At 43.9% G+C, this 144,179-nt stretch overlaps 3 protein-coding genes across 9 annotated transcripts in view; 1 reads left to right on the top strand and 2 right to left on the bottom strand.

Moving 5' to 3' along the window:
- Positions 1-5,999, bottom strand: part of CCDC57 (coiled-coil domain containing 57) — a 130,217-nt gene extending 124,218 nt beyond the window's left edge. For all 3 annotated transcript variants that reach the window (XR_012154777.1, XM_073310540.1, XM_073310543.1), the window contains exon 1: positions 5,855-5,999. Coding sequence is in view for 2 of the 3 variants with exons in the window: in XM_073310540.1 (XP_073166641.1) it covers positions 5,855-5,906 (52 nt within the window). In the remaining variant the exon portion in view is untranslated. The remainder of the gene's footprint in view (positions 1-5,854) is intronic.
- Positions 6,000-17,450: 11,451 nt separating this feature from the next.
- SLC16A3 (solute carrier family 16 member 3) lies at positions 17,451-55,478 on the top strand. 3 transcript variants are annotated; one of them, XM_073310930.1, is made up of 5 exons: positions 17,451-17,613; positions 43,816-44,058; positions 44,985-45,128; positions 45,518-46,285; positions 50,104-55,478. In XM_073310930.1, exons 2-5 carry the CDS (start codon positions 43,836-43,838, stop codon positions 50,388-50,390), a joined length of 1,422 nt encoding a protein of 473 aa, XP_073167031.1. In that variant the 5' UTR covers positions 17,451-17,613; positions 43,816-43,835; the 3' UTR covers positions 50,391-55,478. The 3 variants fall into 3 exon arrangements, with proteins under 3 accessions (XP_073167031.1, XP_073167032.1, XP_073167033.1); XM_073310931.1 differs by lacking the exon at positions 17,451-17,613 and adding an exon at positions 18,290-18,522; XM_073310932.1 differs by lacking the exon at positions 17,451-17,613 and adding an exon at positions 37,165-37,241.
- Positions 55,479-68,707: 13,229 nt separating this feature from the next.
- CSNK1D (casein kinase 1 delta) lies at positions 68,708-137,631 on the bottom strand. 3 transcript variants are annotated; one of them, XM_073310935.1, is made up of 10 exons: positions 137,330-137,631; positions 128,511-128,680; positions 109,232-109,342; positions 107,858-108,006; positions 107,111-107,339; positions 106,126-106,296; positions 98,602-98,750; positions 94,408-94,579; positions 88,379-88,518; positions 68,708-70,885 (listed from the first exon to the last, which is right to left on the bottom strand). In XM_073310935.1, exons 3-10 carry the CDS (start codon positions 109,245-109,247, stop codon positions 70,835-70,837), a joined length of 1,077 nt encoding a protein of 358 aa, XP_073167036.1. In that variant the 5' UTR covers positions 109,248-109,342; positions 128,511-128,680; positions 137,330-137,631; the 3' UTR covers positions 68,708-70,834. The 3 variants fall into 3 exon arrangements, with proteins under 3 accessions (XP_073167036.1, XP_073167035.1, XP_073167034.1); XM_073310934.1 differs by lacking the exon at positions 128,511-128,680 and adding an exon at positions 72,709-72,773; XM_073310933.1 differs by lacking the exon at positions 128,511-128,680.
- Between the last annotated feature and the right edge of the window lie 6,548 nt (positions 137,632-144,179).

The raw sequence follows: 144,179 nt of genomic DNA, 5'->3' as shown, positions 1-144,179 counted from the left end.
CTCCTTCCTCAGCAGTCATTTCCTATTTTGTATGTGTGCAACTGATTACTCCACTTAGGAAGGAATGCTTTGCATTTGTTCTTATTGAACTTCATCCTATTTTCTTCAGACAATTTCTCCAGTTTGTCCAGATGATTCTGAATTTTAATCTTATCCTCCAAAGCACTTGCAACCCCTTCCCGCTTAGTATCGTCTGCAAATTTCATAGTGTACTCTATGCCTTTATCTAAAACACTGATGAAGATATTGAACAGAACTGGACCCAAAACTGATCTGTATGGGACACCACTCAAAATGCCCTTCCAGCTTGACTCTGAATCATTGATAACTACTCTGGGCAGGGCCATCCCTAACCATATGCAAAGTATGCAGCTGCGTAGGGCACCAGGAAACCAAATTTATAAAATGCATGGGGAATGTCCACATTAGCCTTTGCAAACATGTTAAGTACCTTGATTTAACTGGCAATTTATTGACTTGGGGAGAGGGTAAAAAGTACAGTGGAAAAACAAAAGGCAGTTCTGGTTGACCACATAACACATGTTAGAACTATAATTTATGTCCACATTAGAACTGAAACTTATGTTAAAAATACACCTTTTTTTTTTTAGTAAAGATAAGGCCCTTGCGTTGATGTATAGAGGCAACAGTATTTTCTATTTCTAACAGTGCCCATTTTAAGATCTTCTTTTTAATTAACCTGTTACTTAATGGGACTGAGACAAGGTGGGTGAAATAATATCTTTTATTGGACCAACTTCTGTTGGTGGAAGACACAGAGACAAGCTTTTGAGCAACACAGAGCTCTTCTTCTTTATTGGACTGTTCTTCCTTATCCTTCTCCCATAAAATGTCAATTATAGTTTATGTTCCTAATACTTTTGGTCTCTGTGGCAGTTTTCACTGTCTGACTGTCTGACCTAGGGACTCATCAGCACCTGCTCAGTAATGACAATTTTCGGAGGAAGCTCTGTTTTTCTCTGATAAATCACATTGTGACCATTGTTAGAGGAATCAGTGGTCTGGATGGGTTTTTAAATTTGCTGTGGCTCAGTTTTGCCACTGTCATTGCTGTTTCCATTACTGGAAGAAAAATTAAATGGAATACTCTCTTCAACTTAAATTTGATGGTTGTGTATATATGGAGAAGGTGTTCACAATACTATAATATCTCTCTTTTTACTTTAGTAGGTAGAGATGGATACTTCCTACCAAAAGCAATATTACTGGGCATTTATGAGCAATGTTTCTTTTGTGCTACTTGTACCTATCAGACAACATTACAGAAAGGTCTGTTCCTTTTATATCTCCCTCTTACTCCTTTTAGCTGCTGCTGCTACTCCAAATGCATTTGGCTGTTAACACAGCCACAAATGTTAAGTAAAATATTTCTAATGCAAAGGAACAAATGCCAAGTTTATACATAGAAGGTAACAATATTATCATTAGTTCAAAATCCATTAGTGGGCTGAACTATCTCAAAATATTTCAGACTTCACTGAACTGTTAAACAAAAGAGGCTTTTGTGCCAGCCCATAAACAAAGTGGTATCAAAACAGTTTCATAAGTGCTTTTAAAATAAAACCTCACACATGCTTCATTGGCTAAACTTGGCCATACAATCTTTAGACAAGACCTTTGTAACAGTCAGAAGGGAGCAAAAATTAAATCTTCCATCTTACTGCCACTCTATCACGTCCCTTAAATATCTATCAAACTGAAGTCACAATTTTTCAAAAGAAGGTTGAACAGCATGAAACTTAGAGTAAATCAATCTCTACTTTTATAGGATCTTCCACTTTACATTTAGAAAAAGTGTTAAATCTCACTCACACAAAATATTAACTGAAAATAGTAATTAACAGAAAAAATTGTCATTTCTTTTTGGGTTTGTTCTATTCCCTCAGTATTTCCTTGGTTTTGACGGGGGTGAGGAAAGCTTAAAAATACAGCACCTAATAATGGGAAGAAAGCATTTGCTTCTGAGAGCAGCAGTATTCACAATATGGAGTTACTAAAACTAGGACAGGTATTTATACAGTGTTGTGAAAACTGCTGCATTCTTTTATACAGCAGCTGGAACAACATCCTGGATGTCTCACAATCAAGCTTCAGTTCAGAGTACAGGGAAGAGACAGCCCGGGTGGCACCAAAAATTACTTCGTAATGGTCATGGATATAGGCAAGATTTCCATGTTCATACTGCAGGATGTATCTGCAACTTTTGATACAAGAAACAAAGTACTGCTAAACTTTCTGCATAACACAGCCAGGGTAAATCACAACATTACAATGGTCCCAATCACTTCTCTCCAGTTGAACCCAAAGAATAATGATGGGTAAGTGCTCCTCTTCCTCAAAGGCCCTATCATGAAGAATCTCACTAGGATCCATACTGAATATCTACATGAGACCACTTAGATTGTGAGATGCTCTGAGCTCAGCTGCCAACAATATGCTGATGACACTCAAATGTCTATCTCATTTGTCACCTATCCAGTGACTCCCATTACTAAAAATATTACAATGCCTATAAAAGATCAGATGGCAGCTAGCTCAGACCAACCCAGACAAGACCAAGTGATACTGGCTGAAAGGGGGAAAAGCACTTTGAAGAACTAGCTAGAACTCTGCACACCTCTACCTTTCTGTCAAAGACAGACAGCCCCCTTTTGTCAGAAAGGTTCAAAGCCTTGGGGTCCTGTTTGAATCATCACTAAAGCTTAGCTCACTAGGTAGCACTTGTGGCTAAAAACACCTTTTTTCCATCTCCAATGCACTAGGAAACTTTACCCCTACCTCGGATAAGAAGCTGGCCACAGTGATCAATGCATTTGTCACCTCCCAGACAAGATTACTGTACTTCAGTGTATCTAAAGCAGAATGTGAAAACAATACAAAGCTCTAGCTTGGGCATGGGTAAACTTTTTGGCCTAAGGGCCACATCTGGGTGGGGAAATTGCGTTCAGGGCCATGAATGTAGGGCTGGGGCAGGGGGTTGGGGTGTGGGATGTACGAGGGGGCTCAGGGCAGGGGGTTGGGGTGCAGAAGGGGTGCAGCAGGGGGCTCACGGCAGGGGTTTGAGGTGCAGGAGGGGTGTGGCAGGGGGCTCAGTGCAGGGTGTTAGGGTGCAGGAGGGGTGCTGCAGGGGGCTCAGGGCAGGGGGTTCGGGTGCAGGAGGGGTGCATGGTGTTCAAGGGGGCTCAGGGCAGGGGGTTGGGATGCAGGAGGGGTGTGGGGTGCAGCAGGGGGCTCAGGGCAGGGGGTTGGGGTGCGGGGGGCAGGGGGGGTTCGGGGTGTGGGCTCCGGCCTGGTGCCACTTACCTTGAGCGGCTCTGGGGTGGCAACGGCACACAGCGGGACTAAGGCAGGCTCCCTGCCTGCCCTGGCCCTGCACTGCACCGCTCCCGGAAGCAGCCGGCACCACATCCCTGTGGCCCCGGGGGGTGGGGGGAGGGCTCCGCGCGCTGCCCTCACCTGCGGGTACCTCCCCCAAAGCTCCCATTGGCCACAGTTCCCCATTCCTGGCCAATGGGACCTGCAGGGGGCGGTGTCTGCAGGCAAGGGCAGCGCGCGGAGCCCTCCTCCCCACTCCCTACCCCCCTGCCAGGGGCCACAGGGATGTGGTGCCGGCCGCTTTCAGGAGCGGCGCGGGGCCCGTGGCACCACAGGGGTGGCAATCCCGTGGGCCAGATCCAAAGCCCTGAAGGGATGTAGTTTGCCTACCCCTGCTCTAGCTGATACAAAGAGTGGCTGCCTGAGTCCTCCATTGTTTAGGCTGTCATGAGCACATCAAGACCGTACTTCAGTCCTCCACTGGTTCCCCATTCAGTTCCACTACCACTTTAAGGGCTTTGTCCCAATCTCAAAACAGGGAGTTAAATACCAGCTACATGCATGTAAAGAATGCATTTCAATCTATGAACTGCTAAAACATATGTCTTTCTTTGAGTCAACATATACCACAAAGCCCAAAACAAAGAACATGAGAGCCAAGGATGAAGTATTCTCAGTTGAGAGGATTCAGCTATGGAACACCAGAAGAGATTATGTTAATCCAAAATCTGATCCTTTTTATGAACTACTACAAAAACTAGTAGATTACTTCAAGAAACTCCGATGCACGCTGAAGAAGGCTGTCCACGCAAACTTCTCTGAGATTCTTCCTGTCCCACAAGTAAAGGAAGTCAGAAGATTCTGGAAGCGAATGGCAACCTAGATAAGTACTAAAGTAAAGGTTTAGTGAAACATAGCCCCTTCCCTCAGTTGACGTTGGATCAATGTAGTTTGACTGGCCTCCAACTCAGTAGAAGGGAGAGCAGTCTCCTTGAGGACAGGCTGGCTAGAGTCGTCAGGAGGGGATTAAACTAGTATCAAATGGGGAGGGTAAAATGAGGAAAGAAATGAGCACTTAACACTAAATTGAGATCATAGAATCATAGAATATTAGGGTTGAAAGAGACCTCGGGAGATCATCTAGTCCAATCCCCTGCTCCAAGCAGGACCAACACCAACTAAGTCATCCCAGCCAGGGCTTTGTCAAGCTGGGCCTTAAAAACCTCTAAGGATGGAGATTCCACCACTCCCTAGGTAACCCATTCCAAGTGCTTCACCACCCTCCTAGTGAAAGGCTGTTTCCTAATATCCAACGTAGACCTCCCCCACTGCAACTTGAGATCATTGCTTCTTGTTCTGTCATCTGCCACCACAGAGAACAGCCTAGCTCCATCCTCTTTAGAACCCCCCTTCAGGTAATTGAAGGCTGCTATCAAATCCCCCCTCACTCTTCTCTTCTGCAGACTAAGAGATGTTGAGAACAAATTAATCAAGAAACCAAAGAACATGAAAAGAATAAATTCTTTAATAATCTATACACTAATGGTAGGAGCCTGGTTAACATATAAGAGGAACTGGAATTGCTGATCTATGAGCATAAATTCAATCTAGTTGATATTACTGAAACCTGACGGGATGATTCACACCATTGGAATGTTAAAATCAATGGTTATCAGGTATTTAGGAAGGATCAAGTGGACATAAGGAGAGGGAGAGTGGCACTCTACATCAAAAATGGCATTAGCTATTTCCAAGTCACAGATAACACAGAAAAAAATTATCTTAAATCCTTATGGATCAATGTCCTAACAGATAATGCACAAAATGGAGTACTAATTGTTCTGCTACAGACTACCAAACCATACTAGGGAACACAATGCCCTCTTTGTACCTATCTATAATGGGTAGGGGGGAAAACTATGCTAATGGAGGTTTTCAATTTCAGTGACATATGATACAGGTTTCATGCTGCCAGTACTAAAACATCCTTGGAATTTCTAAATAGTATAGATGACCATTTTCTAACTCAAAAACTGTTGCAAACAACACGGTTGAATTCCCTGTTAGACCTTGTCCTAACAGATGAAGAGGAACTGATCACAGAACTAAAAGTTAATGATAGTAGGTACAAGGCTCTCCATAACTTACAATGTTTAATCAAAATGGGATTTTTTTGCTAACATGCATATGCTTTAGAAATTAGTTTGGGTATGTTCTATACTACACAGGAAATCAAACTAGATGATTACAACCGTCACAGGGCTCCCTACTGGGATAGCAGGACGCACACCAATGACAAGGCACCCTGGTGGGATGACAGGGAGCAGCAGATGGGGTATGCGTGGGGTGCCGAGTGCCCCGGTTCGATGGGGAGGAGATGAGGAGGCGCGGGTGACCGAGCAACCCGGTGGGATATGGGGTGCGGAAGGGGACGACGACGCGCGCGGGTGACTGGGCGCCCCGACTCGCTGGAGGGGACGCGCGGGTGACTGGCCGCCCAGGCTCGATGGAAACTCACGAGTTGCTCTCGAAGCGGCGGCGGGTCTCTGCTGAGCAGGCCCCGTCTCCATGGGAACCGTAGCTGCAGCTGGTGCTCCAGGAACAAGCCTCCCCAGGGAACGCGGGCCCCAACCCCAGCGGGACCGGCCGTGGGATCCGCTTCAGACCCCTTCCCTCGCGCGCTAATTGAGGCCCGCCCTTGGCCTCTGTCCGGGGTCTGGCATCCTGCCAATGCTTTGAAACGCGCCTTGGGCGTTGTACCAGCTGCTGTGATGTAAATAGTGGCAGGAACCGCACCACTGTACTATCCACCCTTATCCCCAGAGATTATCACCAGCCCCCAGTCCACGAACCTCTGCAGCCTCTCTCTCCTACCCACTTTCGGTAACTATCCTCATCAACCTGAGCCCCCACTAAAGCATAAACCAACACCTCCCCATTATCCCATGTCTCCATTGACCTGAGCTGTCCCCACTGAGGGAGCTGCACCCTATCACCACCCCACCAATGTACTATCCACCCTATGCAACCCTCTACCCCATAAGCCCCTCCACCAAATCCCTATCCATCCTCACCCCATCAACCCACATCCGGTCAAGCTCAGCGCATTCCAATACTTCTATCAAACAACCCCCACCAATGCCCCATTCACCTATCAACCTTGCACCAGTGCATAATCCACCAATGTCCCCATTGACAACCCACCCATCTATATCCCCCATTAACACCCATCCTCTCACATTCACCATCAACCCATGCTCCAATCAACTCCTCACATCCCCCATCAACCTCACCAACTCCCTAGCTACCCGTTCCCCTCACCAACCTGTGCCCCAACAATTCCACACCAAGGCTTTATCCATTCATATCCCTCATCAACCCCCAGAATCTATCAATCCTTTACCTACGTCCCATTTTCTTATTCACCTACATCACCTAAGCCCCCATGAACATGCTCTGCCATAGGAATTTCATACAATTTCCTTCATTTTCTTGAACCATGTGGCCATCATACCTCCCATTTTTTCAGTACTGGCTGTTCCCCCCATCATTATCCAATTTAAGCCCTTTACCTCCTACCAGCCCTCTCTCCACACACAATTAGCCAGTATCAGTCCCTTTCCCAAAAATTGCCCCAACTCTACCTTCATTAGGAAGTATTAAACATCACCATCACACCCCTGCCCTTCTTCCCCAACAAACAGATGTCAGCCCTGTTCTCTTAGCTCCTCCCCTCTTATGCAGTATCATCCCCTTTACCTACATTTTCCACAAATTCTCCCTCCCCCTTGGCAGGTATCAGCCCCTCCACTCTATCACTGGTTCCCAAACTGTTTAGTAAGGCAATGCACCAACTGCATGTTGTCTTTTTTTGTGACCTAACCAGGGTTCAGATTTGTGGGTGGAGGCCAATAGGCCAGGATTCTTCTCCTCCTTCACCACTGAGAGGGCACAAACCACTCACAGCAGCACCCTTCATCCCAGCACCATAACCCTAATCCCAGCCTGGTGCAGAGGGGAAGACCAGTGGGGGCAGGGTAGGGGTTGGAGTGTGAGCCTGTTTCACATTCACCCCACAGTGGCAGCTCCTGTCCTGCAGGGCTGGGCCCAGCTCCCCATTCTGGGAGTTTCGACCTGGCACAAGTGGTCACACTGCCACTCAGGTTTAGCCCAGTCACCCCTCTATCATGACAGTCATGACCCACTGTTTGGGAAACCACTCTATATTACAGGTTTCAGAGTAACAGCCTTGTTAGTCTGTATTTGCAAAAAGAAAAGGAGTACTTGTGGCACCTTAGAGACTAACCAATTTATTTGAGCATTTATTTGCATCCAATGAAGTGAGCTGTAGCTCACAAAAGCTTATGCTCAAATAAATTGGTTAGTCTCTAAGGTGCCACAAGTACTCTATATTACATGAGCATACATGTCCCTCTCCTAATATTATTCCTTTTATACCCCCATCCCGCAATCTAGTACCAGCCCCTTCCTCAATTCTACTGCTTTCTCCCCCTTACACACATACACTAGCTCAGTGGTCTCAAGCAGGGGTGCACATACCCCTGGGGGTACACAGAGGTCTTCCGGGAGTACTCAACTCATCTAGAGCAGGGTTTCTCAATTTGGAGGTTGCAACCCACAGGAAGGTCATGGGACAGGTTGGGGGGGGGTCACAAGTGCAGAGCCAGCGTTAGGGGTAGCAAGCAGGGCAATTGCCCGGGGCCTCGCACAGCTAAGTTACATGCTTCAGCTCCAGGCGGCAAGGGTTCTGGCTTCAGACAAAGCTCACAAGTGAAAAACAAGCTCAAGAACACGGGGGTGGGGGAGGCTCTGGGCACCCAGCCACTCCACGCCAGAGGATGGCCCAAGCAACAGAAGGCTGTCATTCAAAGAGCTTCAATTTGCAGTGTGGCTACAATAAGCAATGTGGCCTTGTCTTTCCCTCCTCCCTCACCCCACCCGGGCTACTTTGTCAGTGATCTCCCTTTTTTTAAAATAAAGAATGTATAGATTCAAAACAATAGGGACTTTATTTTCTTTTTCCAGCTGTGGTCAAAGGTGGGAGGGGGATTGCCTTACAGGGAAGTAAATTCAACAGAGGGGGCAGTTTTGCATCAAGGAGAAATACACACAACTGTCACACTGTAGCCTGGCCAGTCATTAAACTGTTTTTCAAAGCCTCTCTGATGTGCAGCGCACCTAGCTGTGCTCTTCTAATCGCCCTGGTGTCTGGCTGCTCAAAATCGGCCACCAGGCAATTTGCCTCAACCTCCCACCCCGCCATAAACATCTCCCCCTTACGCTCACAGATATTATGGAGCATACAGCAAGCAGCAATAACAATGGAAATATTGACAGGTTTCAGAGTAACAGCCGTGTTAGTCTGTATTTGCAAAAAGAAAAGGAGGACTTGTGGCACCTTAGAGACTAACCAATTTATTTGAGCATGAGCTTTCGTGAGCTACAGCTCACTTCATCGGATGCATACTGTGGAAATTGCAGAAGACATTATATACACAGAGACCATGAAACAATACCTCCTCCCACCCCACTCACCTGCTGGTAATAGCTTATCTAAAGTGATCATCAAGTTGGGCCATTTCCAGCACAAATCCAGGTTCTCTCTCCCTCCACCCCCCCCCCCCGCCCAAACTCACTCTCCTGTTAGTAATAGCCCATCCAAAGTGACCACTCTCTTTAAAATGTGTATGATAATCAAGGTGGGCCATTTCCAGCACAAATCCAGGTTTTCTCACACCCCCCCCCCCCACACAAACTCACTCTCCTGCTGGCAATAGCTCATCCAAACTGACCACTCTCCTTACAATGTGCATGATAATCGGGTATTGTTTCATGGTCTCTGTGTATATAATGTCTTCTGCAGTTTCCACAGTATGCATCCGATGAAGTGAGCTGTAGCTCACAAAAGCTCACGCTCAAATAAATTGGTTAGTCTCTAAGGTGCCACAAGTACTCCTTTTCTTAATGGAAATATTGGTTGAGCTGAAGTCTAACCTAGTCAGCAAACAGCACCAACAAGATTTTAAACGTCCAAAGGTACATTCTACCACCATTCTGCACTTGCTCAGCCTATAGTTGAACTGCCCCTTACTACTGTCCAGGTTGCCTGTGTACGGCTTCATGAGCTATAGGAGCAAGGGGTAGGCTGGGTCCCCAAGGATAACTACTGGCATTTCAACATTCCTAATGGTAATTTTCTGGTCTGGGAAGTAAGTCCCTTCTTGCAGCTGCTCAAACAGCCCGAAGTTCCTAAAGATGCGAGCGTCATGCGCCTTTTCCGGCCATCCCACGTTGATGTCGGTGAAACGTCCCTTGTGATCCACCAGTGCTTGCAGCACCATTGAGAAGTACCCCTTGTGATTTATGTACTGGTTGGCAAGGTGGTCCGGTGCCAAGATAGGGATATGCATTCCGTCTATCACCCCTCCACAGTTAGGGAACCCCAGCGCAGCAAAGCCATCCACTATGACCTGCACATTTCCCAGAGTCACTACCATCCATGCCCTGATAAGGTGTGAATTACCCCTCTGCTTCTGGAGAGTTTTTGTCTGGCTTGCTTTAAGCCATGAGTATACATTTTCAGGCTCATAACTATATACATGAAATTATAACCTATAGCATTACATCACTATAACAAGAATAGGAATTACAGTATTACAGTACATCATGAGCCTTCTGAAGACACTCGACAAACTTTGCATTAGATACCACATTAGATACCACACAATCATTTTATAAAGATGAACATGGGGGTGTAGGGTGGTCCCCCGAGGTACAGAGCATCACACCAGCCCTTTCTTATTTTAATCATCCTGCTTCTGTTTATAAACAAAATACTAATTCCCTGCTCCAGGGCACAAGCTAGGAGCAGCAATTCTCCTCTGCAGAACTCACATTACACACTCAGAGTGTGCTGCAGTTAAGCACTCCACCTGGGACTAGCACACTTGCCACCAGCAGACATCCTGTAGGAAACCGGGATGAGGATAGGCACCCCCCATAGCACCCCCTGAATACCGACTCTCCTCCTACAGCCTGTTTTTCTGTTACAAACTTCCAGGCTTTATAATCACCTAACCTCTCCTCAGCTGGGCTTCATCAATTAAGCCTGGCTCCCTGGCTTTCTCTGACAGGAGCTGCCAAGTATGTTAATTGGCCTGTCATATCTAATTTAACCCCTTAAGGGCCTGTGTAGGATACACACCTCATCACAGGCCCCCAGTGCATGTGTGAGAGCATTACTGAATAGTTGCAACAAAGTTCACTGAGTGAAATCATTTAATAGTGTAAAATTTTATTGTTATAATTCTAAAAATGCACAACAAAGTAAATATATCTATAGTGCATGTGTATTCCATTCAAGTGGAAAAAAGGCATATTTCCCTCACAAGTTAAAAGGAAAATATTATTTACAGCTCAAATACTTAAGAGTCCATGAGGAACTCTAGGCAGTTGAGAAGCACCATCTGAAAGTCACCTATAAACTGCAGGATATGGGTGATGGATGCAGGAGAAATTTGCAGTTGGAAGCATCTACCACCCACAACACCTGAAGCCTTGTTTATATGGAAATCCCCCACCACCACCACGTTAACGTTTGTTTCTTTGGATTAAAATGCCTTGTGTCCACACAATACAAATCCCTCCCCCCCCCCCCCCCCCCGCCGTTCTCTGGCATTTTTTTTTTGCAAATTAGATAATACACTTTGAAATTTAACTAAGGCCATTTGGGAATGAGTTAGTGCAGGGAAAGTTTATCCACAAGTAGCTGCTTGATGTCATCTTTCTTCTCTTCCACTACCCAGATTGGTGCTGCTGACTTGCAAAGCCAAAGCCACTCAGCTGTGCAACTACAAATACAAGTGCAGTAGTTTCTATATGTTAATGATGTCAGGATCACAACAGTGTTCCCTCCATGTGGCTGACATCAATTTTAAAATGGTGCTGAACCACAAAAGATGGATGAATCATGGGATTTCAAGAAAGGAATAATGGTATTTTGCTTGTTTAACTCTAAATCCTAGAATTCATAGAATCATAGAATATCAGGGTTGGAAGGGACCTCAGGAAGTCATCTAGTCCAACCCCCTGCTCAAAGCAAGACCAATCACCAACTAAATCATCCCAACCAGGGCTTTGTCAAGCCTGACCTTAAAAACTTCTAAGGAAGGACATTCCACCACCTCCCTAGGTAGCCTATTCCAGTGCTTCACCACCCTCCTAGTGAAAATATTTTTCCTAATATCCAATATAAACCTCCCTCACTGCAACTTGAGACCATTACTCCTTGTTCTCTCATCTGCTACCACTGAGAACAGTCTAGATCTATCGTCTTTGGAACCCCCTTTCAGGTAGTTGAAAGCAGCTATCAAATCTCCCCTCATTCTTCTCTTCTGCAAACTAAACAATCCCAGTTCCCACAGCCTCTCCTCATAAGTCATGTGTTCTAGTCCCCTAATCATTTTTGTTGCCCTCCGCTGGACTCTTTCCAATTTTTCCACATCCTTCTTGTAGTGTGGAGCCCAAAACTGGACACAGTACTCCAGATGAGGCCTCACCAATGCCGAATAGAGGGGAATGATCACGTCTGTCTATCTGCTGGCAATGCTCCTACTTATACATCCGAAAATGCCATTGGCCTTCTTGGCAACAAGGGCACACTGTTGACTCTTATCCAGCTTCTTGTCCACTGTAATTCCTATGTCCTTTTCTGCAGAACTTCTGCCTAGCCACTCAGTCCCTTGTCTGTAGCAGTGCATGGGATTCTTCCATCCTACTTGCAGGACTCTGCACTTGTCCTTGTTGAACCTCATCAGATTTCTTTTGGCACAATCCTCTAATTTGTCTAGGTCCCTCTGTATCCTATCCCTACCCTCCAGCATATCTACCACTCCTCCCAGTTAGTGTCATCTGCAAACTTGCTGAGGGTGCAATCCACACCATCCTCTAGATCATTTATGAAGATATTGAACAAAACCGGCCCCAGGACCAACCCTTGGGGCACTCCACTTGATACCGGCTGCCAACTAGACGTGGAACCATTGATCACTACCCGTTGAGCCCGATGATCTAGCCAGCTTTCTATCCACCTTATAGTCCATTCATCCAGCCCATACTTCTTTAACTTGCTGGCAAGAATACTGTGGGAGACCATATCAAAAGCTTTGCTAAAGTCAAGGAATAACATGTCCACTGCGTTCCCCTCATCCACAGAGCCAGTTATCTCATCGTAGAAGGCAATTAGGTTAGTCAGGCATGACTTGCCCTTGGTGAATCCATGCTGACTGTTCCTGATCACTTTCCTCTCCTCAAAGTGCTTCAAAATGGATTCCTTGAGGACCTTCTCCATGATTTTTCCAGGGACTGAGGTGAGGCTGACTGGCCTGTAGTTCCCTGGATCCTCCTCTTCTCTTTTTTAAAGATGGACACTACATTAGCCTTTTTCCAGTCATCTGGGACCTTGCCCGATCGCCATGAGTTTTCAAAGATAATGGCCAATGGCTCTGCAATCACGTCACCAACTCCTTTAGCACCCTCAGATGCAGTGCATCTGGCCCCATGGACTTGTGCTCATCCAGCTTTTCTAAATAGTCCTGAACCACTTCTTTCTCCACAGAGGGCTGGTCACCTCCTCCCCATACTGCGCCGCCCAATGCAGTAGTCTGGGAGCTGACCTTGTTTGTGAAGACAGAGGCAAAAAAAGCACTGAGTACATCAGCTTTTTCCATATCCTCTGTCACTAGGTTGCCTCCCCCATTCAGTAAGGGGCCCATGCTTTCCCTGACCTTCTTCTTGTTGCTAACATGCCTGTAGAAACCCTTCTTGTTCCTCTTAACATCCCTTGCTAGCTGCAACTCCAGTTGTGATTTGGCCTTTCACTCCCGCATGCCTGAGCAATATTTTTGTATTCCTCCCTGGTCATTCGTCCAAGCTTCCATTTCTTGTAGGCGTCTTTTCTGTGTTTAAGATCAGCAAGGATTTCACTGCCAAGCTGGTCACCTGCCATATTTACTATTCTTTCTACACATCGGGATGGTTTGTTCCTGCAACCTCAATAAGGATTCTTTAAAATACAGCCAGCTCTCCTGGACTCCTTTCCCTCTCATGTTATTCTCCCAGGAGATCCTACCCATCAGTTCCCTGAGGGAGTCAATGTCTCCTTTTCCGAAGTCCAGGGTCCATATTCCAATTGCTTCCGGTAGGTATCCAATAGCTTCCAGTAGGTATCCCACAATGTGACAAAATAATTCCTAGAATGCATAGGAAGGGCCAAGCAGTGGGACAATGCACCATAGGACACCTGCCAAGAATGCTGTATGCTTATTTTGAAGAAAAAAATATCAGCACTTTGTAGACTTACTGATTCAGAGGGAGTAGATTAAAGCCAGACATGTGGATGTACTTATTTTGGATTTGTTATTCCACAAAGTTTATAAACAAGAGCATATTCTGCCAAAAACATGCCATGCAGATAAGTCCTAAGATACACAAAAGGACAGGTCTACTTCTGCCAGGCTTAGAAGATCCTCAGTAAGCAAAGATTTCTGCCATATGGGACTTCCAGATTCTGCAGGACTGAAGATCTGTCCCAATTGCAGCCACCTCCTCCTATAAGCCTCTTCTTCTTTCTGACTGCCCAAGACTTTTCTCTGAAAATCCAGGTAAGCAGATCATTCTCATGCTTGTAGTTATCCTTGCTGTCCTGAATTGAAAATAATCACCCTTTCCCTACCTCCCATTCTGTCTTTTTTAAGGGAAGCAACATAGGATCAAGCACAGGAAAGAGGCTTCTGTAAATTCAGTGCTCCAGTGTTCCGCTGGCTACACTGGCTCCCTATTGGATAATGAATCAAATTCAAAGATTCTAAAGTAAGTCTGTGATGGGTTCCCCCCGGGGTGTCACCTGGAACGGGGGTGCCACTCAGCTCCCTGACCCACTAGCCTGGGCTCCCTTTCACACTGAACTGGTGTGACAAGCTGCAAAGCCCTCCAGCTGCACTTTCACCGGCAGTCATACAGGTAGGGACACACCCAGCTGCAATTACATGCGGGCTCTCTGAACAGCCCCTGCAAAGGAAGGCTACAGCCAAGACAACTCCCAGCTGCCCAGGCACACAATCCCTCTGGAGTATAAACCGCAAATTATACTGTCTTGCGCTGCACTGGGAACTGTACAGCATAAGCTCATAAAGTTCACCCCCTCCCTCAATGTGGAGAGAAATATGCAACAGCTTTCTCCCCCTGAATTATGATTCCCATACACTTCACTCCAACACACTGAATCATAGAATATCAGGGTTGGAAGGGACCTCATGAGGTCATCTAGTCCACCCCCCTGCTCAAAGCAGAACCAATCCCCAACTAAATCATCCCATCACTAAATCATCACTGGTTTAGATAAAGCAAAAACAAGTTTATTAATGACAAAAGATAGAGCGGGGGGTCGAACACCCATGAGAAAAAGGAGAAGTCAGCACCTATGCATCACTACCTGCTGAGCCCAACAATCTAGCCAGCTTTCTATCCACCTTATAGTCTATTCATCCAATCCATACTTTTTTAACTTGCTGGCAAGAATACTGTGGGAGACTGTATCAAAAGCTTTGCTAAAGTCAAGATATATCACATCCATTGCTTTCCCCACATCCACAGAGCCAGTTATCTCATTGTAGAAGGCAATCAGGTTGGTCAGGCATGACTTGCCCTTGGGGAATCCATGTTGACTGTTCCTGATCACATGACTCTCCTCCAAGTGCTTCAAAATGGTTTCCTTGAGGACCTTCTCCATGATTTTTCCAGGGACTGAGGTGAGGCTGACCGGTCTTGTTCCCTGGGTTCTCATTCTTCCCTTTTTTAAAGATGGGCATTATATTTGCCTTTTTCCAGTTGTCCGGGACCTCCCTGATTGCCATGAGTTTTCAAAGATAATGGCTCTGCAATAACATCAGCCAATTCTCTCAGCACCCTCAGATGCATTAGATCTGGATCCATGGACTTGTGCATGTCCAACTTTTCTAAATAGTCCTTAATCTGTTTTTTCACCACTGAAGGCTGCTCACCTCCTCCCCATACTTTGTTGCCCAGGACAGCAGTGTGGGAGCTGACCTTGTCTGTGAAGACAGAGGCAAAAAAAGCATTGAGTACTTCAGTTTTTTCCACATCATCTGTGACTAGGTTGCCTCCCCCATTCATTAAGGGTCCCACCCTTTCCCTGACCTTTTTCTTGTTGCTAACATACCTGTAGAAACACTTCTTGTTACCCTTCACATCCCTTGCTAGCTGCAACTCCAGTTGTTTTCACCTTCCTGATTACACCCCTCATGCTTGAGCAATATTTTTATACTCCTCCCTAGTCATCTGTCCAAGTTTCCACTTCTTATAAGTCCTCCAGTCACAAAGTCCTTCAGTTAGCAGCAATTTGAAACTGCCCCCTGGAGAGGGGCACATATATAATTTCAGACTGAATTATGCAGGGAACAGCAGACAAATAAAGGATTTTTAGTTTCAAACAGGGTCAGGGCCTTTTTTTGCCTGAGGAGGTTGTGAAGGCTCGGACTATAACAGGGTTTAAAAGAGAACTAGATAAATTCATAGAGGTTAAGTCCATGAATGGCTATTAGCCAGGATCGATAAGGAATGGTATCCCTAGCTTCTGTTTGTCAGAGGGTGGAGATGGATGGCAGGAAAGAGATCACTTGATCATTACCTGTTAAGTTCACTCCCTCTGGGGCACCTGGCATTAGCCACTGTCAGCAGACAGGATACTGGGCTGGATGGACCTTTGGTCTGACCCAATATAGCCATTCTTATCTTCTTATGTTTGTGATCCAGCAAAAGGACAGGACTTGTGGTCCATGCAGGGCCCAAGTCCTTAGGGAAGGGTTAGACGGACTAGGCCTACTGAGGCCCTGTAAAACTATGGGCTTGTTCTCAGCTGAAGCTGTGATTAACCTGAAACTACAAAGAACCCCTTGGGTAGAGTTTTGAAGGACTGTTCCTGCCAGAGCCCATGTTAGGCTTGGGGTGATCTCTGGTAAGCATATTATCATGCATGTAGGGTTTTTTATTTTTTAATATGTTTTCTCTGTAGTTATTTTACCTTAAGAATAAAATAGGCTTGCATAGGAAAGGGTCTGTCAACAGATATTCCAGGGAGAAAGGTGAATTCTGAACAGCTCCAGAGAAGACTGCAGCTTGGGTGGGGAGAGGGGTCACAGATAAAAGATACAGTGTTACCAACCCCATTAAATTTCACCTTGCCTGTGTCCTAAAAATAATTAATTAAAAATGCTTTCATTGGTCAGATTAGAGCTTGAATTTTGATACAGCTGACCATGCAACTGCTCATGAGTTCTGACTTTTGCTCAACATATTGATCTCCCAGCCCTTAAAATACTCTTGTTTTATTTCTGATATCCAGCACACCTGCCCCCCCCCCCCCCGCATTAACCTTGGTAACAGGGCTCCTGAAATGCAGAGCTCACCACTCAGAATTAACAGCTAAACCAGGGAGAATTAACTGGATCAGAATCACCTGTTTTGAGTGTATAATGATCCCCACACTGACAAATGCAGCCAGTTTGGGTGTGACAGAGCCTGGATAGTTTTGATATAATGAGACACTGAAATAATAACTCTAGGTATCTAAGGTCCCTTTAATGCGAAGATCTACTGCCTAGCTTCCTAATCCTCATGTGAGGGTAAGTGATCTGCTCAGACCCACAGCAAATAGGTAAGTGTCAGAGGCAGTCTGAGAACTCAGGAGTCCTAGCTACCCAAAGCGGTGTGTCCCTGGAGCTTGGAAATTGTGTTAGGATGAGGTGGGAGCCAGTGCCCAGAAACCCGGAGAGTTTAGGACTTTGACTTCTACACGGGTGTTCAGGGTATTAGGTCCTAAGGCTCTGGACCCGCTTGTACCCAGACCTTCGCGTTCTGGCCTTGAGCCGGATGGTTCTGGTTAGGTGGCCCCGAATCTGTAGCCGTGGATGCTATGATGATGGTTATGGCCAATCTGGCTGTGGCCTGGGTGGGCCCAGGTTGGGGGCTGGTTTGGCTCTGAATTAACCAGGCGGTGGGAGGCGCTAGGACCCGTCAGGTGTCTGGACCCGGCTGCTCTGACGTTGGTCGGAATCTAGCGGCTGCCGCCCGCTGCTGCTGCTGAGTAAGAGGCGTTAAATCGGCCCGGAAGCCGAGACGAAGCCAGCGGGTCGGGTCGGTCTCGGAACCGGGATTGAGACCAGCGCAGGCTCGTCCCCGGTAGGTGAATCCCAGGGAGCCGGGGCGCAGCCGCTCGGGATGCTGAGGCGCTGGCTGCCCGCTCCGGCGCGCAGGCGGCGGCGGCTTCCCCGAGCCCCCGCGCGGGTGGGAGCCTCCCCAGGAGGGATCCGGGCGCTGCAGCCGGCGCGGGGGGACGCAGAGGAAATCAGCCGCTCCAGAACCGGGGAGAGATCCGGGCCGACGCGGGCCAGAGCCCAGTGTGTTGGGGTCTCCGGCTTAGCCTGGGCGAGGTCATGAGGCCGGTAGGGTCCGGTCCGGGCTGGGAGCGCCCCGCGCATCCCCTTTCCCTCGGCGCTCCTGGACAGCTGCGCCCGGGAAGGGGCGCGGGGGCTGTGGAGCGGAGCCTGTTAATTGGCAGGACTCGACCAGTCTGTTCGAAAAAGCCTCCCTCCCTCCCGCGAGCTGAACCGGGGGCGGCTGGCATCTCTGCGCAGCAGGAGGGGCCGGGGGACCATCGCCAGCTGGAGGCGCATCCCCTCGCCACTCCTTTGTCCCGGTTCTCTGCTTCGGGTGCTGCGTCGAGCCGCTCGGCGGGGGCAGCCTGGCTCCCTGGGGAGCTCGGAGACACCGGGGGGCTGGGGGGGCGCGTGTCCGCGTGCAGTGAGCGATGGGAACGGAATGTCTCCGCTGGCGTGGCGCAGGCACGAGATGTCCCGGTGCCCGACCTGCACGTCAGGTGGCCGATGGCCCCGCGCTGGGCGGCTCCCCCTCCTGGAGCTGGGATCCCCCTCCCGCTCCTCCCGACCCTGGCTCCAGCGGCTGGCGCGCTCTGCGCCCGTCTGGTTCGGCCGGCGCTTGGGAAGGAGCACGCATCGGTCTGCGTTGGATACAATTAATGTGCAAAATTAGCCTCGGAAGTGGTTTTGTTCCGTTTTTGGGTTGGACAAGGTAAGAAAGAGGCTTTTCTATCTAGTCTCTTGTCTTAGCTCTTTACATTATTCTTCAGAGTAGAACAATCCGGAGCATTTCTCCGTGGTTGTAACATGAAGCTGGTAAGACTGTTCTGTCTTGGGAACGTTTATTCCCAGTGCTCTCATCTGAGGCTAAGACTATGTCCGAATCAGCCGATGTCCCTCACCAGCGAGTACTGAAGAGGTGCATATATAATGTGATACTTAAATGCCTTTGGCCACCGATTCCTTCCTCTTTTCTGTGTTTCATGTGATGCTTCTGATCGTTTTATACTTAGATCAGGGAGCTGAGGATTTATTCCATCCAACCATCTTCCCTGGCATTGGCTGCTGTGGGAAGGCAGGCTACTGGGCTAGATGGACCATTGGTCTGACCCAGTGTGGCCGCTCTTATCTTTTATTTTAGCATGATTAATCTTCTATTAAACTTATTTTGCAGATTTTTCATTGATCTGAAGATGACTTCAGAATTTAAATCAGAGTAAAGCCCAATATGTAGGGCCCTACGAAATTCAAAGTCCATTTTGGTCAATTTCATGGTCATAGGATTTAAAAAATTGTAAATGTCATGATTTCAGATATTTATATGTGAAATGTCAGGGTGCTGTAATTGTAGGGGTCCTGACCCCAAAAGGAGTTGTGGGGGGGTGGTGGCGGCAAGGCTATTGTAGGAGGTTGCAGTACTGCTACCCTTACTTCTGCACTGCTGCTGGCTCTGAAGGCAGAGCCACTGCCAGCAGCAGTGCAGAAGTGAAGATGGCCTGGCATGGCGTGGTATGTTATTGCCACCCTTGCTTCTGCACTGCTGCCTGCAGAGCTGGGCACTTGGCCAACAACTGCTGCTCTCCAGATGCCCAACACTGAAGGCAGTGCAGAAGTAAGGATGGCAATAACATGCCCTCCCACCCCCAAAATAACCTTTCACCCCCACCCTCCTGCAACTCCTTTTTGGGTCAGGACCCCCCAATGTTTCCTCCATGGAATCTGCATAATATTGGGTAAAAGCACTCAAAAGACCAGATGTCAGGGGGGACACACCAGATTTCAGTCAGTGATATGTTTTTCATGGCCGTGAATTTGGTAGAGCCCTACCAATATGCTCCTTTATAAAGCTGAGAAATTATCTCAGCACAGCATGTGAACACCATTGGCTACTTGAGCCAACATCTTCTAAAGTGGCTATTGATATTGGTGTTTAATTTTTTGGTGACCAGCATGAGACAACTTCAACCTCTTCTGGTTGTCAAGAGCTAGGATGTATCTGTAGGTAGGTATGTGTACACACACTCTCCTCCCCTCCTTATTTCGCGCCCCCCCCCCCCCATGAATGCCCTCCTTTTTGTACAGATTCAGGGCATTTGCTTTGATTTGAAACTTCTTTACTACACTGACTTTGCAAACAAATGGTTTGGCTGTTGCTCACACACTGAGTTATTATTTTGCCTTATTCTTTATTTTATTTGGCTTTTTAAAAAAGCAAAAGACAGAAATTTTAACAGCTCCATTTCCTCATTTGACAAGATTATTAGCACTGGTCCTGGAACACAGGCAGAAATGGACATTGAGTTTGACTGATGCATGAGTGCTTAATACAGAACTTTTAATTTATAGTTCTCTTAGAGTTACATAGTGAGTTATTTAAAGGTTTGCAATATCTGTCTGAGGGAGTGGTTGTTCAATTATTTTGGAATGGCAGATCAGCAGTCTGAAAGAGTTTGGAACAGAAGCCCATGTGTATGGGTTAGTACAATATATTTGTGTAGTAATTAAGTTGGAAGTAGTAATTTTAGGACAATGATTCACATCAGTTGTATGCATTCTTAAATTGTGAATGAAGTGTACATTTTTGAGGCATAAATTCACAGACTTTAAATTGTGACACTGTAAGCTAGAGTTCTACTTCTATGCTGAAAAGTGACTGTGTAAAATGACACCATCTTACTCAACAGACCTCTTCCTGTATATTCAGTCATATCTGCTTTTGATCCTACAAGCACTTATGCATGTGAACAACTCTGTATACCTGGGTAGTCCCATGATCTTCAGAATGAGTAATCAAATGTGCATTAGTGTTTGCAGGATTTGAGCCTTTATTAGTATTTATTATTTGGCACTGATATTTTTTTATTTTTATTTTATTTTTTTTGGTGCTTCATAAAACACAGGATAAAGGCAGTCCCTGCTATGAAGAAGTTTGACAATTTTGTATACTATTTATTACTCTTAGGAGCACTGCAGAGTCAGGATAGCTGTAAGACATGGACTCCTAGTCCTTCTCATGTACCATCAGCACAGTTATGTACTGCACTCTAGTTACAGGTCCAGTAATTTCTACCTTTGCAAACATACTGAAAGCAATGGCATTTCAGTGGGGCTATGCAGGTGTCTTTAATAAGTTAGCCTTCAGCTGATTATGTACAAAGACAAAAAGGGCATGGATTGACTATCAGTTCCCAAGGTGAGTTTGTGATGCTGAGAAGTAAGGCATTTAGATACAATGGTGGTGGGTATGATGTAAAAACACAGGCATTAGGGGGAAAATCTGCTTATTTGTACATTAAGCACATTTGACAAATTAGTGAATGTCAGTAAGCTAAGAAATCCATGACATCTTGTTTACAGAATTACACTTTAAGGGTTCATGGAGTGATAGTTGGATTTATGGGTGTTCTTGAACTATAAATGTTTGTTAAAGAAAATAATTGACACATGCTTTTCTAGCTCTGTTGATATAAAGAAATCTACATCAACACTTGAGTGTATTGAGCCAGATTTATATTTGGGTCTCCAGTTAGTTTTGTTTCTGGAGGAGCGTAGGCTGCACATATTTGGTGGTAACATGCTCCATGTCTAGAAAGGAGTACTTCCTGTAATTCCCAATAGTATCCCAGATGATGTAATGATCAGCACTGCCTATCTTCAAAAGGAGCAGCATCCATAGGGTGGGTTTCAATACAGTTTAGTAATGTATTGTTCAGATGAGTATCTCAGTATATATTACTGTAGTTATCAGTGGAAGTGTCCCAATAAGATGGTGTGAAGGTAAATAGAGACAGGAAATGGGCTGATGTGGGACATGATGAACAGCTAGACAGCATAGAATTTGTGCCTGGGGTTTTATCAGATTGGGGGATGTTAAGAGACAGAAGGGGAATGATAGAAACTGGAAAACTGTTTCAAAGAACAGAAGTGAAGAATTCACCTCTCATGGCAGAAAGGAAGCCAGAATTGGCACAAAAAAGGCTCAAGTGGACATGGGGGAGTGACAAAGTTTTAGAGGTAGTTAGAAGGGGTTTGTGGATGGGACATCAGTGGTGGCCTTTGAGGATGATGATTTGTGTGAGTGAGAAGACCACTTTACAGACTGAACAGATTAGAGTTTGGATCTGGATAATTCTGGGAAACTATTGGAGTAAGTCATGAATTTTTAATTTCACATCTCGATTACAATAAAACTAATTCAGCAAAGTGTCTGAATAGAGGTAGATTCATGCTGTGTTGCAGGGAGGACTCCATAGACTTGAAAAGTGTCAGTAGGAGGAGGGTTGCTTTAAAGAGGGACGTCTAATGAAAATTAATTGATCTCTATAGAATCATAGAATATCAGGGTTGGAAGGGACCTCAGGAGGTCATCTAGTCCAACCTCCTGCTCAAAGCAGGACCAATCCCCAACTAAATCATCCCAGCCAGGGCTTTGTCAAGCCTGACCTTAAAAACTTCTAAGGAAGGAGATTCCACCACCTCCCTAGGTAGCCTATTCCAGTGCTTCACCACCCTCCTAGTGAAAATATTTTTCCTAATATCCAACCTAAACCACCCCCACTGCAACTTGAGACCATTACTCCTTGTTCTGTCATCTGCTACCACTGAGAACAGTCTAGATCCATCCTCTTTGGAACCCCCTTTCAGGTAGTTGAAAGCAGCTATCAAATCCCCCCTCATTCTTCTCTTCCACAGACTAAACAATCCCAGTTCCCTCAGCCTCTCCTCATAAATCATATGTTCTAGTCCCCTAATAATTTTTGTTGCCCTCTGCTGGATATTTTCCAATTTTTCCACATCCTTCTTGTAGTGTGGGGCCCAAAACTGGACACAGTACTCCAGATGAGGCCTCGCCAATGCCGAATAGAGGGGAATGATCACATCCCTCGATCTGCTGGCAATGCCCCTACTTATACATCGCAAAATGCCATTGGCCTTCTTGGCAACAAGGGCACACTGTTGACTCATATCCAGCTTCTCATCCACTGTAACCCCTAGGTCCTTTTCTGCAGAAGTGCTGCCTAGCCATTTGGTCCCTAGTTTGTAGCAGTGCATGGGATTCTTCCGTCCTAAGTGCAGGACTCTGCACTTGTCCTTGTTGAACCTCATCATTTCTTTTGGCCCAATCCTCCAGTTTGTCTAGGGCCCTCTGTATCCTATCCCTACCCTCCAGCGTATCTACCTCTCCTCCCAGTTAGTGTCATCTGCAAACTTGCTGAGGGTGCAGTCCACACCATCCTCCAGATCATTAATAGGGGTCATAATTTCCCATGTGATTTTGGAGAAGTCAGTATCTCTGTTTCCATTCCCCATCTGTAAACTGGGGATAATACATTTTTCTGTTGTCCATTTAGGTTAAGATCTTCAGGATAGGTACCATCTCTTCTATCAACCTAGGGATTATATGCCTCCCATCACCATACTATTAAGCAACTTCCAATCTTTAATATACTAAACTTGGGTCTCCTAACTGTCAGGTTTGGCCCATCTTTCCTTTGCATTTGTATAGCACCAAGAAACACAATGGGGTCCTGAGCTCAACTGGTACTACTCTCAGTGCTACTCTAATGCTACTCATAAAAGATCCACTTTCCTTTTGGTACCCACTGGGAACTGAGGCTTAGGCTCCTAAATCACTTAAGCCTTGGAACGCTGAGTGGCCCAATACCTAAATACCTTTAAAAATCTGTGCCCTAATCCCTGCACCATGGGATACTGCTACGCAGGCAATAAAAGATGTCAGGTTGACTTGCAAATCGTAAAACTGCTCTGCTTTAAAAATCTTTTATATTACAAAGCTTCTCCTTTTGGATACAGTAAGCCAACACTTCTTACACACCGACAGCATCCTGCATATTATTGTGAATAATCAGCTAATGTTCCATTGTATTTATTCCTGCACTGGTTTCTAAGGAAACAGGGCAGACATAATTTGGAGAGTGGAAGAATATAAAACCTTCCCATTCTCCCTTTTGGTTATTTTTATATATGATTAAACATGGATAATATTACTAAAGCAACAAGGAGTCTGGCATGCAATTCTTTAACAGGTGAAATTTAGTGTAAACATAACACATATGCGCATATAGGAATTGGTGGGCTGGATCAGACCAGCTTTCCTTGGAGATGGACATAAGCCTAGTTAGTCTGATGGTTGGTTTCTCTTCCCCCCCCCCCCTAAAAAATCTCTGACTACAGCCGGAAAGAAAAGGAGTTGAGTACTTGTGGCACCTTAGAGACTAACCAATTTATTTGAGCATAAGCTTTCATGAGCTACAGCTCACTTCATCGGATGTAGCTACTTCAGAGAAAGGTGCTTGAACCCCTGTAATGGACAATTTTTGAGTAACCTGCTGGTAGAGGATGTTTCATCCTCAATCTATCAGTTAGTTTAGTTCTTATCTGTACTAGATTTTTTTTCCCTTAAAATGTCACTGCCATGGCTACCACCAGTGCTGCTCCTCTGGTGCTAGCAACAGTGGAAGAACTAGACAAGGGAACCAGTGGCCATTGAGATCTTAACACTGTGTTGTGACTATTGTTGAAAAGACGTTTTGGGTGAGACTAGTAAATCTCCTTTCTAACACACACTGTCCCTGATGGAAGGTATTTAATCTAGTAGACCGCTTTCTGTCTTTATCTGCTTTCTCTAAGTTTACAGAGATGAGGCTCACTGCTCTTAGTTTTTAGACTTCTAACATCAATTCATATTTAATATGGAGAATTAGCAATGGCTTAATATCAGTCTGTCTCACAGATCTGTGTGTGAATCCATCATTAGAGCAATTTTTAAAAAAATTGCTGTTTTATTTTGATCTCTAGTGCTATATACTTTGACACTTTTTTGCGGGGGGGTGGGGGGGAAGAGTACATTGACTTTGCTGTTTCCCTATGGAACCTAAGGGCCTGATTTTTAGAAGTTCTGGGTATTTGCAGCTCTCTTGATTTCAGTTCAAGTTGTGGGTCTTCAGCAGCTATGAAAATCTATAATAGAAAACTAGCCTATTTTCAAAGACTGCTCCTTTTTGTAAGTGCACACACATGGTTAGCCAGCCTATGTAGACCAGGCCAAATAGTCTCTAAGGTGCCACAAGTCCTCCTTTTCTTTTTGCAAATACAGACTAACATGGCTGCTACTCTGAAACCTAAAAACTTGTGGCACCTATTTGTTAGTCTCTAAGGTGCCACAAGTCCTCCTTTTCTGAATAAGATAGTGAACCTGGTTTGGCCTGCTCTGCAAAGGCTAGATCACCACACAAGAGGAGGATTGATTGAGGGGCCCTGTCTGTTAGAAAATGAGCAGAGTTTCTGGAGCTGTCAGTTGTAAATGTGATCGTTTGCACAGGTGCTGGTACTAGGGGTGCTGCTGCACCCCTTGGCTTGAAGTGGTTTCCAGTGTGGTTCAATGACCCTCAGCACCCCTGCTATACAAATTGTTCCAGCACCCCTAATTCTTTGCTGTTCTCTTTATACAAGTTGTATAATGTTAATGAGATCTGGAGGTATCCCATCAATCCATATGATGAGTCCCTATTACTTTGATAGAGCTACTGTAAATCTAATTTCTTCCGTGGCTGAAAAATCTACTTCCTGGAATGCTCCATTTCAGCCCATTGGTAGAGCAGCGACTTTCTATACTAAGCATGCAGTACAGCATGGATTGTAAACAATCAAGATCCTATCTAGAATAAAGCAAATGTAATAGCTACTGATTGCTGTTTGTATGTGGATTCCTTTCACAGTTGCTTTGTTTATACACAAAGAATTACATATCTTAATTAACCCATAGGTACTAATTTGCCATTAGTGTTGCACATATGAATATTAGAAAGTTGGTTCCTTGTGCTGACGGTGACTGGAAAGAGAGGCTGGTATTCTTTTTAACAGGCAGATCCAGGGTGTGTTGAGGTAACACGGGGGTGAATAATGGAGGCAGAGAGAGCTATTCTCTGGTAACTACATTAGCTTTGGGCGGTGTGGTGAGAGCGTGAATCCCCCGGTCATTCTAGGAGTCTGGTTTGTATGGCAAGGGCGTATCTGGTAATTACGGTAGCTCCCGTCTGCCTGAGTCACGTCCTCCACGTCTCAGTGCGGCCGGGCGCTCGAGTGTCAGCTGCGCCTCTGCTGAGCGCATTAGCGAGCGTCGCCTCCCGAGGGCTGCCCTGAGCCCGACGTGGAGCCTCCCCCAGCCGAGCCCCGCAGCAGCGCTCTGCCCCCTGCGCCAAGCTGCGGGGGCGGCAGCGGATCCCGGGGGCGGCAGCGGATCCCGGGGGCGGCCGGGGAAGCCGGGGCGCTGCGGCGTGAACTGGCGGCGGAGATGGTTTCGTGGGGCGCACGCGGGAAGGCAGCCGGGCCTCTCGCTTCCGCGAATGAAAACTGGGCCCTTTTCCACTCCTCCGCGGTGGGAGAAACTGCACGTCGCTGCTTCCGCCCATTCTCAGCCACCTTACAGGCTCCGTGGCCTCCCGCTGCAGGCGCACGTGCTTTGGGTTTCCTCTTACTGTTTCCTCTTTTCCTGTTCTTCGTTTCTGTACTGTTCTTTCTCAGAACTCCTCTGCTTGTTTTCTGTTCCTTATTTGCTCCTTGTTGACACCTCTCCCCATTCTTCATGAATCTCCCTTTCTTCCTGTAGCTCGCTGCCTAACACCGCTACCTCTCTAAAGGCTTCCTTTTGTCTCCTAAATAGTAGGATGGCTGTGTCCCCGAAAATGAGGACTTCTCCTGCTTTCAGTGATCTGTCCCTACAGACTTCAGAAAAATCCATTGTTCTGCCCTGTTTTTTGTAACCCAGGCAGACTGGAAGGAGCCACTGGTGCTGGCTGGTTAGGCCAGAAAAATGAATAGCATATTTGCTGGGAACATGTGTATCTCAAGGGGCTGCCCATCAGGATTGCCCTATCTCTGCTCTTCCCACATCAAGCCAGACTTTTGCTTGAGCTAGCCATCTCCACCCAGCAAAGTTAGATCTACATACAGACATCGTTCTGGGAACAGTGAGCCTTGCTCAGTCACATCTCCTCCATCCTCTGGAAGCTGCTGTCCCTGCATCAGCAGTGAACACTCGATTAGAGCAGGGCCAAGGCATCAGGGAGCCTCTGTTGAGAGAGCATGAGGGGGAGACAAAGGACTGACAGTGAATTTAAAAAAAAATAAAAATGAGTCTGACAGCGAGGGGAAGATCAGTTTAGGGTTGGAAGAGGAAAAAGGAGGGGAGCGATGAACAGAGGGAAGTATGGTGGGGGAAAAAGTAGTAACAGGATCAAAAATACAAATAAAAAATCTAGGAGAGTGTGGAGATCAGAGACAAGATGGGAGCATAGGAGGTTTTTCTTTTCTAAAGATGTTGGGCATCCAGAGAAGAAAGGGGCTGATACTGGGAGAAGAAGGTAAAAGGAATTGAGTGATAAGGATTATTTTCTTCTACCCTGCTTTTTACTGTAAATTGTTCAGCTTCCTTCCGAATGGAGAGAAGGTGAGGTGGGGATAGCTCAGCTTATGAGAGAGTACTTGAGACTTCTCCTTCCACCTCTTCCCCTATTGCCAAAGCCATGTGTAACAGTGCTTGGAGGGCCAGGCAGCCTAGTGGTTTGTGCACCTGACTTCCAGCCACTTGTTTCCTTGGTCAAGGTGCCTCAGTTTTTCAGACAGTGGGGGTAGGGAGACCCAGGCCCTCTCATTCCACCAGGTCCCTGGGTGAGTTGACCCCTGAACGGGGCATTCTAAGCATGGAGTCTAAGTCCACTGCCCTGGACTACTTCCTACCAGAGTCCTTTCAGTTTGGGGTGTGACCCCATTGTCCAGTTTACTGTTGTGGCTTGCCTCCAATGGTGCCCTCTCATGGATGTTGGGTGACACCCTGACACTGTCCCAGGCTCCTTCAGACATGCCAACTATAAGTTTGGTGAAGCCAAACCCCACAATGTCTCTGGCAACTGGATGATCACACCCCAAAGACTCCTAGGTCTCCTTCGCAGCATCCCTTTGCTGGTAGACAGAATATGCTCCCTTGTGGCTGTCAAGCGAGTGGCCCTTCTGATCAGATGGGGCAGTAGCTAGCTCCTGCCTCTTCACCAGTCAGCTCTGAACTGGGCCATACTCTCTCCTTTTTTACCCCACCCCAGGCCTGACATTGGCTGCAGATATAATGGGGCGGGGCTAGCTAGGCCCAAAGGCTGTCCTTAAGCTGTGCCTGCTGGTGGACTGTTTCTTCACTTCATCACACCCTGCTACACCCACCTCCCTGATCCAGTATGGCCGTTCTTGTGCATGGGTCAGACCAAAGGTCCATCTAGCTCAATATCCTATCTTCCGACAGTGGCCAATGCCAGGTGCTTCTGAGGGAATGAACAGGTAAATCATCAAGTGATCCATCCCCTATCACCCATTCCCATCTTTGGGCAAACAAGCTAGGGACACCATCTCTGCCCATCCTGGCTAATAGCCACTGATGGACCTGTCCTCCATGATAATCGCACACAATCTGTTCCCTTCACTGCTCTCTCTTACCATGTCATAAGTGTCCTTTATTTTCCATTTGAAGATCTGATCGTCCCTTCCTCTCCTCCTTAAATGTTCTGCCATAATCTGATGTTTGCCTTTGATAAAGGGGAGGTGAGGAGAAGTGCATATAGTGGTCCAGGATGGGTCTGTAGCTGCTTACAGGTGGCTCACATGTCAGATCACCACCTGCAGCACTGCTTGATTGAATCTTCTCTGGCACTCCCTGGATCTGATTTTACATGCAGAAGACCTGAAGACAGGAGGCCTTCAGTGGGTAAGGGAAGGGCTGGGTGGTAACATGTGACAGGCCTGGTTGCGAGTAGTACCTTAGCTCAGTCAAGTTGCTGTCTGTTTCACTGGCTCAACAGCCAGGCAAGCAGGGAAATAAAACTATTTCCAAGACCTGGCCTGTATTTTATTATTTTATTTATTTATTTTTAGTACAGCCTTCTTGTGTCAATGTTGGCACACAGGGCAGTAACAAGTCTCTTCCATCTGTCTGTCATTAGCAGCTGCTTCATGGTCTTGAGAGCAGCTGTTCTGCCCCCCCTTATAAGGAGCTTTCTTAAGGGTTAGAAAGCTCTAACTTGGTAACTTCTTGGGTCTCTTTGCTGGTAAAGTCTCTCAATCCAATACCTAGAGTCTTTCAAAGGCAATATTTTCAAAAGCCTCTCATTTTCTAACTTTTTAATAGATTTCCAACTCTCAGCCACATGTTAGCACTGAGATTATATTTAAATTAAAAATTCTCAGTTTTGTTTTGGTACTGTATATATTTGATTTCCATATGTTGTTGAGTGTAGTGAATGCTATGGATGCCTTTCTTAACTTTGATGTGACTTCTTTCTTGAGATCTGTTGGCTATTATGGTGCTACCCAGATAAATGAACTGTTCTACTTCCTTCAAGTTTTTGCCTTCCAGTATGATGTTACTGCTTGACATCTAGGTTTCAAGGATGTTTGTTTTGGCATAACTAATTTTGAGCCCTGCTTTGGCCTGCTTCTTTTTGCCAAGGTGACTGGCTTTGTAGCTTTTTGGGGGTGTTATTGAATGGAATGATATATTTGGCAAATGTTTAGTATGCCTAGACTTTGCTATCTACCCATGCTATGCCAGTGTTTGTGTTGCTAATACATTTCTTCATCAGCCAGTCTATGGCAATGCCAACCAACAGGAGAGATAGAATGCAGCTATGTTTCACACTGTGTCCAATTGAACCACACTGGTTGTTCACTTTTACAGCAGACTTTGTGTCACTATACATAGGTTTCAGAGTAACAGCCGTGTTAGTCTGTATTCGCAAAAAGAAAAGGAGTACTTGTGGCACCTTAGAGACTAACCAATTTATTTGAGCATGAGCTTTCGTGAGCTACAGCTCACTTCATCGGATGCATGTAGCTCACGAAAGCTCATGCTCAAATAAATTGGTTAGTCTCTAAGGTGCCACAAGTACTCCTTTTCTTTTTGCGTATACATAGGTTGATTATGTTGATGACTTTAGCTGGAACTTCATCAGACTGCAGAATATTCCACAATGCATGCCTATACAGATTGTCAAATGCCTTTGAAAATCAATTAAATTGATAAGGGGAGCCTGCCATTCTAGACATCCTTCTATGATGTCCTTAACATGAAAATCTGATCTTCCCCAGCTTTGTATCCACTGCCTTTTTCATCCCGTGTAGTACCACACTACAGAAAACTTTCCCTACAACACAGACTCCTCTCCAGTTTCTACAGTCATTAGGATTACTGTTTTTGGGTATTCTGACAATTATCCCATGTTTTCACTGGCCACAAGGGTCTCTTTTTTTTCCTAAACTTTCTTGAACAGCTTTGCCAATTTTGTTAGGGTGTTAGTGTCCAGTGCTTTTAGCATTGCTGCTGTGATTTTTATCATTCATTTCCCAACACTTTGTTTCATGTTTTTGACTCCTGCCTGGCATATATGTTGGACCAATGTTAATGTCAAGTTGATCAGGTTTGCCTGTTTAACTGAACTCTGATGGTGAGGTAGGGCTTGTCTGAGGACTTATTTGAAATGTTCCACGCATCCTGTTGTTCTGTTCTACTTCAGTTGTAAGCATTTTTCCATCTTTATTTTTTTCATTGGCTCATTTCATGTTTTGAAATTTCCACACAGGGCTTTAGTCAATTGGTAAACAACTCTGTGGTTTCCTATCATAGCAGCCGTTTCACCTTCAGCTGCTAGGTCAGGAGTGGGCAAACTACAGCCTGCAGGCCACATCCGGCCCGTCAAACCATTTAATCCAGCCCTTAGTTCCAGCCGGGGAGCGGGGTCGGGGGTTTGCCCCACTCCAGCCGGGGAGCAGGGTTGGGGGCTTGCTCTGCTCCGCACGGCTCCCAGGAAGCAGCCAGCGTGAAACCGCCCCCCGCCCCCCCCCCCGGCTCTTATGTAGTACATGGAGGCATGGCCAGGTGGCTCTGTGCGCTGCCCCATCTGCAGGCGCTTCCATTGGCCATGGTTCCTGGTCAATGGGAGCTGCAGGGGTCGCAGCTGTGCCTAAGGGCTGGAGTGGGGAGCTGCTTGCAGTAAGCGCTGCCTGGAGCCTGCACCCCTGAGCCCCCAGCACCCCCAATCCCCTGCCACTGCTCTGATCACTCTCCTGCCCTCTGAACCCATTGATCCCAGCCCAAAGCCCTCACACCCCTCCCCCGTATCCCAAACCCCTGCCCAGCCCTGATCCCCCTCCGAGCCCCTCAGTCCCAGCCTGGAGCACCCTCCTGCACCCCAAACCCCTCATCCCTGGCCCCACCCCAGAGCCCTCACCCCCTGCACCCCAACCCTCCCACATGCTGAACTCCTCGTTTCTGGCCACACCCTGGATCCCATACCCCCAGCCAGAGCCCTCACCCCCCTCCACATCCCTACCCCCAATTTTGTGAGCATTCATGGCCCACCATACAATTTCCATACCCCACCCCTGAGCTAGGTCTTCAACGTATCTCCATTTATTTTTCATTGTGTTTTTCACTGCTTTGTTTGCTTTCTTGTACTTCAACTAAATATGGGAAAAAGTAAAAGGAGTTTGGGACTTTTCCCTTCAGTGCTTTTCTTCTAGGAGATACCACATCTCTTGGTTTATCCAATTCTTGCTTTGTCTATTTTCATATCTGTGATGGCTGCTGCTTGAATCACCATCTCTGAGCATGTCCCATTTTTCTTCAGTGTTGGTAAATATTAATATTTTATATTAAACACTCATGATTTCTTGGCTAAACATCTCAGAATCTTATCTGGGTTAGCCACAGGTGCTGGCTAAACAACATTAAAGAGGGTTTTATTTGGGATAAATTAATGTCATTATCCTGCGAGGCTTGTACTTTATTTTCCATTCTGTTTTTACTCTGAACTTTCAGCTTACCAACTCCACACTAGGGTCAGCTGAAGTTTTCTGCAGTGAGTTAGTGTGGTGTTAAATAATAGATTGTGTCCTTTTAACTCTAAACTTGTGATGCTTCGGGAAATGTCAAGGAAAGGAACCACTTGTAACGGATATTGGGCACGTGTTTCTGAGGTTAATCAAATTAATAATCTATTGAAGGATGCTTTTAGAGTAATTCTTGATAAGCTAGCTCAATGGTCTCCAACCTTTTTATGCTCAAAATCACTTTTTGAATTTAAGGGCAACCCAGGATCTACCTCTCCCCTTCCCCAAAGCCCCGCCCTGCTGTCCCCCACCCTCATTCACTTTCACTGGGGTTGGAGTTCAGGAGGGGGTGTGGGCTCTGGGCTGAGCCTGGGGCAGGGGCTTAGGGTGCAAGCTCTGGGAGGGGATCAGGGCTGCGGCTTGGGGTGCAGGAGGAGATATGGGATGCTGGCTCTGGGAGGGCTGGGGGCTGGGATATGGCCTCCCACTGGGCAGTATTTACCTCTGGCAGCTCCTAGTTGGCAGTGCAGCGCTGCACTGCCAAGGCAGGCTCCCTGCCTATCCCGGCCCCATGCTGCTCCCAGAAGGGGCCAATGCACCCCTGTGGCCCCTGGGGACAGAGGGGGGCCACGTGGCTCCACACGCTGCCCCTCTGCAAGCACCAACCCCACAGCTCCCATTGACCACAGCTCCCTGTTCCCAGCCAATGGGAGCTTTGGGGGTGGTGCTTGCAGGCAGGAGCAGTGCTCAGAGGGAGACCCCTCCCTGTTTTTCCTCCCACCACCACCACAGGGCTGTGCCCGGGAGGGCGTGGGGCCAGGGCACACAGGGAGCCTGTCTTAGCTGCAGCCATGCTGCACTGCTAGAGATTGCGATCAGCTGGGAGATCCTCTAGAATCGATCAGCTGATTGCAATCAACTGGTTGGTGACCACTGCCTTAGTTCAAGTTGAAATTTCATGCAGTATTCTTACTTTCAGTTCTGTACTGTTGATTTTCTTTGCTACTTTCTGTTTAAAGTTGATCTTTCTCCGTTTTAATTTCAGTTTGGCAATGGAAAAATTGTTTGGTTGTTTTGTTTTGTTTTTCTGATGTCATTGCTTGAAATGCTCTTGCATCCTGGACAGATGAACTGTATCTTGAGCTGATGCAAATGTGATCAGTCTGGTGTGTTTGCCATCTGGTGAATTCCATGTTTCTCTATATATGTCTTTGAGGGAACAAGGTGCTTGCAAGGAGGTTAGACACCAAGCACAATTCAGTGAGTCTCATCATTTTGATTAATGATTCCCAATCTATGCTGCCCCAGTGCTCTTTCCATTCATTGGTTCTCACATCCTACTTTATCATTAGTCACCCATCACAAGGAGTAAATCATGTTTTGGTGTCCCATCTTTTGGGGGCTACTTACCTATTTGTCCCTCTAGCTCAGAGGCCATTGACCCACAGCAAAAATCAGTTGGGGGCCCACATACCACCTCGGGGGTGGGTGGGCTGGGGACTTAACACAGGCTCTGGGGTGGGGCCAGAAATGGGTGCAGGAGGGGGCTCTGGGCTGAGGCCAAGAGGCTTGGGGTGCACAAGCTGGCTCAGGGCTGGGGTAGGGGATTGGGGTGCAGGAGGCTCTGGCTGGTGGTGCAGGCTCTGGGGTGGGGCTGGGGATGAGGGGTTTAGGATGCAGAAGTGGGCTCAGGGCTGGGGCAGGGAATTGGGGTGTAGGAGGGGGTGTGACTCCAGTAGGGGGTGTGGGCTCTGGGGATGGGATGGGGTTGCGGTGCAGGGGGAGGTTTGGGGTGCAGTCTCTGGGTAGGAGCCTGGGTGCAGGAGGGGGCTCAGGGCTGGGTGCTGGAGGGAGTGTGGGGTGTAGGCTCCAGCTGGGAGGCACTTCCCTTGAGTGGCTCCTGGTTGGCAGTGCAACAGGGCTAAGGCAGGCTCCCTGCCTGCCCTGCTCAGCTCTGCTCCCTGAAATGGCCGGCATATCCGGCCTCTAGGCAGAGGGGCCTGGCAGCTCCCATTGGCCACAGATCCCAGCCAATTGGAGCTGCAGAGCCAGTGCTGGGGGCAGTGCGCGGTGCTTCCCTGATCGCCCCTCCACCTAGGGGCCGCAGGGATGAGCTGGTGCTCGTGGCTCCAACCCTGCAGGGCAGTGCCGAGGCTCAGGGTGTCCAGCCCACAGTGCAGAGACTTGCTGCAGGCTAGATGAAAAGAAGCAGTGAGCCGGCAGTTCCCACACCCCTGCTCTAGGTGGTAGTAATGCCCTTGGGTTCTGCCTGCTAACCTCCTGATCCATATGGAAACTGACTCTTGGAACACAGGTAAGTATTTAACAAATTGTTAAAGGTGTGAGTTTAGACACTGGAGCTCTGTTTAGCAGAGTCATGGTGGCGTAACCTGACCAGCAGACAGCCCCAACAAATTGGGGGGGGGGGGGAGTGTGTTAAAGCAATTGACCAATCAATACATAGCCATGTGAACTCTTGATTGGTTACTTTGTTTACCTAACACCGCCTGAACTGTTAGGTTAAACTAATCAACCAGCCAAGAACTGTTTTTAGGTAAACAGGTATGTTTCACATGAATCATAACCATAAGTAAGATCCTGAGATCTGCATACCTCAGGCCAGGAGTCTCTTCTGCTTATGTGCAGACTTCAAGGTTACACAGCGGACAGTGTGATTTGACCGCTCTAGGCTGCATTTACTCTGTTGGCCGTGTCCTGGCAGTGCAGCCTGCATTCCACTGCTTTGCTTTTCTTTCCTTTCCTTTCCTAACAACTGGGCCTGGCTTAGGTTACCCCTGTCTTTCAGGCATCATAGCTATCATTGGCTCACCAGTCCTCAAAGGAGGCTATTCCTATGGTTATACTTCATTTCAGGGCCTATTTACAAGTTTCTTATCATACTTATAATTTGCTGAACAAGTTCATTTCAATTCTCATTTTCTCTTGAACACTTCACAATCTTAAAATACATTATTTTGGTTCAAAAACACATGAAAAGCGTAGGTTTCAGAGTAGCAGCCGTGTTAGTCTGTATTCGCAAAAAGAAAAGGAGTACTTGTGGCACCTTAGAGACTAACCAATTTATTTGAGCATAAGCTTTTGTGCATCCAATGAAGTGAGCTGTAGCTCACAAAAGCTCATGCTCAAATTGGTTAGTCTCTAAGGTGCCACAAGTATCCTTTTCTTTTTATGAAAAGCATAATTGACAAACAATTTGTAGTCTACATAATACAACTATAGGATGTAACATTACATTCAGAACTCCCTTCGTGGTAGGTGACCATCCCATAACCGATTCACATCAACTATGCTGTCCAATTTTTAATAATTTTAATAACTTTAATAAATTTAATAATTTCAGCTTGTTTCACAGTTTTTCCATTAACCATATTCAGTTTTACCTCAATATCTTCAATACACTTCAGAGGCATTTATAGACCTTATCTTTATCCTCATCACTGTATTCCTCTGTCAGAGCATAGCACTGTATGATTGACATCTTTAGGAATCTGGTTTGGAATCTGACATATGAGGCATTGGTTGATAGGTGATTCTCTCTTTCCCTTCCCCACCCCCCATCTGTCTGAATGAGTGCTGCTACTCCTGAACGTTCAGGTGGCACTGCAACCTGAATAGATTAGATGTTTCTTCTCTTGCTTGAAGCACTTCTTATTCCCACCTGTTAGTCTGTTCTCACTGATGCCCAGGATTTCAAGGTCATAGTTGTCCATCTCCCTCACGGTCTGTGAGACCTTTGATGTTTAGAACATTGTCCTCTTGTTCCAGTAACTGACTTTGAAGTGTTTTCTTGCTGCCAAGTTCAAACTTTTTGGGGTCCTGACTTCCAGAGACTGCTTTCGCTAGGAACCTTCATGCAGCACAACTTGGGTCAGCAGCATTCTCTGCTGAGCTTCCATTTTTACCAGAATGGTAGCCTGGTTCCATTTCTGTCACCAATGAGGTGTTTTTTTTAGATAGAAGGCTGCGGGGGAGAAAACTACAAAAGTTTTATAAAAATGAAATACCAAAACACACTGACTCACTATGTAGCATTCTTATCCCTCATATAGTGAGGCAAAACCAAAGAAGCGGGAATACCTGTATTCCACCTACAGTATGAATGCAATGAACAGTTCTGGTAGTTGGGCTTCTGCCCTTGCAACTGTGGATCAGAATAAGTTTACAGGTACATGCTGGTCCTGATGTGAGTGAGCAGCTTGCACAAAGTGTGCACAGATGGATGGATGCTCATGTTTCTGCAGAGAATAAATATTCTTTCAGCTAAGCATAGAATTCCTGATTTTTTTGGGACTGGGAGTGTTACAGTATTGCTGCAACTGATATGTGTATCTCTTGTGTGCATAATGGGTATTGAATGCTTCACTCTGATAGGCTTATCCTTGGCAAAGTCTCCTGTGGCCTAATTCTAATCTCAGTGTAACTGAGAAGAGAATTTGGCCCTTAGGCTCTGCCAGTGCATGCAAGAATAAAACATGACAGAGTGGTTTGGGCATAAATTTGAGGGTTTTGGCAGCTGGTTTTGGGGAAGAACTTGGAGCTATACTGTGTAAAAAGCAAGGCACTGATCTGTTGGCAGAAACTTTAATTGGCAGGTGGACTGTATGTGAAGGGAAATCACTAGCTTCTTCCTAGATAGAGTGCATGTTTTACAGTGTTTTCTTGGATTGAAAGCAAAACATCTTCTTAACACAGAAGCAACTGAAAAAGGTTCCCTCTCTTGTTAGACAGAGAGTCAACTACTCCATTATTCATACTTCCATTGTTTATCCTTGTAGCAGTTTGACTAAATGGAGTTGGAAACAGAATAACGCTTTGACAGAATTCTTTATTTTTTCTAGACTGAGTTAGTGTGCTACCATTTAACAGTGATAAGTTAACGATCCATCTGCCTCTGTGCGGCTTTTCAGATGGATATTTTAGTGACTAAATTATGTCAGTTTACAGAGGATTACCCTTAAAAGAGCTTTGAAAATTCGCCAAAGAAACCGTACAGGCACACACGAAACCATATCTACAGGAAATAGTAGTGACTTGTCTGTGATAGGAAAAGTTGTTGTGTTTTTGTTTTTTGTTTTAAATTGGGTATCCAGATCCTACAGCACATTGGGGAGGGAGAGAAGATAGAAAGTCTGTTACGAATGACAGAAAGTAAACTTGAATTCCTGTAAAAATGTCATGATGGAAACAACTCCCCCCCCCCCCCCCGCAGTAACTTCACTCCACATGCACACCAAAGTCCTGAAGACGCTGGAAGCAGGAAGCTAAATTATCTAGCGCAGAGGTGGGCAAACTACAGCCCACAGGCCACATCTGGCCCACGGGACCATCCTGCCTAGCCCTTGAGCTCCCGGCTGGGGAGGCTAGGCCCTGGCCCCTCCCCTGCTGTCCCTCCCTCCCCCGCAGCCTCAGCTCTCCATGCCGCCAGCGCTCTGGGCGGCCAGGCTGTGAGCTCCTGCCGGGCAGCATGGCAGGCTCCGGTTGGGCAGTGCAGCTGCCAGTCCTGCCACTCTGAGTCGAATGGTAAGGGGGCAGGGAGTGGGGGGGTTGGATTAAGGGGCAGGGAGTTCCAGGGGGCAGTCAAAGAACAGGGAGCAGGCAGCAGTTGGATGGGGTGGAGGTTCTGGGGGGAGCAGTCAGGGGCTGTTGGATACGTGTGGGAGTCTCAGGCAGCCTGTCAGGGGACAGGGAGCGGTTGGATAGCCTGGGAGTCCCGGGGGGCCTGTCAGGGGGTGCGGGTGTGGATAGGGGTCAGGGGACAAGGAGCAGGGGTGATTGGATAAGGGGTGGGGACCTGGGGGGGGGAGGGAGTTAGGGGCAGGGGGTCCCGGGAGGGGGCAGTTAGGGGACAAGGAGCAGGGGGGGGTTGGATGGGTCTGAGGTTCTGAGGGGGGCAGTCAGGGGTAGGAAGTGGGAGGCGGTGGATGGGGGTGGGGCCCAGGCTGTTTTGGGAGGCACAGCCTTCCCTATCCAGCTCGCCGTATAGTTTCACAACCCTGATGTGGCCCTCAGGCCAAAAAGTTTGCCCACCCTGATCTAGCAGATGTACTGGAAATACAATCCAACTTTGGCTATTTGGTCAAGAAGAATATTTTGGTAAAAACCTGTATGATTAATGAAATATTCCAAATCACCTAATCTTATGACAAAATAAATGAATGGCAACATATTTACTGCAACAAAATGGTGTATAGTTTTATGTAGCAAAATGTATTAAACCAACAAGTTTAAATACATTAATGAATTTTAACTTGCTGTGCAAAATTAATTCTCAGTAAAGTCAACATGAGTGAAGAGACTATATGTACCCCAGTTAGGAAGCTGGGCATGCACCGGAATTTAAATTTCATTGCTTTTGAAGGGGCTCTGGGCTGGAGGAGTTCTGGGCCCGCACTGATTATTGCGGGGGGGGGGGGGGGGAGGAGTGTGCCCCTGCTTGCCCCCCATTGTGCATGCCCCTGAGTGACATACATCTTTGGTATACTAGTATCTCAGGAACTTTTTTGGACACGAGATATACTGATTTCTCAGTGTGTGGTTATATTTAATGCCTTGTTCTGCCTTTCTCTTCTAGATTAGAGAGCCCTTTATTACCCATGCAGGTACTTATACGCTGTTATCAAGTAATGTATCAATCTTTTTCTGATAAAATAAACTGATTGAATCCTTTAAGCCTCTCACTACAAGGCATTTTGTTTTCTTTCTTCCGCAAATGATTTAATTTTTCAGTTTATATTCCAGGTGGAAATTCCATTCCAAAATTTCAAAGTTAAGTGTGTAAGATAAATGTGCTGAATTTGTACTACTGTGTTTAAGTTTTAGTTTAAGTTGAAGTGTTTGCAGGATCAGGCCCTTATTTTCTAAATAGAAGTGACTAAACATTGAAAAGGTACTGAGGAAGCACATACTGTACCTTTAAAAATATTGGCCTCCATGTTTTAAAGTACATTTACTTTCTTGGGGTTTTATGCTTCACAGCCTGTTGGTTGTATTCTGGTTTTAGGTTCTAGATCCACAACTTCCTGAACACCAAGTATTTGTTGCAATTGAACTTCCAAAAAAGGAATGGGGGGGAGAGAACCAAAAAAAAACTGTGGTGCTAGCTTTTTCCTTAAAGAACAGACCTGTGAAATAGATCAGTGATGATCACTGCCAGATTTATTTCTGGAACGTGAATGTGAAACTCTTTCTTCTAAGTAGCAGAGTGCTAGTCTAAATGTCATAGAAAGGACACTCATTTCAGACTAAGAATGATCATGTATTCAGCATGCAGCTGTCTAGACAGCAAATCTGCACCAAAAAGATAGCTATGTCAACACACTCTGGTTTTGAAGTGCATTTATCAGGAATAAGGCATGGTGAGCCAAGTACATAATGCATCAAAAATCACTGTCTGATCTTTCATAAGAGAACAGAAGTATTGCTTAGTAATGGGAATCTTATCTCTCTGGCATGCAGATTCCTTCACCACTTCAGATGTCCTTTGCATGGTAGGGTGATTTGGTGGGTTGGCGATTTTTTTGGGGGTGATATGTCCAAATAAGTAGTCCACCCCTTCTGGGGTAGCAAAAGTCTGAACAAATATAAATCTGTTTTCCACCCAGTGTATTCATTTAGTCACAGAACTCCCTTTGGGGGTGGGGCCTTATCTTCTCCATTTTCCTGGAGTGTAACACTACTTCATTCGGTCTCTCCCTCTGGTCTAAGGCTTCCTCTTTTTAAGCTCCACCATGCTCTACCATGGCTGGAGGCATTTCCACACCTCTTCTGTATGGTGTATGATTTTTGAAAGCTATAGATTATACATTATGCCCCAAAATCGAGAGACTTTTTTTAAAGTTGGGTTTTATTTGCCTTCTGGGTTTTGAGCTGTTAAGCTTTTTGTTTTCAAGCTTCTCTCTGCAATTATGAAAGCTATAAACTTACTTTTTGAAATTAAAAGTTGAGATTCTGACATTCATTTGATTCCCAGAACTGTGGCTTTAAGAAAAACACTAGCTATCACGTGACTCAATAAATTCATGACGGTTGGCAACCCTCCCTCTATTTTAGGCTCTCTGTAGCTGCTGTCCACTCCACCCAAAAAATAATTCCTGCTTCACTTATCTCCAAAGCACTTGCTTGCCATCCTTCTAGGCCTCCTCCCCAACCCTTTCCTCAATCTTCTTCCAGATAGGTTTCCTCAAGAGCCTTCTCCATCAGCTCCCTTCTATGGGTTTCTTACTTGGGTCTCCCTCATGCTGAGTGGAGCATAATAGCCCTGCCCCTCTTTCCTTTTCCTTTCCTACCCTCCCCTTCCCTTTTTTGTAGACTTCTGTCATATGACTCTTCATGCAACTACAAGTCCCAGAATGCCTATCCTTAAAGAAACCAGGGGCCAATAAAAGATGTTACCTCACCCACCTCGTCTCTCTAATATACTGCGACTAACACAGGTACAGCTATACTGCATGTCCTTAAAGAGTCAGAATAGGATGGGCTGGACCTATGCCTGCCTTTAAAAGAATAACTTGCCCTGTGACACCACACACACACACACAACTCCTTCTATGGGAAAGCTATTTAGGGCTAGAAAGTTTCAATGTATTGTTTTAGCATGATACGAAATGCAGGAGTCTGAACACTTCCTCAGGCTGAGCTAGTTTCCATCTTTAGCTTTGTTATCTTGAATTTTGTGAAGTGCAATGATGCTGATAGTATACATTGTAGCTTATCTGACATTTAACATTAAAATTATGACAAATTTTGAGTTAAGAAGGTTATTGTGTCTTCAGGATAATTTGCTGGCATAACTTATTTTGTTAGACCCTCATGCCATATTTTGAGCACTCGTGCCAAATATTATGTAAGATCGTATGCCACTTACCCCAAGCAGGTCCATATAATGCAATAATACCATATAATAAGATAGATATAGTTTTAGAGGGACTTTCCCTTGACAGTGGGGATTCTGACAGTTCACCTGAATGGAAATCTATTTGTGACCAAAAAAACCCAAAACCAAAACAAACCTTAAATGGGCGCTAATGCATTCTAATTAATTTAATGAACCACTGAGGTACCACAAGTATTCTAGCAAGAGGCTCCCACAAAAAGTCTGTCCCCCTTTCCAGTGATTAAACCCAATGTATGAGGGAGGAGGGTAGAATTCTGCAGAGTATGGGCAGAGGGACTGAATTATCTATGTTTTTTTTCCTATTTAAGCAAAATTCCTTATCACAACCATAACTAAGGAGGGAGACAGCATCACTAGGCAAACTTTTATTACAGGGGTCTCAAACACACGGCCTGTGGAGTTATTTCCTGTGGCCCACCATAGGTGCCAACTCCACTAGCAGCCAGGCTCCCCTCCCCCCGGCCCACCGAGCGCGCTGCTCCTCCGCCTACCTCCCAGTACTTCCTGCTGCCAAACAGCTGTTTGGTGGTGCTTAGGACTTTCCGGGAGGGAGTGGGGAGGAGCAGGGACATGGAGTGCTCAGAGGAGGAGGCGGAGAAGAGGTGGGGCCGGGGCAGGGATTGGAATAGGGGCAGGGAGGGGGCAGAGTTGGGGCAGGGACTTTGGGGAAGGGGTTGGAATGGGGGCTGGGAAGAGGCAGGGCTGGGGCAGGGCCTCATGGAAGGGGTGGAGTGGGGGTGGGGCAGGGGGTGGCCTTTAACCGAAGTAATTCTAAAAGTAAATGCGTGTTTTGTCATTTGAGTGAAGTGCAGTACTGAGTATTTTATAAAAAGAAAAGGAGTACTTGTGGCACCTTAGAGACTAACCAATTTATTTGAGCATAAGCTTTCGTGAGCTACAGCTCACTTCCTCAGAAAGCTTATGCTCAAATAAATTGGTTAGTCTCTAAGGTGCCACAAGTACTCCTTTTCTTTTTGCGAATACAGACTAACACGGCTGTTACTCTGAAACCCGAGTATTTTATAGTTTATTAAAACCCTGCTTCTCATTACACTTTTTTTAAAAGTTAATACATTGACTTTTAATAGCATACTATATTTTATTTTACTATACTTTTGTATCGTTGTATGAAAAGGTTTCAGTGATGCAGCCCTTGGGCCAACGTACTAGTCCTCAGGTGGCCGTCATGGTGACTTGAGTTTGGCCCTCATGGTGACTTTAGTTTGAGATCCCTGCTTTATTAAGTGTCCTTCACTTACAATGGTTGTACTTTAGTCCTGAAATACTGTGGGTTCTGATAGTGTTGCACAATGTTCTGCTTCTGCAGTTTGATTTTTTCCTAAAGGGATTAGTGAGACTGTCCGGGAAATGGAATAGTACAAAAAAAGCCACACTGCATGTCCTTAAGGATACTAGCCTGAGTGAAAGGATATAATAAAGAACAAAAAAAACCTTAGCTAAAAATGACTGAAGCAAGTGGATGTCATAGCCTTGCATGATGAAGCTGATGTGACACAAATAAAGATCAGCAGCTTGTTCAGTGTGTACTATGCCTGCAGCTGCACTTGTTTGTTCCAACCCTGCTCCAACCTGCTTCCAATCCAGCTTCAACTTGCTACTAGTTCCTGTTCCAGTCCCTATTCCCTTCCGCTTCTGACTTCTGGTTTCAATCCCCAGCTCTGTCTCTGGCTTATGCTTCTGGTTGACCTTCCGGCTCTGACATTTGGCTTCTATGCCTGTAACACTGACCCTTGGCTCATTCCTGGAATCTACTCACCCTGGATCCAGCTGTAACCAGCAGGGAAAATGCTCATTTCAACCACTAGGCCTGACCACTCCAAGGCCTGGTTGGCTACAGTATTATCATCTGCACTTTACAGATAAACACTCTGTGCCTCAAGTCTCTAAGTGACCTGCCCAAGGTCTGGCAGAATCAAGAACTGAATCCAGAGCTCCTGAGTGTCAGCCTAGTACCTAACCCACAGGCCCTCTCTCCTTTCAATCTCTCCATGCTTCTCTGTCACAGTTGACAGTATCACTGTTCATCCTGTCACTCTTTCTCAGGCCCACAACCTAAGGGGGGTGAGTGTGTGGGGGCAGTTTCTTCCTTTGTTCTTGCCCCTCAGTTCTTGATCCTTTTTAATCTATATTGTTTCTTTTTAAATGGTTACTTACGTTGTCTAGTTTATTATGTACATGGGTCACGAGGTAGGAACCACTGCTCCCAGTTGTGACCAGAGTCCAAAATAGTGCAATATCCATACAGACAATCCTGTTGCAGAATCACGGTTGCTATGATTTAAAACTGTTTTTTCTTTGAAAATTGCCTGCAGGTGTGTCATCACTATAGGTTGGTCGGTCTATCTAATCTATTTGTATTTATCTGCTGCCCCACCCATTACTATTGTATCTGAGTGCCTCAAAAGCTTTATAAAGCATTTACCCTAACAACATCCATGTGAGGTACTAGTATGCCCATTTTACAGATGGGGAAGTGAGGCACAGTGACTTGTCCAAGATCACACAGGAAGCCTGTGGCAGAGCAGAGGCTTTAACCCTGGTCTCCCAAATACTAGGCTATAGCCCTAAGCACTGAACCACCCTTCCTCACAAGCATCAAGGTCTTGTAAGTATCAGAGGGGTAGCCGTGTTAGTGTGTATCCACAAAAACAACAAGGAGTCCAGTGGCACCTTAAAGACTAGAAGAAGTGAGGTTTTTTTACCCACAAAAGCTTATGTCCAAATAAATCTGTTAGCCTTTAAGGTGCCACCAGACTCCTCATTGCTGTTAAGGTCTTATAAGGTCATTGACAAACAGTCCTCACAGCATAAGGAAAGCTGAGTTTCCTGTATAGCAAGTGGGCCTAACATCTTTATGATATGTAAAGAGAAACCAAGCAATGCTGCAATTTCTCAGGTTTTTCTTCTATAAAATGATTGGTTTGGCTGAAATCCTCTCTATTTTAACTTCAGGTGATCTATAATGTACAGCCACTTAAAATTCTACCAGCTAATTACATTTCTGTGCAATGGCTACAGATTTTCTGTTCCCAAGTCTTCAGCCACTATACTTAAAATGTTCTCACCTGTTTTCAAGTGTCTGCATGTACAACAGCTCCTTCCTGTGGAATAAACTTGAGTGGATTATCATTCCAATATGTGTCTATGGATTCTAGTAACTGTATTTTTATTATTTCTTAGGCAACCCATTGAGTCTCACTATGGGAGTTGTGGTAGTTGATGATGCTCCATCTGGTGTCAAAGCCCCTGACGGGGGTTGGGGCTGGGCCGTTCTCTTTGGAGGCTTTGTCATCACTGGATTTTCCTATGCCTTTCCAAAGGCCGTTAGTGTCTTCTTTAAAGAGCTTATCCGGGAGTTTGGTGTTGGATACAGTGACACAGCATGGATCTCCTCCATTCTACTGGCTATGCTTTATGGAACAGGTAAATTAGTATCTATTTTTAAAACCGTGTAGTCTAGAAGGAAAGGTCTTATTTGTCTGTTTGCTTCCCAATGTGAATCTTAAGTGCCCACAGTTAATCTGCATGCAAAACAAGCATTTTGAAAAAAATTAATTATGGGGCAACATATGAATTGTCAGTTCCCTGGGTATATCCATCCATGTCTATAATGTAACTTCCTTTTCATCTTCCTCAGTAGAAGAAGATAGTTGCACAGCACTCTGAAGCTGCAAAGTGCTAAGCATGCATATCTCTATTGATTTAATCTATAGATTTGCATTTCTTCCCTAAGCATGGGAAGAAATGCAAATCTATAGATTAAATCAATAGAGAAATTGGATTGTTCTGAAAAAAGAAAAGGAGTACTTGTGGCACCTTAGACACTAACCAATTTATTTGAGCATAAGCTTTCGTGAGCTACAGCTCACTTCATCGGATGCATACTGTGGAAAGTGTAGAAGATCTTTTTATATATACACAAAGCATGAAAAAATACCTCCTCCCACCCCACTCTCCTGCTGCTAATAGCTTATCTAAAGTGATCACTCTCCTTACAATGTGTATGATAATCAAGGTGGGCCATTTCCAGCACAAATCCAGGGTTTAACAAGAACGTCTGGGGGGGGGGGGGGTAGGAAAAAACAAGGGGAAATAGGTTACCTTGCATAATGACTTAGCTACTCCCAGTCTCTATTCAAGCCTAAGTTAATTGTATCAAATTTGCAAATGAATTCCAATTCAACAGTTTCTCGCTGGAGTCTGGATTTGAAGTTTTTTTTGTTGTAATATCACAACTTTCATGTCTGTAATCGCGTGACCAGAGAGATTGAAGTGTTCTCTGACTGGTTTATGAATGTTATGATTGTTCTGGTTACTGTATCAAGCATATTCTCATTCCCCTTGCTCAGGTCCCCTGTGTAGCGTGTGTGTCAATTGGTTTGGCTGTCGTCCAGTCATGCTGGTTGGAGGGCTCTTTGCTTCGCTTGGGATGGTGACCGCTTCTTTCTGTACCAACATCATTCAGCTCTATCTCACTGCAGGTGTCATTACAGGTAAGTAAGTGTGGGTGACTGACAATATGCAAGTTAGCTCCATCTCCAATTCCAATATCCGCACTGGTATCCATGGCAAACACCTAAAGCATTAGATCCCCCAAAATAGGCTTCTTTGAAAAGCCTAATTCAACCTGGAAGGAACTAGTCAGATTAGTTCTAACAAATGTTAACCCTTCTGTTGTGTTAACCATTGCGTGCAGGACTAATATTATGATGGAACATTTTTAATGGTTTTTGATTATTCTGGAATCGTTCTTCCAGTTGACTTAGGAAAAGCCTGACCTTTTTCTGTCCGTATTCGTGAATCAAAGAATGTTGTAACTGTAGAGATTTTTATATAGACACTGTAGCTGAGGCCTGACTTGTGTGTGTGCTCTCTGTTTCAGGTTTGGGTCTGGCACTCAACTTCCAGCCATCGCTCATCATGTTAAATCGCTACTTTGACAAACGACGCCCTTTAGCTAATGGGCTTGCTGCTGCTGGAAGTCCTGTGTTTCTTTGTACCCTCTCTCCTCTGGGGCAAATACTGCAACATGAGTATGGCTGGCGAGGGGGATTCCTTATACTGGGCGGAATGCTGCTCAATTGCTGTGTTTGTGGGGCATTAATGAGGCCTTTGGAGCCTCCTAAGAAATCTGAAGCTGCTAAAGAACTTACTGAGAAGAAAACCAAGAAAAAGCTTCTGGATTTCAGTGTCTTTAAAGATGGTGGTTTTTTAATCTACACTCTGGCTGCCTCCATCATGGTGCTGGGCCTCTTTGTGCCTCCAGTCTTTGTGGTGAGCTATGCCAAGGATTTGGGATATCCAGACACCAAATCAGCTTTTCTTCTGAGCATTCTTGGATTCGTTGATATCTTTGCCCGGCCTATTTGTGGAGTGGTAGCTGGTCTGAAATGGGTCAGACCACGCTGTGTCTATCTCTTTAGTTTTGCTATGATTTTTAATGGTTTTACAGATCTCCTGGGTTCCATGTCTAACAATTATGGTGGCTTGGCAGTCTTCTGCATTTTCTTTGGCATTTCCTATGGAATGGTAGGCGCTCTTCAGTTTGAAGTTCTCATGGCTATTGTTGGTACTCAGAAGTTTTCCAGTGCCATTGGCTTGGTGCTTCTGGCTGAAGCTGTAGCTGTTCTAATTGGTCCACCATCAGCAGGTAAATATTCCATTCAATTGAGTTAACACCATTTGTGGTGGTCAACCAGTGGTGCCTACTTTATGTGTTGTGAGGCAAGAAATAGAAAGCCAAGTAACATCAGTCACCCAAGAAGTAAACACCATTGATTTAACGATGCATATAATCACATGACTTATTGCTATTAGAATCAGAGATGGGCCTAAGCCAGAAAGTTCACAACTTTCTCTAAAGTTCAGAACCGTTTGGTTTTGGGGGTTTGTTCAGGTCCATCTCTGAAATCTCTCTCCCTACTTAAAAACCTAATAGAACAGTTCTACCTCCCCACAGGGGATTTGAAGGAGGAGGAAAACTACATGAGGTGAATAATTGGTGTCATGAAAAAAACTCTCATAAAGAGGGATTGAAAAAATTGGGATTGTTCCCTCAGAAAGGAGACAATAAGAGCTGATGTGGTAAAAGTATATAAAATAATGAATTACATAGAGAAGGTAGATTGAGAGCTTCTGTTCTCCCTATCTCATCATACAAGAACAAAGAGAAATTAAAAGGAAGTGAGAAGTGGAAAATTCAAAACTGATCAAAGGAAACTTATTTTTTCACATAACACTTAGACAGTGGAACTCAGTTTTGGCCTCAACAACATTCTGTGACATTGAGTCAGATTCAAAGATTCTCCCCATGAAGGTGCTCTGTTTGGGGAAGGTACTCCAGCCCCACGTTGCATTATCCTTCTATGTCTAATGTCCTCCATCCATCTCTTCTTCTCTCTTCTCCCCCCCACCCCCCGACGCCTATGCAGAGTGCTCTGCACAGTCCTGCAAATTAAGTGACCGTGACATATTAATTTTTGAAAAAAAAATATGGTGGTGACTTCATGCAACATAACCTCACTCTACAATTATTTTATTTGTAAGGTGTTTTTGTTTTTGGGGGAGAGGGGAAGAAAGAGTATCTATTCTTTAATTTAGTCTCTCGTAAAACCAGAAAACCTTTCCAAGCAGCTGAGGGCCCAGTCACCACTTCAATAATACTCCTACCCTGAGTCCACCTGAATTTAATTGAATTAAGAAACTTTATTGTGAGTCAGTTCTGTGCTCCAGATTCTGCTTACTAAGTGAAAGTGCAATCTAAATGCATATGAAATGCAGCACCTGGGTGGAAGGGAAAATGCTATCGGAAGTGAAAAGAGGCAGGAATAAGTAGTACAGTCTTTATTTGCCCATGCAAATAGTTTATTTTGAAAGTTATCAATAGTTGCCTTGTGTCATGGTCAGCTCTATCCCAGCTTATTATGATTGTTTTGTGTGTGTTGCTTTGCAAGTTTCAGGACATTTTAAGCAATTCAGTAGATTTTAAAGTTGACATAATGAGAGCATTCCTAAACCCTATTCTATAAGCTGAAAAAGTGTTAAAATACTCTCCCAAAAAGTATATTTATGTTTGATGACAACAAAAGTTATTTCTGTTAAATGCCTTAAAAATGCATTTACTACAAAAACACAAGCATCTACAAATTTTTGAAGCATATTTTTAAAAGCCAGTGTTCTCCCTGTTTGTGCCTACATATTGGAGCCACATAATTGTAGGAACAGCTTCTGACACACGGATGTATAAGATTATGATTACTGAAACAAGTTAGATGTCTTCAAATCACCAGGACCTGATGAAATGCATCCTAGAATACTCAAGGAGCTAACTTAAGAGATATCTGAGCCATTAGCAATTATCTTTGAAAAGTCATGGAAGACAGGAGACATTCCAGAAGACTGGAAATATAGTGCCAATCTATAAAAAGGGAAATAAGCTGACTGGTCTGTAATTCTCCGGGTTGTCCTTAAGTTTGTACCCAGAAAGATAATAGAGCAGATAATTAAGCAATCAGTTTGCAAACACCTAGATGATAAGTTGATAAATAACAGTCAGCACGGATTTGTCAAGAACAAATCATGTCAAACCAACCTGATGGCTTGTTACCCTGTCAAAGAAAGCTTTGTGGATGGGGAAGTTGTAGACATGGTATAGCTTGACTTTAGTAAGGCTTTTGATACTGTCTTGCATGACCTTCTCATAAACAAACTAGGGAAATATAACCTAGATGTAGCTACTGTAAGGTGGGTGCATAACTGGTGGGAAAATCGTTCCCGGAGAGTAGTTATCAGTGGTTCACAGTCATGCTGGAAGGGCATAATGAGTGGGGTCCCGCAGGGATCAGTTCTGGGTCTGGTTCTGTTCAATATCTTCAGCAAGGATTTAGACAATGGCATAGAGAGTACACTTAAAGTTTGCAGCCAATATCAAGCTGGGAGGGGTTTCAAGTGCATTGGACGATAGGTTTAAAATTCAAAATGATCTGGAGAAATGGTCTGATGTAAATAGGATGAAATTCAGTAGGGACAAATACAAAGTACTCCACTTAGGAAGGAACAATCAGTTGCACACATACAAAATGGGAAATAACTGCCTTGGAAGAGTACTGCAGAAAGGGATCTGGGGGTCATAGTGGATCTCAAACTAAATCTCAAACTCAGTGGATCTCAAACTAATGCTGTTGCAAAAAAAAAGCAAATGTCATCCTGGAGTGTAGTAAGCAAGACACGAGAAGTAATTCTTCTGCTCTACTCCGCGCTGATTAGGCCTCAACTGGAGTATTGTGTCCAGTTCTGGGTGCCACATTTCAGGAAGGATGTGGACAAATTGAAGAAAGTCCAGAGAAGAGCAACAAAAACGATTAAAGGTCTAGAAAACATGACCTATGAGGGAAGACTGGGGGAAAAAAAATTGGGTTTGTTTAGTCTGGAAAAGAGAAGGCTGAGAGGGGACATAAGTTTTCAAGTACATAAAAGGTGGTTACGAGGAGGAGGAAGAAAAAATTGTTCTTAACCTCTGAGGATAGGACAAGAAGCAATGGGCTTAAATTGCAGCAAGGGCGGTTTAGGTTGGATATTAGGAAAAGCTTCCTAACTGTGGTTAAGCACTGGAATAAATTGCCAAGGGAGGCTGTGGAATCTCAGTCATTGGGAATTTTTAAGAGCAGGTTGGACAAACACCTGTCAGGGGTGGTCTAGAATACTTAGTCCTGCCTTGAGTGCAGGGGACAGGATTAGAGGACCTCTGGCGGTCCCTTCCAGTTCTGTGATTCACAAGTGCAATCAGGTACATAAATTTCTAAATGTAAACAATGGGCCTGGAAAATTTCATGTGCAAACAGAGAAGCATAGTGAAGGCAAGGATGCAAAATCAGATCCTTTATAAATCACTTAAATCACTTTTTTTTTTTGGTCTTTTGTTATAAACTGTTATGTAAGATTAATAGAATTGAAAGAAGTTGGCTATTTTTTTTTCCAATTTGCTTACCTTGTCCATTTGACAGCACATTGTATACAGTCAGTTTCACACACCCTCACCCCACCTCACGCCATAGTTAGCTTGGCAGTTATCCCCTTTTGTTAATGTGGGTCTTTGACACAAAACTGGGGAGGGGAAGAAACATTTTAAAAAACAGGAAAGTGCAACTGTAAAATGACCGATATTAGCCAGGAACCCAAGGGCACATAATGTATGTGACATAATATTTTGACTCATTTTAAAAATTAACTGGACTTCAAGGGTAAATTTTTCATAAGCACCTAAGTGATTTGGGAACAGACTTTCAGTAGGGCCTATGTTCCCAAATTGTAGGCACTTTTGCAAATCTTACCTCAAAATGCCAGTATTCCTGTAAGATTTTTCACTTCAAGAATCCTTTGGAAATTTCTTTTTTTAAACAAAACTAATCTCATTAACTTCATTATAAGAGAAGCATTTTTTGTTAATTACCTGTGAATTTTGTCTTTCAGGCAAACTCTTGGATGCAACAGGCAGGTATATGTTTGTTTTTATTATTGCTGGAGTTGAAGTTGTTACTTCAGCCCTTGTGCTGGCTTTAGGAAACTTCTTCTGTGTTAAGAAAAAATCAGAAGAGCCACAAACAAAAGAGGAGGCAGCAGAAAGAGAAGAGTTAAACAAATCCGAAGACAAAACACCTGAAGATGCCAAGGTGGACTCTATTGAAGTAGAACAATTTCTGAAAGATGAACCTGAAAAAAATGGGGAAGTTGTAACTAACCCAGAAACGTGTGTGTGAGTGACACAGGATGAGTGGCAAAGCATTTAGGGAAGAGTGAAAGAATTTCAATACTATTTATTTTAGAAACTGAACTAGTTTAGGGCTGGGCCATCTGCTTGACCAACTGGGGGCCAATCAGCTAATCAAATCACTGTTTGGAAGCTTTGTTAGGAATTCTTTTCACCTAAAACTGGATTTATCAGTGAGATGTGGAGCTCTGCTTGTATAACATTTTAAGTAAACTAAGCAGCCTTTGTAACCACATGTAGAAATCCTGCTATGCATCACCAGAAAATTCTCACTTGGAAGGAAATATATTTTGTATTAGAGAGGAATTATATGAACATTTTCTTTCAGTGGGGTGAAATTAATTGTGTTTTTGTGGTGCAATTAAATGTAACTTCCCTTTCTGTGTTCTTTCTCAAGGAGAAAGAATGTGATATGGGGCGGGAGGGGAATTCTCAGGAACTTATTGGTCTCCAGTAGGTTTTTGAAACATCTTACTTTTACTGTTTTTTAGATTTTTTTTTTTCCTTTGGCTCAGCCCTAATCTAAGTTGGATAATAAGAATAATATCTCTTACATTTACTTAAAACAAAGTATTTCTGAATTTTAGCTAAACTCAATTTTATTAATTGGGATTTTTATTATAAATACTGTACACTGAAAGGCACTCAGAGACCCTGTTCTTAACAAATCACATAACTGCTATTCCTAAATAGCACCTAAAGAAAATGAAACAAGCAGTATTAATCCTTACATAGGCTTACCTTGTTTTCTTTACAGCCTATGTGCACTGCTGTAACTATTGTGCTGACACATGCAGGCATCTGCTTCTGAAATTGGTTGAAAAGTCTCACAACTTTAGCAGCTGTTACGTCCTGTGCTATTAGATGTCAGCATGAGATTGACTCCTCACTTTTGTACAGCAATATGCTGACTTTACTAGTATTTAGGGTATGTGAAGAAGCAGAGCACTAAAAATTAATTAAGAGTAACTCCCTGAGTTACTCTTTTCATTCTGTAATGCTGTTAGGGGAAAAATCTATCTGATATCATCCCTGTATATAGTCTCACTGACTTTAATAGAACTAATTGAATAAGTAAGGTGAGCAGGATTTGGCCCTATGCCTGAATTACACCCCTTTTTGACCTGATTGGTTCAATTAAAAATTTGGAGTCTAGCAGGTTATTTCAATTCAGAGCCAAAATTGGTGATGGAGTCAGGTGGTTCACTTGATGCAATCTTTTATTTACAAAGAATGTACAAAGTCCTGTTTCCTTAAATGAAGCAGGACTCAAACAATAAGAGACAATGTCCCTGCTTACAAGTCTAAGCCACATTTCCAATCACTTAGCCCAAAAGTGCTCTCTCTCTGGCCTGGTCTACTCTTAAAATTTAGGTCAACATGGCTATGTCACTTTGGGAGGTGGGGAGATATCCACTTCCCTGAGCAACATAGTTATGCCAGCCTAACCTCCTACTATAGAAGCATCTAGGTTGACAAAACAGTTCTTCTGTCAGTCTAGCTATGGTTGCTCAGGGAGGTGGTGCTCCTACAGTGGAGAGAGGGGGACTTTTTGTCACTGTAGCTATGCTATAGGGTTATGCCAGCATGGCTAGCACACCATAGCTATGTTGATATAGTTACTACAGTGTAAACTTGGCCTTAGCTTTTCTGAATACCACACTCCCAGAGCTTGTTCTGTCTCTGTCCTTGGCTTTTTTGCCCTGGGACCTGCTGTTTGGTGTGTGCTCCTCTTGCGCTAAAAACACCCCAAATAGACACACACACACAGCTCCACCAATCATTGCCCTAGACCCTGCATTTGCTATAAAAGTCCCAGGAAACTCCTCAGACCACATGGCATAGCTTCCTCTTAGCTATTCTTACCATACAGGTCAGTGTTTTGGACAGTGGCCTCTAGTGTTTCAGCTGTTATTAAACAAAGAAGCAAAGTTCTGTGTTGGTCATAAAAGTAATGGAATCTGTGATTTTTCCATGACCCCTGTGACTTCTGCAGTGGCCAGTGTGGCTCACCCTAGGGCTGCTCAAGCAGTTAGCTCCAGGGTCTGCTGCTCAGGTAGCCCTGGAGACAGCACTGCTGAAACAGCTCCACAACCAGGCACTCAGGTGGTCCTAGGGCCAGCCACTGCTTGGACTGCCCCGGGCAGCTGGCCCTGGGGACCACCTGAGCAGCAGCCAGTGCAGCTGGCCCTGGGGGCCATGTGAGCAGTGAAGCAGCCACTGTCAGAACACTGAGCAACAGCCCCCTGAGACACCCCACAGCGGGTCCTCCCCCTGGGTCCCCGTCTCCACCCCACCCCCCCGAGCTCTCCTTCTAGCAGTGCCTGCTCCCCAAGATTTAGTCATGTGTATAAGTCATGAACAGGTCATGGGCTGTAAATTTTTCTTTATTGCCTGTGAACTGTCCATGATTTGTACTAAAGATACCCATGACTAAAGCATAGCCTTATGCAGAACACTTTTTTTTAATATGAATAAAGAGAATCCTTCAAATATATTATGAAAATAGTGTTGGGGAAAAGAGAAGCTGCAGAGTATGTGCCCATATGCACACAAGTCTAGTCTCTTGTGGGTTGTAACACTTTTGTGTCTCATTTCAGCTGCGTTTAGTGGGCAGTTGCTGGGTGGTGGTGGTGGCCTTTGCTATCGTAGAATATCAGAGTTGGAAGGGACCTCAGGAGGTCATCCAGTCCAACCCCCTGCTCAAAGCAGGACCAATCCCCAGCTAAATCATCCCAGCCAGGGCTTTGTCAAGCTATACAGGAGGACAACCTAGATCAGTTTTCAGAGTAACAGCCGTGTTAGTCTGTATTCACAAAAAAAAAAGGAGTACTTGTGGCACCTTAGAGACTAACCAATTTATTTGAGCATAAGCTTTCGGCATCCGATGAAGTGAGCTGTAGCTCACGAAAGCTTATGCTCAAATAAATTGGTTAGTCTCTAAGGTGCCACAAGTACTCCTTTTCTTTTTGCGAACCTAGATCAGTGACTCTCAACCTTTCCAGACTATTGTACCCCTTTCACGCATCTGATTTGTCTCGCATACCCCCAAGTTACCCTTCACTTAAAAACTACTTGCTTACAAAATCAGACATAAAAATACAAAACTGTCACTGCACACTATTACTGAAAAACCGGTTACGGTCTCATTTTTACCATATAATTGTAAAATAAAGCAATTGGAATATAAATATTTTACTTACATTTTGGTGTATAGTATATTGCCCAGTATAAACATGTCATTGTCTGTATGAAATTTTAGTTTTTTCTGACTTCGCTAGTGCTTTTTATGTAGTCTGTTGTAAAACTAGGCAAATATCTAGACCTCTGTGGACCCTCAGGGGCACATATATCCCTGGTTGAGAATCACAGAATATTAGGGTTGGAAGAGACCTTAGGAGGTCTAGTTCAATCCCCTGCTCAAAGCAGGACCAACACCCACTAAATCAACCCAGCCAGGGCTTTGTCAAGACATGGGAAAGGGGAAAATGTTCCTTTAGAGCCATTACATCTTGAAAAACTAACCCAGTATTATATTTACTATAAATTGACAATAAATCTCTTTATAAAAACACTTACTCTGAAATGCTACTTCTGTTTTAACTTCCACATGCTATAGGTCCAACTTTTTAAAGTTGGAACATGAGGTGTAGCCCTTAACTACTTCACTGGGGGGGCACAGTGCCTCAATAGTAGCACAAGACCTCAATGTGGTCAACTTATGTAACCTTTATGTGATTGAATTCAGTAGCCCACCATATATTCACAATGTATTTTTATAACATTCCATGATTAGCAAATCTTAAGGGCATAGGAGACAGGGTCTTGCAGACTAGCACATCTTATACTTTGAAAAATAATATTTTTTAACTCACAAATTTCAGAGAAACCAATACTTCTTTTTTGCATCCCAAAATATTTGAACAATTATAATTTCTCTGGCTCTATGGTTTGGGAACATATTTAACTGGTTTATGGGGGAAAACCGTCTGAATATACAGATGCAAAATCTAAGTGCAATATTGTAGAAGTAAAGGAGTTTCATTGCTTTCTTTGAAAATAATGAGGAATAGAAAAAAACTTGCTCTTTTGGTGTACAATATACAGTACATTATAATTTAAGGTTTTTTTTCACCTTTGTACCTTCTGTATATTGTTTACAATAGAGATTACAGTTAAATATTTTAGATTGGATTGTCTTGATCTTGGGCCCTTCAATTATTTCCTTATGCAAGAAATATAGTGTATCTACATAGGTTTGTGTGTGTGCATGTGCACACAAACCTAACCTATGCAAACCCAAAGTAAAGTGGAGGAGCAGCGGCCAGTTACATTCTATATTTTTCAAGGTGAAGTGAGGAGTTACCAAGGCTGCATTGCCACCTCCTATGCAACAGCAAGTATTAATTACTTTTAATTCTAGTTCTAAATAAAAACATAACATAATGTATCCACTTGGAGGCAATACAAGAAAACCAATTGAACCAAACATCTTTAAATAATGCAACAGTCCTTTAAAATAGTGAGCAGGAGCCTTGTTTTTCCTTCTTATAAATACTGTAGCAACAGAATCAACATTAGCTGCTAGTAAATTAGCCAGCTCTCCTAGAGCTGAGAATGAGGGATGTCTAGCATCTAGGACTGGAAAATCCTAACTGTCAGTAATGTTAATATATATTAAACCCTATCGAAGCAACAAACAAAACCATCCCACTCTTGTAGAGTGTATGTGAATTCTTTCTAAAAGAAACAAAACTCCATCGCACTCAAGCATATGCCTTTTTATTTCCCAAAAAGCAGCTTTAGTTTAAGGCCAGGCTGTGGTGATGGAGGGTTTCCAGAAGAACAAAGCTCTTGTACACTACAAAAATTGTAAGTGCAGAATTTTTGTGTCTGTTTTATTTGTGTTGGGAGGGGAGCATGCATGTCAGTTTCACGCAAGTAAGATCACTTTTTGTCCCTGCTTTTTAGTAAATGCACTTTAATGTAAGATGTGTGGATTTATATTTATATTTGTTTTATGCTTTTATAGTCAACTGTTGCAAATGTAGTGAATAAATATTTATTCTGTTGTCAATGTTATGGTGTCAGAAAATAAGCTATGGAAAATTAGCTACCTTGAGTGAGGAGTTTCTTTGATACTCAGGTTTACAACTTATGGGGCCTGTTGGCTGTTCATTTGCTGCTGGATACTGCCTATAGCATCATAGGAATAGAATGCTTGTCCTCATCTGCACTTAACTACTAGGTAACAACGTTTTATTTTGGAAATGGGGACCTCAGCACAGTGGTCCAGATCTTTGTCACCTTCCAATTTAATGACAGAATGCATGTTAGATGGGACTACACCTTAAGACCATTTGGAACCTGGAGCTAGTATAGAATATGGCAGTTCTTTCAGAGTAGCTGGTCCCTTCAAGGAAACTGGACTCGGTTCTCCTGTTCCACTCTAGGTACTCCATATCTGGGCCAATTAAAAGAGCAGGACAGCAACAGGAAGCTGTAAGAGGCCTGGAGAGTCAGTCAGGAGACCACAAACTGACTCAGAGGAGACAGAACAGGAGATCAGAGTGATCACAGAGAGATGGTTCCTGGGAAAGGGCAGCAAAGCAAGAGAGCCAGGGTGGGAGGACTAAAGACAGGTGGAGCCGCAGGAGATGCCTGCTGGCTCCAGGCTGGAGACCTGGAGCCGAGGGCGGGAGAGGGTTGAAGGCAGGGGGAGCAGCAGTGGGCCTTACTTGCTGGCATGTCCTTGGTGGTGAGCTGTGCCCGAGAGGAATAATAGGAGGTGCCTAGCAGAGAGGCTGCATGAGCTCCTGTTGGGAAGAGCAGCATTGTATTCCAGAAGGAAGGGCTCAGGGCAGCAGTCTTGGCAGAGGGATAGAGGTGGACTGAGTAAGAGTCCAGGCATGGTGGAAGACACTGGCATTTGGTACGTTCTCTGTTGATGGACTAGAAAAGACTACATGCACTAGGAGGAGATTTGATTATGTTGTGGAACTTTTGGTTATGGACTTTTGCAATCTTTCATTATGTTGATAAACTTGAGGACATGCTGGCATAGAGACCTTTAGATTATCCAAAAGGGAAACTGAGGTAAGGGGCCATTTGCAGGGCTGTCCTGAAGCTACATGGGAGCACCCAGGAGGAGGCCACACATTTTCACAGTGCTTTCTGTAGAGAGCATGTTAAGCTTGTAAGCTGTAGTCAGCATTGGCTTCCAGTTCGTTTCCAGGTGATGTTTTAAGGAACTGCCTTTGACCTATGAGGCCCAAAGTGTTTTGACTGGTTGGCTGCCATAGGGACCTGTTGCTATCCTCATATGATACTCTGATGATTGCAATCAGATGGATTGATCAAACAAACATCCTCTAGATTTAAATGGGAGGGGATAGTACTGGAGATTCCCAGTTGAGGAAGCCTCAGTTCTGAAAACTACTTATCCCTCCTGCTCCAAAGGAGTCCAGATTCACTGGGCTTCAGGGCATGTTCCAAAGCCTATCTGTTCTCACAAGCTTTTCCTGTGAGGAAACTGGGATAGCAGGAGAGGGAAAGTGTTTTATTTTTGGTAGATTGAGGCATTGTGTCTTTGGCTGAGGTTCTGTGCTGTGTCTCAAAGGGGGTTAGCCCAAGGAGAGGAGGGCAAAGGGATTTTAGAGCTACTTTTGTGCCTTCCTAATCATGGGTTCTGCAAGGGCCACATCATCTTCTGGTGTAACTTAAGCCACTGTGAGGACAGGCTGCTTTAAGTTACAGTACCCTCTGTAACCCTCTGTATAGTACCCAGGCTGCCTACAGCTTGCAGTGCAAGAAAGAATGACTGCAATGGTGTGAGTTACAGCCCAACAACATCCCCACCACCCCATCCTCTGCCCTCAGGTCCACTCTAGCATGCATCCTATGCCCAGGGTCATCAGGAAGCAGCAAAAAAAAAAAATGGTACACAGAGGCCAGAGTGGGCTGGGGTGTGAGGGTGTTAGAAGCAAATTCTCTATGTGAATATGGCCTATAATTAAGTTTGTATATATTTTTAAGCGAACGCGTACTTCTGTATAGATAGCGACTGACTAGTTTTTCAGACCGCATCATTAGGTGGCTGCTGAAGAACATTAAAATGTGTTCACCAAGAGATTATAATAATACAGTCTGGACCAAGATTTTATATCTTGATTTGCTGCAACTCTGAATAAGCTTCCCAAACCTGAAGAAGAGCTCTGTGTAGTGAAAGCTTGTGTGTCTCCAACAGAAGTTGGTCCAGTAGAAGATATTACCTCACCCACCTTATCTCAGGTCACAAAACGTAATGATAAATGAGGAATCATCATCATCAAGCCTGTGTGTTTCTAGTGGACTTCCACAGAGATCCATTCTCGGCCTTATGCTATTTCATATTTTTATCAGTGACTTGGATGAAAACTTTGATAACATTTGAAGATAACACAAAAATGGGAGAGTGTTAACCAATGAGGAGGACATGTCACTGATGCAGTGAGCTGGATCACTTGGTAAGCTGGGCGCAGGTAGACACTGTGTTTTCATACAGCCAAATGTATACATATAAAAGCAAAGAATGTAGGCCATGCTTACAGAAAAGGGGATCTCTGTCCTGGGAAGGAGACACACTGAAAAAGATTGAAAATTTTGATGGATAAGCAGCTGAACAGGAGCACCTAGTGTGACACAGGCTAATGCAATCTTTGGATGTATAAATGGGGAATCTCAAGTAGGAATAGGGAGGTTATATTACCTCTGTATTTGGCACTGGAATGTTGGTAAATTGGAGCTGGTTCAGAGAGAAGCCACAAGATTGACTAAAAGATTGGAAAACATGCCTTATGAAAGGCTCATGCTCAGAGATCACTCAATTTAGCTTTTTAAAGCAAAGGTTTAAGTGTGATTTGATCCCAATTTATATGTGCCTATATGGGGAACAAAATTTTAATCTTGGGCTTTCAATCTAACAGAGAAAAGATATAAGAAGATCCAACAAGGCATAAGTGGAAGCTAGACAAATTCTGACAAGAAATAAAGTGCCATATTTTAACAGTGAGGGTAATGAGAAAAATTTAGGGAAAAAACCAACTTACCCATAGTCACATACTCCTGGCTCCTGGTCTTGTTGCCCTGCTGCCTACTGCATCATCTTTCCTTACCAACATGTCAGTTGGATACCTCACCTTTACCCCCAGAGCCCTGCCAGGGGTGGTGGTGGGGTAAGAATTGGGCATATTTGTTGCTGTTCTGCCTCCCCTTTTCTCTGTTTGCAATCTCTGAGTTGGATGGGAAGCTGCTGCCCTTGAAACACTCCTCAGAAAGCCAAAAGAAAACGTTGGGTTTAGTGGTTTTGAGAAAACCTTGAAGCCAACAAACAAGTTTATTTTACAAAAGATTTTTAAATCATATGGAAAACTCCTCTGCAAAGGGAGCCCTGGACTCTGCCATCAGCACAGTTTTGGAGACAGAGAATTCTGGAAGGTTTTTTCCCTGAAGGGTGTCCTAAGCCTAGGCTCAGAACAGGCCTGGACAGTATGGAACACCTACTTATGGACAGTAGGAATACCTCATTGTGAAGCCTAACACCTAGGCACAGAGAAGTAAAGTACATGGATGGAGATATTACAGCTGTAAAGTCTATACTGGAGATTATAGGTAGAAGGTTCTCCTTGTACAGTGTGAGCACAGAAATTACCATACAAGTTCAGACCATCTGTCTAGTTCAGCTTGTCTAAAAGTGACCAGTGCTAACATTCTTCAGAGGATGGTTTAGGTCCATGGGGAATTTCTTCCTAACCCTGACAGTTAGTTGTTAACGTATGTCACGCAGCAGGATGACAAAATTAGTCTAAGGATACAGTTACATTAGAGAGTTCACAGGGGCACTCCTGCACTGATGCAGCTATGTAAGCTCTCTAATGTAGCTGCTCTATGCCAATGGGAGAGAGCTCTCCTGTTGATATAGTGCTGTCCACACCAATGCTTATGTTGTAAATTATGTTGCTCAGAGGAGTGATTTATTTACCCCACTTCTACCCCCAAGCAACATAGGCTATGTCGGCATAACTTAAGTGTATGTCCACACTATAACTTATCTAAGGTATCTGAAAGCACATGTAACATTTAAAGTCTTTCATAAAGCTGCATGCATAGAAGGGGCAATGAAAAGTGTGCATGCAACTTAACACTAACAGGGCCTAACTTGAGTACTTAACTGTGCATCTTTAGGCAACAGTCCTGCATTGGCATCTGCTAGTGGTATCCATGGGACTCTACAGAACTAGGGTCTGCACTAATGGATGCTGATATAAGCTGAAGTCTTTTAATGTTTAATAGAAGGCTGTGGTATGGATATGGAGCAAGAGCTCATTCAGTATTTCACAGTGATTGTAATTCCAGTGATTATTTGTTACTACTTTTGTAAAAATGGTTAATTTAATAATGGGCATACTATGTTTCCTAGTAGCAAAACACTCTGGAGCCTTAATATCAATTTGTCTAAATCCGTAAATTCTGGAACCTAATTTCTGTTGTAGGACTAAGTTCTTGTTGAGTTATGCTTCCCTCAACTTAGGTTAAATCTAGATTTTTGTTTATATTGAGTAGCTCGCTATATCGCTGAACACTATTAAAATTAGATAGCTGTCAATGTTTTCTGTTTTCCCACAGATAATTTTAGTATTGAATGAGTGTGAAGCAGATAGCAGCAGTGCAGATGGCAAAGGAAGATCTGTTATAAAGCTAAGGGACAGTTTAAAAAAAAATTGTGAACAGTTCAAGCTCTGTTGCTCAGTCAAAATAATTTTGAATTCTCTAAATCTCAGCTAAAGTTTAAAAATTTTTATTAAATGTGGGAGAAACACGTTGTTAGAATCACCTTATTTTTACTAGCAACATTCTTGTATTGGAGAGGTGGCATAACAAGAAAAATCTAGTTTTGTTTAAAACATTTAATGTGATATGACATTTATTCGCTATATACAACCACTACAACCATCTATTTAAAGTTTTGTTCAGTCAGGAAGAGATTATGATGCCCACCAGTTTGATATTTTCAAAACAGTAGTAGCAATCAGTATTGGAAAAGTTATTTGATATCTAAATTTTATACTGGGCTTTTCCCACAGAGGGCTGCTGAACATGGAATGCATAGCTTGAAGCAACTGTGTGCTGATGAAACCAGAAAACGGGAATTCTACAGTTTTGTCAGCCTACAGCCATGCAATAACGGCTATATGATTTTTGTTTTAAATGGGTGGTGACAGTTTACTACTTTCCCTATGCCAATTTAAAATTCACTGTCCTATAGTGAGAGTCCAGGTGCACCAATGTAACTACATAAAAGTGTTAACGTATTGAGACAGAGAGGAAGTGAAGTTTGAAGAGATATGTCCTCACCTCTTCTGCAAGCGCTACATACATACATGGAAAAAACAACCAAGGCCTTGTCTACAGCGTACAGTTTTATTGATAAAAGTCCACTTTTTGTTGACAAAAAAGTGGAAGTTACACAATGAAATACTCCCCCTGCCCATGTAACTTCTCTGCTATGCAGCCATAATAAAATCACCTTAACAAGAGGTGTGGGGGTTATGTTGGTGTACTTAGGACAACACAGTGTCTGTAAACAGTGCATTCCTTACATAGGCTGTTAGTTGTCATTCTTTTCAATTCCACTGCAAGCCATGAAAAGGACAGGAAAGCTGGGTGGCTAGAGCTAGTCCCTGCCCCCATAGCCCAAGTATTTAACATGGCCAAATGTTAGAAACAGGAAATTCATAGATAAGGTTGAATTTCTTAAACAAGTCTCTTACCTACTGTACATTCTGCCACAAAAGTGATGGTCTTGACAAAATTAGAAAATCATTGTTAGCCCACCTCATCAAAGTTTAATTATTTTAAGTGACCCCCAACTATTAGACTGTCTTAGCATATAATGGTGCTATCACTGTACAGCCTTCTTTACATTAATATGCAATGAACAATAATATTTACAAACTCCCAAATGAACAAATCCCTATTAAATACAATCACTACCCATTCACAGCCCAATCCTGCCAGGCCCTTCTCATAGGACGTACGGTACTTAGGATTGTATATCCCATGCTTCAATGCCACATGCAGCCAATTCTTCGTGTCTCCATCTGTTTCATGAAGCCCAGATGATGATGTGACAGCTGTTGCAATGCCCTGCAGTATCTTTGGGGGCCACTATTAAATTTATGAAGGTTTTGTTCTACTCCATGAAGGAGATTTCATAGAATATTAGGGTTGGAAGAGACCTCAGGCAGTCATCTAGTCCAACCCCCTGCTCAAAGCAGGACCAACACCCACTAAATCATCCTAGCCAGGGCTTTGTCAAGCCGGGCCTTAAAAACCTCTGAGGGTGGAGATTCCACCACCTCCCTAGGTAGCCCATTCCAGTCCTTCACCACCCTCCTAGTGACATAGTGTTTCCTGATATCCAACCTAGGCCTCCCCCACTACACAGTGAGACTATTGCTCCTTGTTCAGTCATCTGCCACCACTGAGAACAGCCTAGCTCCATCCTCTTTAGAACCCCTCCCCCCCCTTTCAGGTAGTTGAAGGCTGCTATCAAATCTCTTCTCTTCTGTAGACTAAATAACCCCAGTTCCCTCAGCCTCTCCTCGTAAGTCATGTGCCCAAGCCCCCTAATAATTTTCATTGCCCTCTGCTAGACTCTCTAATTTGTCCACATTCCTTCTGTAGTGGGGGGGACCAAAACTGGACACAATACTCCAGGGGTGGCCTTACCAGTGCCAAATAGAGGGGAATAATCACATCCCTCGAGCTGCTGGCAATGCTCCTACTAATACAGCCCACCTAATATGCTGTTGGCCGCCTTGGCTACCAGGGCACACTGCTGACTCATATCCAGCTTCTTGTCCATGGTAATCCCCAGGTCCTTTTCTGCAGAACTGCTGCTTAGCTAGTCGGTCCCCAGCCTGCAGCAGTGAATGGGATTCTTCCTAAGTGCAGGACTCTGCATTTGTCCTTGTTGAACCTCATCTGATTTCTTTTAGCCCAATCCTCCAATTTGTCTAGATCACTCTGGACCCTATCCCTACCCTCCAGTGTATCTACCTCTCCCCCCAGCTTAGTGTCATCTGCAAACTTGCTGAGGGTGCAATTCATCCCATCATCCAGATTAAAGATGAACAAAACCAGCCCCAGGACCGACCCCCCCTGGGACACTCTGTCTGATACCGGTTGCCAACTGGACATCAAGCCATTGAGTACTACCCCTTTAGGTCAACAATCTAGCCAGCTTTCTGTCCAACTTATGGGCTATTCATCCAATCCATACTTTTTTAACTTGATGGCAAGAATACTGTGGGAGACCGTATCAAAAGCTTTGCTAGTCAAGATGTATCACATCCACCGCTTTCCCCATATCCACAGAGCCAGTTATCTCACCAAAGAAGGCCATGTTATAAAAAGCCAGTCAGCTGCAAACCAGCTGAACAGCAAACAGCAGAGAGGCTAACAGAGGGAGTTTGCCTGGGAGTTCCCCTGGGGAGAGTCCACTGGGGCTTACATCTTGCCAGCTTCTCTGAGTAGTTACTCTGAGAAAGCTCGTAGAAGGAAGGTAATATGGTTGGGGAGCGTTCAGCTATTGTGACCTGCACTGGATGTGCCATGTTTGTCTTTCTTCCACAGGACAGAAGCAACCTTGTCTGTACAAAGTGCAAGCTGGTCTCCATATTGGAAGAGAAGGTTCAAGGTCTGGAGAAACAAGTATCGACCCTGCGTTGCATAAGAGAAACTGAAGATTTCCTGGACAGACGTCAGGGTATGCTTCTACGGGCACAATGTTCTGAAGATTCAGAACAGGCTGCACTGCGGGGACAGGAGGACGGTGAAGAAATTTGGCAGCATGTGACCTCCAGAAGAAGAAAGGGGAGTGTCCATGTACCAGCAGCGCAGATTCAGGTAAGCAACCGTTCTCTTGTTCTCCACAGGTACTAATGCGGAGAGTGGACTAGATGATACATCTGAGGGAAGGGAACAGAAGGAGACTCCACCGATTGGAAGGCATGAGATGCACTGTCCTAGGGATGGGGGTTCCATGACCACCGCTCCGAAGAGGAGGAGGCGGGTGGTTGGTGGTCGGGGACTCTCTCCTAAGGGGGACTGAGTCATCTATCTGCCACCCCGACCGGGAAAACTGAGAAGTCTGCTGCTTGCCAGGAGCTAGGATTCATGATGTGATGGAGAGACTGCCGAGACTTATCAAGCCCTTGGATCGCTACCCCTTCCTACTTCTCCATGTGGGCACCAATGATACTGCCAGGAATGACCTTACTACGGACTACGTGGCTCTGGGAAGAAGGATAAGGGAGTTTGAGGCACAAGTGGTGTTTTTGTCCATCCTCCCCGTAAAAGGAAAAGGCCTGGATAGAGACTGTCGAATCGTGGAAGTCAACGAATGGCTATGCAGGTGGTGTCGGAGAGAAGGCTTTGGATTTTTTGACCATGGGATGGTGTTCCAAGAAGGAGTGGTAGGCAGAGATGGGCTCCACCTAATGAAGAGAGGGAAGAGCATCTTTGGAAGCAGGCTGGCTAACCTAGGGAGGAGGGCTTTAAACTAGGTTCACCGGGGGAAGGAGACCAAAGCCCTGAGGTAGGTGGAGACCTGGGATACCGGGAGGAAGCACAAGCAGGAGAACATGAAAGGGGGGGCTCCTGCCTCATACTAAGAAAGCAGGATGATCAGCAAGTTATCTCAAGTGCCTATACACAAATGCAAGAAGCCTGGGAAACAAGCAGGGAGAACTGGAAGTCCTGGCACAGTCAAGGAATTTTGATGTGATTGGAATAACAGAGACTTGGAGGGATAACTCACATGACTGGAGTACTGTCATGGATGGATATAAACTGTGTTCAGGAAGGACAAGCAAGGCAGAAAAGGTGTGGGAGTTGCATTGTATGTAAGAGAGCAGTATGACTGCTCAGAGCTCTGGTATGAAACTGCAGAAAAACCAGTGTCTCTGGATTAAGTTTAGAAGCGTGAGGAAAAAGGGTGATGTCGTGGTATGAGTCTGCTATAGACCACCGGATCAGGGGATGAGGTGGACAAGGCTTTCTTCCAGCAACTAATGGAAGTTACTAAATCACAGGCCCTGGTTCTCATGGGAGACTTCAATCACCTTGATATCTGCTGGGAGAGCAATACAGCAGTGCACAGACAATCCAGGAAGTTTTTGGGAAGTGTAGGGGACAATTTCCTGGTGCAAGTGCTGGAGGAACCAACTAGGGGCAGAGCTCTTCTTGACTTGCTCCTCACAAACCAGGAAGAATTAGTAGGGGAAGCAAAAGTGGATGGGAACCTGGGAGGCAGTGAACATGAGATGATCGAGTTCAGGCTCCTGACACAGGGAAGAAAGGAGAGCAGCAGAATATGGACCCTGGACTTCAGAAAAGCAGATTTTGACAACCTCAGGAAACTGATGGGCAGGATTCCCTGGGAGAATAACAGGAGGGGGAAAGGAGTCCAGGAGAGCAGGCTGTATTTTAAAGAATCCTTATTGAGGTTACAGGGACAAAGCATCCGGGTATGTAGAAAGAATAGTAAATATGGCAGGCGACCAGCTTGGCTTAACAATGAAATTCTTGCTGATCTTAAACACAAAAAAGAAGCTAACAAGAAGTGGAAGATTGGACAAATGACCAGGGAAGAGTATCAAAATATTGATCGGGCATGCAGGAGTGAAATGGGGAAGGCCAAATCACATCTGGAGATGCAGCTAGCAAGAGATGTTAAGAGTAACAGGAAGGGTTTCTTCAGGTATGTTAGCAACAAGAAGAAAGTCAAGGAAAGTGTGGGCCCCTTACTGAATGAGGGAGGCAACTTAGTGACAGAGGATGTGGGGAAAAAGCTAATGTACTCAATTTTTTTTGCCTCTGTCTTCACGAACAAGGTCAGCTCCCAGACTGCTGCACTGGGCAGCACAGCATGGGGAGGAGGTGACCACCCCTCTGTGGAGAAAGAAGTGGTTCGGGACTATTTAGAAAAGCTGGACATGCACAAGTCCATGGGGCCGGATGTGTTGCATCCAAGAGTGCTAAAGGGAGTTGGCGGATGTGATTGCAGAGCCATTGGCCATTATCTTCGAAAACTCATGGCGATCGGGGGAGGTCCCGGATGACTGGAAAAAGGTAATGTAGTGCCCATCTTTAAAAAAGGGAAGGAGGAGGATCCTGGGAACTGCAGGCAAGTCAGCCTCACCTCAGTCCCTGGAAAAATCATGGAGCAAGTCCTCAAGGAATCAATTCTGAAGCACTTAGAGGAGAGGAAAGTGATCAGGAACATTCAGCATGGATTCACCAAGGGCAAGTCATGCCTGACTAATCTAATTGCCTTCGTTGATGAAATAACTGGCCCTGTGGATGAGGGGAAAGCAGTGGACGTGTTGTTCCTTGACTTTAGCAATGCTTTTGACACAGTCTCCCACAGTATTCTTGCCAGTAAGTTAAAGGAGTATGGGCTGGATGAATGGACTATAAGGTGGATAGAAAGCTAGCTAGCTTGTCCGGCTCAAGAGGTAGTGATCAATGGCTCCATGTCTAGTTGGCAGCCGGTATCAAGTGGAGTGCCCCAAGGCTCAGTCCTTGGGCTGGTTTTGTTCAATATCTTCATTTTAATGATCTGGAGGATGGTGTGGATTGCACCATCAGCAAGTTTGCAGAGGCCACTAAACTGGGATGAGAGGTAGATACGCTGGAGGGTAGGGATAGGATACAGGGGGACCTAGACAAATTGGAGGATTGGGCCAAAAGAAATCTGATGAGGTTCAACAAGGACAAGTGCAGAGTCCTGCACTTAGGAGGGAAGACTCCCATGCATCACTACAGACTAGGGACCAAATGGCTCGGCAGCAGTTCTTCAGAAAAGGACCTAGGCGTTACAGTCGACGAGAAGCTGGATATGAGTCAACAGTGGGCTGTTGTTGCCAGGAAGGCCAATGGCATTTTGGGATGTATGAGTAGGGGCATTGCCAGCAGATTGAGGGACATGATCGTTCCCCTCTATTCAACATTGGTGAGGCCTCATCTGGAGTAGTGTGTCCAGTTTTGGGCCCCACACTACAAGAAGGATGTGGAAAAATTGGAAAACGTCCAGTAGAGGGCAACAAAATTGATTAGGGGACTGGAGCACAACTTATGAGGAGAGGCTGAGGGAACTGGGTTTAGTCTGTGCAAGAAAGAGGGGGGATTTGATAGCTGCTTTCAACTACCTGAAAGGGGGTTCCAAAGAGGATGGATCTAGACTGTGTTCTCAGTGGTAGCAGATGACAGAACAAGGAATAATGGTCTCAAGTTGCAGTGGGGGAGGTTTAGGTTGGATATTAGGAAAAACTTTTTCACTAGGAGGGTGGTGAAACCCTGGAATTCATTACCTAGGGAGGTGGTGGAATCTCCTTCCTTCAAAGTTTTTTAAGGTCAGGCTTGACAAAGCCCTGGCTGGGATGATTTAGTTGGGGATTGGTCCTGCTTTGAGTAGGGGGTTGGACTAAATGACCTCCTGAGGTCCTTTCCAACCCTGCTATTCTATTAATCTATGATCAGGTTGGTCAGGCATGACTTGCTCTTGGTGAATCCATGTTGACTGTTCCTGATCACCACCTTCTCCTCCAGTGCTTCAAAATGGATTCCTTGAGGACCTGGTCCATGATTTTTCCAGGGGTTGAGGTGAGGCTGACCGATCTGTAGTTCCCTGTAGTCTCCCCTTTTTAAAAATATGGGCACTGTATTTGCCTTTTTCCAATAGTCCAGGACTGCCCCCACTCACCACAAATTTTCAAAGATAATGGCCAATGGCTCTGCAGTCCCATCAGCAACTCCCTCAGAACCATTGGATGCATTAGATCTGGACCCTTAACTTTGCTGTGTGTGTCTGTCTCTCACTTGGATAGCTAACAGGGAAAAAGTCACAATATGAATTGCAGTACTGCAACAACCTATTTTTAAGAACCTTGATACCCTATAAGAATCTGGGAACCCAGTTACCACTAGGTTTGGTTATGCTTGCTGTGTATATGGTGCCCAAGTCAATGTTCCAAAAAAAAAAAAAAGAAGTCAAAGGAGATTGTTCCCCTTGAGTACTACATCTATGGCAAGGCTGGATTTTTTTAAAAAAATCATGCATTTCAACTATGAATGTGCAAAGTAAACACCACCTTTCCATGCTTTTGCAGAACATAATTAAGAATTCTTTCAAAAATGACACACATGACCTGAAGAAACTTGTGAATAATTATAATTTTGAAGATTAAATGCCAAAAAACAATGATTTGTAATAAATGTGCATCAGAACTAACATACATCCTATTAGGACTTTGCAGGCTTAAGTTCAATTCTCTGCACCACAGCAGACTTCCTGTGTGTGACCTTTGGAAGTCATTTAGCCTCTCTGCCTCATTTCCTCATCTGTAAAATGGGGGAAATACTTTTCTACCTCACAGGATAAATACCTTAAATGATGCATTTGCAGTCTACTGCTGAAAAGCTCTATCTAAGAGCTAGCTGCTATTACTAGTGATATGAAATAAACATCCTCCATCTTTTCACCTAAAGCTCCTACAAGTCAGTTGTAAGTCTTAGTGCTCAAAAGCAATTGTTTTCCCAAGCTTCATATCAAAACAAGGTTATACTTGTTAACAAAAGCACAACAAATACCAAACATTTGCAAAAAGCTGCTCTTTATAAGTCTGTAAACTATATTAGTTTACTATATTTATAGTAAATAAATAATACTTTACCATTAGGGGAAAAAGACATTAATTTCAATGAGAAGAAATGGGCTACTACTAGGTCCTTATTTTCCTCATGGGCTACCTGTAGTTATTGGTTTATTACTCTTTTCCCCATCAACTTCATTGGATCAGGTACTAAGTGTTATATACGCTGGGCTAGGTCCTTAGTATAAGCTGACATAGCCCTCTAAATCTACAAAAACACAAAGCTGAATCATGGCTTTTCAATCAACACTTGTAGTAGGAGAGGACTAGGTTGGGGCAGAAGTCCCCCCCTCCAGAGCTGGCTGAGACAGTCACCACACTTCTGGGAGCATGTGTCACTTTCAATATATACTTTCCCCTAGACATGCCAACCCAATTTTGCTGGTCAGTGCAGGGAATATGGCCATCATAAGGTCCTTGCCCCTCCCTACCTTTAAGAAATATCATTGTAGGCACTAGTTTTCAATGCTCAGCATTTGTGGAGGAATGAGAATTTGCCTGTGTATGTGCTGAGAATCCATTAAAAAGACAAATTTCACCAAGAAAAAAGTAGAAGTCATTATGAATTTATTATTTACACAATTGGTAAAGTACACAAATACAGTGATAGTACAAATGAGGTGTTCTGAGATATTGGTTACCAATACACAGGTTTATACAGACTTTCTAACTATTTTTTGCAGGTGACGGGATATAACTATTGTGAAAGGGCAAGAACAGCCCACAATCAAGTACAATTCTAGAAATTTGCATCAGTCAGCTTTTAAGTACAGTACAGCAATTTAAGGTTCCAGATACAGAGGACAGGAAGAAAAGGCTGCCTTTGTAAGTCTCTCTAACATTACATCATTAACCACACATATTTACAAAGAAAGCACAGTGAACTGTAGAACTGTACAAATGGTAGTGCACATGCCTTAAGTCCTGAAATCTACAGTAACTTAGTAGGGGATTCTGTTATGCAAAATTATCCATGGACTAAACTTTTAAACCTTTCCATTGCACTCCCCCAAAACACAGGTTTCCCCCACTGAGATCTAGAGCAAGCACAAGCAATTAGTTAGCATTCTGAAATATCTCAAGAAAAGTGACTGACAGATTTAGTTGGTGGATTTTGGATAGAAAAAGAATTTGCAAAACTATCCTAAAAAAGTTTGAGGCACAAGGAAAATATTAATGGATTTGTTTTTAGCCTATGTTTCCAAATAGAATGGAATCTTTCAAATAACACTTATGTATTGCACTTCCATTTTCAAGAGGGAAATTGACATTACTTTGCTTGAGTATGACTAATAATTGAACTTTTCTAGTTACTGCAAGGATAAAATATTTAGCATTCCTTTATGAAAATGTTTTAAGTTAGAAACAATATAAAGATCCTTCCATATTCCTTAATAGGGACATCTGCCAAGAGCACTTTTTATTTTGGACATTCTAAGCATATGAACAAGTCATTTAACACCAGATAAAGAATAGCAATCCCAGAAATATACAACTTATTATATTAAGAATGTAATTCACGCCTGAGAATCAGTTCTCAGGATTTCACAGCAGGAATATTTTGTTTATAATTCCTTTTTGTGTCTTGGCAATACACAGCAGACCAGAATCACTTTTTTTTAATGTATGTGGATGCTGAAGCAACTGTACACAATTCACTCAGTCTGCAATGGCAGTAATTCTTGTGCCACTTGCAATGGTCTTCAAACCAGCCAATCTCAATGTAGAAAACTAGATCTTACCAAGGAAAAGTGTTTTATACACAATCCTCCTTCTCAAATGAAGGAGAACCACATGCCATGCTTACCATCTCTAAACTCCAACAAATTCCTCTTAAATATCAGAGCCCTTCTGCCTCTTTATTCTTCACATGCTTTAGGAATAAGTTATCTTTCAATATCACCATCTCTAAAGAGCCCAGACACTTCTATCCAGTATCTTTTGCTTTCTCTGACTATACTAGAGAAGAGTAAAAATTCAAAAGTGTTTCTGTGTTGCATGGAGATTTCCATTAAAATGTGGAAGAAGCAAAGTAATAAAACTATAATGCATATTAAAAAACTTTCAGGAGAACTCCCCCACCCCTCATCCTGAATGGGACTATACCTAAAAAAGTAAACAGTTTAAATAAAATCAGATGGTTTTAATTAATTTACATATTCCCTGCCAGACTAAACTTTACAAGAAATTTCAAGTCATTGTCTTTAATTCAGGATTGTTCATATATGACATTTTTAAATCAGACAAAAGCAAGACAGAATTCTTTACACAGAATTAAGCCAATAATCTTAGCAAAATGATATAAAATTTTCTTAAACCAACCAGGTAAAAGATTTATAGTTACAGTAGAATAATAAAAAGGGGTAAAGTCTGCCGCCTGTGGAGGGAGAACTGAAATGGCTATTCAATAACAGGCGATTAACTCTGTAAACCATCTCTTCCTTTTCCAGCCCTGTTACTACAGAGTTCACTTAAGGTCATTGGGTTTCTGGCAAGAGCCTCTTTTAATGGCAGCTGTTGGAGTCTGTCCATGTTCCTGCAAGTATCTCTTTGTAAGTGGCACGGAAAGCTCCAGTTGTAATGTTTCTGCTCTAGGTTGGGGTATTTTTGCTAGTAAAGCCATTGGTAACATAGGCGATCAGCCATGCATTAACTGCCCTCTATGGCAAAATTATTTTCATCGGTGCACAGCAGACTGGAGAACACTGGTAGTCACACGAGCAGGAATCTATCAGAGCCAAAGAATAAGATAAAATCAGCACAAGTCATTTTAACTAGCATGTAGATGGTTCTACCAAAATTGTTTCAGCCACTTGTTGCAAAACATCTGGGCATAAAAACCCTAGTAAAAGGAAAAAATTATCTTTCTAGAATCTACAATCCAATGGACTACACAGGCTATTTCATACCTACCTGTAGCCACATCACGTTATCTGCATTTTCCTTCTGTATTAAGGTTAACACAGGAAATGACCTCTTCACCACAAGCAGAGAGTTTGAAGAACAAATAAATCAGAGCAAAAACATGCACGCGAAAAAGAACAAAACCAGATTAAACTGCTGAGCTCTTGAAATAAAACTGATAGAGATTCAAGACTGAAGAAACCCAAATCGAAGAATAAAGTTAAAAATATAATGTTAAAAAAGATAGAGCTCTTTGGATTTTTACTGGTGATGCCATATTAAACACATTACACAATATTATTTACTTAGCTTGAGTTTGTCTTAAGTAACAGTGCCCACAGAGAGTTAAAGGCATCACACATCAGTACCTTTAATTTAAGAAGTTACAAATGTCAAAGCAGCAATAGCACTCTAAAAATGAGAAACAGTCTTAAGTAGCTACCAAATTTTTGGCACATAAAGGCCAAGCACAACAGACAAGATCTTGATCTGGCTGGGTCCTGCTGTCATAACTCATGCAAGATTTGCACTGACTTCAATGGTCGCTTTGCTTGAGTAAGGCCTAATGATTGGGGCTCTAAAGCAGTAAACCATCATTTGCAGACAGTTTTGAATATTACAACAATTTAAGAAAGAAGCAGCTTCTGGAGTCAGCCAAGTACACAGAACAACTGGAGAAAATTAAATAAAAAAAGAGGAAGAGAAGGATGCTACACCAACTGCAGATGTAGGATTAGTGCAAGCTGGAACTTTATAGAGAAAGTAAAGCAGCGGAAAGAACTACGTAATTTAACAAGGAACAGAAAAATATGATTGCCTTTTTAATATATAGCAAAGCAAAGAAGAAGCTTCTAAAGTTATTTAAGAGTCAGTATTCTTCAACAGTGAGGTACAGATTTTGACCCACACATGTTTCTATTGCTAAAACACAATTGGCTTAAATACTAGAAAACTGCACATAAATGCAGAAATTATTTCACTATCCACTGGCAAAGGATTTTGAGTATCCAAGTTCAAGTCTGCCTATATTCAAGGTGCTAATGTTTCAGATACACTAAAGAGAAGTTCATCTGAAAAAGTTTTTAATCTCTGGCAGCTCAGAAGGTATGGAAGAGAATTAAAAAACACAGAAAAATGAAGGATGCTTTAATAACTTTTACCACTCATGCCAAGATAAAGCCTTACTTGAATTAGTTAATTTTGTTCTCCATGACAAGTCTACAGAACAAGTAATCTTTTCATAATTTTAAAAGCTCAGTCTAGTTTAGAATGGATGTCTGAGATTGTAAGCATAATTATGGTGTAACTAGTGGTTCTAGGATCGTTAGATGGTTTAGAGTTGCTGATCTGCTTATTTTATTAGCAATGCCTTAATAGCCATAGGGGCTTCCCAAATCACCAATTAATTCTACTAAACAATTTAGGAAGAACAGTAGTAAATACTTCAACTCTTAGAAGGATGTTTACTTTTACATTCAGAAGGAATCCTAATGCCACGTCAAGTACCTGACATCTGAGCGTAGGGCACAGAGATAAAGCATACAATTGTAAGAGTTAATGTGAGGAGAAAGTGCCAAATCTGATGTTTCCACAGGATTTAATCCCACCCCATCCAAAATGATTTGGGTCTAACAAGAAGGGACTCACCCAGTGCTGCCTTCCAACGAGGAGACGAGCAGCTACTTGCCATGATGTTCGAAGGGAATGCTATTCTGAGGTGGGGGAAAAGACAGCAAATTGTAACAGTTCTACTGTCCAAATATATAAAGTTGACTACAAAATCCAACCTAAATTTGCAGTTGAACCTAGATATATTTTCCAAGGACTTCAATTTCAGATTGCTACAAGACTTGTTTCTGTACTAATAGATATTTTAAAAGGAACAAAAAAATTTTTTCCCCTCAAAGAAAGCTGAAATCTCAGGGTTTGAGGAACTATGTAGAAAATGATCCCTATAAAGATTAACATATGAATAAAGGTTTTCTCATCAGGAAGTGAAGAATGAACTGTATTTTGGAAGTGCATTTTTGTTCCAGCCTCTGTTTTATTCCAATAAAGTGGTAATAACACTGACTGTTCATTGCCACTGCTGGCCACTGATTTAAAAACATTTTCCTTTGTCAAAGAGACTTATTCCAATATTCCTTTATTCTTGTAAGTATTCTAAACCTTTTCCTCCAAACTACAGAGAGAATTCTCAATCTATTATTAGCATAAATAGGAGTCGTGCAAGAGCTTGATCCTGCAAAGTGCTGTGCACTCTGCATCTAGCAAAGCACTTACGCACGTGCTTAACTTTAAGCATGTAAGAAGTTCCATTGAAACAGTCTTACAAAATTGAGCCCTGTATGGAGAGAAACAAAGATTACACACCTGTCACTGGAGTTCAAGACAACTTCTACACGTTCACTCGCCTGAGATGTGCCCGATTGTGCAGTCTGGACTGGAACTTTTAGTAGCAGTGCCTGTGGGAGCGCTCATGCACCCACTATCCTTCCATCACTACTCCTTAACACTCAAAGGGTGTAGCTATAAAAAGGTAGGATGGCATGCTGACTGACTGCTTCAGGTACTTCCACCACCTTCTCGGATCCAGAAGTTCATAGATTCATTTTAAAGCCAGAAGAGACCATTAGTTCATCTAGTATGACATCCTGCTTCACACAGGCCAGAACATTTCTTCCAGTTACCTCTGTGCAGACCATTAACTTGTGTTTGACTAGAGCATATCCCCCAGAAAGGAATCCAGTCTTGGATTTCTAGACATTAAAAGATGGAGAATCCACCACATTCTTTCATAGTTTGTTCCAGTAGTTCATAATCCTCACTGTTAAAATATTGTGCCTTATTTCTAATATGAATTTGTCTGGCTTTAACTTCCAGTCCCTGGTTCTTCTCATGCCTTTCTCTGATAGATTTAAGAGTCCTTTAGTAGCAAGTATTTTCTCCCCATGAAGGAACTTGTATACATAGTGATCAAGTCACTTCTTGAACTTTTCGATAAGCTAAACAGACTGGGCTCCATGTGTCACTGAAAGGCATTCTTTCCAGCCCTCAAATCATTTGAGGCTTTTGTCTGCATCCTCTCCTATTTTTCAATATCCTTTTTGAAATGCGAACATCAAAATGGGACAAAAGTATTCCAGTATCACTCTCATACATAGGTAAACACACATCCCAACTCCTAATTCCTATTCCTTTGTTTATAAATCCATGCCCTGGTCTACACTAGGAGTTGAGGTCGAATTTAGCAGTGTTAAATTGATTTAACCCTGCACCCATCCACACGACGAAGCCCTTTTTTTTCGACTTAAAGGGCTCTTAAAATCGATTTCCTTACTCCACCCCCCAACAAGGGGATTAGCACTGAAATCGGCCTTGCTGGGTCAAATTTGGGGTACTGTGGACACAATTAGACAGTATTGGCCTCTGTGAGCTATCCCAGAGTGCTCCATTGTGACCGCTCTGGACAGCACTCTCAACTCAGATGCACTGGCCAGGTAGACAGGAAAAGGCCCGCGAACTTTTGAATGTCAATTTCCTGTTTGGCCAGCGTGGCAAGCTGCAGGTGACCATGCAGAGCTCATCAGCAGAGGTGACCATGATGGAGTCCCAGAATCGCAAAAGAGCTCCAGCATGGACTGAACAGGAGGTACGGGATCTGATCGCTGTATGGGGAGAGGAATCTGTGCTATCAGAACTATGTTCCAGCTTTTGAAATGCCAAAACATTCGTCAAAAATCTCCCAGGGCATGAAGGACAGAGGCCATAACAGGGACGTGAAGCAGTGCTGTGTGACACTTAAGGAGCTGAGGCAAGCCTACCAGAAAACCAGAGAGGCGAACGGCCGCTCCAGGTCAGAGCCCAAAACATGCCCGCTTCTATGATGAGCTGCATGCCGTTTTAGGGGGTTCAGCCACCACTACCCCAACTGTGTTGTTTGACTCCTTCAGTGGAGATGGAGGCAACGCAGAAGCAGGTTTTGGGGATGAGGAAGATGATGAGGTTGTAGATAGCTCACAGCAAGCAAGCAGAGAAACCGGTTTTCCCGACAGTCAGGAACTGTTTCTCACCCTGGACCTGGAGCCAGTACCTCCTGAACCCACCCAAGGCTGCCTCCCGGATCTGCCAGGCGGAGAAGGGACCTCTGGTGAGTGTACCTTTTAAAATAGTATCCATGATTTAAAAGCAGGCATGTTTAATGATTAATTTGCCCTGGCATTTGCGGCTCTCCTGGATGTACTCCCAAAGCCTTTGCAAAAGGTTTCTGGGGAGGGCAGCCTTATTCCATCCACCCATGGTAGGACACTTTACTACTCCAGGCCAGTAGTACGTACTTGGGAATCATTGTAGAACAAAGCATTGCAGTGTATGTTTGCTGGCATTCAAACAACATCCATTCTTTATCTCTCTGTGTTATCCTCAGGAGAGTGACATCATTCATGGTCACCTGGTTGAAATAGGGTGCTTTTCTTAAGGGGACATTCAGAGGAGCCCGTTCCTGCTGGGCTGTTTGCCTGTGGCTGAACAGAAATGTTCCCTACTGTTAGCCACAGGGAGGGGCTAGCCATGCGCTGGGGGGAGGCAAAACGCAACCTTGGAACAAAAGCATGTGCTATGTATGTAATGTTAACAGCAAGGTTTACCGTGAAAGAATGTATCCATTGTTCTATAAAATGTGCCTTTTAAAATACCCCTGTCCCCTTTTTTTTCCTCCACCAGCTGCATGTGTTTCAAGGATCACAGGATCTTCTCCTTCCCAGAGGCTACCGAAGATCAGAAGGCGAAAAAAATACACTCGCGATGAAATGTTCTCTGAGCTCATGCTGTCCTCCCACACTGACAGAGCACAGACAAATGTGTGGAAGCAGACAATGTCAGAGTGCAGGAAAGCACAAAATGACCGGGAGGAGAGGTGGCGGGCTGAAGAGAGGGCTGAAGCTGAAAGGTGGCGGCAGCATGACGAGAGGAGGCAGGATTCAATGCTGAGGCTGCTGGAGGATCAAACTAATATGCTCCAGCGTATGGTTGAGCTGCAGGAAAGGCAGCAGGAGCACAGACAGCCGCTACAGCCCCTGTGTAACCAACCGCCCTCCTCCCCAAGTTCCACAGCCTCCTCACCCAGATGCCCGAGAACGCAGTGGGGGGGCCTCCGGCCACCCAGCCACTCCACCCCAGAGGATTGCCCAAGCAACAGAAGGCTGGCATTCAATAAGTTTTAAACTTTTAGAGTGCTGTGTGGCCTTGTCCTTCCCTCCTCCTCCACCCCTCCTGGTGCTTCTCTCCTCCACCACCCATCTTGGGCTACCTTGGCAGTTATCCCCCTATTTATGTGATGAATTAATAAAGAATGCATGAATGTGAAGCAACAATGACTTTATTGCCTCTGCAAGCAGTGATCGAAGGGAGGAGGGGAGGGTGGTTAGCTTACAGGGAAGTAGAGTGAACGAAGAGGCAGGGGGTTTCATCAAGGAGAAACAAACAGAACTTTCACACCGTAGCCTGGCCAGTCATGAAACTGGTTTTCAAAGCTTCTCTGATGCGCACCGCAACCTCCTGTGCTCTTCTAACCGCCCTGGTGTCTGGCTGTGTGTAACCAGCGGCCAGGTGATTTGCCTCAACCTCCCACCCCGCCATAAACGTCAACCCCTTACTCACAGATATTGTGGCGCGCACAGCAAGCAGTAATAACAGTGGGAATATTGGCTTTGCTGAGGTGTAACTGAGTCAGTAAACTGCGCCAGCGTGCTTTTAAACATCCAAATGCACATTCTACCACCATTCTGCACTTGCTCAGCCTGTAGTTGAACAGCTCCTGACTACTGTCCAGGCTGCCTGTGTATGGCTTCATGAGCCATGGCATTAAGGGGTAGGCTGGGTCCCCAAGGATAACTATAGGCATTTCAACATCCCCAATGGTTATTTTCTGGTCTGGGAATAAAGTTCCTTCCTGCAGTTTTTGAATCAGACCAGAGTTCCTGAAGATGCGAGCATCATGTACCTTTTCCGGCCATCCCACGTTGATGTTGGTGAAACGTCCCTTGTGATCCACCAGTGCTTGCAGCACTACTGAAAAGTACCCCTTGCGGTTTATGTACTCGCCGGCTTGGTGCTCTATAGGGATATGGGTTCCGTCTATGGCCCCACCACAGTTTGGGAATCCCACTGCAGCAAAGCCATCCACTATGACCTGCACATTTCCCAGGGTCACTACCCTTGATATCAGCAGATCTTTGATTGCATTGGCTACTAGCATCACAGCAGCCCCCACAGTAGATTTGCCCACTCCAAATTGATTCCCGACTGACCGGTAGCTGTCTGGCGTTGCAAGCTTCCACAGGGCTATTGCCACTCACTTCTCAACTGTGAGGACTGCTCTCATCTTGGTATTCTTGAGCCTCAGGCAGGGGAAAGCAAGTCACAAAGTTCCATGAAAGTGCCCTTACGCATGCAAAAGTTTCGCAGTCACTGGGAATCGTCCCAGACCTGCAACACTATGCGGTCCCCCCAGTCTGTGCTTGTTTCCCGAGCCCAGAATTGGCATTCCACCGCATGAACCTGCCCCATTAGCACCATGATGTCCACATTGCCAGGGCCCATGCTTTGAGAGAAGTCTGTGTCCATGTCATAGAATCATAGAATATCAGGGTTGGAAGGGACCTCAGGAGGTCATCTAGTCCAACCCCCTGCTCAAAGCAGGACCAATCCCCAACTAAATCATCCCAGCCAGGGCTTTGTCAAGCCTGACCTTAAAAACTTCTAAGGAAGGAGATTCTACCACCTCCCTAGGTAACGCATTCCAGTGTTTCACCACCCTCCTAGTGAAAAAGTTTTTCCTAATATCCAACCTAAACCTCCCCCACTGCAACTTGAGACCATTACTCCTTGTCCTGTCCTCTTCTACCACTGAGAATAGTCTAGAACCATCCTCTCTGGAACCACCTCTCAGGTAGTTGAAAGCAGCTATCAAATCCCCCCTCATTCTTCTCTTCTGCAGACTAAACAATCCCAGTTCCCTCAGCTTCTCCTCATAAGTCATGTGTTCCAGACCCCTAATCATTTTTGTTGCCCTTCACTGGACTCTCTCCAATTTCTCCACATCTTTCTTGTAGTGTGGGGCCCAAAACTGGACACAGTACTCCAGATGAGGCCTCACCAATATCGAATAGAGGGGGACGATCACGTCCCTCGATCTGCTCGCTATGCCCCTACTTCTACATCCCAAAATGCCATTGGCCTTCTTGGCAACAAGGGCACACTGCTGACTCATATCCAGCTTCTCGTCCACTGTCACCCCTAGGTCCTTTTCCGCAGAACTGCTGCCTAGCCATTCGGTCCCTAGTCTGTAGCTGTGCATTGGGTTCTTCTGTCCTAAGTGCAGGACCCTGCACTTATCCTTATTGAACCTCATCAGATTTCTTTTGGCCCAATCCTCCAATTTGTCTAGGTCCCTCTGTAGCCTATCACTGCCCTCCAGCGTATCTACCACTCCTCCCAGTTTAGTATCATCCACAAATTTGCTGAGAGTGCAATCCACACATTAAATGAAGATATTGAACAAAACCGGCCCCAGGACTGACCCCTGGGGCACTCCACTTGACACCGGCTGCCAACTAGACATGGAGCCATTGATCACTACCTCTTGAGCCGGACAAGCTAGCCAACTTTCTACCCACCTTATAGTGCATTCATCCAGCCCATACTTCTTTAACTTGCTGGCAAGAATACTGTGGGAGACCGTGTCAAAAGCTTTGCTAAAGTCAAGAAACAATACATCCACTGCTTTCCCTTCATCCACAGAACCAGTAATCTCATCATAGAAGGCGATTAGATTAGTCAGGCATGACTTGCCCTTGGTGAATCCATGCTGACTGTTCCTGATCACTTTCCTCTCATGTAAGTGCTTCAGGATTGATTCTTTGAGGACCTGCTCCATGATTTTTCCGGGGACTGAGGTGAGGCTGACTGGCCTGTAGTTCCCAGGATCCTCCTTCTTCCCTTTTTTAAAGACGGGCACTACATTAGCCTTTTTCCAGTCATCCGGGACTTCCCCCATTCGCCATGAGTTTTCAAAGATAATGGCCAATGGCTCTGCAATCATAGCCGCCAATTCCTTTAGCACTCTCGGATGCAACTCGTCTGGCCCCATGAACTTGTGCACGTCCAGCTTTTCTAAATAGTCCCTAACCACCTCTTTCTCCACAGAGGGCTGGCCATCTATTCCCCATGTTGTGATGCCCAGCACAGCAGTCTGGGAGCTGACCTTCTTAGTGAAGACAGAGGCAAAAAAAGCATTGAGTACATTAGCTTTTTCCACATCCTCCCTCATTCATTAAGGGGCCCACACTTTCCTTGGCTTTCTTCTTGTTGCCAACATACCTGAAGAAACCCTTCCTGTTACTCTTGACATCTCTTGCTAGCTGCAGCTCCAGGTGTGATTTGGCCCTCCTGAGGATGAGTGTCCTCATCACTCTCGTCACCGTGCTGACGTCGCCTACTCGCCCGGTTTTGCTTTACCAGGTTCTAGTGCTGCATATACTGCTGGATAATGTGTGTGGTGTTAATGTGCTCCTGATTGCCAAAGTGATCCGCGCGGGCTCCATGCTTGCTGTGATATGGCGTCTGCACAGAAAAAAGGCGTAGAACGATAGTCTGCCATTGCCCTGACGGAGGGAGTGGCGACTGATGACATGGCTTACAGGGTTGGCTTACAGGGAATTAAAATCAACAAAGGGGGTGGCTTTGCGAGAAACTGAATGGCCCCCTCAAGGATAGAACTCAAAACCTCAAGGATAGAACTCAAAACTGGGTTTAGCAGGCCGTTGATTTCACGGAGGGAGGGAGGAGAAAATGAATACAAAACAAATCTGGTCTATTTCTTGATTTGAGCCACTTCATCTATCTTTATACATCTTGCTGGCAGCAGACCATGCAGTACGACCGCTAGCCATCGTCATCTCCTGGGTGCTCGGCAGAAGATGGTGCAGTATGACTGCTGGCCATCCTCTTCTGCTGGCTGCTGATTAAAAGACAGTGCACTGCCGGTAGGACTCAATTGCCATGAGACAAAACTTAAAAGGGAAATGACCTGGCTGAGTCACTCCCATGTTTGCCCAGGCGCCCCGACCTCATCGAGGTCGGTTAAAAGAGCACCCAGGACTACATCGACGACGGCTACCAGTCATATTGCACTGTCTGCTGCCAAAAGGCAATAAACTGCTGCTGTGTAGCAATGCAGTACCGCGTCTGCCAGCACCCAGAAGACATACGGTGATGGTTAGCTGAGCGGGCTACATGCTTGCTGTGGTACGGTGTCTGCACAGGTAACTCAAGAAAAAAAGCGCAAAACGATCGTCTGCCCTTGCTTTCACGGAAGGAGGGAAGGAAGGGGGGCCTGACGATATGTACCCAGAACCACCTGCGACAATGTTTTAGCCCCATCAGGCACTGGGATTTCTACCCAGAATTCAAATGGGCGGCAGAGACTGCGGGAACTGTGGGATAGCTACCCACAGTGCAACACTCTGGAAATAGACGGTTGCCTCAGTACTGTGGACACACTGCGCCGACTACATGCACTTAGAGCATTTGTGTGGGGACACACACGGTCGACTGTATAAAAACGCTTTCTAGAAAACTGACTTCTATAAATTCGACCTGATTTCGTAGTGTAGACATACCCTAAGGATGTTAGGGCTTTTTGCCAGAGCATCACACTGGGAGCTCATATTGAACGGTTTGTCCACTATGACCCTTAAAACCCTTTTCAGAGTCACTGCTTTCCAGGATACAGCCCCCCATTCTTTAGATATGGACTGCGTTCTTTTTGTTGGGATGGGCCCAGCTTACCACACAATCCAGATAGCTATGTATGACTGCCCTGTCCTCACCTTTATTTATCAATCATTCTGCCAACATTTGCGCCATCTGCAATTCTTCCAAAATGCTTTAAAAATATTATTTGAGGAAGTTTTTATTAGTTTACAAATCCTTGCATGTAAATATCAAACAATCATTACAAAAACTCTTTAAACAAAAGCTAATACACAGGAATATTGTCAGAGCTTTCTATTTAACAGAGTGTTACCATATTACACAATGAACATCTTTGCACCTCCTATAATATGTTGTTGCAGGTGATTTCATTTAATTGAGTGAAATTTCTATATACCCACATTTGACTGACCAGGCATGTCTACCAAATGTTAATATTCAAATAAATTGGACAGGTGCCACCTGAAAATTATCAACAGTGATTTTATATTTACTTCCAGATCATTAACTTACATGCTGAATAGCAGTGGGTCTAGTACTGATCCCTGCAGAACTCTACTAGAAACACCTCTATTTAATGATTCCCCATTGACAGCTACCTTTTTGAAGATCTGACAGTTAGCCAGGTCTTAATCCATATAACATGTGCTTCATTGATGTTGTATAGGGCTAGTTATTTAATCAGAATGTCATGAAGTACTAAGTATATTACATCTACGCAATTACTTTTATCAACCAAACATCTCAAAGAATGAAATAAAATTTGCTTGACAAGACGTATTTTCCATAAAACCACGTTGACTAGCATTATATTGCCTTCCTTCAATTCTTTATTAATGGAAACCTGTAGCAGCTTTTCCATAATTTTTCCCAGATTGAGGTAGCTGAAATCAGCATTCCAAACAAGAAGGGAAAGTGGGCTGGGAGTATGAATGTGCAGAGGTTATCTTTAAGAACCCTGGTTACAGGTGAGTAGCTTTCATTTCTTCTTAGAGTACCTTTTTTGTATATTCCCACTCTTAGGAATTTGGCAAGTAGTGCTCCTCCCTCTGCATGGTTGGGATGGTTAAATAAGGATTGCAGTACTGTCTTACCAACTGAGCATCTGATCTAGACGCCAAATGGCAGATCTACAGATTTCTAATATGAGAGTATGTCTAAAGCAAGCCAGAGAGAGTGCTCTGTTGCTTTTCATTAATGATTTAGGAGTATTTTAACACTCAAAACACAGGGGTTTGGCTTCCCTGACCACAGGATACCGTTCTAGGAAGAAGGACAGTTGAGCGGAGAGGGGGTCCACTTATCAAGGAAGGAGAAGAGTGTCTTTGGTTACAGACTGGCTAACCTAGTGAGGAGGGCTTTAAACTGGTTTTAATGGGGACAGGAGACAAAAGCCTATAAGTAAAGCACAAACATGGATACCTGGGAAAAGGGTTGGAATCTGGGGGGAGCATGGTCAATTATAGCAAGGATAAAGGAGAGATGAGGGAACAGAGAGGGGAAATCACATCATTATCTTAGATGTCTGTATACTAATTCAAGAGGTATGGGGAATAAACAGGAAGAACTAGAAATACTAGTGAATAAACACAGAACAAAACGATGGCTACTGAATCATAGAGCTTGCAATATCCAACAGTTTGAAGGAAGCAATATGTGTTTTATTAGGCTTCTGATTAATTTTCAAGCTAACCATTGGCCCTGGATCAGGGGCAGGGTATGGCTCTATAGTACAACCTTGGTCCTCTATATCAGTGGTTCTCAAAGCCGGTCAACCGCTTGTTCAGGGAAAGCCCCTGGTGCGCCGGACCGGTGTGTTTACCTGCTGCATCCGCAGGTTCAGCCGATCGCGGCTCCCACTGGCCGCAGTTCACTGCTCCAGGCCAATGGGGGCTGCGAGAAGCGGAGCAGGCCAAGGGACATGCTGGCCGCCCTTTCCACAGCCCCCATTGGCCTGGAGCAGCAAACTGCGGCCAGTGGGAGTCGCGATTGGCCGAACCTACAGACGCGGCAGGTAAACAAACTGGCTGGCGCACCAGGGGCTTTCCCTGAACAAGCGGCGGACCGGCTTTGAGAACCACTGCTCTATATCACCATTTGATTTGCCTCTAGCTTCCACCTTGAAGGAATGCTTTTGGATTTTGTTGTAAGGAACAAGTTCCTTAATGGCATGCTCTCATAGTCTGTCTCTTTCAGAAGAGTCTGAAACTGTGAGACTAGGGATTTCTGCACAGTATAATCCAATAAAGTGGATTCACATTGACTGGCACCTTAGGACTGGCTCCAGTTAAGAAGATAGACACCTGCACCAGAGAACTGTTGGGCTTTCTGGACCCATCATTTGTCAGAGGGGAATCAGGTCTCTAACAGTTGTGGATCCCTTTGGCTTGGAGCCAGAAAGTTTAGCTGCTAATGCTTCCTCCAGTAGCAATGCTTGGAGCTGATTCTGAAACTTCTTGCTAGCTCTGGTGCTCAGTCTGCTGCATATAGAGGATTAAAATAGTGAATGACCTTCCTCCAAGAAGGCGAAACAATTCACACGTGCATCTGAAATAGGAAAGATAGCAGGGCAAAAGGCATATCTCTTGAACCCCAACTTTGTGGTCTTCAGTTCCACAGTTTGGAACCGGGGGATCTGAGCCCCTGTGAAAGCCTTAGTGAAAGAAATAAAAATTAAAACTGTTACATAATAAACTAAAGACAGCACTGGGAATGATCTGTTCCATCACATGCAGGTTGGGGGAGATGGCCAGATTCCTGGTTTGTCTGCTATCAGGGTTGGAAAGAATTGAGGTGGTTGTTGGGACAAGCCCCCTTTTATAGCCATTCACTCCAAATATGTGTAGCAGCAAGAGGAGGGGCAGCATGTGTGTGAGAGCACTCTGACAAGCACTGCTACTAGAATGTTACTTTGGTCCAGGCTGCACCATTGGTGCATCTCAGGAGTGGGGATGTGTACAGACTACTTGAACACATACCTATATCTTTCCAGATATCTTCATCTCTTACAGCTAAAACAAAATTTTAAAAGTAACTGGCAACATCATCCTGGAGAACCCCTGACTGAGGTGAGACATGGCACATTTTCCTGATCAAAAAGATCCCAAATACCCAATCAGTTTATTTTATCTTATATAAAAAGGATTCAGCACCTTTGAAATTAAATGGGGAAAAAAATTCTTTTGGCCTGGTTGGATTATAACAGTTAGAAAACAAAAATTCCCTACACTAAGGCATGAGTCACTATTCAAATAAAAAAATCTGAAACTTATTTCTGCAGTATCAGTGCAAATGAGAACCTTTAACACTGTCTGCTTTATTTTGGAGCTATCACCACCAACCAGAATCCAATTTTTCAGTGTCAACTGTGGAACAATCAGAAATTTAAAAGGCACGATTCCTTAACCATAAATAAAATAATCTTAAATACATGCTTCGAAGAACATCTTGTGCCTGGAATTATCAATGAGGAAACTGACAACAAATCTGGATGGTTCAATATATTCACCCTCTCAAATATTGTACATGATATATTTGAAATCAAAAATTGATATTAAACATTTTCCCTAACTATTCTTGTAGTATCATCTATATTATAGTATAGAAGTGTGATTCAAATCTGAAATACCTAAAAACATTTTGGAAGTCTCTGAGATCAGTGAAATTCAATAAATGCTAAATATGTTTGAAGTTTAACGGTGACCTGAAATGTTTTAAACTATGCACTAAAGTAAGTAAGTTTATAGACTGAGAAACTACAGGACTTTTAAACAAAGGGTAGCTACAAGGGTATGAAAATAGATTATTTTTTTCTTTACTCCCTTTGGCTCCAAAATTGCAAAGGGATTCATGTATCCAGGCTGGCACGAAGTCCCAATATGCTTTAGAAAAATGCATTGCACCAATTTGAGCCAAACATTCCATAGCTACTGCCACGCTAAAGATCTGGAATGAGTTATTAACCACACCAGGATTCAGAACACTCTGAAACTTTACCATCAAGAGTTTTAATCCTTCATTACAAGCAAGACACACTCAGACATGGAAGGCAATAAGAATAAAACACCACTTACTGCAATTTTTCCCCACTAATGACTTGCTTTTATGTCGACCGTTACAAAGAATCTCAAATTCTATCAAATCTGAGAGTTAAACACTAAGTACATACTGAAATAATGCCTATTGGGCAAGAAAAGACAATCACCTTTTCATCTGAGGATCTCCAAGGGATTTAACAATATTAACTATACTTTGCCAAATCTCTGAACATAATAAAATCACCACATATGGGGCAGTGAAAGCTATATTATAAGTTGTATTTAATGTCCAGATATAACCACCTCACTTACATTATGCTCACAATCTCAGCTAGGATTTATACAAATCCAAATTTAAGACTTCTCAAAATAGCTGCTTTCTTTCCCCCAAAATCTGCTGAAAAAGCACCGCTTTCCTCCTCCCCAACTGTACAACTCCAACCCTCCCCGGCTTTAAACTAGCAGGTCCACCAGACAAGTCAGTGATCTGGGACTCAACATTCAATACCTTGCCCTTCAGAGCTAAAAAGTTTTACATAACTGCACTCAAAATAAAACAATGTAACAAAATTCTACATTTGTAAGTTGCACTTTCACGATAAAGAGTCTGCATTCCAGTACCTGTATGACAGGAGTGGTCAAACTACAGCCTGTGGGCCGAATCTGGCCCATGAGCCATTGTAATCCGGCCCTCGAGCTCCTGCGTGGGAGCGGGCTCTGAGGCTTACCCCATTCTGGTGCTCCAGCTGGGGAGCAGTTGGGGGCCGCTCCACGCAGCTCCCGGAAGCAGCGGCATTCCCCCCACCCCCGGCTCCTATGCATAGGGGCAGCCAGGGGGCTCCTCTCTGCCCCCTGCCCCAAGTTCTGCCCCTGCAGCTCCCATTGGCCAGGAACGTGTCTGCGGACGGGATAGCATGCAGAGCCACCCAGCCACGCCTCTGCATAGGAGTCAGAGAAGGGACATGCCACTGCCTATGGGAGCCACTTGAGGTAACCACCACCCAGAGCCTGCACCTCTGAGCCTCCCCCCACGCCACAACCCCCTGCCCCAGCCCTGATCCCCCACTCGCCCTCCAAACCCCTCAATCCCATCCCAGAGCATCCTCCTGCACTCCAAACCCCTCATCCCCAGCCCCACCTCAGAGCCTGCACCCCTAGCTGGCTCCTGCACCCATTCACACAGCTCAACCCTCTGCCCCAGCCCTGATCCCTCTCCCGCACTCCGAACCCCTCAGTCCCAGCCCAGAGGACTCTCCTACACCCCAAACTCATCCCTAGCCCCACCCCAGAACATGCACCCCCAGCTGGATCCCCATCCTGCACCCTGAAGTCCTCATTTTTTGGACTGCAAGAGCCTGCACCCCCAACCAGAGCCCTCAACCCCCATGCACCCAACCCCAGTTTTGTGAGCAGTCATGACCCAGCATACAATTTCTACTCCCAGATGTGGCCCTCGGGCCAAAAAGTTTGCCCACCCCTGTTGTATGAGGTGAACTGCAAATATTTCTTTTGTTGATCTTTCTTACTGTGCAGATATTGTAATAAAAATAATATAAAGTGAGTACTGTACACGTTGTATTCTGTGTTGTAACTGAAATCAATATATTTGAAAATGTATAAATCATCCAAAGTTATTTATAAGAAATTTAAATTGTTATTCTATTATTAACACTGCGATAAAAATTGTGATTAATCACGATTAATTAGTTTAATCGAGTTAATTTGTTTTGAGTTACTTGCAATTAATTGAATAGAAGGAAACTGAATAACTGATATTTCAAAGCAAATACATCGCTGAAGTCTCCACAATCTAATTTATGTCTGGAGATAAGTTTGTATTCTAGAGAACCCTAAGATGAGCCATGTATATACTAACAGGTTTCAGAGTAACAGCCGTGTTAGTCTGTATTCGCAAAAAGAAAAGGAGTACTTGTAGCACCTTAGAGACTAACCAATTTATTTGAGCATAAGCTTTCATGACCTACAGCTCACTTCATCGGATGCATCTGTATACTAAAATTTAAGATACAGGTTCTGTTGGGTCTAGAATTTCCCATCTTCTCTATACACTAAGAATGCTGTATTGATTTAAAGGCAATTCTATAATGACCACCACCACAGGATGACCATTTACACTGTAGCCTACCACCATCCTATACAGGTTGCACTTAAACAGTCACTAAAGCAGTTTAGGCACAATTTTAACTATTTATAAAAACAGCTAGTGAGTGTCTACTGTGTAGGAAAAACAATGGCATACATTTTTAAAAGGATATTAATTTAACTAATTAATTAATTAGTCCTGCATTAATGGACTTGTTAAAAAGTCCATTAATGCAGAGAGACGGTGAACTCTGCAGAAAGCATACAAATTGAATTCTGACAGAATTATGTCACCCTAACTAAAGACAGTGATGATGTGCTTGTCAAATAAGTATTAAATACTCAATTAGCAGTTTGTTTCTCCTAGAAAGCCACGGATGGGAAGAAAGAAGCCAATTGTTTACAAAATGTCCAAAAAGCTAGTAAAGTTAAGAAAATTTTACTTTTACACTTTAAAAAGGGAAATACAAGTACTGGGAGTTAAGCGAAAAATCCAGAAGTTGTAAAGGAAAGGTACCTGATAGCATGTTTAAGGCTTCTACCTCGCTATTAAAACAGGAAAGATACAGTGAAAGAAGGAACAAGGCAGAAGTGGAATAGAAAAGTAAAAGATTACGTGGAAGAAAGAAATGCAGTTCAAGACTTAATTATCTTGACTAAGTATACCACACGATATTTACACCTCAGATTTACAGCAATTGCTATATTTCTACAATATTAGATACTCTCAGCAGTAAAAAAACAAACAGAAAAAAACATCCAAAACACTAAAATGTGCAAGCCATGTTTTCTAGATTGCACAAGACTTTTGAATTCTGCAGTTAAAATGACTAAGATAATTTGAAGATCCTTTAAGATCCTGAATATTATAATACCTGTAATCATGTCTAATTGCAAATATAGGACATTGTTCTGACTGCTTTAGTGAAACAAATATATAGCACATTCCACCAAATAGCACATATGACCCTTTGGGCTCCTACTGTATACTGAACATCTTCTCATATGACTCTTTAATACAGCCCTGGCATTAAAAGGCTTGCCACTGGGGGTACACAAAGAAATAGAAAGATGGAGATTAAACAAAAAAATTGCCCTTGTTCAGTTCTTTAGAGATCAATATGATACTTTGTTATATGTTGAACTGATATCGTAAGACAAAGGCCTTATGAGTGGCAAGTGTTAACATATTTCCTCGGGTACCTCCAACAAAGCAAAAAGGTAGGAACTACATATCTAAATATTCTAAACTCCTTTATAAAATAAGGAAGTGAATATTCTTCAGTAAGAAATCCCACTGATTAACTGGTAAACTGACATAGGAAGGTACAACAGCCTGATCAAAATAAGTACTCTCAAATTAAAACCCTCCCTTTTCCCATAAAAAGGTGTTTATTCTGTACCTGTGAAGTTGACATGCGAGAAGTATCTTGGCGGCCTGTTAAATCAGATGAAGAGATATTGACAGGGGCACCACGATGCAGTCTCATACTCACTTTCCGTTCTCGCTCCATTCCAGACACTGGCCGAGGAGAGGCGTTAGCTGTGAGAAAGACAGGCGTTAGCTGTGTATTAGCCTGTTCACCTAACTTTCTTGAAATACAGTGTTAAACAGGATTTAAAGAGGTGTTAGTTGTTAAGACCTTTTAAAAAAAAACAACTGTTTCACCAGGGAATGGACAAACACCTAAGTCCCTTTTGCAGTGACAGTAAGCAGAAACAGCAGTTAAGTTAACCTACGTAATAACCAGGTGTTGGATTTGATTACAGTGGAGAGGGAAAAAGAAAAGTCTACCATCATTTAAACTGGATAGAAGACCAGGTCAAGATTTAAGAACAGAAGAGCTGCCATACTGGTTCAGAACATGGCTCACCCTGCCCAGCACCGTCTCGACAGTGGCCCATACCAGAGCTCCAGGGAAATTATGAAATGATCCATCCCTATCTACCTCTCCCGGCTTCTGATATTCAGAGGTTTGGGGTCACCCTGAGCATGGTGTTGCATCCCTGACCATCCTGGGTAATAGTTATTGATGGATCTGTCCTGCCTGAACTTAGCCAGGTTTTTGTTTTTTTTTAAAACACTCATTCTCATAGAATGTTGTGATTCCCAAAAGTATGACTTCCACAGGTTAGTTGTGCACCATGTGAAGAAGTACTTCCTCTTGTTTGTGTTAAACCTGCTACCTATTATTTTCATAGGGTGACCTCTGGTTTATGTGGGAAAGGGTATACAACACTTCTCTATTCACTTTTTTCACACTATTTATGATCTTATAGACCTCTATCAGACCCCCCCCCATAGTCCTCTCTTTTCTAAGATGAACAGCCCTAATCCTTTTAGTTCCTCATATGGAAGCTTTCCATATCATTGATCACCTTTGTTGCTTTTCTTTGAACCTTTTCCAGTTCCTCAACATCCTCTTTGGAGATGGGGTGACCAGAACCGGACACAGTATTCAAGGTGTAGGCACACCATATATTTACGTAGGAGCATTATGATTCTTATGATGATATTTCTATCTTATTTTCTATACCTTTCCTAATAGTTCCTAACAGACTGTTAAGCCTTTTTGACAGCTACTGCATACTGAGTGGACGTTTTCAGAGAATGGTCCACAGTGACACCAAGATCCCTTTCTTGGGTGGCAAGAGCTAATTCAGAATCCATCATATATATATAGTTGGGATTATTTTTTCCAATGTTCATTACTTTGCACTTAACATTCAATTTCATCTGCCATTTTGTTGCCCAGTCACCCAGCTTTGTGAGATTCCTGTGTAACTCCTTGCAGTCTGCTTTAGACTTGACTATCTTCAATAATTATATATTGTCCAGAAACATTGCCACTTTTGTTCACCGCCTTTTGCAGATCGTTCATTAATATGTTGAATAGTACAGGTCCCAGTACAGATTGCTGTTCTCCTGTGACAAGGAATCATAGAATAACAGAGTTGGAAGGGACCTCTGGAGGCCATCTAGTCCAACCCCCGGCCCAGAGCAGGACCAATCCCAACTAAATCATCCCAGCCAGGGCTTTGTCAAGCCTGACCTTAAAAACTTCTAAGGAAGGGGATTCCACCACCTCCCTAGGTAACGCATTCCAGTGTTTCACCACCCTCCTAGTGGTTCCTAATATCCAACCTAAATCTCCCCCACTGCAACTTGAGACCATTACTCCTTGTCCTGTCATCTGCTATCACTGAGAATAGTCTAGATCCATCCTCTTTGGATCCACCTTTCAGGTAGTTAAAAGCAGCTATCAAATCCCTCCTCATTCTTCTCTTCTGCAAACTAAACAATCCCAGTTCCCACAGCCTCTCCTCATAAGTCATGTGTTCCAGACCTCTAATCATTTTTGTTGCCCTTCGCTGGACTCTCTCCAATTTCTCCACATCCTTCTTGTAGTGTGGGACCCAAAACTGGACACAGTACTCCAGATGAGGCCTCACCAGTGTCGAATAGAGGGGAACGATCATGTCCCTCGATCTGCTGGCAATGCCCCTACGTATACACCCCAAAATGCCACTGGCCTTCCTGGCAACAAGGGCACACTGTTGACTCATATCCAGCTTCTCATCCACTGTCACCCCTAGGTCCTTCTATGCAGAACTGCTGCCTAGCAAATTCGGTCCCTAGTCTGTAGCGCTGCATTGGATTCTTCCGTCCTAAGTGCAGGACTCTGCACTTGTCCTTGTTGAACCTCATCAGATTTCTTTTGGCCCAATCCTCCAATTTGTCTAGGTCCCTCTGTATCCTATCCCTACCCTCCAGCGTATCTACCACTCCTTCCAGTTTAGAGTCATCCGCAAACTTGCTGAGGGTGCAATCCACACCATCGTCCAGATCATTAATGAAGATATTGAACAAAACCGGCCCAGGACTGACCCTTGGGGCACTCCGCTAGATACCGGCTGCCAACTAGACATGGAGCCATTGATCACTACCCGTTGAGCCCGACAATCTAGCCAACTTTCTACCCACCTTGTAGTGCATCCATCCAGCCTATACTACTTTAACTTGCTGACAAGAATACTGTGGGAGACCGTGTCAAAAGCTTTGCTAAAGTCGAGGAATAACACGTCCACTGCTTTCCCTTCATCCACAGAACCAGTTGTTATCTCATCATCTTGTCTTGGAGGAGCAGGGAGAAGAGGGAAGAGACTATCCATCTTTGGACAGATGCAGGAACTCAGATATAACCAAGTCTGCCGTGTCCAGATTGGTGAGACTATGATCATTCTGGGTCTCTTCTGCCAAATCTTCGTATTTCCAGGATGAATGGAAATGGAGGAAAGGCGCAAGAGGAGCTCTTTCTTGTCAGTGTAAAAAAGGTGTCTAAAACAGATGGGATCTCTGCTTGGTCTCAAGCAGATCTTCACATGAGCCACCGAAGATCTGAATGCTTACTTGTGATGGATGATGTAGCCCATAGTAGGATATAATGGCTAGCAAAATAATCCTAATCCAGCCAGCAGTATCAATTAATATGTTTCTTTTTCTGAAATTAATCCATTTTATTCTTATATTTTATTAGTATTAATTCCTTGGCATTTAGGATTTGTTGAGATATGTGTTTCCTAATAAGAAGTTTTGCTGAAATGCAAGAAGCCTACCGGCCTGTAAGATCTGCTATATAGCAAAAAGTATAATCAGTTAAGAATATGTCAGCATAAAGGCTGGCAACCTTTGGCACAGATGAGACTGGTCCCTGAACTTTTGGGAACCAGAGGGAGGAACTATCCCCATCACATCACAGGTTTATTCGGCTTCTACAGGTGGTTGGTAACCGCAGGGTACACCACAACTTGGAGGTCATCAAGAGAGCCTAGGTTGGCAGTTTTGGAATGAGATAAATCCTTATGAATATATTTAGAAAGTAAGTGTCATAATCCACTGATCTATAGTAGAAGGGTACCCATTAATTCTGTAGGGTACGGAAATAAGATTTGGGTATAGTAAGTTGGGCCTGAATTACATAGGTCAGGATCCTATCAAATACCTTGTAAGAGAGCTCTTAGGAGGTAGCTTCTGCTGGGTTCAGCTCTTCTAAATTCTAAGCTCTTCTAACTCCTGAAGCTTCGGTTTCTTGGAGTGCTTTTTCCAGTTCTCCTATACTCTATAGACTACCTTTTCATCTATCTATTCTATCTTCTATCACGCTATTAGCACAGCTTGTGCAGTACACTATAATAAACATTCCTAACCATTGGGGAAGCCAGCACCATTGCATAATCAGGCATGCCAGGAGTGAGGCTGGTCCTTCACCTCCTATTACCGTGTCCTCAAGGAAGGGTATGAGTATGTTAGGTTAAGGTACTTCTAATAGAAACGGTACCACCAGGAGTTTTGGAATTCTTTTACTGTTTTGCAGTTATAAGTTTCAATGCATTTTTTATTTTTATGTTAATTTTAATAAAGGTTTTATCCATTTGGTATTGTCCGCAGTATGTGTGTTCTTGCCAAGCACACCAAGAATCCTCTCCCGATATAGAACTCTCTGAGTTCTTGAACTTTGTAGTCTGAATTGGATAAGAACCTATAAATCTTCTGGTCGGATGCGATCAGTGGTGAGCCACAACAACTAACCCATCAAATTCAGGTCAGCAATGATGTGTCCCCTTCCATTTGATGTAAGCAACTTTTTTTTTTTTTTAAAGTGTTAAGTGCAGACCAGATATTATTGTAATGAACCATCCACACCGACCAATTACTTATAGACAGAGGCAACACAATTATGTTTCTGATCTGTGGTGAAAAGATTTGTAAGCCAGCCTGATGGCCCTCAGCTCTAGCAAGTTTTTGGGGAACTGCTCCTCATTAGGCTTCCGAAGACCACAGACAGAGACCCTAAATGTGTTCCCCAACCTAGACTGGAGGCATTCATGACATTTGTTATCAGAATAGACTGAGAGAAATGCATTTTTAAGACATTCCCTTGTTGTAGCCACTACCATAGGGAGGTCAGAGAGAAACGTTAATAAAATGGGATATGATAGAAGTATATAAAATAATGGTCTAGAGAATGTGGATTAGAAGCTTCTGTTTTTCCCATCTCATAGCATAAGAACAGGGGACATAATGATATAAGGAAATACTCTTTTTTTTAATACATAATTTGACTGTGGAACTCACTGCCACAGGATGTTGACGAGGCTACTACTTTAGCACACTTCAGAAAGAGAGCAAACATTTATATGGATAAAAAGAATATCTAGTGTTATAATGGCTAATATTAAAGAGTATGAAAGGTTTCTAAAACTTGTGCTTCAGAGTTTAACTCAATTTCTAATTAGGGAATAGGATAAAACTTTCATGGGGGGGGGGGAAGAGAGGGGCAGATTATCCCTCATCTGTCAACTGCGGGCTTTCTCGCCCCTTCCTATGAAGCATCTGGTACTGGCTACAGTCTGAAACAGAATGCTGGACTAGATGGATCACAGGTCTGATTCGGCAATTCCTAATTTTGGGTAAGACCAAAGGTGAATTAAAATATCAAAAATTTGAAAAAGTGAACTTTTCAACCTAAAACTAACAATGAGATTTGTTTGTGTAATATGAAGTAAAAAGGGAGAGGTCGGTTCCAGCAGGAAGATGGGGCTTGAGGGAGCTCTGTGCTTCCCTTCAACTACTGTTCCAATATGTTCAGTAACAGCATGTCTTGACACATGATTTCTGCAGTGAGGTTCTACGGAGGTAATGTTATGAAAAAGAAATTGATTTTATTATCTGAATAAGTGGAAGTCAGTACGGAACTACTGATCTGTTATGTAACAGCAAGATCAAAGGTATCATTTCAGTTTGCCACTGTGCTGGAAATCTATTTTCTCATGATAACTATGCTGAGGTGCAATAAAAGATCTAAGCCCAACTTCAGTATTTAACTCTTTAAAAAAGGAAGGAAAAAATAATAGATCAGTCCTATAGAACCTTATGTTATTCCTTACATAAGTAGAAAATCATTTTGGTATACAATGAAAATAAAATCACCATTAGGGAAAATCTCTATACATACTATTTTTTACATTTATTAGTCTGAAGTGGGGACTCAGCAAAACACTTACAAATGTAATGACTTTTATTCTTAGGACATTCCATTTATAAAGTTAGCTTGGAAAAGATGATCTTTTTGCAGTGAGTAAAGTGTTTAATTGTTACCAAACCAAAGCAGGTATTTAAGGCAAGAATCCAAATTAGACTAGCACGTAGCAAGGCAATTATTATACACAGCAGAAAGGAAAATCTCTTCCAGTAATTTATGGAAAGAACAGCATTTACAGAGAGTACGTTTACAAAATATCTCCCTAATCCTGGTTACTTACTCAAATTGATTTTGAAGGACTACAAAATGGTATATTTCAGTAACCAGGAAGTAGCTGAAGAATAGCATAGTCTGTAAGAGGAGTCTGCCCCAGAAATTTGATGACTTACCAGTATGCGAAGTTGGAGTAAGGGGAGGAGGCGGAGCTACGTCTTGCGTTCCCCTCAGCCTCCCAGAGGCAGTGGAGGGTAAACCACGTACTGCAGGATTTCGTGTATGTCTCAATCTTTCCTCTCGTTCTCTCCTTTCACGTTCAGCATCTTCAGCAGCTCTGCTTGCACCCTGTAAGTCATGAGACTAGTTAACAATTAGGGTGAGTATTGAGCTTAGTACTCTATTTCATATAAATACTAATGACTAAAATAACATTTAACACATGGAGCGTGAAACAGAACCGTTTGTTACTATTGCTGTAAGTTCCCATCAAAACTACAGTATTTAATTTAATTTGTATTTCATTATAGCATCCAGATATTATAGTTATGAGAAGGACTGTGGTGTCAGAAATCCTATCTAACACATGTCCATTGTCATGGCATCTGGGTACCTCACAATAGTTACAAGTAACAGTAATTGCCTTCTTCCAAAAATTCGGAAGTTGACCTCACAAACCCCAGAACCTGCTTTGATGGGAAAATACCAATTAAAGATCTGATTATACTTGATCTTACTTTCTACCCTAAAGCTGATCACACTCACAGAGCACAAGAGGAGTGAATTCATAGGTGAAGGACTTGACTGAGAACACCCTTTTCCTAGGTCTGAAAAATACACCAGAAACAACCCTGCTGATGTAAAGGCTTGTCTTCACTACAGAGATTGACACTGATGCAATCGATGCAGAAGGGGTTGATTTAGCAGCTCTAGTGAAGACCCGCTAAATCAACGGCAGAGCACTCTCTGGTGGACTCCGGTACTCCAGCTCTCTAAGAAGAGTAAGGGAAGTCAACTGAACAGTGTCTCCCATTGACGCAGCGCAGTGAAGACACTGGGGTAAGTCAACCTAAGCTACGTGGACCCCAACTATGTTATTCACTTAGCTGGAGTAGCATAACTTGGGTCGACTTACCCCAGTAGTGAAGAGAAGCCCTTAGCCATTGTGACAGGACATAGTGGTAAAACAATCTTTAGGGTTCCATGTCACTCAAGATTTACATCAATCAGCACCTGAAGCTGCACTCAGAAGTATGAAACACTGGTATAATATAATCTTAGCATATCACCATCTCAAGAGCTGAACCATTTCATTCTCCACAAGCTGAGTCTGCTTGAAACTCTTAGGGAGGGAGGCTATAGGCAGAGGACATTGCAGTAATCTAGTTTTGAAGTGAAAAGCAAGAATCAGCATTAGGACAGCATCTGGTTCAAGCTACCAACCTTCAAAAAATCCAGGAGTAGGGCATTGATCAAACAATATTCTGAACTGGCAAACTAAGTTATGTAACTTGCACAAATTTCTGTAGATCCCATTCAATCCATATAAAATGCAACTGCTAAGATCTCCTTACCAGTTGATCTGATCACATCCCTGGCCCCCTCTGAATATGCAGAATGATTCCCTTCACTTATGTACTGCATCAACTTTTGCTGGCATTACCGCAAACTTCTATTTAGCACTTTTTTGTTCTTGTCTCTTCTGTCAAAGATGTCTAGGGGTTTGAATAATGCCAACTTTGACCCCAATCATCCACATCTCTCAGCTGCCACCAAGCTTTCTCTTATGTTGTCCTCTGTGTATGCAACTCCATTCCTGAACTGATCTATAAAGCCATGTTCCTTTCTTTCATTTAAATCCCTCTTGAAGATACACCTCTTTCCGGAGGCATAACAAAAGCAGCTGACAAAATCACTGACTTACTTATTTAACTTATACTTTAAACTGCTCATCCATGCTGAAGGACTGAATGCTGAGGTGGACAGACATAAGAACACTGCAACTGAACCTGTGAATTGGTCTGGAGGAAATACATGCGGGGCTGAATGGTGGAGAATTAGAATTTCACTTAAAAACCAATCATAACAAGAAGCATTCAGTCACCCCCTGATCATTTTGCTTATACATTTTATCCCTTTCCTCCTCCCTTGGTGTTTTTTTTTTTTTCCCAGATTATAAGCCTTTCCAAACAAGGTGTGTGTCATCTTCTATGTTTAGGAGGGACACAGCATGGGAACTAATGCAATATAAAGTTTTAAAAATTATTTGTTTTTGTAGATGTTTTATAAGTTTGTGTAGTTTGCATTTTCTGATAACGAGATGTAGCAAATTTTTCTTTGAATGATCTGAGATTCATAGTAATGAAAGTAGGACGGGCAGCAGCAAGATCAGAAATTTTGTTTCAACGAATAGCTTGAAGAAAACTGGGATGGAGATCACCAGAATTAGAGCTACAATAGCAGAATTATATTGTCCCAAACATTCCCTACATCTCTCCAGAATGCAGCATTGATCAGGTGTCCCAAGAGCAACAGGCTCTGCAAACTTTGAAAACCCTTTCTGTACAAAAGCATAATAAAAACTCCAATAAATATTATTCTGAGCACAGGGGTTCAATCAAAAGATTTCCTACTTTGGGGAAGGCCACTTGGGCGAAAGTTCTCCCTTATTATCAATTATTGTCCTGTTCCTCCTACCCTAGGTATTAGACATCCATTATTCTGGTACAGTGATTTCTAGTAATTACTGGTTATGTCTACCCTGCAATGTAAGCCTGGTCTCAGATTCAGGCTTGAGCCCAGACCACTGTTTCATCTACAATCAAACCTCTCAGAATGGTGGGAACAATGTAGTAGTACCCTTTGTGGTTTATATACTCTTGTGCTCCTTGAGGAGGGCAAACTATGGGCACATGAGACCCATCAATGGCCCCACTGCAATCTGGAAAACCCCATTCTCTCAAAATCAGCAGTTACTTCAGGAATATCTTTTATGCTTGCCACCTTGGGATAAAGCATGTGCCTGATTGCCTGAGAAACCTCTCCCACCACTTTACCCACATTTGACTTTCCAACACCAAACTGGTTTGCAACGGAGGTGTAGCAGCCTGGGGTAGCCAATTTCCAGACGGCTATAGCAACCTGCTTCTGGACCAGTAAGGGTGGCTTCATGCATGTCTTTACACTAGTGGGTTGGGGAAACTGTTCACTAAACTCCAGAAACAGCTTTCTTCATGCAAAAGTTCTGGAAACACTGCTGGTCATCCCAGGTCTGCATGATGATGTGATTCCATCAGTCTGTTCTTGTGGCCCTGCGCCAAAAGCACTAGTCTACATAGGGGGCATCAGCAGCTATATGGAATGTCATGAACAGCCTTAGCCAGTGAGAGGTCTGCTATGCCTGGGTACTCCCTCTCCTCCTCCTCGTGGTCCATCATAATCTCTTTCAGTTGCTTTTGGTGGGCCAAAAAACACTGCCACAATGTCCACCAGCGGTTCACGGAAGCTCTGCCCGTTTCCTGACACAGGAGGGAAAACAAAAGCAAAATAAGTTCCTGAAAAGGCACCTCCTCCACGATGCTGAGACCACACAGACCAAAAAGACTGATAAGCAAGACGTGTTGGTGGGATGTTCAAACTTGCAGGGTGGATGGTCAAGTTTTCCCGCAGTGCACTACAGTCAAAGGGCTAGAGCAGCTACATTTCAGGAAGGCACCAGGGAGTCTGGGATGTGGCTGGTTTGACTCAGGTCTGTGCGCTGCAGTATGGATCCTGGAGCCCCAGGTTCAAGCTCACGTTAGAAAAATCTTAATATAGGGTTAACAATCAATCAGTGTAGACTAACTCTGGACTTGCACTGCAGTGTAGACATACTATGATTCCAGAGAGTGACAGAAATTAGATTTTCGATGTAAAGAATTAAATGTAACACATTTTCACCTACAAGTTAAGGAATAAATTTACTAGAGAGTTTCAATAGTGATCTCATTTGAAAACTAACATCTTGCCACTTATTAATTCATAATGGGAAGTTCCAATTCCCCTTAAGATTTTATCCTTAGTGTAAGGAATGTACTAGTTGATTTGAACATCTCAGTATTTCTTCAAGCCAATGTTCTCTCTCTCTTTACCAGAGAAATGAAAAGGCACTGTAGAAAATCATCTTCAAGCTTTCAGACTGCACTCAAACACCAAAAGAAAGCTGGGCCCTCAGAAATGTTGTCTGAACACAGGGAGTCTAGGGTAGCACAGTCAAAATATACACTGTTAGTAAAGAAATCAAACTTAAAATATATAGCAGCTATCCTAAATAGAAGAATTCAATTCTTCCAATGGCCTCTTTGACTAAGTCAGCAATGTTCTCTACTTACAAATTTGAGCATGTTCCAGTCAAATACATAGTCATAGGAGAAGCCTTGTCGGTGGAACAGGTTTCTGAATAACTGTCTTAGATAAGAATAGTCTGGTTTGTCATCAAAACGCAAAGAGCGGCAGAAATTCAGGTATGTAGCAAACTCAGCTGTAACAAGAGAAATCTAGTTTACTAGCTTCATATTTAATTTTAAATAATTGTTCCAAAATTAATGTACTGTTTTCTGGGATAGTACAGTTTTATCATCCTTTTCTACATGTAACATTATCTTCCCAACAATTCCTTGAGACACATCGAGCAAACAAAAAGATGCAGCACCATTTTAGTTGCTAAGCTATTAATTTTTCCTGGGGCAACTGTAATATTTACACTGCCAAGTCTACAGAAATTTTAAAGCCTAAATACATTAAGATTTGGTTCAAGGATATAAATGTCACAGAATCCCCTGAACGAAAGGAAAAATCAAAACCATAATGCTAAGACTTGGAGGAGACAGTACTGTGTCTCAATGGCATGGAGATAGGGTGGAGCAAGGAAATGGTAGAAAACAAACTACTGAACGGACTCCACCTAAAAAGATGTGGGCATCAAAGGAAGGATGTGTGTGATATTCCATATTTCATCATCAATCACACAGTAGGTAGAGACTCTACTTGCCAGCAGCAGAGAACATGATCTGAAGGAAGAGTCCCCACCAATATAGCTGAAGGTGGGAGAGGAAAGAACACATTAGACTCCTACAGTAGCAATGAGCACAGTGGATAGGAAAGACTGTCTTATTTTGTGTGTGCCATTCACTGCTTCTGAATTTATATTGTACTTCTCAGTATAGGGCCAGTCTCTATTTATGTAAAATTCCATGGAAGAGTATTCAATTTTGCTATTGGACACATCTATGTACTAAAATGCAAAATGTGGCATAGCCTGCATCTACATAAAGGCAATAAACATGGGGAATGTTTAAAACATTGAATAAGCCACACTGAAATCATATCAAGTATCAGCGGGTAGCCATGTTAGTCTGTATCCACAAAAACAACAAGGAGTCCGGTGGAATCATGTAGTGTTTTGGATTTTTTAATACTTTAAACGTTTGGGTTTATATATATATATATTAGGCTGTCAATCACAGTTAACTCGCGATTAACTCAAAATAATTTATCACGATTAATCGCACTTATAAACTATAGAATACCAATTGAAATTTATTAAACATTTGGATATTTTTCCTACATTTTCAATATTGATTTCAGTTACACCACAGAATACAAAGTGCACAGTGCTCACTTTATATTATTTTTTATTACAAATATATGTACTGAAAAATGATAAAAGAAATAGTTTTCAGAGTAGTATTTTTCAATTCACCTCATACAAATAATGAAGTGCAATCTCTTTATCGTGAAAATGTAACTTACAAATGCAGATTTTTTTTGGTTACATAACTGCACTCAAACAAAACGGTGTAAACTTTAGAGCCTACAAGTCCATCCAGTCCTACTTTTTATTCTGCCAATCGTTAAGACAAACAGGTTTGTTTACATTGACAGGAGATATTGCTGCCTGCTTCTTATTTACAATGTCACTTGAAAGTGAGAACAAGTGTTCATTTGCATGGCACTTCTGCAGCCGATGCTGCAAGGTATTTACATGTCAGATATGCTAAACATTCATATGCCCCTTCATGCTTGGGCCACCATTCCAAAGGACATGCTTCCATGCTGATGGTGCTCGTTAAAAAAATAATGCGTCAATTAAATTTGTGACTGTACTCCTTCATGGGAGAATTGTATGTCTCCTGCTCTGTTTTACCTGCATTCATTTCATGTTATAGCAGTCTCGATGATGACCCAACACATGTTCGTTTTAAGAACACTTTCACAACAGATTTGACAAAACACAAAAGGCACTGATGTGAGATTTCTAAAAGTAGCTACAGCACTTCTCCACGTGGGCACCAATGATACTGCCAAGAATGACCTTGAGTGGATCACTGTGGACTACGTGGCTCTGGGAAGAAGGATAAAGGAGTTTGAGGCGCAAGTGGTGTTCTCGTCCATCCTCCCCGTGGAAGGAAAAGGCCTGGGTAGGGACCGTCGAATAGTGGAAGTCAACGAATGGCTACGCAGGTGGTGTTGGAGAGAAGGCTTTGGATTCTTTGACCATGGGATGGTGTTCCATGAAGGAGGAGTGCTGGGCAGAGACGGGCTCCACCTTATGAAGAGAGGGAAGAGCATCTTTGCGAGCAGGCTGGCTAACCTAGTGAGGAGGGCTTTAAACTAGGTTCACCGGGGAAAGGAGACCAAAGCCCTGAGGTAAGTGGGAAAGCGGGATACCGGGAGGAAGCACAGGCAGGAATGTCTGTGAGGGGAGGGCTCCTGCCTCATACTGAGAATGAGGGGCGATCAGCAGGTTATCTCAAGTGCTTATATACGAATGCACAAAGCCTTGGAAACAAGCAGGGAGAACTGGAGGTCCTGGTGATGTCAAGGAATTATGACGTGTTTGGAACAACAGAGACTTGGTGGGATAACTCACATGACTGGAGTACTGTCATGGACGGTTATAAACTGTTCAGGAAGGACAGGCAGGGCAGAAAAGGTGGGGGAGTAGCACTGTATGTAAGGGAGCAGTATGACTGCTCAGAGCTCCGGTACGATACTGCAGAAAAACCTGAGTGTCTCTGGATTAAGTTTAGAAGTGTGAGCAACAGGAGTGATGTAGTGGTGGGAGTCTGCTATAGACCACCGGACCAGGGGGATGAGGTGGATGAGGCTTTCTTCCGGCAGCTCACGGAAGCTACTAGATCGCATGCCCTGGTTCTCATGGGTGACTTTAATTTTCCTGATATCTGCTGGGAGAGCAGTACAGCAGTGCATAGACAATCCAGGAAGTTTTTGGAAAGCGTAGGGGACAATTTCCTGGTGCAAGTGCTAGAGGAGCCAACTGCGGGGGAGCTTTTCTTGACCTGCTGCTCACAAACCGGGAAGAATTAGTAGGGGAAGCAAAAGTGGATGGGAATCTGGAAGGCAGTGACCATGAGTTGGTTGAGTTCAGGATCCTGACACAGGGAAGAAAGGTAAGCAGCAGGATACGGACCCTGGACTTCAGGAAAGCAGACTTCGACTCCCTCAGGGAACGGATGGGTAGGATCCTCTGGGGGACTAACATGAAGGGGAAAGGAGTCCAGGAGAGCTGGCTGTTTTTCAAGGAATCCCTGTTGAGGTTACAGGGACAAACCATCCCGATGTGTCGAAAGAATAGTAAATATGGCAGGTGACCAGCTTGGCTTAACGGTGAAATCCTAGCGGATCTTAAGCATAAAAAAGAAGCTTACAAGAAGTGGAAGGTTGGACATATGACCAGGGAAGAGTATAAAAATATTGCTCGGGCATGTAGGAATGAAATTAGGAGGGCCAAATCGCACCTGGAGCTGCAGCTAGCGAGAGATGTTAAGAGTAACAAGAAGGGTTTCTTCAGGTATGTTGGCAACAAGAAGAAAGCCAAGGAAAGTGTGGGCCCCTTAATGAATGAGGGAGGCAACCTAGTGACGGAGGATGTGGAAAAAGCTAATGTACTCAATGCTTTGTTTTCCTCTGTCTTCACTAACAAGGTCAGCTCCCAGGCTGCTGTGCTGGGCATCACAACATGGGGAATAGATGGCCAGCCCTCTGTGGAGAAAGAGGTGGTTAGGGACTATTTAGAAAAACTGGACGTGCACAAGTCCATGGGGCCGGATGAGTTGCATCCGAGAGTGCTAAAGGAACTGGCGGCTGTGATTGCAGAGCCATTGGCCATTATCTTTGAAAACTTGTGGTGAACGGGGGAAGTCCCGGATGACTGGAAAAAGGCTAATGTAGTGCCAATCTTTAAAAAAGGGAAGGAGGAGGATCCTGGGAACTACAGGCCAGTAAGCCTCACTTCAGTCCCCAGAAAAATCATGGAGCAGGTCCTCAAAGAATCAATCCTGAAGCACTTACATGAGAGGAAAGTGATCAGGAACAGTCAGCATGGATTCACCAAGGGCAAGTCATGCCTGACTAATCTAATCGCCTTCTATGATGAGATTACTGGTTTTGTGGATGAAGGGAAAGCAGTGGATGTATTGTTTCTTGACTTTAGCAAAGCTTTTGACACGGTCTCCCACAGTATTCTTGTCAGCAAGTTAAGGAAGTATGGGCTGGATGAATGCACTATAAGGTGGGTAGAAAGTTGGCTAGATTGTCGGGCTCAACGGGTAGTGATCAATGGCTCCATGTCTAGTTGGCAGCCGGTGTCAAGTGGAGTGCCCCAGGGGTCGGTCCTGGGGCCGGTTTTGTTCAATATCTTCATAAATGATCTGGAGGATGGTGTGGATTGCACTCTCAGCAAATTTGCGGATGATACTAAACTGGAAGGAGTGGTAGATACGCTGGAGGGCAGGGATAGGATACAGAGGGACCTAGACAAATTGGAGGATTGGGCCAAAAGAAATCTGATGAGGTTCAATAAGGATAAGTGCAGGGTCCTGCACTTAGGACGGAAGAACCCAATGCACAGCTACAGACTAGGGACCGAATGGCTAGGCAGCAGTTCTGCGGAAAAGGACCTAGGGGTGACAGTGGACGAGAAGCTGGATATGAGTCAGCAGTGTGCCCTTGTTGCCAAGAAGGCCAATGGCATTTTGGGATGTAGAAGTAGGGGCATAGCGAGCAGATTGAGGGACGTGATCGTCCCCCTCTATTCGACATTGGTGAGGCCTCATCTGGAGTACTGTGTCCAGTTTTGGGCCCCACACTACAAGAAGGATGTGGAGAAATTGGAGAGAGTCCAGTGACGGGCAACAAAAATGATTAGGGGTCTGGAACATATGACTTATGAGGAGAGGCTGAGGGAACTGGGATTGTTTAGTCTGCAGAAGAGAAGAATGAGGGGGGATTTGATAGCTGCTTTCAACTACCTGAGAGGTGGTTCCAGAGAGGATGGTTCTAGACTATTCTCAGTGGTGGAAGAGGACAGGACAAGGAGTAATGTTCTCAAGTTGCAGTGGGGGAGGTTTAGGTTGGATATTAGGAAAAACTTTTTCACTAGGAGGGTGGTGAAACACTGGAATGCGATGCTTAAGGAGGTGGTGGAATCTCCTTCCTTAGAAGTTTTTAAGGTCAGGCTTGACAAAGCCCTGGCTGGGATGATTTAATTGGGTATGGGTCCTGCTTTTGAGCAGGGGGTTGGACTAGATGACCTCCTGAGGTCCCTTCCAACCCTGATATTCTATGATTCTATGACCAAGGTTTAAGAATCTGAAGTGTCGTCCAAAATCTGAGAGGGATGAGGTCTGGAGCATGCTTTTAGAAGTCTTAAAAGAGCAATACTCTGATGCAGAAACTACAGAACCCAAACCACCAAAGAAGAAAATCAACCTTTTGCTGGTGGCATCTGACTCAGATGATGAAAATGAACATTCATCAGTCTGCACTGCTTTGGATCGTTACCAAGCAGAACCCATCATCAGCATGAAAGCATGTCCTCTGGAATGGTGGTTGAAGCATGAAGGGACATATGAATCTTTAGAAAAGGAATTCTCAAACGGTGGGTTGTGACCACTCAGGTGGTCGCGAGGTTATTACGTGGGAGGGTTGCAAGCTGTCAGCCTCCATCCCAAGCCCCACTTTGCCTCCAGCATTTATAATGGTGTTAAATATGTTTAAGAGTGTTTTTAATTTATAAGGGGGAGGGGGGTCGCACTCAGAGGCTTGCTATGTGAAAGGGGTCACCAATACAAAAGTTTGAGAACCACTGCTTTAGCACATCTGGCACGTAAATATCTTGCAACACCAGCTACAGCAGTGCCATGTGAATGCCTGTTCTCACTTTCAGGTGACATTGTAAACAAGAAGCAGGCAGCATTATCTCCTGAAAATTGTAACCAATCTTGTTTGTCTGAGTGACTGGCTGACCAAAAAGTAGGACTGAGTGGACTTGTAGGCTCTAAAGTTTTACATTGTTTTATTTTTTAATGCAGTTATTTGTCTGTACGTAATTCTACATTTATAAGTTCAACTTTCATGATAAAGAGATTGCACTACAGTACTTGTATGAGATGAACTGAAATATACATTTTTTTTTTAGTGCAAATATTTGTAATAAAAAATAAATATAAAGTGAGCACTGTACACTTTGTATTCTGTGTTGTAACTGAAATTAATATATTTGAAAAAGTAGTAAACATCCAAACGTATTTAAAATAAATAGTATTCTATTGTTAACAGCACGATTCATTTTTTTAATTGCTTGACAGCCCCAGTATATATACACATACACACTAACTATAACTCTGAATATTCTTGTTACATATATAACAAGAATATTCAGCGTTATAGTGTGTGTGTGTGTATATATATATATATATACACACACACACACACACACACACTAGGGCTACACCCTCCATGCAATACATTAAATTATACATACACACAGTGGCAGAGTTAACGTTCCTTAAGAACTTTAGACTGCAAGATTCCCATTTTTTATATTTTCAACCATAATGTTGCATTCACATTGTATTTAATTTTAAGGAAACAAAGCTGACAACTTGAATGGTACAGAGAAGATAGATCAGGATCTTCTGTTGCCTCTTGTAACACAAGAACAAAGGGACATTCAATTAAATTGAAAGGTGGCAAAAGTCAAAACATATGAAAAGAAATATCTTTTTCACACAACTCCAACTGTGGAAGTGTCACCATAGGCAGTTGTTGAGGCCAAGAACTTAGCAAGATTCAAAGACTGGACATTTATACGGCTAACAAAAATGTTCACATTTTCAGTAAATGATAAAACAAACTGTGGAAGAGATTAAACCTTGTGTGTCAGGGTTTAAATCAATTTTTAACTGCCGGAGATTAGGAAGATAACTAAATTTTTGGGGGAACAGGCAGCGTGACTGGGCAGATCAAATGTGGGGGAAAACACCGGCCTAATGTAAGGTTTCTTGCATTTTCCTCTGAGGCATTTGGTGTTGGCCACTGTCAGAGACAAGATACTGGATCAGATGGATCATTCTCCATGTTCCCAAGTACAGCAGGTACTATTGGTGCATCTGACTTTGCAATCCAGCCTATTCAAACAAAGGGATGAAAACCTTGAACTGGTCAACTCCTATAATTATTTTTGTCTATCTTCATACAGCACAGCATTTTTACAAGAGCACAAAGTATGATAAAAGTACAGAGTCAGGAGACCTGGAGAGACCGCTTTCAATCCCAAAGTCCCAGTGAATACACATTCAAAAAAAATATAAAATTGAAGGTGAGGAGAGCTGGTCAAGGGACAGAGAGGGGTCCTGACAAGCAAGTGTGATGTCCATGTACATAAACATTTAGCCCATCATGGAGTTTGATATGCCTATTTATGAACAGATGTCAAAGTAATCACTAAATTAATATAGCTTAAAAGTTAAATAGCAATAGAACCTACTATTCAATGTCAAGTAAAAAAAAAAAGCTAACTTTGTCAATACACCATCAAAAGGATAACTTACAAGGATATCCTTTACACAAAACCTCAATGGGTGTAGACATTTTCTTTTCACTGATACGTTCATATTTCTGTCTTTTTGTTGCTGCCTTCAGTCCCTGCCATGGGAGGGAGCCCAGGTTAAAATACATCAGTACATAGCCCAAGGACTCCAAGTCGTCTCTGCGAGACTGCTCTACAAGAGTATAAAAGTGGAGTTGTTAGATTTGATGTTCTGATGTGAAGGTACAAAAATGTTTATGCCACAAACTGTCACTGAAAGCCTTACAAATACATAATATATGGCTAAAGGTCAGTAAGTCCATCTTAAATTTGCCAATAATTAGAAACAGTTATCCCTCTTGCAGTTATGCAAAAACTTGCTAATTCCTTGGAACCATTAGTTTCCTGCTTTTATTCCTACCTGCAGACATAAGCCTAAAGAAATCACACACATAAGCCCAAGTTAACCACCCCCACTATTGTTATTTCTTTTCTTTCTTCCTGAGATTCAGGGTTTCAACATCTTAAACTCTATTGGGAGGATGGCCAGAAATGAGATAGGGGTATTATGTCAGAAGGTGTTAAATGGTTCTTATCAATCAGTTATTTGATTTATAGACAATTGCAGAGGTGTCTGAATTTGTGGCTCTGCTAAATAGGAGGCAGGGACTCTGTGTGCCTCTCCTCCCCCCACATTTGCACCCTTTCAGTTTTCTAATTTCCCCCCCAAACATCAACAGGGTTCTGCATATTGTTGCCTAAAATATTTCCTGAAATTTTGGAATTTATTGGATGCAGCATTCAAAAGTTATTGCATGACAAATAGGCAGCATCAAGTTGAGTGTAAGCCTTGCAAGCTCAGCCAATAGTACATATCAATGCACCAGCTACAAAAGAATTATCTGCTTGCTAAAAGGATTTATCCAGACAGTATATTTCATTAACTGAATACTCAAAATGACAGATACATATTTTGCTAGACAGAAAGCAATCTTCCTCCAGCTCACCAATTCCAAGATGAGTGTTTATAGATGCATAACGGGCAGTTCCTGTTAAGTTTTTATTTTCACGATATGGAATGTGCTGGTGAGTTCGAGCATCCCGATACTTCTTTGCTAACCCAAAGTCTATTATGTAGACCAGATTGCCTTTCTTTCCCAGACCCATCAGGAAGTTATCAGGTTTTACATCTCGGTGGATGAAGTTCTTAGAGTGGATATATTCAATTCGACTAATCTAGATACAGAGAAGAAATTAATTCAAGAGACATTGTGCATGAATTTCTGTTACTAGAAACAGTCTTAAAAACAAATTTCTTTACCTGTTTTATCATTTAAAATATCAGATTATTAAAAGAAATGGATTTTACAAACAGCTTACTTTTCACTATATTGTTTTCATATCTTTCTCCAGTTCCCTCACCTTAGTAAATTTCACGTTTGTTTCTACTCAGCTTCACTTTCTGGCTCTTTTGCACTAGCACAATGTAACAATGTCTAGATAGTAAACAATTCAGAAGAATATTTAAATTCCAATAAAAACTGTTTTAATTTAAACATTCATCAAAATTATTGATTTAAAGTTTTGCATTTACAAAAATAAACCTAATTTTGAGTGTTACAACCTTTAAAAGAGATCACAAACCCCACCCACCTCTGAATTCCTGAAAAGGGATATAGCTGAGTAAACGCTCTTTGAAAACCTTAATATGACAAGTAGATTTCATCATCAAGAGCGTGAAAGCAATTTCCTACCATTTGGTCAGCAAGCAACAGGACTGTCTTCAGACTGAATTTCCTTGAACAAAAATTGAATAGATCTTCAAGGCTTGGTCCCAACAACTCCATCACCATTACATTATAGTCTCCTTCAGCTCCACACCATTTAATTGTGGGAATACCCACTAGAACAGAGAAAAATAGTTTATTCACAGTGCTTTTCATCTGAGTTTCTATAGGTCATGAACATGGATCTTCAAGACCCTTAAAACAGATTTAAAAAACACATTATTCTGTAAAATTTTAAATATTCCCAATGAAGGCTATTTTGTGTTTCCAGTGATGTATAATATTTTACACTATGTAAAGGATTTTTGAGAACATAAACATAAACCTAAGATTCTGCAGAAGGACTAACAAAATTTCTAACAGGAGATATCTAAACTTACATCCTCCTCTTTCAAAAAAAAGAGCTGACACACATATTGTGCTTAGCATGTAATCCCATACATTGGTGCTTTGTTGGATCAGGGCCTTAGACAACATTTCATATATTCATACAGTCCCTATAAGGGGGTAAATAGCTCCATTATACAGGTGGGGAGCCTGTGACAAGTAAGTGACAAAGGCAAAGTGACAGAGTGTGCTTGTCAGAACAAGCTTTAGAACTCAATTTCCTGGTTTCCAGAACCATGATCATGTCACAATAAAAACATTTATCTGGGCTTAGTGTTTGAAATGGATTGTATTTATTTATTTAAGGCAGTTAACAATAAAACTAAGTTAACTATATGTTTAGGCCCCAAACCTCTGTTGGGATCGGCTAGCATAATCCTCTGTGCCGGGGCAGCATTCCACTGAAGTCAATAAGACGTCAGTATTTTTACCTACCATAGGACGGCATGTGGTGGCTACTAAAATTCATGTCCTACTCTGCTACTCCTCGTCTTAGGAGGTCAAAATTATTTAAGAAGTGAGGGAATTCTCCCAGTCTAGTTCTAAGAAGCTAAAAACACAGAAGTGAGAATACTAGCAGTTGGCATCTTTAGTTTTTTTTTTTTCTGTTTATATAAATTTGTGTTCTGTCTGAATGTAATTTTTGGAGGTAAAAACTTGACATTTTATAAAAATTCAAAATATTTAAGATGGAAGAACATCAGAAAAATTTAAAAGCTGAGAACCATCTCTTTTAAACTTTTAAAAAACTGAACATAGAAAAGGATCTAAATTTTAACATTTTTCTGAGTTGTGTTGACTAGATTAGTGAATGGTAGTGTTGGGGGCAAATCCTCAAACACAGAAAAACTGAAGGAAACCTCCCTCATCTCCAAAAGGGAACCTGAACACTAACGTATCTGATATCTATGAACACAGACAAAAATACTCTTATTAGCAGAAACTTAAGTTTACCTCCTCCCTGCATCATTTTGTAGATTTTACTCTCTATGTGGAGCTGAGGATGCTTGGTTTTCACACATTCCAATTTGATGGCAACCTCTTCACCGGCAGCAATGTCTGTTCCTAAAAACAGAAAAGGACAATCAATATAGAAAAGCAAGATATTTCTTTCCAAATGTGTTTCCTGTATGGAAATTGATAATTTCAATTAAACAAGACACTGACAGACTGTTCTATAATGATCATATGACAGACTGACAATATCCTGAGTGAACCTTATGGAATTAAAATAAACTTTACTGAATAAAGTTAAACCGTATTGAGTTAGGGTTAACATTTTTGGAGTACATTGTATTAAAAATGCTATTGTATATGTGTTATTGTGGCACTGTATGTACCTTCTCTAATAGGGAGGGGGATGCTAATCTAGTTCCTCCATTATTTGTCCTTTGAAGCAATACCATGGAGAGGTACCCATATCCTAGTTCAAACTGGATTCTCTATTAACCAAGAGACAACTAAAGGGTTTTTGGATAAATGGGCTGGTTATAAACTGGCCCATGGCAGAGGACCCCAATCCTTAGGGTAGGGTTGGAAGGACTTGGCCTACTGAGGCCTCATGAGACTGGGTGCTTATTCTGAGCTGAAGCTGTGATGAACTGGTAACCACAAAGAATCCTATGGGGTTGGGAGGCAGAGGTTGTTGAAGGACTGCTCCTGCCAGAATCTAAATTAGGGTGAACCTTGGTAAGCTTATTAACGTTCATATAGGTTTTTTTTATTGTTTTCTCTGTAATGCTTTTTAACTTAAGAATAATGTGGGCTTGAATAGGAAGTGCTGTATGGTACCTCATAACTTTAGCAATTGCACCTGTTAACTGTTTCTGAAGAGAAAGCAAGCAGATGTTCTTGGGAAACCTGTCTGTGCTGGGAACAACAGTGAAGGCAGGAACTTCCCATTCTTGGTTCTGGTATTACTACAGCTTCTACCCCAATATTAGAAGTGTCAGTGTATAACTGAAATGTTTTATCAAAATTATGTTGGATCAAAACAGGCCTTTTCTTTGTAAGGTTCATTATGGAAGTAACAACATCACTGAATCCCTTTACAAACCCAAGGTAAAACTTGGTTAGACCAATAGTAGATTGGATCTGCTCTTGCAGCATAATTCCTGTATGTTTCATATTACCTTGCCATGAGCCAATGAAAATAGCTAATTTACTCATACAAGCTCTGGCAAATGTTTGGAGCCCAATTAACATCAAGTCAATGTAGATATTAATGTTCTCCATAGCATAGGAATCTTGGCATTTAGCCAGGAAAGCAATATGGTAATGTGCCTCAGTTTCCCTTTTTATACAGCACATTAGATCTGAAATGTCTTTTCTGCTGAGGTAAGTTCCAAGACTGGTTATAGGCACTAGCTTTGAAATATCAGTATCACAAGGCCTTTTAACATAAAGTGTGTTCTTATGTATCACTCTTAATGTGTTCAAGGGTTTTTCCAAAAGATTAGGCACATCATATATTTTTACAGTTCTTGGTATCAGCCACACATTAGTTACAAGAGTTAACATTAGCATTAATATTAACATCAAATCTATTATAAGCATATATTTACAAACATTTTTGTTATGCCATGCCTTTGGCTCAATACCATTGGGGTTTTGGCATTTTAGGGTTAACCTGTGGCTTCCATTTGCAAGACTAAGTTTTTTCCTTCCTCCCTGTTCCAGAGGGTCAAAATCTGAGCTCTCTTGTGTAACAGAATCCATTGGCTGGCTGGGTATGTCCTCTTTGCTAACAGCTACAGGTAAGTCTTTCTCCCCTCAGTCAGCCAGGTAATTTACAACAACGGACACTAGCTTGTTTACTCATTTTCAGATTCTTAACCTTTACCAATTCCAAGGCTGGACTCAGTCTTAAAGAGATACCATTCATTTTCACTAGCACGTTGGAAGGACAAAAGAACCTTGAGTCTATTACCAACCTCTGCTTTCACATGGAATCAGATGTTGAGTCCACTTTGGCCTGGGCTACACTGCGGGGGAGTTTGAACTAAGATACGCAACTTCAGCTACGCGAATAGCATAGCTGAAGTCAAAGTATCTTAGTTCGACTTACCTGGCCATCCTTACGGCGGCAAGTCAACTGCAACGCCTCCCCCATCAACTCTGCTTACTCCTCCTGCTGAGGTGGAGTACAGGCGTCGATTCGGGGATCAATTTATCGCGTCTAGATGTGACGCGATAGATCAATCACTACCCGCATATCCGGCGGGTAGTGTAGACGTACCCTAAGAGACTACAAGACATATCCAAAGTATCTCGAGATGAGAGTTTACCTGCCATCCACTGTATTTGAGAGATTAACAGCACTACTGTCCTGCTCTGTAGATTCAGCTACCCAGCCCTCCCTCTGAACCTGAGACAGAAACTGTTCATTTATAGAATCAACATGGAGACATTCCTGTCCCAACAACATTATCCTCCCAACAAGTTGGTTATCATAGGGCTGGTCGAATTCCCTTACAATCTTCATTCCATTTAAAACATTCTCAAAGCTATCCACACTGTTAGTGGGTAACACAGTTAAACCAACTTCATGCTCTCCTTGTGCCCTGGTCATGATATCAACCTGATTAAACAGAGTTGTCATATCTTTACTCAGCAACACACTAGGAACAGGCAAAATAGAAGCACCAGAATTGCCTGGTCCCTGGACTTTGTTATGACTATAACTGGATATGACCTAGTTACAGTGTCATTCTCCCTAGGAACAAACTTAGGAACATTTCCTTCCTGAGCTTCAGTTGAATCCAGAACCAACTCTGGTACAACTGATAAATTTTCAACCACCATAGGTTGACAGGCTTCAGACAAAGAGCTAGAGAGAGACACTTTTGCAGCAGGCACACTGCTATTCTTAACAGACAAAGAATTGGAGAGATCCTTTCCTTGTCCCAGCACCCATGGCTGATTTCACACACATACGTAGAAAGTGAGACAGCTTCCTTAACAGGCAAGTTGCCACTCCCAACAGATAAACTGCTCTTCTCCACAGATAGTGTCTCATTATACTGAGCTACTTTAAGCAAATCACTTTTACCTTGTTCAGGCTCACTTTCACAACCTTTACTAGCCAACAATCCATCACCCACAAACAATCTACCCTTTTCTTCCTCAACTAGGGCTTCAAACTGACCATCAACTTTAATCTGCTCTAGAGAAATATTTTCCTGACCAGTGAGTTCTCTCTGTGCTTTATCTAATCCAGATTCTCTACTGAGATATTAGACAGACATTCAGAAACTTCATTCACAGACAAACAGTTATTTTCCACCTTAGCCAGGTTAGAGTCACCCTCTCCCTGGTCACAGCATAATGGATTAAACACAGACAACTTCTTAGTCTCAAACAACATACCAACATTGTTATAAACTGGACTTTCAAGAGGATACAATTTCTGCTGTTCTTCCATTGCTTTTTTCGATTTGGAGCTTAAGTTTGTCCACTTCTGTTTCAGCTTGCAGCACTTCCATTTGCCTTCTGTAAGCTTCTTTGGCTCTCTCTCCAGCTTGCTTGGCTCTCCCTCCAGCTTCTTTTTCGAGCTGGGCCAAGGCTTGCTTCTCTTGCATTCAAAGTTCTGCCAGTCTTTGTTCATGTTCAAGACACAGGCTCTCTCTCAGGGCTTGTAGTTTGATTTCTTCTGCTGATGCCTTCTGGCTCATGGTCACTGATCTTTAACCTTTAAAATTCTCAATATCAAATTTCAAATTTTGAATAGCGTGGGGATCTGATCCAAAGCTTAACTGACCTGGTTCTGTGGATCCTGCCGACTATGCCACTGTAACCTCGCCTTTGTGGGTCACAACTGAGAATACCAAATTCAGGACAAACTGCTGAGAAATAAGGCGGACACACCCCAAAACTGGAGGTTATTCTCCCATGAGATATACCAAACCAGCAACAAAAGTACACTTCTGTTTCACCACACTGGCTAACAAGAAGTCATAAAAGCAGTTTCCTTAGGCATTCCAGTCCTTGTATCGGCACAAAAACCACTAGACTTAGGGATGAGCTGTTCTTTAAAACCAGTCTCCTCAAATAAAAGGTTCTTCTGATCACCAAGGACCAGCCACACACCCAGGTCAATATACAACTCAGATCTTACCCCAAAAATCACACTGTTCCTGATCCTTTAGTACCTAAATTCTAAAGGTTTATTCATAAAAATAAAGAAAGGTGACAGTTAAAATCGGTTAAAGGAGTCAAATACATAGAATAAATGCAAAGTTCTTGGTTAAGGCTTGTAGCAGTGATGGAATAAACTGCTGGCTTGATAAGTCTCTGGTTGCTTCCAAATCATTGGAAGGACCTCAGTCCCTTGGTTAGAATGCTCCCTTTAGTATAAGTCCATAGTCCAGAGGTTTGAGAAGGAAAGAGGCAAAATGGAGGTGTTTCCACGGCCTTGTATAGCTTTTGCCATGTGGAGGGAAACTCATTGTTTCAAACAAAGCCCTCAGCAAAGCTAATGGAAAATCACAGGTGACAAAATAGTGTTTGGAGTCACATGGGTGAGTCACAGATCCATGCATGACTCCACTAAGGCCCTGTCTACACTGGCAAGTTTCTGCGCAGTAAAGCAGCTTTCTGCGCTGTAACTCCCAAGGTGTACACACTGCCAAGCCACTTAGTGCGCAGAAACCGCGCAGTTCCAGCGTTGTAAAAAAACCACCCCAACGAGAGGCATACAGCTTTCTGCACTAGGCCTACAGCGCTCGATGCCAGTGTAGACACCGGGGTTGATTACAGCACTGCAACTGGCCTCCAGGAGGTGGTCCACAATGCCTGTTCTCGCCTCTGGTCATCAGTTTGAACTCTACTACCCTGCCCTCAGGTGACCAACCATCATCCCCACCCCATAAATTCTTCTGGAATTTTGTAGGTCCCCTTCCTGTTTGCTCGGTGGTGCATGCAGTGGTCTCAGCACATCTTTTCAGATGGCTATGCCTGCTCCATGCACCAGGCGATCCCCCACATGGAGCAATGCCGAGCTGCTAGACCTCATCAGCATTTGGGGAAAGGAGGCTGTCCAGTCCCAGCTGTGCTCCAGCTGTAGGAATGATGATACCTATGGACAGATTTCACGATGCATGACAGAAAGGGGCCATGACCAGGACACACTGCCATGCACGGTCAAAGTGAAGGAGCTGCAGAACACCTACCACAAGGCATGGGAGGCAAACGCTGCTGCGTCCATGAGCTGCCGGTTCTATAAAGAGCTGGACGCAGTACTCGGCGGCGACCCCACCTCCACTTCCGAAGACCACTGTGGATACTTCAGTGGCTTGCATGCCAGTCGAGAGCGGACCGAGCCAGGAGGAGGAAATCTTGGACGAGGATGTGGAGGGTGACCCAGAGGCAGAGCATGACTCCGAGGTCAGATGCATGCATCCAGGAGCTCTTTTTTACCCCAGAGGAGGCTAGACAGTCACAGGTGTTGGATGCTGGCGAAGTGCAACAGGAGAGGAGGCCCCTGGTAAGTGGATTTGATTTTGGGAATTGCTGAAGCAAGTTGTTGGGGGCAGGTGGTTTGCAGAAAGCAGGCTTGTCTCCCACCGCATGCCTAGTCTGAGCAGCGGAACAGGCTGCTGATTGACTCCCTCACTTCACGTGAATCTGCCTCAGAGATCTCCAGGAAACTCTCATGGAGATACTGAGCAATCCGCTGCTGACCCTCAGCAGCAAGATATCTTCCATAATGATCACATCCTGTGGTAAGTGTGGGGATAGGAATGATTATCAGGCCCCCCCCTACTGTGCTGGCTCCCCCAAGAGCCAAGTGCCCAGTGTACACAAGGGTCCGGGAAGCGTGATTTACCTTACGGCTGCGGCTACTCATCATTTTGGGGGTCTTGTGGCTCATGTGTGCTTGCCTGGGGTCAGCCAGTTAGTGACAGGTGTGAGAGTACGGGCTGTGTTTTAAATCACTGAATCAGTGCTGTGTGTGTTGCAAACAATACTGCTTCTGTAAAACGTTGCGTTTAAACTTCACAGAGATGAGCTTGGGAGCCCTGCCTCCCTCTTTCGTTACCGGCAGCTGAACGGCTGCGCATAATTAGAAAGCGGCCACGAAGAACTAAGGAGGACTTTTTGCGTGATCACTGAATCATAGAATATCAGGGTTGGAAGGGACAGGAGGTCATCTAGTCCAACCCCCTGTTCAAAGCAGGACCGATCCCCGACTAAATCATCCCAGCCAGGGCTTTGTCAAGCCTGACCTTAAAAACTTCTAGGGAAGGAGATTCCACCACCTCATAACATAACATAAACCTCCCCCACTGCAACTTGAGACCATTACTCCTTGTTCTGTCATCTGATACCACTGAGAACAGTCTAGATCTATCAACTTTGGAACCCCTTTCAGGTAGTTGAAAGCAGCTATCAAATCCCCCCTCATTCTTCTCTTCTGCAAACTAAATAATCCCAGTTCCCACAGCCTCTCCTCATAAGTCATGTGTTCCAGTCATTTTTGTTGTCCTCCGCTGGACTCTTTCCAATTTTTCCACATCCTTCTTGTAGTATGGGGCCCAAAACTGGACACAGTACTCCAGATGAGGCCTCACCAATGCCGAATAGAGGGGAATGATCATGTCCCTCAAACTGCTGGCAATGCTCCTACTTATACAGCCCAAATTGCTGTTAGCCTGAACACACTATTGACTCATATCCAGCTTCTCATCCACCGCCCCTGTCCTTTTCTGCAGAACTGCTGCCTAGCCACTCTGTCCCTAGTCTGTAGCAGTGCATCGGATTCTTCCTTCCTAAATGCAGGACTCTGCACTTGTCCTTATTGAACCTCATCAGATTTCTTTTGGCCCAATACTCTAATTTGTCTAGGTCCCTCTGTATCCTATCCCTACCCTCCAGCGTATCTACCACTCCTCCCACTTTAGTATCATCTGCAAACTTGCTGAGGGTGCAATCCACGCCATCCTCCAGATCATTACCGGCTGCCAATTAGACATGGAGCCATTGATCACTACCCGTTGAGCCCGACAATCTAGCCAGCTTTCTATCCACCTTATAGTCCATTCATCCAGCTCATACTACTTTAACTTGCTGGCAAGAATATTGTGGGAGACTAAATCAAAAGCTTTGCTAAAGTCAAGGAATAACATGCTCACTGCTTTCCCCTCATCCACAGAGCCAGTTATCTCATTGTAGAAAGCAATTAGGTTAGTCAGGCATGACTTGCCCTTGGTGAATCCATGCTGACTGTTCCTGATCACTTTCCTCTCCTCAAAGTGCTTCAAAATGGATTCTTTGAGAACCTGCTCCATGATTTTTCAAGGGACTGAGGTGAGGCTGACTAGCCTGTAGTTCCCAGGATCCTCCTCCTTCCCTTTTTTAAAGATGGGCACTACATTAGCCTTTTTCCAGTCATCTGGGACCTCGCCCGATCGTCATGAGTTTTCAAAGATAATGGCCAATGGCTCCGCAATCACATCCGCCCACTCCTTTAGCACCCTTGCATCCGGCCCCATGGACTTGTGCTCATCCAGCTTTTCTAAATAGTCCTGAACCACTTCTTTCTCCACATTGTCTGCACCAATGACAATCACCTCTTAGCATTACAAGCATTGCACTCACGACCACAGCAACAAATATTAGTGGCTTTCAGCTTCAAATTGCTGCCTCAAGACATCCCTAATCCTTATGGCCCTGCGCTGCGCCCCTCTAATAGCCCTGGTATCTAGCTGTTCAAACTCAGCCTCCAGGCTCTGAGTCTCTGCAGTTGAGCCCTGAGTGAAGCTTTCATCCTTCCCTTCACAATTATGGAGCGTACAGCACACGGCTATAAGCATAGGAATATTGTCATTGGCCAGGTCCAGCTTCCCATAGAGACAGCGCCAGCAGGCCTTTAAATGGCCAAAAGTACACTCAACAATCATTCTGCACTTGTTCAGCCTGTTGTTGAACTGCTCCTTGCTGCTGTCAAGTTGCCCCCTGTATGGCTTCATAAGCCACGGCATTAAGGGGTAGGCAGGGTCTCCCAGGATCACAATGGGCATTTCAACTTCCCCTACGGTGATCTTCTGGTCTACAAAGAAAGTCCCTAAAAGATGCTTGCGTCATGCACCTTTCTGGACCAGCCTGCGTTAATGTCTGTGAAAAGCCCACGGTGATCCACAAGTGCCTGGAGAACCACTGAGAAATACCCCTTGCGATTAATGTACTCAGTGGCTAGGTGGTCTGGTGCCAGAATTGGAATATGCATGCTATCTATCACCCCTCCACAGTTAGGAAAGCCCATTTGTGCAAAGCCATCCACAATGTCATGGTCTTTTGGAGCAGGATGCAATTAATGGCCCTGCACACTTCCTTCAACATGAGTCCAACAGTCGACCTTCCCACTCCGAACTGGTTAGCGACCGATCGGTAGCATCTGGAGTAACGAGCTTCCACAGTGCAATCGCCATGTGCTTATCCAATGGCACGGTAGCTCTCATTCTCCTGTCCTTGCGCCGCAGGCCGGGGGCAAGCTCATCATACAGTCCCATGAATGCAGCATTCCTCATCCAAAAGTTCTGCAGCCACTGCTCGTCATCCCAGACATGCATCACAATGTGATCTCACCAGGCAGTCCTTATTTCCCAAGCCCAAAAGCAGTGTTCCACTGTGGTCAGCACCTATGTGAAAGCCACAAGCATTCTCATGTCGTAGCTAGTACGCGTGGTGAGATCAATGTCGCTCGCACTCCTCTTGCCTCTGTAGTTTAAGGAATAACTCCACTGCCAATCGTGATGTGTTGGTCAGAATGAGCAGCATACTGGTCAACAGTTCGGGATCCATTCCTGCAATTCCTGAAGAGGTTGGGCGCGCAGTACACAAACCACTGAAAGATGGCGCTAACTGTGGATGGAAGCACAGGGATTGCTGGGATGCAAAGCAATGCATCACGGGGCATTGGGACAGGACCCAGGATGCCCCGCGACCCCCTCCATCTTCCCACAACTCTTAGCAGCAGAAGAGGAAGAAATGCTCTATGGGATAGCTCCCCAGAATGCAATGCTCCAAATACCACTGCAAGTGCTGCAAGTGTGAACACACTATTGCGCAGGCAGCTGACAGTGTGAACACACAACAGTGGTTCCCTTCAGCGCTCTCTGAGCGGCACTGCAACTCTGCCAGTATAGACATGCCCTGAGACATAGTGGGAAGCCATTACCTATAGCCCAGACAGAACATTCACAGGACAATCCATTCAGTGTAGATAAGCGTCTTCCATTGTGAGTTAAGTGTCCTTTTGATGAGCCACTTAATTTGAATGGTCCCTTCAAGATGTGCAAGCTATTTACCTTGTGGGCGTTACCTCAGGAGCAAACATTTGAAATCCAGGTATAGAGCCAATACTCATAACTTCAAATACAAAAATGATACATGCATACAAATAACATAATTATATTCAGCGAGTCATAACCTGTCCAGAGACACCTTACTTGACAACCTTTGTACAAGATTTGTTGCAAATATATAACAGTGGTTGCAACAATGATCTATATGGTCATATTTTAAGCAGATAATGTCACACTGTGCAACCCAGAAAATACTCTGGTCAGAAAGGAGAGGGATGTGGCTCTCCTCCCAAGATAGGCAACAGCTGGGGAGCTGGAAGCATGAGTATCAATAATGGTGCACTTTTGCCCTGAACTGTGACAGATCAATTAACTTTATTTTTTTAAATTTAGCTCTCTAATATTCTCTACTTATATTTTTGATTAAGAACTCAAGATTGTCATGGCAGGAAAATATGGAAAAGTAAGTATCACTAATTGTATCTTTAAGCGCCAAAATATTTCCCGTTTACCATTAAATTTAGATAGTTGAAAGATACTGAAACCTACATAACACTGGTTTAAAGCCAATATGCATTAGATATTGAAGGCTACGAAGTCAAAGGTTGCTGTGCTACATTAAAGTCTACAAGTGGGTGTAAGTCTTCTTTAGAGTGTAAACTGCATGTTTCAAAAGTCCCATTATTTGTGGTCTATACATCATTCATTAATGTTTTAGGTATATACAGATTTATACCTCATGCTGCTACTGTACATGACAATACAGGTTAAAATGAAAACTTATCTGATTATGAACCATCTTCTCTGTTCCTCCTTTGGGTTAAGATATATTTCTATGAACCATTCTAGAATTAAGAATAAATATCACCATCTAATTTGTAGCCAACTCTCTAGAAGATGGACCTGAACTGTGTTCTGAACAGGTAAAAAGCTTATCTTGATTTCTGGTGATAGAGTTCCACAGGTCAAAGTCCTTCCTTTCCTTACTGGGACTGAAAGTTATACCTCAAGTTCTGTAATCTACAATGGCTTTGTTTCACTGATGGAAATAAAGGCAGTTTCTAGACAAGTTAGAACTTAGAGGTGAACCATCAGGATCTGCAAAAGCAGATCAGCAATTTGATGGAAAGCCAGTACAGGGCACCGAACAATGGAGTGGTATGCTCGTAATCTGTCCCAATCAAAGAAAAATTGAAATTAGTATGTTGGATCAGCTGAAGTTATCTTGAGGCCCCCACAGTCAACACTAGTGCCGAATCAGTTTAAAAAAAAAAAAAAAAGCACTGACCAGCATGGCTAAGTCCCTATATGAATGGAAAGTCCTTCCTGATGACTGGATACTGAGGCTATATGTACACTAAAGCAGCTGCACCGCTGTACTGCTTCTGGTGAAGATGCTCTAAGCTGATGGAAGAGAGCTCTCCCTTTGTCTTAACTCCTGCCTCCGCGAGAGGCAGTAGCTATGTCGGTAGGAGAAGCTCCCCTGCTGACATAGCACTGTTCACACCAGTGCTTAGGTTGGTGTAACTTACATTGCTCAAGGGTGTGAATGTAAGTTATACTGAAGTAAGTTGTAGTGTAGACATAGCCTGAAAAATACATTTTAGCCAACTAGATGTCTAGGTGCAACAATGAGTAAAGCAGGACGAAAACCACAGCTGAAAGGTAGATAACTACTAACGGCAAAGAATATGTCTATACTGCAACGTCAGCCCAGGGTTTGAACTCAGGCTCAACCCTAATCCCCCTTCCATCTACACACAAATCACACTAACCTAGGGTTTTGTCCCAGGATCCCCACAGGGATGAAGGGTCCGAGCCCGAGTCAAACGGGGACCAGGATTCAAGCCTTATTACTTTGCAGTGTAGCCACAGGCCCATTGGACTCATGCTTGGAGTCCACCAAAAGTATTCTACAATCCCACGGGCTGGTTTTCTTTGCCCCATGGACAGTCAAGTGTTCCCACGCTGCACCATGAACAGTGGGCAAGAGCAGCCACATTTTGGGAGGGGACTAGAAAGCCTGGAATATGAGTGGTTGGACTTGGGACCGCATAATGCAGTGTAGACACTGGAGCCCAAGTCAGGGACCCAGAGTTCAACAATTGCTAACCTGGGGTTACAAATTAGTGTAAACATTCAAGCCCTAAATTAACAAGCCTAGGGTCTGCTAACTAGAGTTCTACTAACCCTGGGCTTACACTACAGTGCAGACATACCCAAAGAAGTGTGTCTTGGACTTGGGGAGAAGTTATTTCTAGAAAGGAAATCTACTAAGTTAATTTTCAGTTCTCTGAGGGTATGTACTAAAAACATGCAGCTGGACCACATCAGCTGACTTGGGCTTATGGGGCTGGGCTAAAGGGCTGTTTAACTGCAGTGCAGATGTTTGGGCTCAGGCTAGAGCCCAGGCTCTAAGGCCCTGAGAGGTGGGAGAGTCCCAGGGCATAGGCTACAGCTTGAGCCCAAACATCTACACTGCAATTATACAGCCCCTTAGGCCTAGACCTATGAGCCCAAGTCAGCTGGTATGTGCCAGCCATGGGTGTCTAAATGCAGTGTAGACATACCGTGAGTGCCCATAGGGGACTTACACTACAGGAAAATAAGTTGTACAGCTTTCTCTGTTGAAAATAAGGTCAGCTCAATTATATTCTGTGTATTCATCATAAAATACACAGTCATAAACTCATTAATTTACATACTAAAAGTCAAATCTTTCTCATCTGCTGAGGTCCCATCCTGCAAGAGCAGCCTGAAGAGATCTTAATCTACACCTAGAGCAGCTGTTGATGACTGGGGGAAGTGGCCAGTCACAGAAGGGAATGGGGTGGATTGATTTAAATCAAGACTACTTAAATACATGATTTAAATCACCAAGTGGAAAGCCTCAGTTTAAATAATTGATTGCAATCAAGTTTCCTTTAGGTACATAATTTTCTAAAGAAAGGTGCATTCTTATTGGTTGATATAACCACTAAAACGTGTTTATTTACAACTCAATCACCCATTTAAACTATATTTGGTACATATTTTTGCTACCAAAGAAGGTACACTTATGTACATTTATTTAAGCAATTATATATTTTAATATTTTCAGATTCTTATTAATTGTATATTTTAGTATGTTAGAAAATGATAAATGATATATTGCTTATTTACTAGATAATTAAGTTTTTGCACATGATTTGTGTCAAGATGCATTAGTATAAGAGGAATTTAAACAAGCAAAAGAACATATACAGTTTCTTGTTATTAAACAAAACAAGACCTTAATACAGTATGTGACCTACTGTGCCATATTTATAAAGCTTAACCTCAAAAGTTATGTGGAAAAAAATCTACTCTTTAATTATATAAAAAAGATTTTGATAGAGGCTCATGGATTCAGCCCATTTTTTTATTTAAATGTTTTAAGATAAATTTAGGCCCTAACATATTTTATAATAAATTCAGATTTAATTTTGAACAGTTTTATTTTTAAAAAGAAACTATAATTTAAACAAAATTCAAAAATCCATCAATTTTTTTTTTCAAAATCATCATCAATTTTTATTCATGTTATAAAGGAAATAATCAAGTGATACATTTTCTATTTTGGATCATGATCTTTCCCTCAACTTGAGACATTTCAGATGTAGCAAGGATGAGAGTAATTAACCACTGGAATCACATCATGGGTTGTGGTGGATTCTCTATCACTGACAATTTTTAAAACAACACTGGATGTTCGTCTAAAAGATATGCTCTAGAAATTATTTTGGGGAAGTTCTATGGGCTGTTACACAAGAGGTCAGATTAGATAACGACAATGGTTTCTTTTGGCCCTGGAATTTATTAATATGACTAAGTCTATTACTTTGGATAAGTGTGCCACTGTGAGATCCACCCAGACGTGGCCTAGCTCCCTAAATACAATTGGAACACTCCTTAGTTCTGTGACTATTCTAAATTGCCTTCTTTAACTAGTCTACTTTTGTGTTCAGTATCCAGTTTATGCCCTAAGGGTGGCATGGTAACTTTCCATTTAGGAGGGCATCTATATTGCTTCGGCATTTACACCTGAACTTGAAAATTTATGTATGCTACCGTTGTGTTGTCTGATCAAACCAAGACATAATCCTGTAAGTCTAGGAGAACCAGCCTGATCTCTTATCTCTCAGAAGTAGTTGTTCTAGAACTGGTCTCTGAACCCCTTCACATTTCCTATGTATTGCAATGACCCAATCATGCTCCCCTGTCCTGAACGGCTGGCACCCATAAACAAAATTTCAGGTCCTGGATTGTGATCCTACCATCATATAAAATTACTGGGGAAGTGGTAAATAATGAAGACAGGTCACTGATTCAGAGGGATCTAGATTGCCTGGTAAACTAACTACAAGCAAACAAATATGCATTTTAACATGGGTAAATGTAAATGTACAAAGGAAGGACGAATGGAGGCCATATTTACAGGATGGGGGACACTGCCCTAGGAAGCTGTGGCTCAGAAAAAAATGTTGGGATTGTGGTGGATAATCAGCTGGAACATGAGCTTCCAGTGTCAAGCTGTGGCCAAAAGAGTTATTGCAATCCTGGGATGCATAAACGGGGGAATTTTGAGTAGGAGTAGGGAGATTATGTTACCTCTGTATTTGGCACTGGTGTGACTGCTGCTGCAATACTGCGTCCAGTTCTGGTGCCCATAATTCAAGAAGCATGTTGGTAAATTGGAGAGGGTTCAGAGAAGAGCCACAAGTATGATTAAAGGATTAGAAAACATGCCTTATGACAGACTCAAGGAGTTCAATTTATTTAGTTTAAAGAAAAGGTTAAGGGGTGACTTGATTACGATCTGTAAGTACTTACATGGAGAACAAATATTTAATAATGGGCTCTTCAATCTACCAGAGAAAGGTATAACATGACCAATGGCTGGAAGCTGAAGCTAAATAAATTCAAACGGGAAATGAGGCATACATTTTTAACAGTGAGAGTAATTAACCATCAAACCGTACCAAGGGTTGTGGTAGATTCTGCATCATTAACAATGTTTAAATCAGAACTGAATTTTTCCTAAAAGATATGTTCTAGGAATTATTTGGGGGCAAATTCTATGGACTGTGCTATACAGGAGATCAGACGAGATGATCACATTGATTGCTTCTGGCCTTAGAAGCTATGAATCACCTGGGGTTCCTATTTCTACTAAGTAACTGACTAAGTAAATCTGGCTGGTGTCTTCACTTTCACAGTGACATCTCAGGCTGGGAATGGTCAAAAGTCTCTAAGAGGAATCGCTGAAGCACTCATGTGCAGTCAGGCCTATAGAGTACACACTCTACATACATGAGACCAAAACACCACAGAACTGTAGACACAGTTCTGATACACCTCTGAGAGCAGCATCTGAAGCTTGTTGAACCTTCTTTCCTGTTTCAGAAAGACTCTGGCTTTCCAAGTTTCTATCTTGCCCCTTAGGCAGAAGGTTCTCTGTGAGGGGTTCAGCGATCTTCTGTGTTTATTGAGAACCCATGTGCAGGAAGCATGGAGAAGATTTTCTGAGGTTAACTCCTGAAAGGTTCCTTGGGATTATGCTGATAAAATGCCACTGTTTGAACAGTTGTGTAAGTGAGCTCAGGTATAACTGAACTTAGCTTGGCTATTGTAACTATCAATAAAAGATCTGCAGGGGTGGGCACGGGAAACAGATCTGAAGGCAATGTTTTGTATTGCTAGTAAAGGTTCCTACAGTTGAAGCAGAGAAACTCCCAGGTCCACTGATCTCATCTCTTGAAGAGACTGAACAGAGTGGAAACTAGAATTTCTATTCTGAGTTTAATCTTCTTTATTAATTTGTTCAGATTCTTAAGGTTGAGGACAGCTAGGACTCCTCCAAATCTTTCTTACTATGAAAAAACTGCAAGGAGAGCCCTTCTTGTGGACAGACTCCAGTAACCCTAGTTCCAGGAGGTACAAGATCTCTTTTAGAATGGTTTGGCTTTTAGAATGGTTTCTCTTTTCCCTCAAGCCTGGAAAGGAGACGAAGGGATGTGGAGGAGTCTGGAGCTCCCGAGAGTATCCATATTGCACTCTCATAACCAATGTTGAGAAGTCAGTTAGAACTGCGTATCTAAAAAGGGAGATATCTTGCCACCTAGGCCTATCTCTGAGTAAATGCTGACTCAGTTGCAGTCAGACTGATTACTTTAAGAATTGACTGGACCTGTTTCTTGATCTGAGTTTCTCCCTGGTGTTCTCTAACTAGGTTTTATCCCTAGAATGAGTCCCGTCTTTGGCACTATTTGTGTGGGTAGGAACAAAAGGAACTTCTCTGTTATGTGGTCTTCTAATCCATCTCCATCCATCCATCTTGTTTCTTGACTTTAGCAAAGCTTTTGACACGGTCTCCCACAGTATTCTTGTCAGCAAGTTAAGGAAGTATGGGCTGGATGAATGCACTATAAGGTGGGTAGAAAGCTGGCTAGATTGTCGGGCTCAACGGGTAGTGATCAATGGCTCCATATCTAGTTGGCAGCCGGTATCAAGTGGAGTACCCCAAGGGTCGGTCCTGGGGCCGGTTTTGTTCAATATCTTCATAAATGATCTGGAGGATGGTGTGGATTGCACTCTCAGCAAATTTGCGGATGATACTAAACTGGGAGGAGTGGTAGATACGCTGGAGGGGAGAGATAGGATACAGAAGGACCTAGACAAATTGGAGGATTGGGCCAAAAGAAATCTGATGAGGTTCAATAAGGATAAGTGCAGGGTCCTGCACTTAGGACGGAAGAACCCAATGCACAGCTACAGACTAGGGACCGAATGGCTAGGCAGCAGTTCTGCGGAAAAGGACCTAGGGGTGACAGTGGACGAGAAGCTGGATATGAGTCAGCAGTGTGCCCTTGTTGCCAAGAAGGCCAATGGCATTTTGGGATGTAGAAGTAGGGGCATAGCGAGCAGATCGAGGGACGTGATCGTTCCCCTCTATTCGACATTAGTGAGGCCTCATCTGGAGTACTGTGTCCAGTTTTGGGCCCCACACTTCAAGAAGGATGTGGAGAAATTGGAGAGAGTCCAGCGAAGGGCAACAAAAATGATTAGGGGACTGGAACACATGAGTTATGAGGAGAGGCTGAGGGAGCTGGGATTGTTTAGCCTGCAGAAGAGAAGAATGAGGGGGGATTTGATAGCTGCTTTCAACTACCTGAAAGGGGGTTCCAAAGAGGATGGCTCTAGACTGTTCTCAATGGTAGCAGATGACAGAACAAGGAGTAATGGTCTCAAGTTGCAGTGGGGGAGATTTAGGTTGGATATTAGGAAAAACTTTTTCACTAAGAGGGTGGTGAAACACGTGAATGCGTTACCTAGGGAGGTGGTAGAATCTCCTTCCTTAGAGGTTTTTAAGGTCAGGCTTGACAAAGCCCTGGCTGGGATGATTTAACTGGGAATTGGTCCTGCTTCGAGCAGGGGGTTGGACTAGATGACCTTCTGGGGTCCCTTCCAACCCTGATATTCTATGATTCTATGATCTCGGACTTCACTTGAATGGAGAGTGTACGCTTTGGCTTGCCTATATTCTCAATACTACAGTAGAGTGCCAGTTTTCCTATAGGTAAGGTCAAGAGTTCCATTTTGTTTAAATATTGACGCTTCTAAGTGCTTAAAAATCCATATGGTTACTTGGACTGCCTTGAAATTTGGAGTCCCTCATGGGGTGTGGGACAGGGTTGGTGATCCAAATTTGGGGTCATCTGACATGGAGGTGTGACTGCACCCCATATTTGTCCTAGTAATATTATTATAATATAGTTATGGCATAATTATGATGCATTTTGTACAAGATAAGTCATGTGAGGTGTCATTGGAAAAGTTATGATTTGCTGAATATGATTATCCTATTTGTATGCATGCCTCATTTTTGTATCTGAAGTTATAAATACTATGTATCTGTACTTCAAATAATTACACATAAGTTACACCCACTACACTAGATGCTTTCAGTCTACATAGCTGGTTTGGTTGGGCCTATTTAGGGCAATGAGCCATTAGGGAAAACAGCAGACCTTATGAGAAGCTTATATCCCACCTGGTGAGCCTTCCTGAGAAGGCTACAGATAGCCTGTAAGTATTGGCTGCTGTGACGCTACAAGGACATGTGACCAGGCCACTGGAAGCCATCTTGGGATGTCAGTATTTTTCCACAAACCAGTCTGGGAACCAGGTTTTGAAACAAAGGGCTCCCACCATATGCTAAAGCTATATAAGGCAGGGAGTGACATCATCCATGGTTCTTCACTCCCCACACAAGCTGACTCCTGGAAACACCTCTGGAACGAAGACTGAACTGGGGGAAGTGCTGGACCAGGGTGGATTTGGTTTAAACCAAATTGGTTTAAATCATGATTTAAATCACTAGTCAGGAAGACTCTATTTAATCCTGGATTTCTACATAAAAGTACATTATTGTTGGTTGTTATAACCTTAATACGTCTTCTTCCCACTAAGAGATAGATGTAGGTTTCATTTTTAGAAGGTACACACTATACATTTTTAAAGTGATTTATTTTGAAAACTTTTCAGATTAGTTTTACAGCTATATCAGAAAATGAATGATTGTTTGGTTATTTCATTTACCAAAGGTAATTGAAGCAGATAGTTCACCTCCCAATGACTTCATAAATATCTACAATTCAAACAGGTTAATCATTAATATTTGGAGGATTTTCTCACCATGCTGTATTAGGAGGAGAACATCACCAGACAGACATTTAAATTGTTTTATTTAACTATTTCTCACCTCTATATAGTATTTATTTATTTTAAAATATTTTTGCCATTAACAAGCATATTATCTCTGGAGACACAAATCCACAGTTTGAAAACTACAAAACTAAGCATTTCTGATGGTATCTTCTAGACTGAGCACTGAGTCCCATTGGGTAGATAAGAAAGATTTGACCTAAATAATCTATACAGAAGCCCCCGGAACCCCATAAAATTGGGTCCCTAATCCATGAACTATTGGAACTCATTTACAAAGCTTTTCTTAAGCATTACATGAATATATTGTCTCATACCATAGAATTAGAATTTATAATCTCAATTGCATGATGAGATATCTTTGAGCTATAATGTACCTTAATTAAAACTATCTTTAGACAGGTTTTTTTCCTCAAAAAGCATTTTATCAAAAAATCCGATTTTTTTTTTTTTAATTTTTAAATAATTGATTTTTATCCACCCTGTGCTGGACCCAGGGTGAAGGGATTTCTAGCCTGTCTATGAAACACCTGGGGATTCCAAGCTGCAAAGCAAGTGTAGCTTGTGCCTTAATCTACAAGTCTCAAAACGTAATAGCAAAATTTATTTTAAGTACATCAGAAGCAGGAACCCTGCTAAACAACCAGTGCGGCCACTGGACGATCGAGGAGCTAAAGGAGCACTCAAGGACGGTAAGGCCGTTGTGGAGAAACTAAATGAATTATTTGCATCGGTCTTCACAGCTAAGGATGTGAGGGAGATTCCCAAACCTGAGCCATTCTTTTTAGATGACAGATCTGAGAAACTGTCCCAAACTGAGGTATCATTAGAAGAGGTTTTGGAACAAACTGATAAATTAAACAGCAATAAGTCACCAGGACCAGATGGTATTCACCCAAGAGTTCTGAAGGAACTCAAATGTGAAATTGCAGATCTACTAACTATGATATATAATCTTTTAAATCAGCTTCTGTACCAGATGACGGGAGGATAGCTAGTGTGATGCCAATTTTTAAAAAGGACTCCAGAGGCGATCCCGGCAATTACAGGCCTGTAAGCCTGACTTCAGTACCAGGCAAACTGGTTGAAACTACAATAAAGAACAATATTGTCACACATATAGATGAACATAATTTGTTGAGGAAGAGTCAACATTGTTTTAGTAAAGGGAAATCATGCCTCACCAATCTATAGAATTCTTTGAGGGGGTCAACAAGCATGTGGATCAAGGGAATCCATTGGATATAATGTACTTAGATGTTCAGAAAGCCTTTGACAAGGTCCCTCACCACAGGCTCTTACGCAAAGTAAGCTGCCACAGGATAAGGGGGGAGGTGCTCTCGTGGACTTGTAACTGGTTAAAAGATAGGAAACAAAAGGTAGGTATAAATTGTCAGTTTTCAGAATGGAGAGAGGTAAATAGTGGTGTCCCTTAGGGTCTGTTCTGGGACCAGTCCTATTCAACATATTCATAAATGATCTGGAAAAAGGGGTAAACAGTGAGGTGGCAAAATTTTCAGATGTTACAAAAATACTGAAGATAGTTAAAACCCAGGCAGACTGCGAAGAGCTACAAAAGGATCTCTCAAAACTGGGTGACTGGGCAACAATCTGGCAGATGAAATTTAATGTTGATAAATGCAAAGTAATGCATATTGGAAAGCATAATCCCAGCTATACATATGAAACGATGGGGTCTAAATTAGCTGTTACCACTCAAGAAAGATCTCTGAGTCACTGTGGATAGTTTTCTGAAAACATCTACTCAATGCGCAGCGGCAGTCAAAAAAGCAAACAGAATGCTGAGAATAATTACGAAAGGCACAGAAAATAGGACAGAAAATATCATGTTGTCTCTATATAAATCCATAGTATGCCCACATCTTGAATACTGTGCGTAGATGTGGTTGTCCTGTCTCAAAAAAAGATATATTGGAATTGGAAAAGGTTCAGAAAAGGGTAACAAAAATTATTAGGGCTATGGAACAGCTGTATGAGGAGAGATTAATGAGACTGGGACTTTTCAGCTTGGAATAGAGACGGCTAAGGGGAGAAATGATTGAGGTCTATAAAATCATGACTGGTGTAGAGAAAGTAGATAAGGAAGTGTTGTTTACTGCTTCTCATGACACAAGAACTAGTGGTCACCAAATGAAATTAATAGACAGCAGGTTTAAAACAAAAGTATTTCTTCACACAATGCACAGTCGACCTATGGAACTCCTTGCCAGACGATGTTGTGAAGGCCAAGACCATAACAGGGTTCAAAAAAGAACTAGATAAATTCATGGAGGATAGGTCCATCAGTGGCTATTAGCCAGGATGGGCAGGAATGCTGTCCCTAGCCTCTGTTTGCCAGAAGCTAGGAATGAGCAACAGGGGATGGATCACTTGATTACCTGTTCTGTTCATTCCCTCTGGGACACCTGGCACTGGCCACTGTCAGAAGATAGGATACGGGGCTAGATGGACCTTTGGTCCGACCCAGTAGGGCCATTCTTATGTTCTTAAGTCTGCCTGTACCATCAGTTACGGTGAGAATCTGCTATTTATATCCAATCTATTTAGTATATTAATCTTACTTAGCATTTTTTGTTCATTTGCCAGGTAATCTGCTTTGATCTATTTGCTATCACTTAAAATCTATCTTTTGTAGTTAATAACTTGTTTTTGTTTTAATATAAACCAGTGAGCTTTGATTGGAGTGCTTGGGGAAAATCTCTGCTTGGTTACCACAAGTGTGCATTGTTCTCCCCACATTGAGGGAGAGGTGGACCAGGTATTAAACCCATATACCGGCCAGATTTGACCAGGGCAAGATGGTACTGCTCTGGAGTACTGGGCTGGGAAGCTGGGGGTTAGAAAGCCTGAGTGTAACTGCAGCTGGGTATGTCCCTACCTGTGTGAATGCTGGTGAAAGTGCAGGCTGGAGGGCTTTGCAGCTTGTCACAGCAGTACAGTATGAGAAAGCACCCAGGCTTGTGGGTCAGGGTGCTCAGTGGTACCCCAGTTCTAGGGGGCACCCCTGGGGAAACCCATCACAGGGGTTCCTGAGATATACCCCCCAAAACAACTTTGCTTAAGACTGACAGATTTTACCAACTTTTCTGCAAAGCCATGGTTTGATCATTGGCCAAATGAACTCAATCACTCAACATTTATCCCAGCTACTGCATGACAACCACTAACTCTTTAAGGAAGAAACATTGAAAACAGTATTCAAAAAAAGATTTTGGCTCTGCAGATAGGCACGAGCCTAATGCTCAAATGCCAAATGGATTATGCTGCACAGAAGCAGACAGATTTCCCAAGAGAACTGTGAGCCAGCCATGGTTCTGGACCCGCACAGTTTAAGGGGACATTTTACAGTCATTGAAATTGAGCAACATTCTGGCACTAAGAATAGGGCTCTATGTTTGTCATGGAAGTCACGTACTCCATGACTTCCTGCGACCTCTGTGACGACTTCTGTAGTGGCCTGTGTGGCTGGGTTAGGGTTAGCCAGGCAGCACCCTCCCCTAAGATTCAATCAGGGGTATTTATGATGATTTTTTGAGTCTTGCCCATGACCTGTCCATGACTTTTACTAAAAATACCCATAATTAAATTGTAGCCTTAACTATGAGTTCAAATCTGAACCTCTGAAGAAATCTGAAGGGGGAAAAAAGTTGGCATGTTGCTACAATTTGACTGTCTAAGGGTTTTTGTTTTGGAAAAATTTAATCAGAGTACAGCAGAAAATTCAGAAGGTGCTAAAACTATTTTTTAAAAGAAAATAAATTACACAAATGAACGCCTCCTGGGAAGGAGGGGAAATTAGGGAGTGAAGACATAGGGAGGGGTTTGGGGCTACAGTGAGTGGAGGGGGATAAATGAAAATGTGTGGTGGGGGTCAGGGGGAGTGGGAGGGGAGACACACTAAAAGGGGTTTCATGGAGGTGGGTGGAAGGGATCGGGGTAGAGGGCACCTGTTAGCCTATATTCTTCCTTCCTGTGGGTGTGCTGGGGTCTGGGGGTCACCTGTCACTCTGGAGTTGGAGTGAGGGATGAGAAGAGGCCTGCTGGGAGCATGCATGAAGCATACAGTGCCAAGACCTGGGTAAGGAGCTAAGAATGTGCACGCTTGATGCATATAATTGGTTTTAAAGAAATAGCACTGGGTGTGGGATGAGAGCACTCAGATGAATGGTGCAGTTCACACATCTGAATTATTGTTTCAATTGTAATTGTGTCCACAGGGTGTTCCCATTCATCTGAGAACATCTCATTGAGATGAATGGGCCACTCATTGGGGGGAGGGATAGCTCAGTGGTTTGAGCTTTGGCCTGCTAAACCCAGGGTTGTGAGTTTAATCCTTGAGGGGGCCATTTAGGGATCTGGGGCAAAAATTGGGGATTGGTCCTGCTTTGAGCAGGGGGTTGGACTAGATGACTTCCAGAGGTCCCTTCCAACCCTGATATTCTATGATTCTATAAGCACTCCATACCTCCTCAGAGCCTCCTATGTTTTCAGGATTAACCTTTGCTGGGAATCTGGATATAGCAAAGCAGATGTTGATAATTAATTTCATACAATATTACAGCAGAACATGACTTCTGCTACAGTTGAGATTAAACAGAAAAGTCTTCTGAAAGGATGATTCTTCTTAGTGCTCAAAATCTATATGCTTGCTCAGATTGGCCTGAAATTTGCTATCGCTCATGGTACAATGGGGTAATGTTAGCAATCAAAATTTGAGCAAGGGGGTTCCTGCGATATAGCCCTCCTCCATTTTATCAACTTTTTTTGTGCACACTTTTCTTCTAAAGTGCTAATGACTTAATGGGGACAGGAAGTGAAAGGTGACCTGGAAATGGGGGATGGGAGGACTATATGTTGTGGGAGAAGTGAGGGCAGGAGAGAAATACCAGTCTTCTCTCACACGCTTAAAGTTAGTGCTCCCCTGCCCAGAGACACCCCCTCCCCCCCCAACAGATCTGTATGCCCAGTGCCCCTCCAGCTAAACTCTCCCACAGACCCCTATGCCCAGCACCTCCCACCCAGAGACTTCCACAGAGTGGGAGTGCAGGGCCAGCAGCCAGGACCCCGGGTGCAGGGAGTCAGGAGTGGAGCCCCAAGTAAAGCCTGGGGGTGCTGTAGCATCCCCCCCACACTTAGTTCCCAGGCCTATGCTGCCCAGCACCCCGCACAAACCCCTCACTGCCTAGAGACCTCCGCCCCCCAAGACCCACTGCCACGCACCATGCCCCGCTGCTGAACTCACCAGGCCCACTGTTGGCAATAGTGCTCCAGCAGGGCTGGGCTGCCTAATGCCCTCTCCCCCTCAGCTGGCCCCGCATCCTGCTAGCCCAGAGTGGCAAATTTTGAATAGTTTTTAGCACACAGCTGGGCTGCAGCTGTGTGGTAATCGGGTGGCCCGCAGGATGAGAACCACTGTATCAGAGAAAAGAAAAGGAGTACTTGTGGCATCTTAGAGACTAACAAATTTATTTGAGCATAAGCTCTTGTGAGCTCCCATCCTGTACCATACCACCACAGCTGCAATCAGTAAAAGCATTCCAGATGGAGATCACTCAGTTTGAAAGAGAGGACTGGTGGTGAAGCATTCTCTGTTAGGGATCATCACCTCTAGAAATAGCCTTCTTTCTTACCCTAGTCAGAAACAGTCCTGGTCTGCTAACCTTCAGGGCATGCCACATGAATATATTTCCATCAGCTGCTGCAAAGGATAGGATTTGATGGGGATGAGATCCATGTGGAGACAGTGTTTTGTACGGGATCGAGTTCTGCTGGATATGATGTTAAGCTGCTATTTAATATTTCTCCTCATAACTTGTATAAAGAGCACCTAAGAGCCTTGTATAGGCACTCTTTGTATAAACCCAAATAAACTATTACCTTAAAGACAGACAATAAATGAGACAGTATAAAAAAACCTCAACTTCAGTTTTTGAAAGAGTGAAAAGTGAGTGTTACATTATAAGGCCTTATTTTACTTAATAAAAACAAAGGCAGGTGATGTTTTTAACCCATACAATTATGCATTCCTATTTCCCTGTTCCCTCATTTTAAATCTAGATACTTTTCAATGTTTATATCCATCAGTGAAAATGTTTGGTTTTATTCTGTCCTATTTAGATGTAAGAATTAAATGATACATGGTTATACTCTAGAGCAGTGTTTCCCAAGTGGTGGAGTGTGACTGCTGACAGTGATCAGGGAATTGCAAGGCATTTTATTACAATTCTAAAGAAAAGAAAGTTTCCAGAATAATTTTGGGGTGGCCTTCATGGTTTGTGGTCAAACGTAGCAGTAGTATAGATTTTAAAATTTTATTTTTAATAGTAAACGTAATGGGGTTGTGAACATTTGACTTAGAATAAGGAGTTGCCAAACTGACAAACACCATGCACAAGCCTGAAACACAGTGCGCCAAGTTTTGTCATCATTTATACTGGTTTGACTCCAAAGACTGGTCTAGCGAATTAAACTTTAGAACAGCTATCTATTTTAAATTTGTTATTCTTCTCTAGCTGTATACTGTACATTCTTGGGACTATTTAAAATACCATCTGAGAATCCATTCTACTTTTTTTTCCCTTTTCCTTTCAAGGGGGCAATTTCAAAAGATTTAGGCATATTAAACTCTTAGTTCTTTTTAAATTCCCACTTCAAACTGTTTTATTTCAGATAGTGCTTTGGATTTTGAAATTCTGCCTGCAAGTCCCACACAGCCAGCTTGATGTGATTCTAAACACCTACAGTTTGAAGGATGAGGCAGAGAATCTGAAAGCACAAAGTCACTGAGGAAGAACTGCTGACTCCTGTCTAAAAAGTGTCATTTGAGAGGGCCCTAACCTCCCAGCACATCCTATATTTGTAGTGAAGGAGGATAAGTCAGGGAAATAAATCAAAATCCCAATCTAAAATTTGGGTGGATTCTTAAAATCTACAGAGTGAATATTAAAAGCCATTATTGGTTAGACAGTGAAATAGGTTTTAAATAATTTTAAAAGTTGTTTTGACTAAGTTATGCCCTATTCATACTGGCTTCACAATTGTGAGAAGAAACTAGTTTTAAAAAAATGAACAAGGAGTACTTGTGGCACCTTAGAGACTAACAAATTTATTTGGGCATAAATTTTTGTGGGTTAAAACCTACTTCATCGGATGCATGCAGTGGAAAATACAGTAGGAAGATATATATACACACAGAGAATATGAAAAAATGGGTGTTGCCATACCATCTATAACAAAACTGATCAAATAAGGTGGGCTACTATCAGCGGGAGAAAAAAAATTTTTGTAGTGATAATCAGGATGGCCCATTTCAAACAGTTGACAAGAAGGTGTGAGTAACAGTAGGGGGAAAATTAGCATGGTGAAATAGTTTTTACTTTGTGTAATGACCCATCCACTCCCAGTCTTTATTCAAGCCTAATTTAATGGTGTCCAGTTTGCAAATTAATTCCAATTCTGCAGTTTCTCGGAGTCTGTTTTTGAAGTTTTTTTGTTGGAGTATTGCGACTTCTAGGTCTGTAATTGAGTGACCAGGGAGGTTGAAGTGTTCTTGACATCTGATTTGTGTCCATTTATTTTTTTGCATAGAGAATGTCTGGTTTGGCCAATGTACATGGCAGAAGGGGCATTGCCAGCACATGATGGCATATATCACATTGGTAGATGTGCAGGTGAACGAGCCTCTGATAGTGTGGCTGATGTGATTAGGTCCTATGTTATTTTCCCAACATGGAGGAAAAACAGTGTAGACTCAGCTCATATTTGTTTCTATTTCAACATTTAGACAAACAATACCTATTCTAGGCTCTAGACACCCTACCAGGTAGCTGAATGCACACACATAATAAAACTAAGAATTGCTATTCACAAAAACATCACATGACAGCTCCTGGGGGGAGGGTGGGGACAGATTCTCTCCCCCCACCCCAAAAAGTCTACATAATTAGCCTCATTCCTTCAAACTGAAACTCTCCCCAGATGTCTGCCAAAACATGATGTTTGTTAGCAGCATGCCCTAACAGTGAACTCAAACTAGTTGGTTGTTCTGAACCAAAAGAAGGGGTCACTCTCATGCAGGATATTCTGCAAACAACTCTCTCCAAGGGATTGTCCAGGATAGCAAATACAGGACTAATACTTCACTTGTTCAGCTCCACCAGCAGAAGCTCTAGTGTAGATAGGGATGACAAGCACTGGCTTGCTCTCTTGCCTCTACCATCACCCCCAGAGATGGAACTGCAACAGTGGACAATTACAGGTCTGAATATACTATGGGAACTCCAACTCAAATGCCTCTGCTGATCTTAGCTATGGCAGTATTGCATGGTGAGAGGCAGAGAGTGGCGATCAATGCATCTGCGGTCAATTTAGTGGGTCTTCACAGATCACTCTCCCATTGACTCCTGTACTCCACTGGATCGAGAGCATCTCCCGTCAACATCGCATAGTGTGGACCCCGCAGTAAGTAGATCTAAGCTATGATGATTTGAGTTACACTATTCACTCAAATTGCGTATCTTAGATTGAATTTCCCCTGTAGTGTAGACAAGGCCTTAGGTAGGCAGGCCCCGCAAAACCAGCATCTTAAAGTCCACCCAGAAACCCATAGGTAGCCAGTGCAGATTCTGGAGCACTGGTATTACATGTGCGTAGCAACATATACCACCATCCTCAGCCTTCTAAATGAATACATTAATAGACCCATAGAATCCTGATCTCTGTCTATATATACTGCAGACCTTCAGCTAGAAACATGGAGATTTCATTTCACGTGTTCTATTCAAGGATAATCAATATTCACTGCCTGTGAACAAGTGATTTTAGTTTAGAAGTTAGTTCTGACGAACAGCTGTCCACTGCAATAAGAAATATTGTAGTGTAGAAAAGTAAATTAATTTGTGTACAGATACAGCTGATACACACACAAATCAGTGATATTCTTTTTAACCTAGGTGGCTACAGTTTCCCAGCAGTGGTTGCAGGGAAGTAAGTTTTTCTGGCTCATCTTTGGAAGGCTATTCCAATTTTTGAAAGCAGACATCTGTGGTAACATGCTACACATAGAATTTGAAAACAAATCCCATATGTAGCATGTTTGCACAGGTGTCTGCTTATCGAAATTGGAATAGCCTTCCAAAGATAAAAATCCAGAGACCTTTTTTTCAGAACACATTAAAAATGTGTTTAAAAAGATGCAATTTCTCAAGTCTGCTTATGATTTAAATTATTAATAAAATCTAGAGGCCCAAGTCAGAACTAAGGAACCACCGTGATAGGTACTGTGTGAACACAGAGGAAGAGACAATCCCTGCCCTGAAGAACTTAAGACAAGACTGGGTAAGTAAGATACACAAGGCATGAAAAGTCACAGAGGCCCACTACATTATAATGGTTTTTAAAGGGTTTGATTTTTTTTGCCAAGACCTAATTATCATTAGTTGGCTAATTTCTTATAGGCCAATCAGAAATGTAGACAAAATCACAGCAATTTCATCAACTCTATAGCAATTATCATGATATCTATTTCAAGTCACTTGACGCAGTCCTCAAATGGTAAGTCAGTATCCTTATCCCGTTTTAGAGATGGGAAGACAGTGGAACAGAGTATGAAAACAGCTTGCCCAATGTCACAGAGGGAGTAAATCAGCAAAAAATGAGCACAGAATCCAGGAGACCTGGCTGTCAGCCCTGTCTAAATTAGAACGTGATGCTTCAATGCGAATTTAGTCCGTCCTCCGTATGTGGCAACAAGAAGCTTCCTGAGATTTGGGGGCATTTCTTTGGCAGCTGAACAGCTCGGGCGGCACCGGAGGATAAACGGACTCTCACCCCACCCCCTGCTCCCTATCCCAGCCCGGGAGAACACAGTGAGACTCTTCCAAGAGCCCTCACCCCTCGCGATAGGCCCGTGAGCCCCAAGGCAGCTGCCCAAGCAGCGCAGAGACAGAACCCTGCAGGACAAGGCTCCACGTCCACGTCTTACCTAGGTAAATATCCCCGAAAGAACCGCTCCCGATCTTCCGGCCCAGCCGGTATCGGTTCCCGACTCTCAGCTCCATGGCAGCGGCCCAGTTCGGCTGCTCTGCCCCCGCAAGTCGGCTTCACGGATGCCAATTCAGAGCCCGGCAACTGCTGTGACCATTGCAGCCCCCAGTCCTGCCGCTCGAAACCAGTGAGAGGAGCGGGCGGCGCCGCTCCCCGTCGGATGGACGCGGATTCCCCAGAGTCACGGATCTCCTCAGCGTCTCCGGGCCTGAGCCGCCATAACTGTGTGACCTCACTTCCCTAGCAACGGGAGAGGGAGGAGAGGGGTGGGGCTCACTTGGTTGAAGGGCGGGGCCTCGGGTGGTTTCTGTGGGGGAGCGTGGACCGGAATCAGCCCCCTCATCGGAGCCCGGACCGCAGCCCCATCTCTGAACAACGTAGGCCCCCAACCCCAGCCTCATGGCTAACATACAGGAAGCGTCAGCCTGGCTACAGAAACTGTAAAAACCAGGTGGATCCTCTGCCAGTCAAAGGCTCCTAGGCCCTAGATGTCTCAGACCTGACCCCCATTAGACTTCTGCTAGCGTATTTAATAGCACCTTCATCCAGTGATGAGCTGCCAAAATCTTAACAATGGGTTCCCTCCTCAGCCCATGAGGGGGTCGTTGCCCACCCCCGCCCCCTGGGACTCCTGCCCCATCCAACCCCCCTGTGTACCTTGATGCCCCCCCCCAGGACCCCTGCCCCATCCACCCCTGGCCCCTGACTACCCCCAGAACCTGGCAGGAGGGTCTTGTGGGCCACTGTAGTGGGTGCCCACCCCACCCCTAAGAGCCAGAGGCACCTGCTGGGGGGCGAGGTGCAGAGTCCCAGCGGTGCTTACCTGGGGCAGCTCCCAGGAAGCATCCGGCAGGTCCCTCTGGCTCCTAGGGGTGGGGGAGCATAGCTGCGGGAGAGCAGGGGGAGCGGCCATTCCCCCACTGATCACATCAACAGTGGCACCTTAGGTGCCAACTTCCTGGGTGCTCTGGGGCTGGAGCACCCACGGGGAAAACTGGTGGGTGCAGAGCACCCACGGGCAGCTCCCCGCCCCACGCCCAGCCCCAGCTCACCTCTGCTCCGCCTCCATCTCCTCCCCTGAATTCATCGCCCCGCTCTGCTTCTCCGTGCCCCCCCACCCCACGGCTTCCCGCGAATCAGCTGTTCAGCGAGAAGCCAGGGAGGACTGAGAAGCAGGCTGCAGCTTCCCATGCAGGCTGAGGGTGGCGGAGGTGAGCTGGGGCGGGGAGCGGTTCCCCTGCGTGCCCCCCCCCCCGGGTTACCTGCTGCGGCACGGGCGGCCATCCTCGCGTCCCCCCCCGCCCAAGCTCACCTCCGCTCTGCCTCCCTGGGCCTGAGCTGGAAGCCGCCGCTTGCTTCTCAGCCTGCCCCGGCTTTCTGCACGAACAGCTGATTCGCGGAGCGGTGGGGTGGGGGCGGAGAAGCAGAGCGGGGCGGCGCATTCAGGGAAGGAGGCGGAGCGGAGATGAGCTGGGGCTGGGGGGGCGCGGAGAAGCGGGGGGGGTGGCGCGTTCAGGGGAGGAGGCGGAGCGGAGGTGAGGTGAGCTGGGGCCAGGGGTGGGGCGGGGAGCTGCTGGTGGGTGCTCTGCACCCACTAAATTTTCCCCTTGGGTGCTCCAGGGCTGGAACACCCTTGGAGTCAGCGCCTAAGGTGCCACTTTTGGCCGGTGAAATTTAGAAGCCCTTTTAGAACCGGTTGTCCCTCGCGGAACAACCAGTTCTAAAAGGGCTTCTAAATTTAACAACCGGTTCTAGCCAACCTGTGCGAACCAGCTCCAGCTCACCACTGCCTTCATCCCCTCCTGCTCTGCACACAACCTTCATCTAAAAGGATAGAACCCTATAGAAACGCTACACCTGCAGTTTTGCATACATACTGCATACACAGAAATTCCATCAATGTCTACCAGACAGAACTTGGATGATTTTCGTGCACAGCAACATCACAAAAAGATGAGGAGAAAAATGGCAGCAGGTATAAGTTGCTACCAGATCTGGCATGTACTAAACTGCAAGTAGAATTGGAAAAAGTACAGAGACAGTAACAAAAATGATTAGTGGTATGGAACAGCTTCCTTATGAGGATTGATTAAAAAGACTGGGACTGTTTAGCTTGGAAAAGAGACTGAGGGGGCATATGATAGTGGTCTATAAAATCTGCATGGTGGGGAGAAAATGAATAAGAAAGTGTTATTTACTCCTTCACACAACACATGAACCAGGGGTCACCCAATTAAAATGCTTTACAAACATTGTTTTCAGTCCTATGAAAACACCTAGTTAACTTTAAGCTTTAACAAATAATGCTATTGATTCCAGACTAATTTGGAGGTACATTTTCTTTATATAAGAAGCTCAAAGATAGGTGCCTTCAGGAATGAATGATACAAGAGTGGAGTTTCCTTTCCTTTAGATATCTAAATCCATACCTAATATTTTCCTGTAGTGTTAAATAATGCATGTGGGAAATATTATGCATGTCATTGCAGAACTCTGGGTTATGGTTTGCATGCTGTTTGATTTCAGTGGGGCCATGGTTTCACCCCTAGTGATGAGTATCTTGGTGTGTAGGGCTTGTGCCCTCTTGGGCTGGGTGGGGTGTCACAGTGAAAGTCTGAATTTACAGCAAATGGCAGCATGCTAGTACAGAGATGGGCAAACTACAGCCACTGAGCTCCAGGTCGGGGAGGCTCGACCCCGGCCCCTCCCCAGCTGTCCCCCTCCCCAGCAGCCATGCTGCCGCGCACAGCTTGCACCTGCCCACCTCCCAGGCTTTCCAATAAGCCTGTCCTGCCGCCCTGAGTGGCATGGTAAGGGCGGGGGGTTGGATAAGGGGCAGGAGGTCCCAGGGGGCAGTCAGGGGACAGGGGACAGTTGGATGGGGTGGAGGTTCGGGGTGCGGGGCAGTCAGGAGACATGGAGCAAGGGGATTGGATACGGGGTGGGGTCTAGGGGGGGCAATTAGGGATTGGGGTCCCAGGAAGGGGCGGTCTGGGGACAAGGGGGGGGTTGGATGGGTCAGGAGTCACATAACTTAATTTATTCAGATTCTTAATTTTTACATTTTTCTTATAAAATGATGAATGATACATTCTTATTTACTACATGATTAATTTTTTACTTATTTGCATCAAGCTCTATTTGGATGGAAATTCAAATGTAATTTAAAATGCACAAAAATAGCATTTAAAATTTATTATTAAATAAAACTATCTTAAAAATACTGGATACATAGTTATCAACATTGATTTATTAAATAAAGGAGATAATGGAAAGGGTGGCCAATTCAGGCAATCAGAACAGCAGAGCAGACCAATATAGGAACATCCCTATGCACGTGTCCCTTGTACATAAACACCTGGATGAAGATGGTGAGTATTTAAGGATGGGGGTGTATTGGGTGTGTGTGGAAGCTTACTACATCATTTCAGAGACGGAAGAGCAGCCTTGTCTAGACATTGCCCTCCAACCCAAGTCCCATACGAAGTCAAAAACACTATCCAGGACTTGCCCTTTGACTGTTCAGGACTCTTTTCAGAGCAAACAGACACTAGGGTCCACAGCCTGAAATACTCGTGGGCAACCCTGAAGTCTCTGGGGCTTCGTACGCCAGCCCCGCAGAGAAAGCCCTTTAAGCCACAATCTGCCCCTTGCTTCTATTCAGTTCCTTCTAGGCAGGACTATAACAGGAAGCGGGGTAGGCGTAATAGGCACAGGGCCAAGGCAGTGGGCCAAGGCACAGCGAAGCAGCCCTCAGCCTCCAAACCAAACTTTTGAAGATGCACCCAGGGGTGATGCACCAGTTCAAATTCTGGATTCTTCCCCTCCCTTTGTGAATCATCTATCCCATTTCTACCATACCTGGGCTCAAATCACCTCAGACCAATGGGTCTTGAGCATGGTAGAATTGGGATATTCTCTCCAATTCTGTTCCTTCCCACCTACACTCCCTGTCCATCTTCAGGGACCCTTCTCTTGAGCAACTTCTAGTGCAGGAGGTGCAAATGCTCCTACAACTCCGGGCGGTAGAGGCAGTCCCTCTGGAGTTCAGGGGCAGGGGGTTCTACTCCCGGTATTGCCTAATCCCCAAGGCCAAGGGTGGGCTCAGGCCTATTTTTGACCTGTGAAACCTAAAGAGATTCATGAAGAAGTTCTACATGTTCCCCCTGGCTTCCATTATTCCCTTCCTGAATCTAGGGGACTGGCACACCACCCTTGACTTGAAAGATGAGTACTTTCAAGTGTCCATAATCCCATCCCCACAGATGGTTCCTCCATTTCATGGTCAGCAACACCCTCTGTCAGTTTATGGTCCTCCCCTCCAGCCTCTCAGCGGCCCCTCAGGTGTTCACCAAGTGCACGGAGCTCATGGCAGCCTTCCTGCTGAAGCGGCAAGTGCAAGTAGTCCCATACCTAGATAATTGGCTAGTCAAGGGCTGCTCCCAGGCCCAAGTGGAGGACCACGTAAGCCTGATGCGGATGACATTCCACAGGCTCGGCCTCATTCTGAATGTGGCAAAGTCAACCATAATCCCCACTCGAAGGATAGAGTTCATCAGGGCTCTCTTGGACTTCACTCAAGCCAGAGCACTCCTTCCGGTATTTTGCTTTCTCGCTGTGGGTGCCATCATAGAGGATCTCAGAAGATTCCCCATTACTAAGGCACGAAATTGCCTGAAACTGCTCGGACATATGGCTGCTTGCACACATGTCGTACAGCATGCCAGGCTGCAGCTCCATCCCCTTCAGGCTTGGTTAGACCAGGTATACAGGCTGAACTGAGACTGCCTAGACAAACTAGTCACACCCACTCCTCGAGTCCCTCTGGTGGTGGCTTGACCCGCAAGCAGTATGTGCGTGAATACCCTTTTCCAGGCCTCAGCCATTGCTGTCCCTAGTCACAGATGTGTTGGCGATGGGTTGGGGGGCGCACCTAGGAAGACTCAGGACCCAAGGTCTTTGGTCCCAGGCAGAGCTTTAGCTGCACATCAACAGCACAGACAAGGTGGTGCTCGCTCCTCTCCCCTATATCAGGAAGCCCTCAAGCTGTGGGACTTCTGCATCGCCCACTTGATACACTTGGAGGCATCATACCTTCTGGTAAACAGTACTTCGGCAGCAGAAAGCCATCCATTCAGACCACTTATCTGGCTAAGTGGAAGAGGTTCTCAATTTGGTCACTGCAGAAGGGCACTCCTGTGTTACAGTCATCGATTCCCTTCATCCTGGACTATTTACTTCACTTGAAACAACAGGGCCTGGTGGTATTGTGAGTAAAGGTACACCTGGCCGCTATTTCAGCTTTTCATCCTGGCTCAGCTGGACAGTCAGTATTCGCTAACCCCATGGTTGGCTGCTTCCTCAAAGGGCAAGATTTACTTGAGGGTATAGTCTAACAGCTGATTCCCCCATGGGATCTCAACCTGGTGCTCTCAAAGCTGATGGGCCCTCCTTTTGAGCCCTGTCATGGGGTCAGTCACTACACTGGTGCCTCCTGCTGGGTATTTCGGGAATTAGCTCACTCCCAGCAGGTGCATCCTCAGGTGGTGGTAGCTCTCCCATCCTCGCCTCCATCTGTAGACCCATTACGGCTCCTTTCTCTCAGCGTCTGCTTCATGGCACAGCCCTCTGGTCATGTCACCATCCTGTTTCCCCACTTCTGGGGGACTCCTCCAACAAGAGTCCAGCCACTCCTCGCAGTGGCTTGGCAATCCAGTGCCAGGCCGCTTCTTCAGCAGCTAGTGTGGAGAAGGCCCAGGCCTGCCCACTACTGTGGGCCTTGGCCCAGGGACCCTGGAAACAGCAACTTCCTGCTGCCTCTTCCTTCCAGCTCACTGTCTCTGTTCCCTGGGCCACTTCCCCGCAGCCTCAGTTCCTTCTGCCCCTGCCTCTGGCTCCAGCTCCTTTGCCCTCTTCCCAGGGCCTCGAGCCTGTAAGTCCTTGCAGCCCGTCAGGAGCTCTCCCTAGCTCCGCCGATCCCTGCTAGCATCTGCCCCTCCCCAGGAGCTGGTCTCTCTGTAGCCCTCTAGGAAGCCAGTCTTCTCCCTAGGACTCCCTGCAGCAGACTGACTCACTCTAGTCTGTAGCTTCCTTTTATATGGGCTGGCTGGGCCCTGATTGGCTGGTCCAGCTGCTGCCCTAATTGTCTGCTGCCACTTCCCTAATTGTCTGCTGCTGCTGCCCTAATTGGCTGTTTCCCCTGCAGCCCCTCCTTTGGCTGCCTGCCACTCAGCCTCCCTAGGCTGGTTTTAACCCTCTCAGGGCCAGTGCAGGGCAAGCGCCCTCTCACAAGCCCCTAGCAACATGCTCTCTACTTTACCTTTCTTGGAAGGTGGCATTCCTAGTGGCTATAACTTCAGCCAGGTGGGTGTCTGAGCTCAAGGCCCTGATGTCTGAGCCCCCTTATACTGTCTTTTATAAATACAAGGTGCAGTTGCGGCCGCACCCAGCTTTCCTCCTGAAGGTGGTTTCACAATTTCATGCGAATTAGGACATTATTCTTCCAGTGTTCTTCCCCAAGCTGCATACTAATAACCAGGAATGCATGCTCCATTTCCTGGATGTCAGACAAGGGTTAGCCTTTTACATTGAGTGGACAAAGCTGTTTCAAAAATCGACACAGCTCTTTGTTGCAATTGCTGAGAGAATGAAAGGGCTCCCAGTGTCATCCCAAAGGAATTCTTCATGGATCATGGCTATGACCTACCAAAAATACCATCCCCAGCATTAACAGTGCACTCCACAAGAGCACAAACTTCATCTGCATCATTCCTAATGCAGGTTCCTAT

This window comes from Lepidochelys kempii, chromosome 14 (assembly GCF_965140265.1).
Source record: "Lepidochelys kempii isolate rLepKem1 chromosome 14, rLepKem1.hap2, whole genome shotgun sequence".
Lineage (NCBI taxonomy): Eukaryota > Metazoa > Chordata > Testudines > Cheloniidae > Lepidochelys > Lepidochelys kempii.
This window is presented reverse-complemented; position numbering and strand designations above follow the sequence as displayed.

What these genes read in the sequence shown, in the direction of transcription:
- SLC16A3 (XM_073310930.1), top strand. Translation starts at nt 43,836, where the DNA reads ATGGGAGTTGTGGTAGTTGATGATGCTCCATCTGGTGTCAAAGCCCCT. An exon ending in CACTGCAGGTGTCATTACAG is followed by an intron (nt 45,129 to 45,517) that starts GTAAGTAAGTGT and finishes TCTCTGTTTCAG; the next exon opens with GTTTGGGTCTGGCACTCAAC. An exon ending in AATTGGTCCACCATCAGCAG is followed by an intron (nt 46,286 to 50,103) that starts GTAAATATTCCA and finishes TTTGTCTTTCAG; the next exon opens with GCAAACTCTTGGATGCAACA.
- CSNK1D (XM_073310933.1), bottom strand. Translation starts at nt 137,405, where the DNA reads ATGGAGCTGAGAGTCGGGAACCGATACCGGCTGGGCCGGAAGATCGGG. An exon ending in CAAAATGATGCAGGGAGGAG is followed by an intron (nt 108,007 to 109,231) that starts GTAAACTTAAGT and finishes TCTCTGTTCTAG; the next exon opens with TGGGTATTCCCACAATTAAA. An exon ending in TACTCCAACTTCGCATACTG is followed by an intron (nt 88,519 to 94,407) that starts GTAAGTCATCAA and finishes TCTTTCTCACAG; the next exon opens with CTAACGCCTCTCCTCGGCCA.